This window comes from Dipteris shenzhenensis, chromosome 16 (assembly GCF_047967505.1).
Source record: "Dipteris shenzhenensis isolate YYH24624 ecotype China chromosome 16, Dip_SZ_1.0, whole genome shotgun sequence".
Lineage (NCBI taxonomy): Eukaryota > Viridiplantae > Streptophyta > Polypodiopsida > Gleicheniales > Dipteridaceae > Dipteris > Dipteris shenzhenensis.
The window spans coordinates 13,239,907-13,384,085 of NC_141611.1; the positions used below are offsets into that span (position 1 = coordinate 13,239,907).

At 43.4% G+C, this 144,179-nt stretch overlaps 2 protein-coding genes across 2 annotated transcripts; one reads left to right on the plus strand and one right to left on the minus strand.

Annotated features, from left to right (window-relative positions):
• Positions 1 to 23,189: 23,189 nt before the first annotated feature.
• On the minus strand, positions 23,190 to 65,322 carry LOC147892579 (c-Myc-binding protein). Its single transcript, XM_087387599.1, has 5 exons — positions 65,197 to 65,322; positions 51,065 to 51,137; positions 49,172 to 49,220; positions 23,693 to 23,816; positions 23,190 to 23,438 (listed from the first exon to the last, which is right to left on the minus strand). Exons 1-5 carry the CDS (start codon positions 65,197 to 65,199, stop codon positions 23,382 to 23,384), a joined length of 306 nt encoding a protein of 101 aa, XP_087243725.1. The 5' UTR covers positions 65,200 to 65,322; the 3' UTR covers positions 23,190 to 23,381.
• Positions 65,323 to 103,771: 38,449 nt separating this feature from the next.
• On the plus strand, positions 103,772 to 117,776 carry LOC147892580 (actin-interacting protein 1-2-like). The gene is made up of 6 exons (XM_087387617.1): positions 103,772 to 104,328; positions 104,615 to 104,776; positions 106,740 to 106,926; positions 108,039 to 108,464; positions 116,837 to 117,244; positions 117,354 to 117,776. The coding sequence occupies exons 1-6, from the start codon at positions 103,934 to 103,936 to the stop codon at positions 117,603 to 117,605; spliced, it is 1,830 nt and encodes a 609-aa protein (XP_087243743.1). The 5' UTR covers positions 103,772 to 103,933; the 3' UTR covers positions 117,606 to 117,776.
• Positions 117,777 to 144,179: the final 26,403 nt, after the last annotated feature.

Genomic DNA, 144,179 nt, shown 5'->3' on the forward strand with positions numbered 1-144,179 from the left:
CACTAGGTGCTAGTGTGTGAGTGAGTAGCCTATATAAGGCTTGTACTACACTTATCTTGATACACTTAATGAATGAATGAAAGCCTTCTTCATGTCTTCATTTGAGCATTATTTCCCCACACCCTAACTCCCTCCCTCTCTCTCTCTCCCTTCACCATGTTTCTAACATGGTATCAAAGCCAATTGCCACATCACCGTTGCTCTAACCCTAATTTGTCACTCTTGCCCAAACCCTAGCTCTCAAGCTCTTTTCTCTCTTCCAGCCGCCTCAGTTCAGCCTCCTTCCCTTGCAGCCCTTTGCACTCCTACCTGCCCACCTAGAATCTCCATAGCGTGCCTCCATAGCTGCCTCTTCTTGCAACCCTTCTCACATCCATTTCTGCCCATCTAACCTCTCCATAGCCTTGCTGGTCGGCAGCTCCTGCAAGTTGCGCCTACACGTGGGGAGGTTTAGGCAGCTTTGGCGCCCTGTAAGCTAGCTGGTCGGCACAATCTTCAAGGCTCGCATGCATCTGTGGAGCACTCCATCGTCGAACTCAAGGTCTCTGTGTTGCTGCTGCATCTTTACCTTCAATAGAGCCATTTTTTAGCTATTTTGAGGCTTCTAGCACTTCTATATTAGCCGTTCTTTACTGTGGTGACCTGTTGGAGCATTTCGGTGTGCTTTGGATAGCCGCCTTATACAATTCGAGGTGGCTTTGGATTTGGAATACCTCCACACTTGCTAGAGCACGTCAAACAGTGCTATCATCATTTCGGAGTGCCTTGTTGAGCCGACTTCCACTTAAGAGATCTATTGTTGTGTTTTGGTACAACCGCACATCTGTGAAACACTTCAGTGTACTTTGGAGCTATTTTGTTGAGCTGCTTTACAAATTTTGAGGCATATCTTTGCTGCTCTCAGATTCGGGTTCATATTTAGAGCATCTCTAGGCATTTATATCTGTTCTTTTGCACACAAGGACATTGTTGGTCCTTCATCTTAGCTTGCTGCCCGCCTTTAGAAAGTCCTCTTCAATCATGACTTCTTTGTCTTCAAGTTCTATCCTCGTGGAGAAGTTTAAGGGGGAAGGTTTTTCCACATGGCAAAGCAAAATGCAGCTTCTCCTTATGCGTGAAGGAGTTTGGGATGTTGTTGAGGATGACTAGGTTGAGTTACTTGATCAACAACACCAAAAGATTTGGAAGTAGCAGAATGCTAAGGCCATTTCCCTCATTGGTCTTTGCTTAGCTGATTCTCTCATCCATCATGTGGATTTCAAGTCAACAGCTAGGTAGATTTGGAGTCACTCGAGACCTTCTTTGGTAATAAAATCACCAACTCTAAAGTCTTTTTAAAGCTCAAAATTTATGATCTGAAAATGGAAGAGAGTGATGAGTTGAGTGATCATCTAGCTCGGTTTCAATCTCATGTTCAACAACTCTCAAGTTTGAAGAGTATCCCTGATGATGAAGATAAGATGGCTATCCTTATGAACTGTATGCATGGTATTTCTCACTTTGAGCACACTCTTGAGATCCTTCGTCTTGATACTACCATGTTTGATGATATGGTCGCCCTCCTTATTGATAAGGATCATCGTAATAAGAAAGCTGCTCTTGCCTCTCCTATTGATCATGCATTTGCTTCGGTCCTAGTGATTGTGGAGATTCGTTGATGTTGTCGATGCAACTATCGATACCTTTCTTTAAGGAGGTTCTATGGCTATGGACATAGAATATCATCGATCCATGTTACTGGGAGAGTAGCAAATCTCCGGCCTATTGTGCTTTTTGATATCTACGACTCGTATATCAGATGCCATGATCAAGTAGAGTGTCACATACTAGAGCGTGAAGGATTGAAGAAAGGTCACATAGGCAATTCTGCTCACGGGGTGTGGAAAGCTCTTTTACGAGATTGCTTGGGTCATAGACACCTAATGAGCTCGTGCAAATTAAAGAATTTGGGTCATGAGGAATGCCTTGGTTGGCTACATATAACTGGTTTGAAGGCATTACTTGCTGACTGGAGGGACATAAGATCCAAGGGCAGCTCCTTCAGAAGAAGTTATCCATTGTCCTCATAAGATTTATGAGTTTTGGTTGTCGTTAGAGGCAAAGAGAGGGTTATGGTTTCTCATGCATATATAACATTGGGCTGAGCACACATTATTTGAGTCTTCTAGAGTAATTGTGAGAAGATTTGACTACGAGATAAGTCTTCTTGATCTACTCGAGTGCTCCTAAGTTGTGGGAAAGGTTTCAAGCTAGGAGTGGAGCATTCAACACAAGGTCCAAGGTTCCCTTCTAGGCTTCTTGGCATTCAATCTGTCTTTGGCAATAGAGGTCCTTCTGATCTTGCAAAGGTTTCTTTACAAGTTCATGAGTTTCAAGAGATTGTGTTTGACATATGCCTCGATGCTCTTATATAGCTATTTGTAGCTATTGGTGCATGATGTTCTCTCAATGTTTTCTAGTTTTGGATGATTTGATGTTATGATGGGATTGTGTTTCTTCTCAATCTAGTTGTGAACGTGACTGTTGTCCCATCTATAAAGGCATTTCAGTGTAACTCTACTAGTCTCATCATCGGTCCCCCTCACCACTCACTAACACTCCAATCTGATATAATTATGCACGTACACTTTATGACATCCCAAATCAGTCAGTCTCTAACCTCACATATGCCACGCCCCACATCTTGCACCCTCTTCACTAGGGGGGGGGGGAGGGGGGAGGGGGGTAAAGGATGCCGCAATGGAACTTCATAATGGTCGAGCAAAGGATCATGCATTGAGTTCATTGCATATGGGATTAACCTCCTAGCCTGGATCTTAGCAAAGCTCTTTAATGAAGTTGTTTGTTTGGGGTTTCCATGCACCTGGACCATTAACACTATGCCACCCATCCACAAGGCTAGAGATCCCATGAGCCCGAAGAATTATAGGACCATTATGATTGGACATGTCATGTCTAAGATTTATGCATCAGTGCTTGATTCTGAGGTCAGCCATTGGGAAAAAAGGGAGCTCATTTTGGGGCCTTTTAGAAGAGAGAGAAAATAGGCTCTCAACCAATTAGCAGTGGGCAAACGTAACGTTGAAAATTCAACAAAAGAAGATGAAAATAAGAAAAGGAAATAGTACTATATGTTCGTAGAAGCATGTCACATTAATGAGGTGATCTGATTTGAATCTTTAAAAAATTTATTTTCTGTGCAGAATTTGATGATTCTGACACCGCAGACGCGTCCGGAACGGCCCAAAACCCCAAGAACGGCACTGGAAACGCTGGAATCGGACATCCGAAGGCCCGGAAACGGCCAAAAAAGGCCGAAAAGTGGGATTTGCAGCAAAATGCGATCTGGCACCTTTTGAAATTGTGTTCCTAGGCAAGCAAATATACGCAAGTGCTTTAACTCTCTCAAAAGTATTCTACTATATTTTCTATAGCTCTAAAATTGTCCATAATTTCAATCATGGTCATTGATTTACTTTTGTCCATTGAAGTTGCGACAATCATGCATCCTATTTTCAAAAGGTGCCAGATCGCATTTTGCTGCAAATCCCACTTTTCGGTCTTTTTTGGCCGTTTCCGGGCCTCCAGATGTCCGATTCCAGAATTTCCAGTGCCGTTCTTGGGGTTTTGGGCCGTTCCGGACACGTCTGTGGTGTCAAAATCACCAAATTCTGCACAAAAAAGTATTGCTCTTATATGAACATTGAATGTAAAGCATGTGAAAGAATATATTTATTCCTTTTCACACTGACATTTCTCACGCAAGTATCCATATTTTCTTGCTTTTGTAGAGAGAGAAAAGAGAAAATAGTGAATTTTTTACAGGGCCCCAAAATGAGCTCCCTTTTTTCCTAACGAGAGAGATGTGACATGTCGAGATTGGACATGTCATGTCCAGGATTTATGCATCAGTGCTTGATTCGGAGTTCAGCAGATTTGCGGAGTGTCGAGGACTTAGTGCAGTGGGACAGGCTAGATTTTGATGTGATCATGGAATCATGGACCACATTCTCACGCTCAGGTGCATCATCGAGGAGGCGAGGGTACGGAAGCAGAGGGTTTACTGTTGCTTTGTGGATTTTTGCAAGGCATGTGACACAATTTCTAGAGCCCGCCTCATATGGCACCTACAAGATTTGGGTTATGACCAAGAGATCATTTGGGATGTCATGGCACTTTACGAGAGAGTTTCAAGAAGAGTCTTGTAGGATCTAGGTAGACAGATGAGATCATGAGCACTATTGGGATCAAACAAGGGTATCCATTATCATCTACCATGTTTGGTCTCTACATTGACGAGCTTGAGACAGTGATGTAGATTCAGGGGGGATTGGTTGCTCTCTTGCGGGCACGCTAATCCGGATATTGCTTTATGGACATGACGTGGCTCTTTTGTCTTCCTTACCAGAGGGGGTCCAGAGACACCTAGGCGCACTATAATCCTTTTGTGAGTCTCATGATTTGAAGGTCCACCTGGGTAAATCCAAGGTTATAATCTTCAATATATCTCGAGCCGTCATGCGCCAGGAGCACTTCACATTTGATGGGTCACATGTTGAGATAGTTTCATCATACACGTATCTTGGGGTTGTCTTCTCCAAACCCATCTTCACTATGGGACCCGCGATGCAGGCATGCTTGAGCAGAGGATATGATTTATTGGCAAGACTAGAGAGGCAGTGCTTCCGCTCGCACTTTTAGGATTCATGGACCAAGGGGTTGCTTTTTGACTCCTTGGTCCACCCAACAAGGATGTATGGCAGCCCCTCTTAGGGGCCAGACTTGTCGGATACAGAGTGGGCTCATGTGGAGTGGCTACAAGTCCTCATGTTATCACGGATGATTCATGGTAAGCCATCCGTTCCTCACTAGATCATTCAGGTTAAGTTTGGGTCATCCCCATTACAACAAAATGCTGCATTTCAGGTCATCACGTATCTGTACCGAGCCAGGGGGTATGGGGATTACACTTCTGGGCGCAGTAGGCTACCATGGCTAGCATTGTCCTCTTCTATAGCACTTTCAGCAGGAGGGGACCAGAGATGTTGGTATGTATGCAGAAAGAGATGGTTCGAGTGACTAGGGCTCCACATGGATAGAATCCATCCCTTCCAGTATAGCATGGACGCACCATTTTCTCCCCTCCTATCACATGAGCTCAATCAAGTTATCCGTGAGGATCTCTTACAGCTAGACACATTCCAAACCTCGTTGGGACCGAGTGAACTCCCAGTGAAGCTTAGCTTCTGTAGAGATCACTGGTTACATATCACAGAGGAGGGCTTCATTGACCCACCAGGAAACATACAGATCCACTTAACCCACTCACTGAGGATCTCTATTGGGTAGTTCTACGTCTCTTGACATAGACTTTGTATCGAGAGTCTCCACCCCCCCAAGCTCTTGAATGCATCCCCAAACCTCCCTATGCCTACCACATGGCTAGTATGGTATTAGTCCGTATAGAATAGAATAGATGGGCTATAGTATAGTTAGGACAAGCTTTAAATTATTTGCAATTCGGCTCAAATATGGGAAAGTAGTTAGAATTACAATTTTTAGAGCACGATAGAAGTACAATTAGCATGTCCAACATTGGATGAGTTGGAAAAATTGCCCAAAGTTGCTTTCTCTTGAGAAGCTGGTTGATTTAGCTTTTGCAACTATTTCAAGGGATGATGTTTAGTCCAAAACTTATAGGTGCTTTTAGGACCCTTTATTTCCTAATCTTTTATTTTAGCCATGTTGCCACACCCCTTTTAGGACCCTCTATTTTCCTAATTGTTATTTTTGCCATGTTTCCACAACCTTTCACTTGCCATTGCCTCATCTTGCACAACTTCTTTCTCTTCCCTACATCCTTACTCATAATGGCCTTGTAGAAGGTGATACGTCTTTGCTTAGAAACTAGTAAAATAGCGATTTGCATATGGAACACAATAATATATGATATTTATGTGCAATAATTATTTTTAGGCAATAAATGATATGCAGGTTTTAGTGGTTTCCTACCATAGATATTTCAACTTCAATAGCAACATAGTATTCTTTTAATACATGTTTCTTTTCTTCAAGATCCTTTCATTGGATGTGAAGAATTGCTTGGTGGATGGCTAGTTAATTAAGTCAATGTGAAGACTTGCTTGGATGGCTAGTTGATTAAGTCAATGTAGGTGTTCTTTTGGGTTGTGCAAGTTCTTATGTGACTATCAGGTTAAACTTTATGAACAATATCACACACACACACACGCGCGCGTGCACGCACCCACACGAAAGTCAATATTAAAAATTTAAATATATACTTATATGTACATATGTATATATTTGAATTTTTAATATTTGCTTTCATGTGTGTGTGGGTCTCTCTCTCTCTCTCTCTCTCTCTCTCTCTCTCTCTCTCTCTCTATCTATATATATATATATATATATATATAACTTTCTAGAATTAGTTAACCAAGTTTATTTCCATTTATTTGGACAATTTTTGCATTTATTCAATAGTCTATGTGCATCTTTCTTGTCTTGAAAAAGTTTTTTCTTGGTGCAAATAGGTAGGATCTCCTTAATTCCATCCAAGTGTATCTTTTGCTAAGGCTTGGTATCTTGCTCGGTCATGTCATTTCCAAGGAACGTATTTCGACCGAGCCAAGCAAGGTTAAGCTATGGGGTTCATTACCTTCTATAGAAAATTTGTGAAGGCCTAAGCAAACTAAGTTGCAAGTGTAATTCAAGAGATATAAAGAGGTAGCTTGAACTGAAAATCAGGTGAAGATACATCCACAAAGCACACATAGGCAGGGTAGGGTGTGACTGGTGTATTGTGAAATACTACACGGGAAGAATCTTCAGCATAGAATAGCTCATAGACAATCTTAAAAGGACCAACCCTCATGATATTGCATCCATCTTTACAAGCGAGGGTTAGAGGCACGGCGCTGCATGAGGTTGTTCATCAGGGCAAACAAGAATGCCATGACAAATGTCAACAGTTGGAGAGCTTGCACATCACCTTCAGCTTCTTCCAGTTCTTGTAATCGCCATGCTATTTCTTCAAGGGGTGTACGGTCTGGCATCTTTCTTTTGAGCAATTTCCTTGAGGACCTTTCTGATGATCTTCCGAAGTCGGTAAACTCGTATCAAATATGCCCAACACTTAGTTTCATGATGACCACAACCTTTGCATTCCTTACAAATGATCACCCTCATTCGTGGCTTGCGGTTTGTTGGGGCAGTGCTTCTGCTCATTTCATGCGTGATTGAAGTACAAGCTTCACGTGCCAAGAAATCAACAACTAGATTTTGAGCTCAAGGGATATGCTGAATTTTTACTTCTTCAAATTGTTGGCAAAGTTCGAATGCTTGTTGATGTCATGGAACCAAGCCTTCGCTCCGCACCTTCCACTAACTTGTTCACACACGAGTTGAGAATCTCCTTGCACTTCAAGTTGCTTGATGCGATGTTCTTGCACCTTTTGTAGCCCAAAAATGAGTGCCAAGTACTCAGCTTGGTTGCAAGTTCTTGCTGGTGCAGATTTGCTATAGCAATACACCTCACCCCCTGGTGAAGTGAGCTTCACACCCACACCAGCAGCCTTGGTCGAAGCTTTGTATGCGCCATCAAATTGGAGGATCCAAGATGTCCTCACACCAAGACTAAAATCCAAACATCCCAAGATTCTCAGTAGTCCAAGATAGGTAGAAGGAGAGGGTGGCAAGAATTCAATACTTGAGCAAGACGTTCAGCACCAAATAAACTTGCAATCCTTTGTTGATAGTTTATCTTTAGACCAAAAAGAATTACAACTTAAAGCTCAAAATGAGGCACAAAAGGTTGATTAGGTACAAAGGGATTCCTTGGACGAAACATTACCGACCATAGCTGAGCCCTAGAAACCTTTGTAGTGAGATCGAGAAGAAATCATTCAAGACGAGCTTATCCACAGGAATTAATAAGCAGATGCGCCAAATCTCCCCCCAAGCTTGGGGAGCATCCCACCCTTCAAAGAATGTCACCCTTTTAATTACCTCCGATGTAGCAAGTAGCTCGATCACCGCACAATGAGTAAACTGAAATCAAAGTCCTCCCAGTATATCACTAGTTCTTCACCTTGAATCATCCACGGTGTATCATCCCACCCATCGTCTCCTTGAACAATTCATTGTACAATCAGTTGTTAAGATCGACATGAAGATCAAGGAAGAGATCTCGCCAGTTGGTAGCTGTAATGAACGGAGGACCAAGCACCAAATCCTTGAACTCATTGAGAAGTGACATAAATATCCACCCTTCTCGTGTGGCGTGCATCCAAGGAGTGAACTTGAAAAAGTTCAGAATCTATGATCTAGTATCATATATGGATAGAGCACATGAAATGAAGTACTTTTGCTTTTTACAACAAGAGGGAACTCCCTACGGTTAGAGAGTTACAATTCATGATATTTCACCATATAAGCAATATCATTACACTTTTATCACTTCCTATTTGCTAGCCCATTGGTAAGTCTTCCTTTTGTGAATGGAGAGGTCTTGGGTTCAATTCCCACTCCTTAAGAGGAGAGGAGAAGAGAAAGAGAAAGAGAAGGAGAAGAAGAAGAAGGTAGAGGGGGGGCGTGAGGTCTATTGCAGATGCGCAGGAGCAGTTTTGCGTGGCGCCGCACAGAAGATGCGCAGAAGCGATTTTGCAGACGCGGTCGACACAGAAGACGTGCAAGAACCCAGAAGATGCGCAGGAACCACAGGCTGAAGGCGCAGGAACCGTAGGCTAAAGGCACAAAAACTGAGAAGTTCTGTAGCCACAGAGATGGAGAACTACGAGTAGAAGATACGCAGATTGGAGGTGCAAAAGCAAAGAACCGCACATGGAAGGTGTTGCAGAACTACACCCAGCCGTAGGAGTAACAAATTTTACATCACTAGCCGTGGAGATTTCAATCCCAGCAGCCACACCAATTCTATTAACTAGAAAAGAATTTGAGGCATGATGCTAGACACAAGGCATGGCGACACTTGAGGGCCATAGAGGAAAAGGGAACATGAGGGAAGAAGCATTAACATAGGTGGGGAAAAAGGATTAAGAGGGATGGGAATGAAGAGAGGGACTATGCCACAAGGGGGAAGGGAGAGGGGAAGAGGAGCATGTACATGATGGGACGAGGAATGTAGAGATGGAGACATCAAGGAAGGAGGGTCATGCTTTATTTGAAAGGAAAGATGGGGGGGAGAAATCAAAGTACTAGCTAGGTGGCTTGACAAGAATGAGCGTGTTCCATCAAGGAATAGCCCCCTCCTTTTATAGCCAAGAGAGGGGGTCTCTCCCAATAAATGCATCCTCCCACATGCATGGTGTGTGTGGAAAAGTCTTCCATGTGGGCTAGGCAGTTATGCACTCTCAATTGTGTGCGACAACCCTTGGCCTCATTTTTCCACATATATCAACACCCATATCCCAAGTCTAAGATACTCCCTTGGTCTCTTCCCAATTTTATAATACGTTCAAACATCTAGGAGGACAAGTGGAGGGTTGGCACAAGGAATCTTGCCACCTCATCCTACTTTCCCATTATTTAACTTGCATTCTTGGACTCCCCCACATGGGCCTATCCTACATGGAGGGAATAATCCAATATAATATCCATCTCCACCTATTTTATATTACTTCTCCCATGGTCCTTGGGCCATATCTCACTAAATGCAGGCATGGGACTACCTAGGTGGAGGGGTGGTACATGGAGGACCCATGCCACCTTATCATTTTATATTATTACTACCATGGATTATGTACAACACACCTTATGGATGCTCTTACGTGAAAGGGTGGCACATGGTCATGCCCTGCCACCTCAAACCTGGGCCTTATGCACACCATATTTTATTATACTATTGCCACACATACAAGCACACACACATATTTATGCATTTTACTTTGGTCAAATTTATCCATAACATTACACCTGTATGAATCCCCAAATCTCCCACTAGCCAATCAAGCCATATAGCCTCCTTGCAACCCTCCATGGCTGCAACATACTCGGCCTTTGTTGTAGACAAAGCAATGCACTTTTGTGGGCAAGACATCCACGACATTGCACCACCTGAAAAGGTGAAATTATAACCAGAAGTGGAGCTCCTACTATCCACATGCCCTGCATAATCTAAATCTGTGTACCCAAGTACACGCTTCTCTCCTCTACGAAAGCAAATGCACATCTCCTTGGTACCCTTCATGTACTTCACGATGGACTTTACTGCCTCCCAATGCCTCTTTCCTAGATTAGCCATATATCAGCTAATAACTCCCACTGCAAATGCAATGTCCAGTTAAGTAGCTATCATAGCATACATAAGACTCCCAACCCGCTAATGCTCCTCATATGATTTGGGAGTATTTGCCTTACTCATTTTCACATATGGAGGTAATGGAGTACTTACAGCCTTCCCCCCATCCATATTGAGACGACGCAACACTTTTCTAACATACTCCTTCTATGAAAGTCAAAGGATATGACCTACATGTCCTCAATCCTTCATGTCAAAGGCCTCATTCAAGTTGGCCTTCAATGAATCCAACTCATAAGTGTTCTTACTAGCCAATAGCATATCATTCACGTAAAGTTCCAGGAGTATCAGGCTATTATCCTTAGCATTTTTATTGTAGAGGCAGTGATCAATCTCACTTCTTCTAAATCTTTGGGACCGAATGAAAGCATCAAACTTCTTATACCATTCTCTAGGCACATGCTGAAGGCCATAGAGACTCTTTTTTAGCTTTCAAACCAAACTTTTCTTCAAAGCCTTCTGGCTATACCATGTAAATTTCCTCATGTAGATCCCCATGCAATAAAGTTGTCTTAACATCCATCTGCATAAGCTCCATATCCTTTGTTGTGCCACAAGTCCAAATACACATCTAAGTGCGGTCATCTTCACAACCATAGAGAAGATCTCATCAAAGTCCACCCTTCTCTTGCTTGAACCCTTTAGCAATCAAACAGGCCTTATACTTAGGCACATCATCACCTGTGACCTTCATCTTGTAGACCCATTTACATGGCAATGCTTTCTTTCCATGTGGCAAAGAAACCAAGTCCCAACTTTTGTTCTTCATGAGTAAACTCATCTTTGATTGCATAGCATACTCTCACTTGTGCTGATCCTTGCGCATCATAGCCTCCCTATAGTAAGAAGGCTCTCCGCAATTAGTAAGCATCACATAGTCTACTCCCCTTGGAACAAATCTATCAGGCAATCTAGACACTCTAGCTGATCTTCTCAAGGGCATTTCAGCTTGTTGTCCCACCCACATATTAGCCTCATTGGGCTCATTATTTCCATCAATAGATGATCCATCATCTACCCTTGATTGTGTATCTATGGGAGTGCCCGGGGGCACCATTTCCTACACATTTGGTACATGGACAGCTTGCTATTGCATATGCCTCACACCCAAATATATGCAAATGAGAGTAAGAGGGCTTCTCGCCACTCCATGCCTCTTCAAAAATACCACCATCCAAACTCTTACTATGTGATCTATTGATTACATGCATTGCAGTCTTCATTGCCTCAATCCAAAAACCATAAGAAAGACTTGCATTGGAAAGCATACATTGCAACATATTCTGAAGGGTGTGGTTCATCTATTCTCTGCAAATAGATTTTGCTCTAGATTACGAGGGGTCGTGAGCTCCCTCTTGATCCCACGTGTACCATAGAAAAATTATGAGAGAGATACTCTCCACCATTGTCAGTTCGTAGGCATTTAAGCATTCTAGCTCATTGATTTCAACCAAAGCTAGCCATTTCTAAAATACCTAAAAGACATTGCTCTTTCGAGCTATAGCATAAACCCATACTTTCCTAGTTGCATCATCAATGAATGTCACATAGTATTCAGCCCCGCCTAATGATTCTGTAGGCATGGGACCACATACATCTGAATGCACCAAATCAAGCTTTTCAAGCTCTTTCTTTTCCCTTCTTTTATGGGCTGATTTAGTCTGCTTCCCATAGAGACAATGCTCACAATATTCAAAGTCAAAAAAACTCAAATACGGTACATAACCCAAATGGCATAAGAGTTTTATTCCATTCAAGCTCATGTGCTCCAATCGGCAATGCCACAAAGAAGTACTTAGCTACTCGGTTATTGCAGCAGCATGATCAAACACCCCTGAAACATTAAGGGATACAATGTCCAACACTTGGCACCTCTTGCCAAAACCATAGAGCCCTTCTGAATTTTCCAACTCTGAAAGCCAAAGGTCGTCTGAAAACCAATATTTTCTAGCTGACCCGTTGAAATGAGTCTCTTGGCCAGCTTAGACATATGTCTCACATTTTTCAAAACAAATGCAGACCCATTTACAAAAGAAAACTTTATGTCACCTGCTGCCACTATGTCACATGCATAGTTATTTCCAACATGCACACAACCTGTCTTTCCACTATCATAAGTAAAGAGCCATTCCCTATGAGGAGAAAGATGGAATGAAGCACCAAAATCCAAAATCAAATCCTGAGAATATGCAACTAAGCAACTCTACAGGTAGACTAAACATGAAGAGAATGTCATTGTCACTATTATCTATGACTGCATTGATCTCCTTGATCTTCACTTTTCCTTTGTCCTCCACTCTCTTCCTTGTTATTTGGACCCAATTTGCATTCTTTTTCTTATCTTTTTGCTGTCTTTTAACTTCTAGCAATCCTTTTTCATGTGGCCCTTCTTGGCACAATGGTAACACTAATGTTCCATGCCTTGGATTTGATACAAGACTTCCCTCTTTCTTGGGACTTTCCCTTGAACTGTGATCTATCCCTTTGCACATTTAAGGCTACATCCTGCTTGTTGCCATCCATAGACTTCCATCTAATATCCTCGGCCACAAGCTACCCCACAACACCATGAAAATTTAGTACTCCACCAAGTGCAGAGCTACTAACAGCTGTAAGGAAGGTGTCCCATGAGGATGCAATGAATACAAGAGAAATATTGCCTTGGTCTCCACATCAAAATTCAGCTTTTGATCTTGAAGCTGGCTAAAAATAATATTGAACTCATTCAAGTGAGAAGGCTTCATCTATAGCTCAAACAACCTCTTCATAAGGTAAACTTTATTAGAGGCAGTTTCCTTCTCATAAGTGGCACATAATTTCTTCCACAAATCTTTCGTAGTCTGCTGATTTACTATTGTGAACTAAACTAACCCTACCAGATGAATTCTAACAGTAGACTTTGCTAATGCATCCAACTCATTCCAATCATCCTCAACCATATCTACAGTCTTAGCTACAATCCCTGCCAAGGGTTTAATCTGCTTCTTTTGAATAAGCTCATCCCTTATCTGTTCTTTCCACAAAGAAAAGTTTGTCCCATCAAACTTTTTAATGCTGAAAAACTCCTTTTCAAACATGGAAGAGGATGCCATAATGCAAATAAAGCAAAATCCCAAATGCTAGTTCCTACAAGAAAGAATCACACCAAATACAAGGTGCACCCAAATGTGTATGCCAAAATAGAATGTAATATCACCAAACCTCAAAGGCTCAAAGCATCAAAATGCATCTGACTCATGTGCATATACTATGCATCCATATGAGCAAATCTGACCCAAAAGAAAATGCTAATCTATAATGACAAAACAATGGCAAACCCAATGCCAATAAGAGCAAAATGCCTCAAGCATAAACATCATCCATGGGTGTAAGCATCAATAATGTCTCATCCAAGAGAGCATAGCACTATTAGTGCATCAATTACATTGTGTCAAAGTTGTCCCTCAGAGTAAAATAGCATATGTGTGCTAAACGTCCATCAATAAAGCATCCCACAACTAATCCGAGCCTATCAACACAATGCAGATTACTCTTGTTGCAGTTTGAGCCATGTGCGCTCAGTCATGGTTTGCATTGAATTACGACCTTAAGGCAATAGCTGATATTGCAAAGCAAATCTGAGATGCCTTTAAAAACATGAATGTTACTGCATATCCGGACTCAATGATGCAATCTACACATTTCTCCTTTCTGCCACAACTCCAAAATCTTATCCGATGAGAGAGAGTAAAAGCCAGTCAACCCTTGCAATTGACTTGAAATTGAACCTTTGAATGATTTTCTAACTCAGAAAAAAGAGACAATTTGACGTCTCAAAGAGACATATCTTCTCTAAATCTCCATGAAATCGTGAAAGAGTTGATAGGTAGGGATTTGCAGGCCTCCAAAACACAATGGAACATACAGTTTTGAAAATCGTGGTCCCAATGACCGGGTCCAACACACGGACCAAAAAACTTTTTTGCAAACAGATCTGTTTGTAAACACCATCGGAGCACAAATGATGAGCAACACAAAAGTTTTAGGACCTCCTGAGTCCATCAAAACTGACAGATCTGTGAAAGGTCACTTCAAACTTGAGTTCCAACACACTCGCAGAAAAACGTTGAAGCAGAGATAGTGAGTCAGAAATCCAACAAAATGATCCCAAATTCAAGAATGAAGGGGTTTTCAAACTCCCAAAGTGAAATGGACACCAAAAGCAAGCAATGGTTGCCTTTGCATGTCATTCCGGACTCTCAGTCATCGTTGTCGAAAGAAACAAGGCAATCATCAAAAAATGTCTTTTTGCTCCAAAACCATTCAGAGAACTTTCCAAAGGTCTCTGCAAGGTCTTTGCACACCAGGATGCAGGTAAAGTCACCCAATGGAGCTTCTCCTTCCTCTCACAGAGCTGTAGCACAGCAAACTTCGGGCTCCAGGCACACACCTAGGCTCAACTAGACCACCCACGAGCGTCAGATAGACCACCCAGGCTTTGATACCAGTTGAGAGTGCTCTCAACGGATGCAGAATGGAAGAGCATGAGAGAGAGGGAGAGCCACACAAGCTTTTGGTAGGTGCAGAACACCCTAATCTTTTATGTCATCCATATATATATGTGTTTGAGTATTGTACATAATCGGGGTTAAGGTACAGTGGCCTTTAACCCCCATAGCACTTGCCTTCAATTGAAGGTGTCAACCAATGTGAGTTGAGTACTAGAAAAAGGCCACATCCTCTACCTTGTCTGAGTGTCCTACTCAAGCATGCTAGAACCACTCCCCTGGGTCCATTGAATATGACGGAGAGGTCGGCCCTCCCAAATCCACGTGCCAAACTACTCCCCTGGGTCCCATTGAATATGATGGAGAGGTCGCGGCTCCTGCCACTATCCACTGTGTGAGGAGTTTTCCCAAGGAGTCCCCGATGGAGGAGGAGTTTCCAAGGCTCCGCACCTTGGGTGTGACCACGTACCACTAGCTTTCCCAAGAGGGCTCTGCTCTGCATCTCTGGATCAATGACTCACAAAACTCCTCATGCCATAGCAGCATGATCATTGTTTGCTATGCCTCTTGGGCTCTGGTATTCTGTATGCCATCCAATCCTGCCCAAAGGAAGTTGTGCACCAAGCATCTTAGCTGCACCATGCACCCCCAATGGACGTACCAATAGGAGGCTATGTACCAAGACATGGCTAGAAGAGCCTGGTTGACTACCAATGATCTACTTGCTAGGGAGAGGCCAAGCTCCAATACAGAAGCTTGCATCGAAAGCTCTCTAGAACCGGGGCAATCTACCACTATATTGAGTTATCAATGCCCACTTGCTAGCAAAGGTATCTCATTTTCTACCCTTGTGGAGTCCAACGAAAGAAAAAAGAAGCCCCCTACTCTCTGACCTCCTGAACCTTCTTTGTGCCTATGAAGAAGCCAATAGATTTGTTCAAGTTGATCCAGGCCACAGAGGCCTCATAATACATACCTAAGGACCCCTTGACTGTTGTCGTTGATCCCTCCACATACAAAGTTGTATCATCTGCAAACTCTAAGTCCAACAGCTACTCTTGCTATCAAATCAATAGCCTCATCCTTGTGAGATGGATCGCTTGATAATGCAAAAAAATTGCCATCTTACTTAGAAGTCTCACTGAAGAATATGGCACTATTGTAACCACACTCACCAATATTCTAGAGATAAGTCTCGTAGAAATTGAAGCATCACTCTTGGAAGAGGAGAGAAAGATCAAACAAAGAAGTGATTACAAAGAAGGGGCATATTACAAAGAAGGGTCATATTTGGCCAAAAGCAGCTTCAAGGGAAAGAGCAAAATGAAATGTAACTTTTGTGGCAACCTTGGACACTAGACCTCTACCTTTGAAGGAGATCATCTGGGATGCAAATGCCTTTCTAGCGTAGTGCGAGGAGGCAAGGCTGCTCTAGATGAAGTACAATCGGGGAGAGTGATTTGACATTGTGGTGCTTGGTAAAATAGCCGTCAAACCTCCCCTGTGTAGTGCCTACTCCCCAACGTAAATTCTGTCAAGGCTCTTCAGCAAGCCATCATGCCTCCTTTGTCCAAAATAAAAATGAAGGCTATGAGGGAGCGTGTTGAACTCTGACTCCCTCGAGGGATCTCGACCAATGAATGCAAAGATGAATTGTTCTTCATTTCTAGCATCTCAACAAAGAAGGCTCCTCCCTGCTTGTCCTCCATGAACTCTAGAATGTTGAAGTCACCAACAACATCCACATCTACGAGGCACTATGTCAACCACCTCCAAAAAGCACGGCAGTGCTAGCCTGCATACACATTCAAGATCCCAATCCTCGATGGTGTTATCTACAACAAGAAGGTGCATACACATTCAAGCTCCTAATCCTGGACGCACCAGCAGGAAGACCCATCCAAACTATGCAACATTGTGATCAGCTCACCCAGATCAAAAACCTCTGGGGCCACTGTTTGGGAAATTGAAATGCGAACCCCACCATTATGCTGGGAAATCAAAATGTAGACCCAATCCTTGATGGTGGCATTTGCAAGTGCGTGCGTACACATTTAGGATCTTAATCTTGGACGCACTAGCATGAAGGCCCATCCAAACCATGCAATAGTGTGATGAGCTCACCCTGATAAAAAACCTCTGAGGCCACTGTCTAGGAAATTGAAATGTGCACCCTCCTCTCCATTGCCAACATCTCAACAAAGAAGGCTCCTCCTTGCGTGTCCTCCACGAACTCTAGAATGTTGAAGTCACCACCAACATCAACATTTGGGGGACACTACGTTAGAGAGCACCCCCTGCTTTTTGGAGGCGGTTGAAAGTGGGTGCATACACATTCAAGATCCCAATCCTCGATGGTGCTATCTGCAAGTGTGTGCATCCACATTCAAGTTCCTAATCTTGGACACACTAGCACGAAGACCCATCCAAACTATGCAACATTGTGATGAGCTCATCTTGATTAAAAACCTCAAGGGCTACTGTCTGGGAAATCAAAATGCAGACCCCTCCACTCCTACCAACTGCTGGAGACCAAACCTTAAGGCCCCTCCCAGGGAGGAGATGGTAAGGACGCGCAATGTCCGCTCTACTGAGAACATGTGCTCCTGAATTAAAGGAAAGTTGGCTACCCATCCTACCATTGCACACTATAACTATTGTTGAAGTATTAGATACTGCGGTTGACTACATGCAAGATCATGGAGCCATGCATGTTCTAACTCACCATGGTCCAGCTCATGAGGATGAGGTGTAGAAAACAAGGCTTACCTATGCGCAGGAGCTTGTTCCAAAAAACCAGACTTATATGACTTTGAAGAGGGTTTGGAGGAAGAGTATTTTGTATCTATCTATTGGCATACCAGGGTCGCAAAACAGGCACAATCCCTAACTTCTGTGCCCAATATGTCATAAAAGAAACATCTACCCCAAACATCTTGGTGCATTGCTGAAGCATCTAGTAATGTGGTTGATTGATCAATATCTCGGGTGGCAGGTGAGTCACTCCTACTACCAGGCCTAAACCCAAACCTAAGCCTCAACTGAAAATGAGCTAAAGTACCATGGACAAGCCACAAATCTATCCCCTGCGGGCCCATCCACTTGTCCATCATCTAATAGACCTAATGCTCCATCATGGTATCAAATAGAGACAGAGTCCACTTCTCCACACCTATGGAGGCAAACCAAAGAACCCTAAGAGGATGAGTGCAGGAGTCAACCACACAAATACTCCCTTTTCGAGATTGCAAGATCAATATTGTCAACTCTAGATGAGTCTAGGATCTCCACGTAGTTTCACAATCCTAGGCTCCAAAAATCTCTTGATAGAGGGAGCCCAGCATGGTCACAAAGCTAGAAGCTGAGAAGTCAATCCTCCTCCCCTAGTACTTGCAAAGAGGAAGTGTCCTACAAATGAGAGGAACTAGGCTCCTGAAGCAAAGAGGAGGATGGTGGACAGGGCTCGACCTTCCCCTTGCATGAGGGCAAGGGGTCAGGGGTTGAGCCTAAAGAAGCCCCTAAGGAGGATGAGGCATTTGAGCATGTTGCTACAGGAGGGGAATGGGCGGGGGGAGGAGGAGGCGGGTTACAAGGGTGATAACAACCTATAGGGGATGGATGCAAGAAGGGGGGGAGGAGGAGACAGAGGAGGGGGGAAGGGCCTGATTAGGGCGAGGGGTGAGGGAAGGGATGTTAACCGATGCTGAAGAGGAGGATTAACACTGCTTTGGTGTAGGAGAATCGTATTTGGTAGGGACTCTAGGACTAGCAAAGCCATGGGACTCCATCATCTGCCACCATTGAAGCTACTGACTTTGCTTCTGCTTTAATGTTTTTTTCATTAGCCACCAAGTCTGCTAGAAACAACCAAGTATTCGGGGCGAATGGTGCCAGCAAGTTCATGTCATGCATTTCCCAAGTTTTGTTGTCATATGCTATCAGTTCTTCCTCTAACACCTGGGGTGGAAAGAAGGGGTCATCGGGAAGTAGGGGATGTGGTGAGTCATATCCATGTCCTCAATTGTGAACCCGTGCTACCAAGGAAAGAGGTACACCAAGTGAGGGCTTAGAAGAATGGGGATCCACTCCATGAGTACCAAGGGGGTGGTGATAGGGGAGCATAGCTAGAGGAGGAAGACGCCTCTTCCAAATGTGGTGACCTCTTGGATGTGATACCCTTCTAGTGCCAAGCCTAACTTGGATCCTATCTCTCGCACTGCCTCCTCATGGGTGTGAGGTCGACTACTCTACCCACTGCCACCTTATCCTAAAGTGACTGCTTCCAAAGAATAAACGGGCTGCAAAAGAGCCATGAGACACTATATGTCTCAATAACTTCACTCTGGAGCATCCCCAATGACATTTCCGTGGATTGAATTATCCTCTTGCTTCATCCATTCTGTGGAACACTTGATCCAACATCCATGCATGCTCTCTCTTGGAACTGTACACACATATATCATTCAGAAATGCTCTCACAAATTTATCAATGAAAGGGGCTAACACTTCATTAGTATTCTTCAATCTAAATGGCACTACTCTGTAACAAAACAACCCCAGGTTGTGATAAATATAGTTTTGATTTGATATTCCTCTGCAATTGAGATCTGAAAGTATTCAAAATATCCATCACACACACTGTACTTTTCATACCCTGCCACTCTATCCAATATATCATCAATAAAAGGAAGAGGATAATGACGACCCCTCCAATAGCAGTGCCCAAAAAATACTAGGCACCCGCGACCTTGGGAAACAACCCACAAACAAGCTGACCAATCCTCAAATCTAAGCGAACAACTACCAGCAGCATAGGACTCCCGTGGGCTAAGTTAAAGTCCTAGGCAAAACGGCCAAGAGAACGAGATGCCAAAGGAGGCTTTTGCGACCCACTAACTAGGCCCAAGAAACTAGCACCACCAAGAGCATCCCCTGATGGGCTTCTCCTAGCTGCTCAACCAAATGATGAACTAAGGCAAGCAATGGCGCTAGATGACAAAGGAAAAGAAGGGGATCAATAGGTGATAGAAGAGCGGAAGGCCAGAAGTAGAAGAGGCGATGTGAGGAGAGGAGACAGCGAGGGAAGAAGAAGCTATGGCGGGTTGGAATGCAGCGACGAGCAGGTGAGCAAAGCATCTCAACCATGTCTTATTCCTATTAATTTAGTCATTTTGCACTTCCTCTCCACATCATTCAGTTGCAAAACACATCGGAGCCTCTACTAGTTTTTTGTTGACCTTTTGAATTGACTCATCAGAGTCCTCAATCCACACAAATTCAATTAGAAGTTTGTAGAAGGGCCTGCAACATTGACAAAGTATAGAATGAACCTGGGCTACAAAATTTTCTATAATTTGACCTTATACTCATTTGTGGAGATCCCATAGAGAGACTTTAAGACCTAAGACCACTCCATGAGTGACCATCAATTAACACTAGAGATGGTTTGAGGAAACTCTATAGAGTCTCTCAAATACCTCTCTTAAATGCTCAATATGCTTGTCCCATTTGAATTGCATACACAAATCATCCATGAACACCTCAAGGTGTCTTCTTAGGAGTGATTTGAAGTAGTGTAGATGAGTGATTGGAAGGTAGGTGGGCATTTGTCAACCCAAAATCACAACTTAATGACACATACTTCCCACTCTATGGTAAACCTAGATCTATTTGGATCTGGGGGAAAAAAACGAAACTATACACTTCCAATCCAATGACCCTCCCTTATACATGATCTGTGAAAGTGATCTCTCTGAGTAGTTGCATTCACTTTTTTGAGATTGAGACACAATGTGATCTTACCATTCTTCTTGACTACCACAACTATAGGTGATAGGTGATACCCAATCTGCGTGCTCAATCTCATACATGAAGTCAGCCTCTATAAGTTTTTGTTGTTCTCCCTTAACTAGATTAGCATACTTGGGTAGGTTTTTTGTTGATAAGAAGCTCCATTGAATCAAGATAGCCAATCAAAGAGTCAAAAACCATATCATGCTCCAATCTACATAATCACCTTCTACATAACCATCAAAAATATTATGCTAGTGTTGTCAAATGTGCTTTAAAATTTAGTAGTTGTTTGATAACACCACTGAAACGAAAATGCTCTTGCATAAGTTAGAGAAAAGTGTTCTCCATCATTCATTAGAAAGATGCAAGCAGCCTTATCATCATCAAATGTGCTTCATAACTCAACACTAGTTTATTGACACTACAAGTATAATTTCATAAGTTAAGGAAAAAGCAAACTTTACTTGATAATTTCCTTATCCATGCTCAATATATATTATCCTAACATTATGGGAAAATTAGTTACATGAAGAACCACCATACAACTCAGTTACTCCATGATGAAATAGAATCTGGTATGTCATGGAATGAAATATTTAGAAACAATTCATCGTCTTTTTAAAAAAGCCATTTGATTATTTTATTGACCATGGCCAATCTACATAAGGAAGATGCCACGGGAAAATCGTTTAATGCATGTTTGGCACTTGCTTGCAAGCTTGCAAGATCAAATTTAGTTTTAACTTTTAGCAATGCATTGGGCATCACCATTGTGCTTGGAAAAAATCTAGAAATTTCTTGAAGATGTAAAGATCATGAGCCAAACGAGATAGATGAAAGTCATATTTGATGTGTTTCATAAAATACTATAAGTTCCTCACTTAAAAGGACATGACACTTTTGTCTCTTTACCACTAGGATCAGAAAGATCAGAAACCACTAGCATGTAGGATGAGTCTTGGGCAACCACGCGTCATCTGCAAAGAAGCTAATCTAAAGATAAGCATACACATCAAAGAGAAAGGATATGTTTGCAACCCTCATGTGAGTGTCCACAAGGGGCTTGCTCTCAAAAGAATGTAGAGCTACTATCAAACTAGTGCTAAGCCTCTTTGGATTGATATATTTTATAGCATTGTTTGCCACATTTCTTTTTTGTTCTACAAAAAATCTCACTCATTCCAAGAGAATCCTCACCTTATTAATATTCTTCCAACGTTTATGTTGACCATGATAGACACTTTATTATTGAATTCAATTTATGAACCAAGAACCTGATAGATCTCCCTTCCAAATGCCCTTCAAACTTCCCAACTAAGATAAAAGAAACACTCTAGAAATCCTTCCTCATAGTGTATCTTTGTTTTGGGGATAGGATAAAAGGAATCATAGAAAAAACTTGCTAAGGATATGGACTTTAGCTAGGGAACTTTAACTTTTCTATTTGTGCTTAGACACCTTGGAAGGTTATTGTGAGAGTTCTCTATAATGGTCTTTATATTACTCAAGATGATATGCTTGCAAGAGATTTAAAAATGTGACAAAGCCCTAAGAACCAAGCAATGAAATCAAAATGATCAAAATAAACTTGTCAGAACCTTTACGCCTATAGCTTGAAGGTAAGCTTACGTTTGAAAGGGAGTTGGAGCCTGCAAACCTAACGTGAATCGACTACCAAAGGGGGCCAATTTTTTTACAAAATGTGAAATCTCCAAGGGAGTCCAAATAGTGTGTTCATACATTTTGTGGAATTAGTTGATAATCCCAAGGTGGGGCAATATGGTAAACCTGACCTCTAAGTGAGAAAATTGTTGGACTAAGGAGAGAGTGTAAGCACTAGGAGGCAAACTAGTCACTATGATAGTATTAGTGGGTTCATAGCCTAAATATATAATGCCCACATCTATAAGAAAGCCTCTAGTGCTTTCCTGATTGATATAATGAAGGCAAATTAAAGAGAAAAGGGCCATACAGTAAGCAAGGGAGACTTTCCACACATGAAAGAAATCATATGGTAAATATTGTATCATTTATCAATGCACAAAGCTAGAAGCCAGACACAACATGCCACCCTTGGTCCTCTAGAAGATGGCCGAGAAAAGGCCCTAGCTACCCTTATGCCCCCTCATTTAGCCGTGCCTAGTCGTTTTCCTTGGCAAACATACGAACTTGTCTTGGCTGAAGCTTTGGCAAGCATACAAAAGCATATTAAGTGCATAGAGTTTGTAATTGAGTGAGGGCGGGCTTGTATAGACATATCCTAGTTCAAGGACGTAGTGGCAAAAATAAAAAAGCAGTGTTGCCTAGACAAAGGCAGTGATCAAAACCATCTCTTATCTCTAGATGAAATACATTTGAAAATCCTTGCAAATTTTAATCTCTAGATTCCCGAGAATTAGAGACCAATCGTCATGAATAAGAACTTTTGCTTTCATTTGGGTATTCATGCACACTATTAATTGCTCGCCTAAAGCTGTGTTTTCCTTGGCAAACATACGAAAGTAGGCTCATATAGACTTAATCAAGGGCAAGCTTGTATAGACGTAATCAAGGACATAGTGGTATTTTTAAAAAAAAGCAGTGTTGCCTGGACACATGTAGTAATTAAAAGCATCTCTTATCAATTACATATGAAAATCTTTGCAATTTTTTCTATAGATTCCTGAGAATTAGAGGCCAATCTTCATGAATAAGCACTTCAGCTATTCATTCGAGCTTAACTGCTCCATAGAAAGGCCTTCAACCAAGACATGAGATCTTTCTACTCAAGGGAGTTCTGATGGTGGGTCCTTGTGTACAGAAAGACCTTGAAGCTCTTCTACCTGAACATCAGCAATAAGATTAAGCACAAGGACAAAACCTTTAAAAGGTTGCATATTCGTGCCATTTTTTACTCTTAAAAATTTCAAACTTTTTCTTCATAAAAGGAACTCTCAAAATCCTCAAACAATTGCTTTTGAAAAGAACCCAAGCCTTGCATGAATAGCCAAAAAGATGTTGACAATCAGCAAAGCAGAGCAACGATTGATGTTTATGTATTCTTTTTAGTGTTACATCTTTTTTTTTAAAGCATTACCTTCTTGCATGCTTCTTCATGTTGCATGAAAAGCGCGTTATATTTTGCCTCCAAATCTTCTCTCTCTTTCTTTAAAACATCAAACTCTGATGCTGTGGGACCCCCCAAATTATGCTGTATAAATCTACAAAGCACCAAATAGCATTACAAGCTATCCACAACTGAAACCACATATGAAATATCACACTGGCATATTTCAAGCTTAGTACTTAAAAAGCTTCCAAATCAATGTAAAACATGTGACACTTTTGCTTCCAATAGTCAGGGCTGACACTCGAAGAAAGATCTAGGCTTTGAAAATTTTCCACCCACCACAGCAGTCAGGTATCAGAATCATAATCTACCTAGAACTGGTGAGCATTGACCAACACATGCATTGTAAACCGTTCAGAGACTCAAGGAGATGAATCTTATCAGTCGTTCTTCTTTTAAAAAATGGTGATCATCAAGTAAATAATGCATTAAGGACCATTCACAAACTGCTAAGGCAATGCATCATATCAGCCACTTCGCTAGACAATACCTCATGGTTGTTGAACTCACTAGATAACAGACCTGCAGAAATACCATAAACACCTTCAAAATTTTGGCAATGGAACAATTCGTAATTTGTTTCCATGCAAGATCCAGGGCACTACTAACTTCAGCTCAGAAGCAGTTAGTCACCAAAAGTTCCCGTGGGTTCCTTGAAAATGCAAAATAGGCAGCCAATTTACGTCAATTACTATTATAATTTGTTACACTCCAAAATTTGGATAAATAAATCCCTGGAACTAAACAAATTTAGTCCACACGTTGTGGCTTTCTGGAGCTCAAGTACAGAGAAGAGCTAGTCCAAATCTTTCCCAGCACTAGGTGGTCATCAGAATCTGTCTGCTTAGCCCATCCCTACATGGGATTTATATATGGATTTCTTAGACTGCATCGGCTCAGTGCCTGCAGGACCACGAGCAGCCACAACGGAGCCAGTTCAGAGGACTATGTAACCACCGGATACCTTTATCCGTGTTACTGTAAAAGAAGCCAGGAGGCCAGAGGTCTTGCCAGAGCGTTCAAGGCACTCGAATGCCTTGCAAAAACCCTGCTGGGTGCGGTCTAGATAATGTCAAACCCAAATACCCACCATGGCAGCAGCAGGTCAAGTCTGTCAAGGCTGCAGTGGGCAACCCAGATATACCAGGCAGTAGCATTGTCTATTGTTTCCCAAATTCATCCGCAATGGGAAGGAAAGATCTCCAACAGGGAGTTGAGATTATGCAAGTGATCTCTGATAACGGTATCCTCCATCAAAGGAACCTTGACCTAAAAACTTGTTCAATCTCAGGGGCAAACTACTGTCTCCCAAGTCACCACACTACAACTGGATAGCCATGCAAGAATCATATGGACATGTCTCCACATCCTTTGAGCTGCCTATCAAATCCAAAGGCAATTTTGGATGGTCTCCTGAAAAACCGGCAAGTGTGATCTCCTCTCATCTGTTCAAGCTACGGCCTATAGGTAGACTTCCCTGGGCAACAGGCCACAAAAGTATAAGACGTCCCACGGCAGGCCTAAAAAACGGAGAGAATCCAGAAAGGACTGTCTCCTGTAGCTCAATAGCTACAAGATGACCTCGAGATGACTGCATGCCTCAAGAGTATTCCAGAGAAGGCCGTGCTATAGCAGCTGCTTCTAGGAATTTGTGTGAGATTCAAACAATAAACAATCATCAATGAGGTTGCATATAAGGTCCTGCCCCACATCTCTCGTCGATGATTCCCAATATCCCCCCTCCACCCCCACAGTGGGGAGACTCATTGCTTGCCAAGCCACCCTAGCTCAGCCAAGCTCCATCCGATCTGTCACATGCACCAGGGACAAGCCCAGATTGCAGTGACAACTGGCTGCCTTGTCAGCCAATTACAGCTCCCTACACGGCATATTTGCACGATTTGGAGCCTCAAAAGGGCAGCAAAATGCACAGTAAGTGGGCGGGGGAGGCGCCTTTTATAGGTAGGCTCAACCCCCCAAATCGGCCCCTAGGGCTGAGCAAACAGGCCAACCAGCCAACTGGCTGGTCGGCCGGTTAGGGCTGGTTGGGTCAGCCAAAACAGGCCCTTCAAGCACCTATATAAGGGGGGCTTTGCCCTTCATTTCAGCACTCAGCACTCAGCTCCCAGCCTCCAGCAGCACCTTTCAACCATCATATGGTCGAGGTTTTGGTGTCTGGATCAGCCATAGCTCTATCTCCCTCATGTCACAGTTAGGGGAGTGGTTCAGCTCAGTTTTGTATGCCGATTTGGCACCCATGTACCACAGTAGTTAGGGCATTTATGCCATCAGTATAAATAAAGCAGTGTATTATCGTTAGGAAGATATCTGGTGTATTTCATGCTTGAGTTCTTCCTTGTATGTTCATCTATTTTCCGCACAGCTAGTCCCCGCATGTTACATTGGTATCAGAGCAGTATGGCTCCTTCTGATCTGAAATAGGCTGGAGGAAGTCCGGTTAGCAGGCTCAGTAATGGGGACTTAAGTCTTAGTTAGCAAAGGAGGGAGCATACTTCGGATATTTTGTCCCTACGTCGGACTAGTGGTAGTACCATACTCCATTAGCCTCCCTCCCTTCATTGCGCATTGGGCCATTTCCCATCTTCACTCATATAGTGGGGATATTTTTTTCCTGCTCAAGGAGATGATCCTACTTCCTGAATGCTTGCCTAAGAGCTGCTATACTGGATGGGCACATGATGGAAGACTGGTAGACCCATCAACAGCTGCAACAATGGCTTTTTTTCTGAGCAGCCCCAACTCTTGTGCGAGCAGAAAAGAAGACAAAGTAGGATGCAATGACATTGGACTGTTTCCGGCTTTTGTTAGAATAGGAACGTCTTGAGGCAGCTGTGCATCCATCCAGACGCCGTGCCGACTTGGCAGCATACGAGGTCTAGCGCCGGCGAGACCAAGAGCAGATGCTTTTACAGCATCAACAGTTTCTCACGCCCTGCTCAAAGTTCCTCTGCTCATCAGCAGGTACCAGTGTGAGTCCATCATCCGCTCAGGGGTCTTCCACCCTAGAGCACAATATGGTGGACTTTTCTTCTGCAGTACCCACAGAAAGGTCTTCATCAAAGGTAGTCCTTTCTCTGCTCAGGAGTCTTCCATCTGCGAGCATAGTTTAGTGGACTATTCTACAGCAACTCAGACAATGGCGTCCGTTGGAGTCTAGCAGTCCAAGGGACCATTCAGTTTCCCTTGGGCAAAACGACTAATTAATAAGTACCACAGTAGCTACATGCAATTCCTCAAGGTCTTCCACCCATGGCATTATTGTGGCCATTTTCAAGACAGCTCTCACGGGTCTTCCATCCCTAGGGCAAGCTCAGGTCAGTCAGCAGGCCTAGATGATGAGCCTCTTGGGTGTACCAACCATCGGGATTGTCACAGGGGCATGAAATTCTAAGTACTTTAATGTACTACAAGACCGTGACAACTTGGTTTTAAAAGTCCAAGCGTGGGCTTAATAATGTGTAATTAATGTGTAATTAAACGCGGCATGGTGCCTAGCACATAAGCGTAATTAATCCCTAGGCCCAAAGGCATTCCAAGGAATTAAAAGAGTGGTTGTTGGGAAATGATGATGTGGCATTTTTAATGGGCCCCCTAGAGGGCCATGTACCTTCAGTGGCCCCCCTAGAGTTCCAGGTGGCTCTAGTGCCTTCTACATGCTCCTTTGCCATTCCTGGACCTTCCTGGGCCTTCTAAACTTCACATGTGTGGTTTTCTCTCTCATCTTCTCCCTTTGTTGAGATTTTGGACTGGTTTTTCAGCCTCCTTCAGCTGAATTCCGTTTTTCTTCATAACTCCTCACCCGTTTGGATTCCTCGACTTCTGTTTGGCCCGATGGCTTCCCCTCTACCTCCTCTTCGTAGTGATATGCTTTTCCCTCCGTGCGTTTGGTAGAACGGGCACGGCTGAGCACTTCTTTTGCTGGTCGAATTTGCAAAAGTGGCTTTTTCTGGACCTTTTTGCTTCTACCGCCTCTTGAGCCTCTCCTCTTGCAAAGCTACAGCTTTCTGTTGAATTTCGAGTGGTCCCACGCGCTGGTTGACTGGTTTTTCTCAGTTTTGGAGGACTTTCCGGCGATGAGACTTCTCCAAAACCTTCTCAATGCATTCCTCTCTGAAGCACGCTTCTTTTGAGCCCAAGAACTCCCACTTCTTCGCGACAGAAGTGCTTCTTTTCGCATTTTTCAGTGGAATTCTTGCTGGTCGGCTCTTGTAAATGCTCTTTCTTCATGCCTTTGCACTCCTCTTTGGCTGAGAATGCAATTAGGCATTGGCTTGGTTCGAGTTTTCAGGGCTTGGTGAGTTGTGATTTTGCTACTGCAATTTCTTTTTGCCATAAGCTATTGGTTGGCCTCATGTGCCGCCTCTTTCTTGGCTCACAGGTGCCCAGGCAGTGCTACATGAGTCATTCTTTGGTTGGGTACTTTGCTGATTTTATTTTGGAGCTTTGAAAAGCTTTGTGAATGCCATCTGGAAACCACTCAAAGAGAGTGCAGCTGGGGTGCAGTGTGATTGCATCTCGACAGCCAATGGAATTGCAGTCGGAAAAGAGAATGCCTTTGGGTTGAGCCTATGGGTTAAGTGCACCTATGTGATGGTGTTCTATGCTTGAAAGCCTTGCGAAGGCTTAGTGAATTGGGGCTGCGTGCTCAGTTGCAGGGAAGGTCTCCCAGATGGTAATCATTTCACTGTGAAATATAAAGAAATACCGAAAGGGGCGCCACGGTGTTTGGGGCCAATCAGGTGCACTTGTCTATGTCTGTTGGGCAGGGGCATTCTAGCCTCCATCCCTTTTTCAATGGTTTTGTTTGTGAACAAATGGGTAAATGCCAAATGGTGATCATGCAATGGTTAGTGGTTGTGATATATGCTTTGTGAGCTGTAAATAAGTGCTGAAGTGATTAAAGGTTTAGTTCCACTGCCCTCTGAGTGATTAGAGGACGGGTTCATTGGTTCCTTTTGAGCAGGCCACACATGAAGCTACAACTGAGCTCAACAGTGATACTAGTTCTAGCAGTGAGTCAGATGATGCTACTATGTTGAATGCACAGCTTGCAAGTGCAGTGACTGCTTTGATTCAGCTGGCTCAAAATTTGGCTCAGATTGTGCAAACAAATGCCAAGAAGAAGAAGAAATCAAGAAAGCACAAGCATGGAAAGAGTGAGTACACACATGCATCAGCTTCTCATGGCGGACCGCACACTCATGCATCAGTTTTCCATGAGGGACGGCCATCAAAAATGACTCAGAAAGTGACTTCCAAAAGAGAGGAATCACCCAAAAGAGCACTTGAGAAAGAGATACAAAAAGTACAGCCAGTGCAACAGTATGAGCAGCCAACACAAGGCCTTGGTTTGGGTACTTCTACTCCTCAAAATAATAATGTGCAGTCCATAAATGTGGCTCAACCACCGCAGCCATATTTGAGGCAGCAACCTGAATATTTTGGTACACATTCTATCTTTGATGCTATGTTGATTTCACCGCCAATTGGGCATAGAAAGCAAGCCATGTATGACAATGTGGGAATGCAGCCAGGCATGCAAGCCACAGCATATGCTCCCATGCCTAATGTTCAGCCAAGCATGGCTCTCCCTAGTGAAGGGAATGCTGCAAATATACAGCCATCTTTGGGACAGCCAATATCAAATGTATATAAAGAATTTAAGGATGGTGGTTCTCATGTCAACTTTGATACATATAATGGGTACAAAGCCCTCACATTCCTTCAACAGTTTGATGCTGCATTTCTTGGGGGTTTGTTTACAGAAGCATCCAAGATGAGGAAGGTTGCCACATTTTTGAAAGGCAATGCACTTAAGTGGTACACCAACCTTATGCTTCATGGAGATGCACCTGCTACTTGGCTGGAATTTAAGCAAGTGTTCTCTTCTACTTGGCTTACTCCAACTTTTGAAGTTGAAGTACTTTCACACTGGCATGACTTGTCATACAAACTTTGCAAGAATCTTGATGATTACACCCAGAGATTTTGGGATGTTTTGCTGCCATTGAGCTCTTACAGGCATGTTTCTTTGAAAGAGCAAATAGAGAGGTATTGTTGTGGATTGCCTAGTGAGCTACGTGATTATTGCATCAAAACCAAGGTGGGTTCTATGACTCAATTAATTGAGAATGCAAGGACAGCATATGCATGGATGCAGGAGAAGAATTTGGGCTTTATGGACAGCAAGAAAGAAGACAACAAACGGGCTGCCAAACACCAGGATAAGGACATCAAATCTGAAAATAAAAATTATGGCAAACGACCGTTTCAAAAGGGAGGAAAAGCCCAATTCAAAGCTGGTCAAAGGCATGGACAGCCTAATAAACAGCCCCGTACCAAGTTATCTGATGAAGAGAAAAAGTCACTCATGGAGCAAAACAAATGTTTTATATGCAAAGGAGAGGGACACCGCTCTTATGATTGCCTATTCAAGAAAAGAGACAGGCCAGCTGATGATAAGACTGGTGATAAACAGGCTGATCAGAAGGGCAAAAAGCCTAAACCTTCCGCAGGACTTCTTCCAGATGTGATTGGGAGTTTGCCACATGCACATGATGAAGAGGAAATGAAAAAGACTGAGATGTGCAGAGCATGGGGAAAAATCAGAAATCAGAATTGTTTGTTTTTCTTTGATTCTGGGGCAAAGGCAAATTTCATAACTCCTGATATGGCAGGAAGGCTTGGCATCAAGCCTGAGGAAATGGGGCCATCCGGCATGTGTGATATGGCCAACCCTAAACTCAACACACCTGTCACTCCTATCATTGGCAAGTTGAGGATGTATATCCAGGGATATCAGGATGCAAAGGACTTCTACATTATGCCTTTGCCAGAGTGTGATGCTTTGCTTGGGATGCCTTGGATGTACAGGGTGGGGGCTGATGTGCAGATGAGAAACAAGAAGATTTCTTTAACTCATAGAGGCAAAAATCATGTACTTGATGTAAAGTTGAAAGGGGAGTCCATCCCTGTAGTTTCAGCTTCTTGTATTTCCAATGTAGTAAAGCGTCATATTTCAGCGTACTTGATTTTTGTCAAAGAGGACAGCCAACCAGTTCAGGAAGGCTCTACTCTTTCTGCTTTAGATAGAGAAAGGGCTGCTTTTATTTCAGATTTTCAAGATTGTTTCTCAGATGCACTTCCTCAAGAATTACCTCCCAAGAGGCTCGAGGATCATCAAATTGATATAATTCCAGGAAGCTCACCGCCTAATATACCTCCCTATCGTGTCAGTAAGGCACAACAGGAAGAGAGAATGTCACAAGTGAAGGAACTCTTGGAAAAGGAATTAATACAGCCAAGTAATTCTCCTTACTGTTCCCCTGTGTTGCTTGTGCAAAAGAAGGATGGCAGTTGGAGAATGTGTATTGATTATAGGGCTTTGAATAGAGTCACAATTAAGAACCGTTTTCCAATTCCACGCATTGATGATATATTGGATCGGTTGGAAGGTTCCTCAATGTTCAGTCGTATTGACCTTAAAAGTGGATACCATCAGATAAGGATACGGCCTGAAGATGTCTACAAGACTGCCTTCCGCACTTCATTTGGCTTATATGAGTTCCTTGTGATGCCTTTTGGTTTGACTAATGCACCTACCACTTTCAATAGAATGATGGACAGAATTTTTAGAGCACACAGAAATTTTGTGGGCACTTTCTTCGATGACATCATTGTGTTCTCTAAAAATGAGCAGGAGCACAGGAAACACCTCACTATTGTGTTTCAAGAGTTGAAAAGACACAAGCTATTAATAAACACCGAGAAAAGTGAGTTCTTTATGCATAAGATTCATTTTCTCGGTCATATAGTGTCAAAGGATGGAGTCAAGATGGATCCTGCAAAAGTTGAGGCCATAAGGAGTTGGCCAATTTTGAAAAATCTGCATGAAGTCAGAAGCTTTCTTGGGTTGTGTTCATACTATCGGAGGTTTATAAAGTACTTTGCAGAAATTGCTTCTCCCTTGCATGCTTTACAAAAGAAAGCTGTACCGTTTCAGTGGGGACCAAAGGAAAATGCAGCTTTTGAAGAGCTGAAGCAAAAGTTGTGTTCTGAACCCGTTATTATCTTGCCAGATCTTGCAAAACCCTTTGCTGTAACTTGTGATGCATGTGGAAACAGCATAGGAGGCACTTTGATGCAGGATGGCAGAGTGGTTGCATATGAGAGTAGAGTTCTCAAAGATGCTGAATTGTACTTGCAGACATACGAGAAGGAAATGTTAGCAGTGATACATGCTTTGACCACATGGAAACATTACCTTCTTGGAGCTGATTTTTATGTGCAGACAGATCATCAGTCACTTAGATATTTTCTCACGCAGAGAAAATTATCTGAAAAGCACATGAGATGGGCTAACTTCCTCTCAATGTTTCATTTTCAAATTGTACATGTGCCGGGTAACAAAAATGTCGTGGCTGATGCACTCTCCAGGAAACCACAGCCTGAAGCAGTCTCCAAGAAACCCAGTGTTTCAGCAGTGAGCATTGCTTACAACAATGTGTTAGATGTGATGAAAGATCAGTCTATGTCCTCTTGGCGATTGAGGACTTGGTTCGAGTTTTCAGGGCTAGGTGAGTTGTGATTTTGCTACTGCAATTTCTTTTTGCCATAAGCTATTGGTTGGCCTCGTGTGCCGCCTCTTTCTTGGCTCACAGGTGCCCAGGCAGTGCTATATGAGTCATTCTTTGGTTGGGTACTTTGCTGATTTTATTTTGGAGCTTTGAAAAGCTTTGTGAATGCCATCTGGAAACCACTCAAAGAGAGTGCAACTGGGGTGCAGTGTGATTGCATCTGGACAGCCAATGGAATTGCACTCGGAAAAGAGAATGCCTTTGGGTTGAGCCTATGGGTTAAGTGCACCTATGTGATGGTGTTCTATGCTTGAAAGCCTTGCGAAGGCTTAGTGAATTGGGGCTGCATGCTCAGTTGCAGGGAAGGTCTCCCAGATGCAACTTGTAATCATTTCACTGTGAAATATAAAGAAATACCGAAAGGGGCGCCACGGTGTTTAGGGCCAATAGGGTGCACTTGTCTATGTCTGTTGAGCAGGGGCATTCTAGCATCCATCCCTTTTTCAGTGGTTTTGTTTGTGAACAAATGGGTAAATGCCAAATGGTGATCATGCAATGGTTAATGGTTGTGATATATGCTTTGTGAGCTGTAAATAAGTGCTGAAGTGATTAAAGGTTTAGTTCCACTGCCCTCTGAGTGATTAGAGGCCGGTTTCAGGGATCATCCAATTGCAGCAGCTTATTCTCTTGGGGCTCCCACCCGAGGTGATCATTCAGTCAGTATAGTTAAGTCAGATGGGCTTTTCACTCGACTATCAGCTTCTTCATATCCAGTTAGTTCCTATGGGTCTTCCACCCAGGGAGCTCAGTCAGTTGTATCAGGTTTATCAGGGAAGCAGATAAATTTCACAGTTATCAGTGATGGGTCTTCCACCCATCAGGCCTCTTCATTAGCTACAATCCGTTCCTATGGGGCTTCCACCCGTGGAGCTCCGTTGGCCACATCAGCTTTAGTTGGCATGACTCACATTTCACCTTCTCATCAAGACTAGTGGGCTCACTTTCCAGTCCTACTAGCCTTGATGCTCAATAGGAGAGGCCGTCTCAGGAGTTTGCCAGACCATTGACAAGCCTACCAGGAGGGAGTACCCTCATAGCTGGAGTAGCAAGTGTCGCTATCAGCAATACGGAGGTTGACGATTCCTCGACAGTCCATGAGGATAGTCATGCAGTTCCCTCCGCAATTCCCCTCCCTTAGTTCTTTAGGGAGGCAACAATTGCAGTAACAGTTAGCAGAGAGGTTGATAACGCCTTTCCATTATTGTTCCTTCACTCTGGCGGTTAGTCATACAATGTCCTCTCCATTAGATCGCGAGCGACTAGTGATAGCAGTGACCAATGTCAACACCGGCAGTTCCCTTGGTGATGACAACAATTCGGTCGATTCATCTGATGACAACAATTCGGTCGATTCATTAGAGGTGTGCTCATCATCCTTAGTACTTCCTCAATACCTTAGGGGGACAAGCTCAATCCCAATATCCCTTCAAGAAAAAGCTACTCCATCCATCTCTTAATCCTTTCGAAAGGCATACCATAGTTGAGGTGTTCTCTGCAGTTCCAGACATCTCACATTCCTTTCAGGTAGCATCCCAGTCTCGGTAGATTCATTAGAGGGGTGCCCAACAGCTCCTCGGTTTCTTCAAAGAGCATCTAGTATAGTCTACCCCTTGCAGGTGCCAGTCACCTCTCAGCTCCTTGGGGAGACATCTACAATTCCATCTCTCTTGGAGTTTCTCCGAGGGACACCTATAGTTTCAGCTCCCGTCATTGCTCAAGTTTTTTGGGAGACATTTACATACACAATTCCATATTCTAGGAGGGTGGTAAAGTTTTTACCCTCAGCAGTTATCACGCCAACGTATGAGACCGGTGTATACCAGCTTTCAGTCACCACAGTCATGCAGACACCAGTACCACAGTTTCCATGAGTGCATGTGACTATTGTGGAGTTTACAGATTTTGGGAATTGGTTGCCTAGCCTCAGTGGCTTTATCATCACCCCAACAGTTCATGGAGTAGCACCAACATTTCTATGTCGGTGGAGCCGGCAATGTCTCAAGCATTTTCTAAATTGCAAAAGGATGCATCACGTAGGGGTGATTATTGAAGGCACCTAAGCCCATACCTATGATCTAGCGGCCTCCATGTTCTAGAAATTAGATTTCTTGCATTACTTGCTTTGGATATTATCGTGAAGTACTAAATGAAACTGTCTACACAATAGAGGTTCTAGAGGATACTTTGCATCGTTTAGTTGGGGATACCTAACTGAGTCTACATTTTGCCATGCTAGATGGTCCGTATTGTGGGTGATTTTCATGTAAATACTAATGTTGCTATTAATGTATATTAGGATTGACTGATTTTGTCAATTGATTGTTACTAACATGATTACATCTTGAGTACAGGTGTTGGAACTTTATGTTGAGGATTGGAGATAGTGCTAGGATACTGACTAAGGTATTCCACGCTGCACATCATGTGGCCATCGGTCAATTTGTATGCCATGGGCAATGTTTTGTTATGAGAAGACATAAATCATTTTTTGTATTAAGCCCTATGGGGTTATGTGAAAGTATCCCTTGAATTTGTGGACAAAGGGATAATTTTGGACATGGTATTTTTTGCTCTATGTGCTTTCATAATACGCAATAATACTCTAGATGAGGAAGCGTAAGCCCCTCATTAGGGGGAAGGAGATTGTACCAATCCACTGCCGTTATCCTCTTACTGCACTTTGCTCTTTTTAGTTAATCAAGTGGTGCTCTGTATGTTTGAAGATTCTTGAATTCTAGTTTCACTCCACCTTAAAGAGATCACTATTATAATCATCACCGAGACCTCTTTGAGATCCAAGTGCATTAAGTTTGGTGGCGTCTCTCACGTGTTAGAACTACATCCCTAAGTCAAGATTTGTGAGTCTTTTCCTAGCCTTTACTTAAGAATGGTTCGATGGATGGACACTTGTAAAAGGTTGTGTCCATTTGACATGACACTTCTTACACAACTCTTCACAAGAGCTCCAATTCAATGGCAGAGACACACTCTTTCATGAATGACACTTCTGTTTATAAAGGGATACAACTCTAGAGTGTGTCTTCACGCTCTACGTAAGAGAGGCCATTGTAAGGAACATTCATCCTAACAATTCAACACTCAGTCCCTCCCGTCTTGTTGTGAATCTATCACGACCCCTCCCCATTGTTGCATTTTGCCTATGCATGACACACATTGCTTTCTTGGCTTGACAAACTTCATTTTCATCAATGCCCAATGCTTGAACTTCTGGCAAGAAAAACAACATTCCAATGACTGCTTGGTATTGAGTGAGTGTCCAGCAACTCAACCAAACTCTTTGTCATGTGCATGGATTGTATTTGACATGTGCTTGGGCGCACAAGACTAGCTTTGATAGCCTGGGGAGGCTAGGGGCTAGGCAGACGATTCTCAGGTTGGGTTGCAAGGGCAACAGACGAATTCGGGTTTCAGCTATTTTTAGCGCCTATTTAATGGGCCCAAGGGATTCAATTTTCATTCACGCAAGTCAGAGCAAGTCTAGCTCTTCCTTGCTGGTCTAGATCCTGGATCGTGTTGCGGATGCGCACGTGCTTTCTAGCATAGCCCGGATTCCCAGCGCAGTCCGAAGGCCCTATGGGCTCTTTCTGGTGGTATGGGACGCCAAGAGGTTGTGGGCTAGTTGGATGTAGATGTTGGTGCCAACAGCCCGACCTGTGGCTCGGAGGGATGCATCACGGTTGGGTGGTGAGCAGGCCTGTGCCTCTCTTTGTGGTTCTATGATCGGTGGTTTGTGCTTGTGTGCACGTCCAGATTTCCAGGAGCGATCATGGTCGCGTCAGTTGGTATCAAAGCCACTTCTGGATGGCGAATTTCTGGAGGTAATTGCGAATTCTGTTTGGATCTTGGGGTAAGTGCAGATTTCCTTTTTTGCACTGAGTGGCTAGAAACGCAATTGTTTCGTCATCAGCTGGTATGATTTCCATGTGAGGAAGGATGAGTCTAGTTGGATTAGTGCCTGATTGGGAGGTAGGATATGTCAAGAGTGGCAGCGGAAGATGTAAGCAAACTGAAGCTACAGAATCACACAAAGAATACTAGAGACAACAAGATGTGCCACAAACAGATCTGCTGTAACTTAGCCCATAAACCAGGGCAGCAACTGTAATACAAGGAGTCCTGAACAGGATGAGAAACAGGAGCTGCAGAAGGGGCTGAACTGGAGCAGAGGATCTGGACACAAGGAGGCTGGAGCCTGAGAGCACGGAGGCTGGAGGAGCCTGGAACGAGGAGCCTGGATGAGCCTGCAGCGAGGAGGCAGGAGGAGCCTAGAGCGAGAAGGCTGGAGGGGCCTGCAACGAGGAGGCAGGATGAGCCTGGAGCAAGAAGGCTGGAGGGGCCTACAACGAGGAGGCAGGAGGAGCCTGGAGCGAGGAGGCTGGAGGAGCTGCAGTGAGAAGTGCACAAATGAGGAAGGGGGAAGACCCTTTTATAGGGAAGGCTAGGGGGGGGAGTCGGCCAGATTGCCTAGACCGACCAGCCTGGTCGGTCAGCCAACTGGGCCGACCAGCTGGTCGGCCAAAGCCTGGCTGGTCGGCCAGCCTACCCCCTCTGGCCCCCCTTGCTGCGTGGGAGCTGGTCGGCCAGCCACCCCTGGAGATGCCAAATCTCAACACCCCCTCTCAGCTCCAGGGTGTGGCACAAGACCCAGAGAGCTGGTATGACGTTGGAGAAGGGGAGGAGAAACAGGTTTGGTAAATATGTCGGCGACGTTGTCGGAAGTGGTGCTGAATAGCAATGTGTTTTGTCCGAGCATGGAAAACCGGATTGCGAGCAAGGGCAATACAGCTTTGATTGTCACAAAAAAAAAAAAAAAAAAAAGTGGTAGGAGCGGGTTGTTGAAAACCATAATAGAGAAGAAGGCGCCGAAGCCACACAGCCTCACAAGTGGCACTACACATAGCCCGATACTCAGCCTCGGTGGAAGATAGGGCGACCGTGGGTTTGTGTTTACTGGACCAGGAGATAGCCGCAGAGCCAAAGAAGAAAACATAGCCCGTGGTAGAGCGGCGAGAATTGGGGTCGCCAGCCCAATCGGAGTCACTCCAACCTCGGAGAGTGAGCGGGGAAGGAGAGGAACCACCGGCAGTATATAAGAGCCCGAAAGTAGAGGTCCCCTGAAGATGGCAGAGGAGACGTCGAGATCTGAGACCAGGGGCCTAGTGCAAAGATTGTGCCTAGGGGCAAGGAATTAAATGCATCCCAAGAGAGGTGAAATGTTGCATTAGGAAGGCCCTATATGGATGACATGTGGCATCTAGATCTATCTAGGGATTTGGGGTCTGCTAAGGCTAGTGAGAGAAGGATGGATGGATTTTTTATTTTACGTGATTTCGATTACAGCTCTCTCTCTCGCTTTGAAGTCTTTGCAGAATTGGCTGGGAGGAAATGAAAGGTGCTACTCCCGTGATAAGAGAAGAGAGATAAGAAGAGATAGGTGACACCTGTGAGCCCCCGATTTGAGGGGACAAGGGGCAGTGAGAGGTAGGAGGGCTGGGGAAAGAGAGAGACCCAGGCCGGCATCATAGGCAACCAGCACACAGGCTGGTTGTTGCCTGCAATAGTAGGGAAACAACGGCCTTAGGCCTCACTTGGAGGCGCCTGCAACTGCGCAGACTGGCTGCACAGGGCACCCTTAAATAGGGGCCTGTGGCAGGCCAAGTCGGCCCAACCACGGCCACCGACTAGGGCCAACCCTGGTCGGTTTTCTAGGGCCCACCTGGTCGGCCACCAGACAGGGTACCGACCCTCTGGTCGGTCAACTCAAGGGCCTGGGCAGTGCCTATAACAGATGGAGCACCTCATCAAATGCATGGGGATTGGCCCACAGTTGTGACATTGAGGGGGGGTGTTAGAAACTCACTGTGCCCACCTGTGAGCCCCCGATTTGAGGGGACAAGGGGCAGTGAGAGGTAGGAGGGCTGGGGAAAGAGAGACTCAGGCCGGCATCATAGGCAACCAGCACACGGGCTGGTTGCTGCCTGCAACAGCAGGGAAACAGGGGCCTTAGGCCTCACTTGGAGGCGCTTGCAGCTGCGCAGACTGGCTGCACAGGGCACCCTTAAATAGGGGCCTGTGGCAGGCCAAGTCAGCCCAACTAGGGCCAACCTTGGTTAGTTTTCTAGGCCCACCTAGTTGGCCACCAGACAGGGTACTGACCCTGCTGGTCGACCAACTCAAGGGCCTGGGCAGTGCCTATAAAAGGCCCACTCCTTCAGTCATTCTAGCATCCAGTGCAAGACTGAAAGCCTCCTTCCAAGGCTGTGCTGTGCACTCAGTTCTGGAGCAGTTTGTGAGAGAGAGTCCTTCAGTATTCTCCAGCACTTTGCTGTATTTTGTATTGCTCCCTGTGAGCTGTTTTTTCTGCCCACCATCCGGTGGATGAATATACTCTCTCTCTCTCTCTCCGTCCAAGTTATTTCTGAGTGAGTGTTTATTGCATCTGTGATCATCTATCTGAGTTGAGTGTGTGTAAGAGTTGGAGAGATCTTGGGTGGAGGTTTGAGTGATTCATTCCCTCCTATTCTCTAACACTAAAGGCCTACAGTGGATCATCCATTAAAGTTAGACAACGTGAAGCCCTCCACTCGAGCCCAAGCTATCCTGATAGGTCTGGCCCCCAACAAGGATTGCCAAACATACTTGCTGGGTAGACCAAAGAGTGAAAGAGAAGAGTCTTGGTATGAGGATCTGGAAATGAGATTGAAAGCATTGCCACTTGAGTCTATACAGTGTGGCATATCCCTCGCTTAGTCGTGCCTATAATGCTAGTTGCATCATGAAGACCAAGTTAGGGAAAAGAACCCCTAAGTATGTGTAGGATGCAAACATGTCTACCCATCTAATGTGAAGTACTCTTTGTGCATGGCTCCTTGGGATGTAGTAAAGGTCATGACCTTGGCTTTACTAAGGTTGATCTTCAAGTCATGTATCTCGCAGAAAGTATGAAGGGCATCCAAGTGTCCGTAGAGCTTGTTTGCTAAGGAGGAGTGTAAGACGACATCATCAGCGTATAGGAGAATCTAGAGCAAGGATCTTGCAACAAAGAGAGTAGCCAGCACCCCCCCCTAGAGTCCTAGAGAATGTCCCAAGCTCATCTGCCAATGAGAAAGCGAAGGGGTTTGCATGAAGGTACTGAGGGTGCCGACAGAAAAGCCGAGATCCAGTCGGGTGTTAAGTAGCCAGAGAAGAGAACCCGGTAGATGGGAACCTGTACGAGAGAGTAAATGGAGAAGAGGATGTCTGTCCCCCTCTGAAACTGCAACGATGTTATCCGTCCAGGTGTCATAGTTAGTACCATCAAACTTCTGAGTTTCAGGAAGTGGGGAAGGATTGGGATCTGTATCTGGGTGTGGAGATCCGTACTTTTTAGACAGGACTGATGATTTCTTGAGTGGCTGAGGCCCCCCATGTGTTTCAATACCAAACAGAGAACAATCGAACCCAAAGATCAAGAGCCAATAAGTTCTCCCAGAAACCCCTGAATAAAGTCGTACGGGTGAAGATAGGAGCCAACCCGATGCGCGATGAAGGAAGGGGGGGAGAGGCTCTTGATGAAGCAGTAGGCTGCTATTGATAGTCCGGGGTTCTGGCTGCTATTGATAGTCCGGGGTTCTGGGACCAAAATTTCAAAATAAATTCACAAAAGATCCGACTGGTGCCTGGCTTCGGGACAGGATGGATGCCGACCAAAATTGGTGCACAAGAGGTATTGCCGACCAACAAGACATGTGCCTAGGAAGATGCCGACCAGCAGAAAATCACCCAGGTGTTGATGGAAGCTTCAGTAACCAAGAGGATGGGGAGCACCTAGTGCTCTGATACCAAGTCAAGAGTGGCAGCGAAAGATGTAAGCAAACTGAAGCTACAGAATCACACAGAGAATACTAGAGACAACAAGATGTGCCACAAACAGATCTGCTGTAACTTAGCCCATAAACCAGGGCAGCAACTGTAATACAAGGAGTCCTGAACAGGATGAGAAACAGGAGCTGCAGAAGGGGCTGAACTGGAGCAGAGGATCTGGACACAAGGAGGCTGGAGCCTGAGAGCACGGAGGCTGGAGGAGCCTGGAACGAGGAGCCTGGATGAGCCTGCAGCGAGGAGGCAGGAGGAGCCTGGAGCGAGAAGGCTGGAGGGGCCTGCAACGAGGAGGCAGGATGAGCCTGGAGCAAGAAGGCTGGAGGGGCCTACAACGAGGAGGCAGGAGGAGCCTGGAGCGAGGAGGCTGGAGGAGCTGCAGTGAGAAGTGCACAAATGAGGAAGGGGGAAGACCCTTTTATAGGGAAGGCTAGGGGGGGGAGTCGGCCAGATTGCCTAGACCGACCAGCCTGGTCGGTCAGCCAACTGGGCCGACCAGCTGGTCGGCCAAAGCCTGGCTGGTCGGCCAGCCTACCCCCTCTGGCCCCCCTTGCTGCGTGGGAGCTGGTCGGCCAGCCACCCCTGGAGATGCCAAATCTCAACAGGATAGTCATTCGTTGGAGAGCCAAATGCGAATCTGTAGAAGAAGGGCATGCGAATTTCTTTTGGGGCGTTTGGAAGCTGATTACTTCGGGTTGGAGATGTGTTTGATAGGGAGAAGAGCATCAGGGTGGAGGTTTCTTTTAGAAAATCCCAGAGGTGTGTGGTCATGCTTAAATCTACCCTGAGATATTAGGGAAATCTCCGTCAGTTTGAGGAGACGGCAAAAAAGCAACTTTGCTTTTCTGCCAAGAAAAACCCTAAAGGCAAGCCACTAGATTTGGCTGGCCTTGTTTTTCAAAAGCTAGGGCACCAATTGGGTTTAAAGCCCATGAGATTTGCGTGGAAATTTAGACACCCTGATTTCGTTGGTAGCAGCCCTTGATTTGCAAAAGTGCTCCAGCCGCTTCTAGCTTGGAGTCCCTACTTGCTTCGCTCTTCCCTGCCTCCTGCCATCCCATCACTCATATCTCACCCTCTTCCCTTGTTCATTTGCTATTGTTCATGCACGGATTGCTTGCTGGCCCCTGCTTTGGAGTCGGGACAGTTCAGCCCTGGTTCGTTAGCAAGGCAAGTGGATTCGTTGCTTGGCCGTACAATTTCCTGTTGTTGGCCATACGCTTCACTGCTTGGCTGGGGTCTTGGAGTGCGTTAGCTTATAAGCTAGATCGCTAGCAGAGCTTGGGACTTTGTGCACTCATTCCAACGCTATTATCAGAGACTACCAGCCTTGTGATTGCTCCACAGTTTGCCTTCGCTCCGTGCGCCAGAACAGCTCTCTCTATTCAAAAATTCTCCCAGGTCCTGCAGTTCACAGCTTTCTTTCCTTTGGGTATTCCTTTATTGGTTTCTCTCATGGCTGATGCAAGCAACCTCCCTAAGGTAGATCAGAACATAACTAATTCCAATCAACACTCCCCTATGTCTGAACGGGATATGGAAGGGGATAACTATGATGTTTATCAGGATCTGGTTACAAAGGGCGCTTTCAACCAATTCCTCACGGGAAAGTGATGGCTTCTATTCTTGGGCCCAATATTACCCCAACACAATTCCTAGGGGAACAGAAGGATCGGAAGAAAGAGGTTGTGGATACTTGGCTGCATAAATGGCAGGTCCACTTCAATTTTCACCCCTACCTGCAGGACAAGTGCATACAGTTAGCAGTTGGATATCTAGCCGGGAAGGCTCTACTCTGGTGGAAGGAATTGAGGCCTCAGCCATCCAACTCGACAAAGTTCGAGAAAGCCTTTAGAACTGCGTATCTAAAAAAAGAAAGATGATTATGACATCGTGGCCAAATTCAAGGCCTTGGATATGACCAAATAGAGCCTTACTTTTGAGACCTATCTCCAAAAATTCAGTGACCTTTAGACCCGTGCTACGAAGATGTATCTTGTGACCCTTTTGGGTTTCTCTATGGCCAGCTTGCCCGATTCCTACCGGTTGTAGGTTAAGAACAATACGAGCTTGACCCTAAAGGAGGCCATTTATGATGATAGAATGGCCTCGACCAAGGAGTTGACTACACCCGAGACCCAAGGCAAGAACAAGAGAACGTTCTTCCATGCAGGTACTAGCACGGGAGAAGTCCGATACTCCTTCCCAGAAGAAGCAAAAATCCGCTAAGGGCAGCAAGGAGCACTTCCTCCGTTCGCTTCAGCTTCAAAAGGAAGGGCGATGCTTCATTTGTGAGGAGTGGGGGCACATTGCCGAAAGAGGCCCGAAGCCTCACAAGGACCTACACCGAAGCTCAAAAAACCACCTACGAAGTCAAAGACAGCCGCTCATACTACTTTGACAGGTATTTGTCAATGCCCTCACACGCCCTCATTCTTGTGATTGTTCTTTTAATAATTCACAATTTGGCCCTCATGATCTCTACCGGGCTTATGGTGACATCCAAGGGACACGGATTCACATTCTTTTTGACCCAGGTAGTTTTCACAACTTTGTTAATCACAAACTTGTGCAAAAGCTACAATTGATTACAATGCCTAGTGATCACACTTATGAAGTGCATCTTCCAGCTGGGAAGCAACTTTGGGAATGCAAGGTGGATCGACTTCCCGTCCGGATTCAAGCCTACGAGTATATTTTGGAGTGCTATGTTATGCACTTGGATCATGTAGACTTGTTGTTGGGCATCGAATGGTTTAAAACCCATCATGTCCAATTTGATTGGGAAGCGCATACCCTTTCTCTTTTGTACGGGGACACTGGACTTTTGATACAATGTGATGATATACATCCCTCCGAGGGACCTCTTGTACATGCGATTGAAGTTCAAAATATATTACAAACAACTTCTTATGATGTGTTTCAATGTGTTTTGATTCCATTTTCTTCATTTGTTGTATCTGTGTCTAATGCAAATGATTTAAGTGTGGTTGAATAGTAGACCATTGCATAGATTTAGTCCCTGGTTCTCAGCCTATAAGTATACTACCTTATAGGGTGAGCCAGTTAGAGGAGGACAAGTTAGCACAGCAACTTCAAGAATACTTGAAGTTGTGGTATATAGGCCCGAGCAAATCACCCTGGGGTGCTCCCGTTCTTGTGAGAAAGAATAAGGATGGATCATGGAGAAAGTGTGTGGATTATTAAAGGTTGAATAAAATCACGGTTAAGAATAAGTATCCTCACCCTCGTGCTGATAACTTAATAGACAGATTGGATGGAGCGAAGTATTTCACTAAGATTTTGACTTATGGACTGGCTACCACCAGATTTGTAATGTAAAACATTTTGTAAGGACAACCTTTTGGACTAGGTATGGTCATTACGAGTTCCTCATATTACCTTCCGGATTGACCAATGCTCCCGCGTAAGAGATTATTTTTGCATCATATTAATTCACAAATGCTCTCTTGTATTATGATAATCACACTTCATATTTCTCTTGACAATGACACGTGACGAATTTTGTTAGTAGAGCATCCTGTCATCCCTTTATGGCACATCCATACATCAGCAAGACTTATAGATTGGTCAATGCAAGTTAATATTGGCCTCAAATGAGAAGTGATATTACTAAAAATTTCAACTCTCTCTCCTGCCAGCAAAGGAAACACTACCACCGGACCTCTACGTTCCAATAGTTGTTGCAGCGTGATTCTGGTCAAAGCTCTGCTCTCTTTGAAGAACAAGGCAAGGTTGTGATGAAATCTGTGGGAATGCTTTCCAAGGCTTTGTTTTGAATAAAAGTAGTTGGAGAAATCCTACTCTCCACCTGTGAACCCTCATACAAGGACAAGGAGGAGTCAGATCTATTTAGGGAGGGATTAAGAGAGGCTACCATAGGTTAGAGCATTATAGCCTCTAGAGAGATGCTGTACAAAACAGATTGAGTGTCCCAAAACACTTCTTCATCCTCAGCACAAGGCCTTGGCATCATCAGCCTTATAAATTTAGGATGTCCCATGGTACTACCTGAGAATAGAGGGGATTGACGAGGATACCACTGGTTTCTGGTACATGGGATTGCTAACCTTGCTTAGGGGCTTGTTGCCAAAATGCCCAATACCATTACCCTTTTCCTTGCAACTATCTTAGGCTCATAATGTTCACCAAGTTGCATAGCCTCCTTCAAAGAGGCAGAAACATTAGAGGCTAGGCTAGGGTGAAGACCATGAATTTGAGCATCTTGCCCCTTTCATCAATTCGATGAGTAAAAAGAGACAACTTCCAGAACTGCTTGATGTAAAACTTTGCTGGGACAGATCATACCATTGACGTACATATTGGTCTCTAGCAAGGGGTGAAACAAAAGTCCTGAACATCTTAGCTTTGAATTCATCTCATGTATCAATGATTGTGCCTTCCCTCTGAAGGTGCCTCCACTATGACCGGGCAAAATCCTCAAGCTGTGGAAGAGCAAACCTGATCTTGCCTTGATCCCCTTTTGGGTATAATAGGAAATAATCATCTATCTTGCTGAGCCACTTCTCCAATTCACTAGGGGCACATGATTCACCTTTGAACTTGGAGAGATTAATCTTATTCTTTACATCTTTATAGGATGCAGAGTACCTTTAGGTCCAGTTGACTTGACAGTTTGAATGTATTGTTGAAAAGTCAAAACTATCCTGGGATCTACTGGGAGTCCTTTATATTCAGCAAAATTCTGATATAGGCATCAACATTACCTCTAGGAACATCAGCATTTGAAGAATCCTTAGCCCTATGAGCTGCCAACCCATTGGAATGATAGGCTGCTTAGAAATAAACCTATACACAAGGTATCCTGCAACAGAAGACTGATAGAGCGTCCCAAGAATTACACGCGGAAGTGTTTAACTATGGAATCAAAACTTCTTTACTTGTGTGTACTTCACAACCATGTATGTGTGTGCAAGCCAATAAATAGGCAGTGCTCCATAAAAGAGATAGAATCCACAAGTATAATTCCGTCCAAAACCTGACACAATCCAAAAGAGAGACGTAGAGTCCAACCAAACAACGGTCCTCATGTATTTTGATACTGTTGACCTCACTGAAGGCAAAAAGATCGCCTTGGCAGCCTCCCTCCTCAAGGATACAGCTTTTCTATGGTGGCAAAGACGCTTAAAGGACGGCAAAAGTGTGTTAACATGGGAACGTTTTGAACACGTGCTCCGTAAGCAGTTCATACCTGCCAATGCGGACTTCCAAGCACGTTCAAAACTCCGACAGTTGGAGCAAACGGGTTCCCTGTCTTCCTACATCTCTCAATTCACCACATTGGTGCTGGAGATTGATGGTTTAACTGAGGATGATCGCCTTCATGCTTTCATCTCAAGCCTAAATCCCTCTATACGCATTGATGTCCTTAAAGCAAACATCACCACCACAGCTGGCGCTATTGCTTACGCAGAGCGCATTACAGATTTCCAAAACACAGGGAAGCAGAGTGCTAATCGCACACAGAACTCTCCTATGGCCAAAGGTGCTCGCCCTCAAGATAACACCAGGTTTCGAAAAAACTTTAGTAATCAAGGTCAGCAACAGTCTCAAGATCCCCAGAAGCCTCAGAAATCATTTGCTGGATTCCAACAAAAGCACTCCTCCAAGGATCGCGCCTCTTCTTCTTCACAAAGTCATTACCGACATCCCCAACATAAAGGTGCGGCCACTGACAAGAAGAACAGCTCCAGCACAAAAGGACTTTGTACCATCTGTACAGGCGACCATAGATGGTTCGATTGTCCCAAGCGACCAAAGCAAAATTCCAATATGGAACCTAGCACTTCCCAAACAGAAGATGCTACCCGAGCACAAGACAAGAAAGGCAAAGCTGTTCGAATGGCAAATACCATCCACCTGAGCCTTGCCAGCAACCCCGAACTTTCCCTGGCCACTCAAGTACTTTGTGTTCGAGGATCGATTCGTGGAACAACGGTCACTATCCTCATCGACAGTGGCTGCTCTCATAACTTCCTAGCCAGTTCTATGGTCGACAAACTTCGGTTGACCACCAGTCCTAGTCTCATGGACTATCAGATTGAACTCGTAAATGGAACTACTTTCTTGTGCAACACCAGAATCAAAAACTTGTCTTTTCGCATCCAACATTATACGGACAAGTTGAACTTCGACATCATGCCTCTTTCTCGGTACGATGTCATACTTGGACAACAGTGGCTCTACGACTATGATCCATCAATCAGTTTTCGCAACCATACTATCCAGTTTGTCCACCAGGGAAAACTTATTGAGTTAACTGGTTCTAGGGACTCTCCTTCAACCCCAATTGCCTCTGCCCTACAAGTAAGGAAGTGGGTTCGTAAACGCCAAGTAAAGACTTCACTTCTGTTGGTTACGGCAGTCGAGGAGACACCAACAAAGGATCCTCCTGAATACCTCAACCAACCTTTTTTCCAGCCTTACCTGGATATTTTTCCACAGGAATTGCTAAAGCAGTTACCACCTCGACGACCAGTGGATCACCCAATCGAACTTATTCCCGGCAGTAATCCACCGTCGAAACCTCCTTATCGGGTTTCTTACACTCAAAATGAAGAAATCCAAAGACAGGTCACCGAACTACTCGACAAAGGTCACATTCGGCCCAGTCACAGCCCTTTCGGATCTCCTGTACTACTTGTGGAAAAAAAGAATACGTCAATGCGCCTCTGCATCGACTACCGAGCCCTCAACAAGCTCACTATCAAAAACAAGTATCCATTGCCTCGCATCGATGACCTCTTCGATCAACTTCTACATGCAACACAATTCTCAAAGATTGATCTTCGTTCAGGTTATCATCAAATTCGCATACGAGAAGGCGATGAGTACAAGACAGCTTTTCGAACAAAGTATGGACACTATGAATGTTTGGTCATGCCTTTTGGGTTAAACAATGCCCCGGCCACATTCATGACATTAATGAACGACATCTTCAGGCCTTTCCTCGATAAGTTCGTCATCGTTTACCTCGATGACATCCTCGTTTTCAGCAGATCCCTACATGAGCACAAACAACATCTTCACCAAGTTTTTGAAGTTCTCCGCGCAAATTCTCTCTACATCAACATTGAGAAGAGTGAGTTCTTCAAGACCCAACTCGAATATTTGGGACATGTTATTTCCGCTCAAGGCATCTCTGTGGATCCCAAGAAGGTCGAGGGAATCCGAAACTGGCCTACTCCTAAGAATGTTCATGATGTCCGCTCTTTTCTCGGATTGGCAAACTTCTACCATACAAAGGTCTATCAGTTTTTCGAAATCGCAGCTCCTATGTCCGAATTATTGAAAAGCACAGCAGTTTTTCAGTGGCTTCCCAAAACAGAGTATAGTTTCCAACAACTCAAGCAAGCACTCACTACCACACCAGTTATGGCTATTGCTGACCCAAACCTTCCATTTGAGGTCATGACCGATGCTTCCGACATCGCTACAAGAGCAGTCTTGATGCAAGAAGGCAGAGTTATTGCTTTTGACAGCCATAAACATTTTGATATCCAAACCCGATATCAGGTTTATGATAAGGAGTTTCTTGCTGTTGTACATGCTTATCGCTCTTGGAAACATTATCTCATGGGAGCCAACTCTGTGGTCAAGACAGACCATCACTCTCTAAAGTATATCTTTACTCAGCCAGTCATGAACGCTCGAGATCTGGACGACTCCGACGCTACTTGGCAATCTGATGAAGACTTACAGCAGTACCCTGACATTTTACAGCAGTATTTTCAGAATTTACCGTGATATTTTCTACATCAGTTCATTATCTCCACCAGGGTCTTCTTTTGAGTGGGAGGCGATGTCACGATCTGTGACGTATTCCTTTCTCTATTTCTAGACTTATGGATGGTTTGATGAATGGACACTTGTGGAAGGGTATGCCCTTTCGACCGGACACTTCCTATGAGGCACAACCCTTGCCCTTTCGACGGGACACTTCCTAATGAGGCACAACCCTTCACAAGAGACATCCTATTGAAGAGACATTCCTATTGTAATGTACCCTCTCATCAAGGGTCACACCCTTCACAAGGGGTACACACCTCTTCATGCACATACCCTTTGGAGTACATACCTTTTCATGTGTGACTCTTCACTCTCTATATAAGAGAGGCCCAATTGTATGGATGACAACTACATCTACCCTACAGACATTCAAGCAATACAATTATTCCTTGTTCTCTGCTATCTCAGTCTCCTTTCTGTTCCTTAGCACATTTCTAAATATAATAAATCTAGGATTTCTTACAACCTCTATCTTCAAGATTCGTCACCAAATTCCCATTTAAAGTTCTTATAGTCCTATTGGGTTACATCCTTTCATTGGTTCAAGTTTTAGAGTTCATGAAGCATACGTGAGTAGGTCAACAATCGCTTCAGTTGATGATAAAATCTAAGTAGCAGTATGGATCAGGTTCCCACACTATGCACCTGATCGACCACACCAACAAAATTGATAACTAGAAAAATGGTAAAGGTTACCCTGACTAGAAAATGATAGAGGTTACCCTGCCCCGACCGCACGCTTCTGGGGCAGATCATACTTTGAAAACACTGTAACTTTGAGGTTCAAGAAGAGCTCCTGATTCCTAGGAGTCCTCTGTGTGCAAGGGAGCTTGATACATCCCATTTATTATCCCTAAAACTCAGCCATCCGGAAGCATCCAGGCAGAATGGGAGAGGCAATAGCACTGTATAACTGGCCTCCCCTTTCTAAATCCTGTGGTGCACTCTCCTCAACCATGCAAATGGATTTTCTTACAACTAAGGTAATGGCAATCACAAAAAAAACATTCAAATTGCAAATCTTGTATTGGGAAAACAAGGCGATATATTATATCACAACATAGATTCATTCGTAACTCACTCAATTGCCGATGAAGGTTTCTCATTTTCCTCGTACAGAGCCACCAGCACTGCCATCAGAAATAAAAGTTTAAGTCTGGATGCTTTACAAGTACACAATACTCACAAATTTCTCTCATTGGCTTCCCTTAGCATGCTTAATTTTGCTCACTGCTCATACCATTCAATTGCAGAACCTAAACTCTTTTACTTAAATTTAATTCTTATAAGTCGTGTGCCTAAATGAAAGCCCAGCTGTCTTATCCATTCATTTATACGAAGGAAAAATGCTTCTGCCAACCACTATCAATTAATGGTGAGATCAAATTCTGTATTTTGATAGTCCACCGAGATTACTATTTTGAAAGTTCTACGTAAAGCTCAATTATCTATAACGTCCAAGAAAGCACTGCTACAATATAGTAACTTTGGCATTCATAGTTACCATCTTACCTTCACTAAGTGAGCTATTTCAAAACTATATACCTGAATGAGTACAGGAACATGCCAAAACTCATCCTCTGATTCTCTTGATAGTCACTCATAAGGTTGAAAACCATAAACTCCATCACGCATAGCAGGGACTAGCTACTATGACATCCCCGCTGATGTCATCAGCGCCCAACAGTGGGTGTAGACTGACCAGGTCTGCATTGTGGGCTCTATCTGATTGAGATGTGACGACACAGAGAGACACTATTGCGACAGATCAAAGAGCAACAGGAGATGACAACACCACAAGTTATTGAGGGAGACCGAGCACAGAGGCGTGTCACGAATTTATATGCATTTGAGGCCGCTCCAGGACACAGTGGGGTGGAGGACGAGTTCGCTTATACTAGGGCAATATAAATCAGCGCAGAGAGCTGACAACGATATTGTCGAGCGAGGGATGTAGATGCCACATACGACACGGAGAGTAGCAAGATCACATACGATCAAGGTCAAGCCTATCTCAGCTCTCCTCAGAGGGGACCGCCAGAGACGATGCATCACTCTTGACATAGGTCATTGGATCCAAACATCGAGGAGACCATGTCCCCCACCACAGCGAGAGACAGCTCGACAAACGCAGATACGGGATATTCTCGCAGCCCGCTGGAGAGCCACTATGTGTCGGGTTTCGGCTTCTAAGTGTTAGCTTTCAGTTTGTATTTGAGTTCTTGTTTGAGCTCTTTAGCTTAGTATACACTCAGCAAGGGCCCTAGCGAGCCCTTTGCTTCAGCCCCTCGAGGCTTGTATGAGTTATTTTCGCTTGATGTACGTTGTCCCATAGGCCCGCGAGGCCTCCCGAGGATGTTAATATTTCTTTCTTTCTTTCTTTCTTTCTTTCTCTCTTTCTTTCATGCATTCCCCTACTCAGTTAATGCTTGCACTGAATAAGCAGGGTTCAGTTCAGTGGCAACAGTCTGCAAGTGTTCGATTGAGTCTATGCTTTGCTACACAATTCTGTTTAATCTACTAGTGTGCAACAGAGTGATTAAATGAACCACCAATTCACTCTCCAAAGCTTTGGTAAGCCAATATAGCACGTGTACTGCTTAAGTATACAGAAGGTCACTTATAGATTATCCCGAGGATGTTAATATTTCTTTCTTTCTTTCTTTCTTTCTCTCTTTCTTTCATGCATTCCCCTACTCAGTTAATGCTTGCACTGAATAAGCAGGGTTCAGTTCAGTGGCAACAGTGTGCAAGTGTGCGATTGAGTCTATGCTTTGCTACACAATTCTGTTTAATCTACTAGTGTGCAACAGAGTGATTAAATGAACCACCAATTCACTCTCCAAAGCTTTGGTAAGCCAATATAGCACGTGTACTGCTTAAGTATACAGAAGGTCGCTTATAGATTATCAAAGTCTCTTGACAGCAGACTGTTGGCTTCATATAGGAAGGGCAATGAATAGAGTTATCAAACCTTTGGTGAGAGCATCAAGCACTCCACTTGACTCCAAGTACTTTCGAAATGCTTCTTTCTTAGATTCACTTGCCTGCAGTATTCAATCAACATTGAGCCACTTGTCATATCTTAGATAAGGCAATGAGCCTCCAAAATATTTATACCTGTAATACAAGATTGCACCTTGCTGCTTCTTCAAGATGAAAATAGTTAGATCAACAACACACGTGAAAGGCTAGCAATGTTGTAAAAGTTTTTTATTACCATTGTAAATTTTCTTACCAATCTCCAAGGACATCTCTCTCTCTCTCTCTCTCTCTCTCTCTCATAACCAAACGTTTGAAGCTTCTAGGAGGCATATCTAGCACGACACCACCAACTAATTTGTGTCAACCTTATGTACAGCTGCTGGCTGATCCCTGACAACCTTGACCTTAATCAAATCCTCATTCACCACGTCTCTTTCCTCCACCTTCATTTTAACAACTGATCCTAGAGCATAAGAATCTGGCTAGTTTTGTTTGTCTCCTAGCAGTCTTTCGATATGGTCCAAGCCTCCTCTGAAGTATTCGTGAACTAAATGACCGGACTCACTCCATCTAAATCTTGATGTTGTGGTAATGATCAAAGAACACCTCTATATCCTTCTCCCATTCTGTTGAGAGTTCACGCTCAACATCATGTGATAATGTGTGCATAGCACCATCACGTGATCATATGTGCATAGCACTAACCTTATAGAGTGCTATAAAGGAAAGGGTTAGATCCCCTAACCCTAACCCTAAAAGGGTTTGTATATATTCTATTTTTTCAACTAATTCTAGTGTACAGTTAGTCATTTGTGGTGTGTTCTCTAGCTGTGCCCTCTCTCCTCATCTCCACTCTTCTCCTCTCCCCTCTTCATATTTTGTCATGGTATCAGAGCTTCCTTGTCTTCCGCTGAGACATTGAGATTCTTGAGAGTGTGAGAGAGATTGTGAGATTGAGAGTTCTCTTGAGTGATTGTGAGATTCTTCCCTTCACTTCCGTTGAGAGAAAATTCCGTCCATTTGGTGAGATATTTCCGTTCATCTCCTTCAAGAGTTTGTGAAAGATTTTCGTTCTTCTGCGAGAGAATTCTATTCTTGAGAGATTGAGAGATCTACGGTGAGAGAGAGTGTTCTGCTTCCTTTGTACTTGGAGTAAGAAAGGAAAGATAGGGAGTCTTATCTCTGCAAAGAACAAGTAAAGCTTTAGTGAGATCTCTCTTCGAAGAGAGAAGAGAAAGAGTTATGTTTGGAGCTCAAGTCCTGCGAGAATCCAAGTCTCTCATGTAACTGGAGAGCTCCAATTGCTTCGACTCCTCCAAGTCCACACAGCTTCATCCGCCAGAGCCTTCAACAAACAGCTCCAAGGCTCCAAACGAAGGCTCTTCAACGGACTGCAGCATGAGCTCATGAGCGAAGGCGGACCAGCGCAAAGCTCATGCACAACACTCATGTTGTAAGGTGACCTCCACTGCCATCGATGCCCACTGTGAATCCTCCTTCCTACCATGACTTTGGAGGAGCCCCTCATGGCGAAGGTAAGGAGAGGCCCTTCCTCCTTTCTCCAAGCTCCCTGACAGACTTTAGCCTTCGTGATCAGGCCATTGCTCCGCTTCTCATCTTCGCAGAGCAAGATAGAGCGCAGCAAGTCTGGCTACTAAAGTCATGTCCGGCTCCAACCCGAAGGTCTCCTTTAACAAAGCCAAGACTTGCTTGTCTTCTACGACAAGCAAGGCAACCGCTCCTACAACGACTACATAGCTCCAAAGCCCAGCGTCTTCAACGGCCGCTCCGCGCAACAACGGGTTCATCGCGGGCTCACGGGCCACCTCCATCGCCATCTAAGCTCCAAGAGCTCACGATCGGCCGAATGCGCGATTTCCAAGGCTCTCACAGCCATCACAGCCACCGACGGCTCCTTTCTGCGGGCTCCCTAGCGGACAGCGCCATCTCCGACGACCAACTGCACGCAAGCCTCTCCAACAGAGCCTCTACACCGGCCCTCCAAGCAACGAATCAACGGAGAAGATGACGGAATCTCCAAGATTCCGTCAGAATCTTGGATAGATTCCGGTGCACCATTGGTCGACACGTGGCAGATAGGATAGAACCACGGTCCAGTGAAGATCACCTTGGGTTAATTGGTTGACCCACAGTTGGACATGTGGCACCTTATCTCCAAGTGCCACGTAATCTTATCTGACACGTGGCAGCCGACTGCCACGTCAGCAGCCCACGTCAGCATTGACACATCAACATTGACACGTCAGCAATCCACGTCATCAGGCCACGTCATCACCGACTGCACGTCATCATCGATTGCCACGTCATCATTGACTGCCACATCATCACCGACTACCACGTCATCACCAACTGCCACGTCACCTGATACGTCATCAGTGACACGTCATCAGCCACGTCACTTACCACATCATCAGTGACACGTCATCAGCCACGTCACCTGTGCCACGTCAACATTGCCACGTCACCCTGCTGACATCATCTGTGCCACCTCAGCAGTCCAGTCAGCACTGACCCTCTGCAGGCACAGTCCCTTGCCAGGCACACTGTGCACACTCCTGCCACCTCAGCACAGAGCTTCACTGGCACACCTCTTGCTAAGCACAGTGCCACATCATCACTGCATGTGACTCACAGTGACACATCATCATTGAGCACCATTTGCACTCCTTTTGCCCCTCCACCTAGATCAAGTCATATCTCTTGATCCAGGAAGAATTTGAGGGTGCTCCAAAAAGGAAAGTCGCTCGGTTTTTCCTGCTCTACGCGCTCGTTACATCACGCGCATATTTCGGCGCAAGTTACACTCACATTTGAGCCTCGCCGACAAAACCACTTCCTTCACGCACATTTGCCTCTACATCGACGCATCTGACCCAGCACTTAAAAAGAACAAAAGAAAAGGAATTATTTGCTGTTCTTTCATCGATCGACGGTTGGTTTAGATCTAGATCAGAGTAGACTAGATCGCCATAGAGGGGACGCTTTGAATTTTCCCAAGTTGCCAATCTAAGCCATGCCCGAAATTCCCGACTAGTACCTACTCGGAGTCAGTCCATACGCTCACATCCGATTTCACATCATTACATTACCTGAAACCTTACGTTCATCAGTTCAGTGAGCAGACTTCAGAGTTCAGAGGCATTGCAGATTGATTCAGTGGGCAGATATCATTTGATTTCACACACACATGCCACCATTGTAAAGCCTATTCGGCTATCTCACGGCATCGTGCACATCATTTCAGCCTTGTAAAGCCTCTTGGCTATTCTCGGCATCATTGCCACAAGCCTTGTAACACAGATCAGATTTTATATACTGCAGTTCTATCTTCACCGACGGTACAGATATTTCACTTGGCATCTTCAGTGTATTTGCAGTTGATTCATACAGAGTTTTCCAGGACACTTTTTTGAGTACATTGTTTGCACCATGTCGACTAGCAACCTCAATCTGGAGGCATCTGCTAAGTTAGACAACTCCAATTACGGTACATGGAAATACCGAATGGAGACCATTCTTGTGCTTCAGGACAAATGGGAGTATGTCGATGGATCTATACCTAGACCATTGGCCGATCCAGCCACCAGTAGCTCTACTCCATCTGTTGTCACAGCACCAGCAATGGGATCTACATCTACACAAACAGTTTCCGCACCAGTAGCAGATCCTACCATTGCCCGAGCCCAAGCAGAATGGGATAAGAAAGACAAGTATGCCTATCACCTGATCAAGCAGAATGTGCAAGATGTCATGCTAGGACAGCTCAACACAGTCAAGACATCAAAAGAAGCATGGGATATGTTCGCAGCTCTCTACGAGTCCAAGAACACATCCAGGATTCTCACCCTGAGAAACCAGATCAACCAGAGTTTCCGCAACAGCAGTGAAACCGGTCATGCTTATGTACTCCGCATCAAAGACTACAACAATCAACTTGCAGCAGCAGGAGAGACTCTGAATCCCGCAGAAATGGTTCAAGTAATCCTAAATGGACTAGGAGAAGGATATGAGAATCTAGTCCAGAGTATTGCCATCCAACGGCAAATTCCAACACTGGAAGAACTTCAGTCAGTTCTACTTGGTAAAGGACTCAGGACTCAGGCCATTCAAGCACGTAAAGGTCATTCTAATGATCAGGCATTCACAGCTTCAGACAGAAGCAGAAGCAAAGGCAAAAACAGAGGTAGATCATATCAGAAAAGTGGTCATCATCAACAAAATCAAAGTCAGAATCAGCATCAGCATCAGCATCAGCATCAGCAACATCAAAATCAGCAAAGAGGAAATCATTCCAACCGAGGAAGATTCCAAGGACGAGGGAATGCATCCACCAATGTGTCAAACATCCAGTGCAACTACTGTCACAAGTTTGGACACTATGAAAGAGATTGCCGCAAGAAGCAGTATGACCAAGGCGGTCAATCCAGCAGTAATCGAGGGAATTCCCGAGGAAGAGGAAATCATCGTGGTGGACATTCTAGTCACAGTCATTTTGCAAATGAACATGGCAATATGTTTCTTGCAAGTGAGGAATTGCATCAGACTGATACAATGCACCTAGACACTAATTTCAATCCCAAAGAGGATTTCAGCTATCAAGTCGACCAAGTGGAACAGGATCCTTGATACATCAATAGCGGTGCATCATCTCATATGACAAATCATCAGGAATGGTTCACAGAAATGAAGCCATTAGAAGATCAAAAGAATGTCATCTACACAGCAGACAATACACCGAATCCGGTTCAAGGGACAGGTGGTACAAAAGGATTAGTCAAAGATGTGCTCTATGTTCCGAAGCTCAGCAAGAATCTTTTGTCAGTAGGTCAAATGACGGAACACAACTACAAAGTCATCTTCGACGGTGATGAATGCACTATCAGAGACAAATCCAAAAGAGGTCAGCTAGTAGCAAAAGGTGTCAAGAAAGGACACTTATACAGGATGCTAGCTACAGTACCAGACAAGCATGCCATGTCAGCTCAAATGCAACAAATGCCACTATCTGCAAAATGGCACAAGAGATATAGTCATGTCAACTTCAAGTACTTGTTAGATCTAAGGAATCAAAATATGGCAATTGGGATTCCGAAGCTACAGTTTCTTGGAAAAGTTTGTGAAGCATGCTGCTTCGGCAAACAAAAGCGAACCAACTTTGTCAGAAGTACCTCTCGTGCACGAGGTATTCTTGATTTGATTCATACAGATGTATGGGGTTATGCCCAGACCCGCAGCATCAATGGTTCACTTTATTACTTGACCTTCATCGATGATTACAGTAGATATTGTTGGGTCTACTCTCTGAAAGAGAAATCTGAAGTGTTTTCCAGATTTCAAGAATTCAAAGCCATGGTAGAAAACCAGACAGGCAGAAAGATCAAGGTCATGAGATCAGACAGAGGAGGTGAATACATGTCTTCAGCATTCATGAACTTTTGCAAAAATCACGGCATTCGAAGACAATTTACATGTGCAGATACTCCTCAGCAGAATGCAAGAGCTGAAAGGAAGAATGGGACTTTAGCAGACAGTGCTAGAGCAATGCTTAGTGAAAAGCATCTTCCGAATCAGTATTGGGCAGAAGCAATAGCTACAGCTAACTACTTGCTTAATCGGCTTCCTACCGAGCCGATACAAGGTATGACTCCTTATGAAGCATTCACTGGATACAAGCCACGCATTGGGCATCTCCGCATATTTGGTTGCATAGCATATGCCCACATACATGATGATCATCGCAGGAAATTGGATGCGAAGTCACGCAAATGCATCATGGTTGGCTACAGTGAAGAAAGCAAAGCATACAAATTGTATGATCCCATCAACCGCAAAGTCATTATCTCCAGAGATGTAATCTTTGATGAGGAATCAGAATGGAAAACCTCACCTACACAGGAGATAGAAGCATCGACTTCACAGTCATCTACAGAACAGGTTGATGAAGAAGAGCAAGAATTGCCAGCAACACCCCAAGCAGAGCCACAGCAGCTCAGACGGTCTACTAGGGAAAGCAGACCACCATCCAGATTGACATATGCTCAGAAAGGCAAAGCAATTCAGGTGGAAACCACCAACTATGCTCTTATGACTACCATCATGGCTACAGAAGAGCCAGTGTACTTCGAAGATGCAGTAGACAAGCCAGAATGGCAAACTGCTATGAATGAAGAAATGGATGCTTTGTATAAAAATAACACTTGGGAATTATGCGACCTTCCACCAGGAAACAACAAATGGGTATACAAAGTGAAATACAATCCAGATGGCAGTATTCAGAGATACAAAGCCAAATTAGTCGCAAAAGGATTTGCACAACAATATGGCCAAGATTATGATGAGACTTATGCTCCAGTAGCAAAGATGGATTCCAAATTAGTCGCAAAAGGATTTGCACAACAATATGGCCAAGATTATGATGAGACTTATGCTCCAGTAGCAAAGATGGATTCCATACGGTTCTTGATATCACTAGCGACACTCAACAAATGGAATGTGTATCAGCTCGATGTCAAGAATGCATTTCTCAATGGTTATTTAGACGAGGAAGTCTACATGCAACAACCAGCCGGTTATGTTGAACCAGCAAAGGAGAACAAGGTTTGCCATCTCAAGAAAAGTCTCTATGGCTTAAAACAAGCACCCAGAAGTTGGTACAGCAGAATTGACAAGTATTTTGCTGATCTGGGATACATGAAGTCCAATGCAGATCATACTCTCTACTATAAAGTTCAAGGGGAAGATATTACTATTGCACTTTTGTACGTAGATGATCTGATTGTGATAGGAAGCAAGGATAGCTTCATCAGAAAATTAAAACAAGACTTATCTGCAGAGTTCGACATGAAAGATCTTGGACTTATGCACTATTGTCTTGGAATTGAGTTCTGGAGAGATTCAGATAGCACATTCATGAGTCAGCTCAAGTATGTTGACAGTCTCCTGAAGAAGTTTCATATGGCAGATTGCAAGATTGCAGCCACTCCCATGGAACAGAGTTTGAAACTTACTAAAGATTCAGAAAAGCCTACAGTCAATGACAGATACTACATGCAACTCATTGGATCTCTTATATATCTGACAATCACACGGCCAGATATTTGTTATGCAGTAAGCTCACTAGCACAGTTTATGGCAAATCCAAAACAGTCTCACTGGAATGCAGCCAAAAGAGTCTTGAGATACATCAGAGGTACAACACAGTTTGGGATAGAATACAGAGGAAGTCATCCACGGTTGCATGGATACTGTGACAGTGACTATGCTGGAGATCATGAGACCAGAAGATCGACACAGGGATATGCATTTTTCCTTGGTCAAGGTGCTATATCATGGTTGTCAAACAAACAGCCAACTGTTTCTTTGTCTTCGACTGAAGCAGAATATAGGGCACTCACTACAGGTGCATGTGAGGCTATATGGCTCAGAAGACTATTGTCAGAAACAGATTACTTTGATGAGTCAAAGCCAACAACAATATACTGTGATAATCAATCGGCTCAAGCATTGGCCAAAAATCCAGTATATCACTCCAGGACAAAGCACATTGATGTCAGAGAGCATTGCATCAGAGAAAGAGTGTTACTTGGTGACATCACACTGCAGCATTGTGATAGCAAAGAGAATGTTGCAGACATCTTTACCAAACCACTCGGTAAATAGCTATTCGAGAAACACCGACTAGCTCTTGGTTTGATGCAGAGGAAGGACATTCCCATTAAAGGGGTGTGATGGAATGTAATGCTCAGTCCTTCTTCGATTCCCCAGAATCATCATCTTGAGGGAAGGCCTACTTCATGATGTTGATCTTGAGGGAAGGTGTTGAGAGTTCACGCTCAACATCATGTGATCATGTGTGCATAGCACCATCACGTGATCATATGTGCATAGCACTAACCTTATAGAGTGCTATAAAGGAAAGGGTTAGATCCCCTAACCCTAACCCTAAAAGGGTTTGTATATATTCTATTTTTTCAACTAATTCTAGTGTACAGTTAGTCATTTGTGGTGTGCTCTCTAGCTGTGCCCTCTCTCCTCATCTCCACTCTTCTCCTCTCCCCTCTTCATATTTTGTCACATTCTTCCACTATTCTGGATCAGCTGGTGTCACTGTGGTACCCATGGCATCCACTTGATCCTTTGGTTTCAATTCAACATTCCAAGCCCCCTTCCAATTCTTCGTAGCCATTGTGTGGCTCCTTATCTTCACCTTCCAAATCATTGAAGCCACCATGTGGCTCCTTATCTTCACCTTCCTCGTCAAATAGCTGCTCTTGTCCAGCTTGCCACTGTCCCCAAATTTGGGTAAAACTCTCTCTAATACCAAGTTGAAAAATCGAATCATGTAGGCTTCTAGCAACATGGAAGAACACTCAGCAGAAAATTAGTCATCCACAAGATCAAACCTAAGAACTCTATATCCTACTCGGAATATGCACACAACTACACAAATGAATACAACGCTCAGGTATATTAATATCTCCAATCCAGCCGTGAAAACCAACTCCAAAATCAACTAAAAATCACTCCAAGAGCAAGATCTATCCTCCACTGATGTTTGAGTGCAAGCTCTGGCCTAGAATAAGCAAGCTGAATCGTTAATTCTGTCCTTGAAAGATGGAAGTAAAGTAATGTGAGAGTCACACATTGGCTTAGACGGATCAAATGAAATATGCTTTAAAAAAAGAATCATGTCAAAATGCTCAGGACAGCAACCAAATGGCGTCTAATTTCATCATAGAAAATGAGAACCAACTTTTAAGTATAATAATTGTAGGTTTGAGGCAAACACATTGAAGCAAAAGAAATAACCTTTGGATGACCAAGCCCCCGTTCCCTTTTGGCAACCCAACGTCAGTGTTTGTTTTTCTAAAGAATTTTCCTTGCTGGTGACCCTTGGTCTGGCAAGAAGGGCTCACATGGCAACACCCTTGACTCCCCAAGCTGTTAAGGTTCTTCATTCTCCAGCAGACAAACAGCAGGGTAGGAACGCAGTCCAGTCAAAGAGCAATGGTGTGCAGGATTGTTGTTGGACTCGCTCCCACAAGGAGTCAATTGTCACATGCACTAGCTCTAGGCACAGATGTGGCAGTGACACTTGGCTGCACAAACATCATTTCCCAGCATCAATTAGCAGCAGATTCGCATGGTTTTGGGCAGCAGAAGACAACGCAAGCCAAAAAACCAGAGTGGAATTTGTGGTCCAAAAGTCAATGCATTGAATTTTTGTCAACATTGACTTTGACCGATCTAGCCAGACCAGAATCAATGGCGGGCATTGACCATACAACTAGGGTCGATGGCCGGCATTGACCATCCGACCAGGGTCGAACAGTCTGCCCTAAAAAGACTATAAAAGGAGATACCAGCCCGTTCATTTCAGCATTCAGCTCATGCAGTTCAGTCTTCAGCAGTCAGCCTCCATCCTCAGCATTCATCCCACACAGCAGTCAGCATACAGCAGCAAGTCCATAGTCTTCCACGCAGCTAGGAGCAGCATTGGGAAGGCTTCCCCTCAAATCCAGCAGGCCTCCCACAGCCCAGCTCTTCCTCAACAGCCACTACATCCTCTCCATCAGCATCTATTCGTCAACAGCAGCATACTGAATTAGTCATAGCCCAGACCTAAACTGGCTAATCATTGTAATCAGCTCATTGCATTCATCTAGTAATTGCACATTGCATTGCATGCCAATTTGTGTGTCTTGTGTTAGATTCGCATTCTCTTTATCTCTCTATCGCTCTCAGTGCTATTTAATTCTTAATTGCAGTTAGTTTAAGGTTGTTTTACTACATGTTACATTAGATATGTGATAGATACAGGCGATTCCAGTGCTAGAGTGTACGACCACATCCAAGAGGTTAACATCTACGGGAGAAGTCTTTTTCTTCTCCAATTCAGTTCCCCGGACACCACTCAGGCCCTTGTGGAGCAGATCCCATTCTCCTTGGCCATCTCCTTGTGTACTTCATCCCTTGGCATCATGGATTTACAGTCAAGGACATGGACTCGACACATCACATGCTTTGCTTCCCAGTGACGCTCCCAGGGTACACGAGAGAATAATGGCCCATCTTGGCACAATGTTGGAGTCCTCAGTGGTTTCAGCATTTCTTGGCTGTGGCAAATGACGGGGTGCCTCGACTCAAGATCATTGTAGAGAGCCCAGAGTCCCTTCCTTAGGAGATTTTCCTTGAGACCTTGGATGAGGGAGAGTTCTAATAGAGGATTGAGGTCTTTGGACTACTAGGTCAGTGTCTCCGCTACAAACAGATGGGTCATTTGGCGTGGGCTTGTATTAGGGGGCAGGAATGGGCTCCTCCCCCTGAGGCTTGACAGGAGCAGTGGAGAGAGGCTTAGGCAAACAAAGCTTAGCATCCTCACAGGCCGCAGAAAGAGTCCCAGGCCACCTGGTGGAGTGCTCCTAGGGGGCGTTGACTAAGGTGGAGTAGAAGAATCCTAGCAAGAAGGCCACGAAGAATAGTAGGCGGAGGGCTAGACTCAAACGGGCAGCAACAAAGGACTCAAACAGGCAGCAACAGAGCCGACCATAGCATCCCCTCTTCAGACGAACAGGCCAAATGGCTCCCACTCCGGACACCCTCAAGGTAAGGTATTCTTTGACCTCCCAATGGACCCACCGACAACAAAGGCCTACAATTCTCAAGCTTTTGCACCACATCAGGCCTTATGGGAGGCTGCAGCTCTGTCTCATCATGTTCCCCTAGTCCCTCCCGCCTCCACTAGATCCCTCTCCACCGCCCCCTCCCCCTCCACACTCCTCCGCACCCCGCCCCCTCTTGTCCCAATCAAATCATCACGATTTGCCCCCCGCCCACTTCGTCTCCAGCTCCCCATCCTCCCCCCCTCCCCCCACTGCAACGGTCCCCCCTTCATCCTCTTCTCCCCCGCCCCCCCCCCCCCCCCCCCCAGTCTCAACCTCCTATCACACTTTGGGAGTTTGAGGAGGACAATCAAGGAGGAGCTCTTTCTCAAAGATGCCAGCAACGGAGAGGAGCATGTGGGAGCAATTCATTTTCACAATCAGTGGTAATGATCCGTGGAGAGAGGCAGAGTTCACCACGCTCCTTGGCAACCTTCTCTTTTATCATGATTTGCAAGAGTGCCTCGACACATTTTACGTGGGGGATTGGGCATGCATAGAGGGGCTTCCATGGGAAGTTTGGTAGGCATGACAATGTCTGATTGTGCTTCACTTAGAGCAGCCCCTTCATGGATTCCCTCAGAAGAGGGTTTGGATTCCAGATGCTCTACTTTAGGAGGACAAAATGCAATAGACAATGTCTGAGATTTGGCAGTAGCCAGAGGGTGCTCCGAAGGGCAAGCTATAGAGGAGCTCCAATCTCAGGCTTTCAGTTAAAGGCACGCTCTATAGGAGCAAGAGAGAGCACTAAGACGGGGTTTAGCATCCCTAGAGCACCTCAAGGAGCATGATTCAGACCCACATTGGCTCAGAGAGCGGTACAAGAGTGCGAAGCTTGACCTTCAGGCCATGGAGATCCGACGAGCAAAGTTCTCTTATCACTCTTCCCAAGCAAGATGGGTATAGCAAGGAGATAGGATGACCAGACAATTTTGAGCCGCGATCAACTGGGACTCCACTTCGGTGGTTGAGGAATGTGAGTGGTCAAATGCATGTGAATCCACAAAAGATCCTTGAGATGACCATACACTTCTATCGACCGTTGTTGAGGAGTCTCCCCCAATTTTTACAGCCCAAGAGGCGATGTGAGATCAGATTCTAACAATGGTCCCTCCAAGCTTGAGTAGGCAGTCAGAGGCACCATTTACTGATGAGGAGCTCTAGGAGACCCTCACGGCCCTTCTGCCTCAAAAGTGCCTTGGAGAGGATGGCTTGACTCCGTCCTTCTTTCGGTGATTCTGGGAGCATATCCTCACCCCCCTTTGGCTGGCTTTTCAAGAGGGATCTTTGACTCAAACTCTCTTCCGCAATGCTTGATTCGAGGCTAGATTTGTTTGATCCCGAAAAGGCGGAACACGACTGACATTCATCAATGGAGACTGATCACCTTGCTAGACACTCCTTACAAGATCTTAGCCAAGTCCTCTAGTTTGTGGTTGAGGCGACTCACTAATATCATTCACCACACACAAATAGGTTTTGTTCAAGAACGCAGCATCCTAAATAATAGCTTCACTTTTGGGAGGCAGTGGATTGGGCACGGGAGGAGTCTCATCCTATCGCAATCCTTCTTCTGGATTTTGAGAAGGCCTATGACAGGTTGGAGCTAGAGGGGACTATACATAGGATGAGCTTCTAGAAGAGATGGATTCGAGGGGTCTTGGCTATGTATGCAGGGAGCACAGTCAAATGCTCATTGACAGCCACACAGGTGAGGCCTTCATTTTTTCACTCAGATCGGCAAGGCTGCCCCTTGGCCCCTGTTGGAAATAGGGGATAGAATCACTCACACCTCACTCCCAATCTAGCTCATACAACACTCGGAGAGACGTTGAAAGAGATAGCCAAAACTCAGATATATTCTTCCACAATCGTGGGCAGACAAAAGCTCAACGGGTGAGCATGTACAAACAGCCAAAGGATGCTGTCAAGTGCTGAGCCACTTCTCTCCCTCTGCGCGCTTGCCTGTGTGCAAGGCTGTAAGTGCAGGTGATGGGAAATGAGGGGGGGAGAGGGGACTTTATATAGGCCCTGCTTGGGGCTGTAAAAACCGACCAGCAGGGGGTCTGCCCCCTGCTTGCAACTCCGACCTGTAGGCTGGCCTCCACCGACCTGGTTGGTTGGCTTGGCCCAAACCTATAAAAGGGCCCATGTGCCCAGCACATGGGTTGCTGCTGCCACGCCGTTTTCTGCTCCATGAGCTGCGTAGAAGGGCCGCGCCCCTCTCCTTTGCTGTGCGTGTTTCCAGCCTGGTAGGTCTTCTGTCCCCTACCCCCCTACAGTCCCCTGCCCCCTTGTCCCCTCAAAACGGGGGCTCACAGGTGGGGCAGTGACTTTTCTAACAGCCCCTTCCTCTTCCTCTTTGTAGCAGAGGCTTTGGGTTACTTTCTCCATTCCACTACAGCAAAACTCACCGGGATGAGGCTTTCGATCCGACACAAGGAGGAGCTTTTGGATTTAGAGTTTGCAGACGACACAGGTGAGGCCTTCTCTCTTTCTTGCTCAGTTTACTAGGGCTATCCCCTTGCCTTCCTCTTCCTCTTTGTAGCAGAGGCTTTGGGCAATTTTTGCATTCCCAGGCAGCAGGACTCACCGGGATGAGGCTTCCAATCCGGCAAGGGGAGGAGCTTTTGGATTCAAAGTTTGCAGATGACACGGCACTCTCTGTAGAGGGCACCGAGGAGAGCTTAGAGGGGGTACAGGGAGCCCTAGCGATGTATGCTTGGCCTCAAGGGCCAGGACCAAATCAATTGGTTTCCACAGATCCAGAATTGAAAGGCGGCACTTGGCTTTCGTCAAATTCCGAGGGGAACATAGTCAGATATCTAGGCTGCCACGTTGGCATTGACATACCAGCAGAGCAGCAGATTGCTCCAATATTGGAGAGTGTGCAGCGCAAGCTTCTGTATTGGACCTCGGCCAAACTCTCCTAGCTGGTAGGGCCCTGGTGGTCAACTAGGTCCTCTTGGTAATGGGTGGTACATAGCATCATGCTCGTGCTTCCTCAGGGGGTGCATGGGACAGCTCAAGCGCCCCAAAGATGCAAGGCAACTCCAGCGACGGCTTCCAGGAACACCTTCCACACCGGTGGACAATGACTGCAGTCTTACTTCTCAGAGGGTCCCCTCACAGAAGGGCTCCCCCCTGCTGCAGAGACTTCACATGGTTTGATTTGAACGCTCAACACCGCCCGCGTGTGTTATACACGCTCTAAATTTCCATGAAATTTCAAATTCGACATGGAGGGTACTTTCCGAAATCAAGGTAGGGGAATAGGACGTGTAACAAACCAACAACGGGCATAACGAAAGGCACTTCGCAGTGGCCACAGAAACTGGTTAGAATTGTCGAGGATTCGCTTTGCTGCAGCAGAACGGGAAAGGAAAATATGCACATCGTTGATCGAGAAGGGGAGAGAGAGAGAGAGAGAGAGACGTACCATGAAGAAGAAAAAGAGGAGTAGGGAAGGCAATGCTGGTTGCGGCAAAATGTCGTCGATGAAGCGAGATCGATGAGCAGCTGAAAGTGGTGTGGGAGAAAGATGAAAGTGGTGTGGTACGGAACAGTGTCAGGGCACTTTGTAACGGCCAACAGGCAAGTATCCTGCCGTGGTAGGTCATAGTAACGAATTGGCCCCAAACAATTGAAATTCAAGCTTAGGATTATTTTAATTCGCTTTATTTCCGTGGCATCCCTGTATTGGCGTTCTTTGCAATATTGCTCCACGTGTGCGTGATAAGTGCTGGTTTGTTTTGGGAGCTCTTGAATCGATGGACACCGGAAGCCGCACGTTTGGACGAGGTTGAACCTCTTTCGCGTTGCTTCGTTCACTTCTTTCTGCGTGCACTTGCTGCATAGCGTGCATGCTCTTTGATCTACACCTAATTTACCTCCTGCATCCCTTGCATGCTTTTCGACTTGCACTTTACCTGCATTTCTTCCAATTTCAAATTCCGAATTCAACTTTATTTGATTGGCTTGTCTTTTATGTACGTGTGCGGAGTTGAAGAAATACGAAGCCAACGGAGGGCCCTACTGCGTCGATGACACTAACTCAACGGACGTTCAGAAGGGGATGGGTGGCACGGATGTAGATACAAGTTGCTTCTCATTTTTGGGCCATTGGAATAGTTGGAATAGTAGTGTTCTCTGTTCAATTCCATGTCGCTAAGGTAGGTAGGTCGTCTTTTAGCAGGGGTGCCAGTGAGCTGCTCTGCCACATGCATGATTCCGTCCTCTCTGCCACGCACCACAATAAACGTTCCAGTCGACTTGCTGGATGTGAAGCATGCTTCCGAGAAAGGTGGTTCCTTCACTAAGTTAGTTGGCATGAAGAAGAAGAAGAAGTCCTCCCTCAAGAGAGATTTTGAGGCTGTGGCAAATCAGGCATATACCAAGGGTAAGTTACCAATGTTATCATAATAGCAGATTCAACTTAAAATTGCAATCTTTTCCTTTGCAGTTCGCAAGCTCCTTAAGGGTGACCATGTTAAAGGTACCATGAAGTGCACGATGAACATTTACGTTAGGCGTTTGAGCAAGAAACCTCCCCCAATGATTTCGGGCTCCAGCATCATCCTTTAGAGAGTCAAACGGGGCTTCAACTATGGAGAGGCAAAGCTTCACATGTCCAAATTTAATACAACTATGTCGTTGCTACGATTTACAAAACACATGGTCCCTCCCTTCGTTGGATCAAGGAGACTATGCCTTGTATTGTCGTTGTCTATATTTTCAATCGTAAAATAACCGAGAGAGCTTCTTCGTCCCGTAAACTTTGTTGCAGTAAAATTAATTTTGAGACCACATATTGTCGAACTGCTTCCTTCGTCCCAAAGACCTTCTGGAATTCCGAAAGAAGTCTACATACTATTATTTCCACTGCCCATGTCATTTTTATGCCTCACGCTTCCGCTAATCCAAATTTTAGGAAGGCGAATCTGCTGCATTTACAATACTCTACGCAGTGCTATAGCCTATCGTTTGTCCGGACTCTAGAGTCAATCGGTAATGGTAGCAGATATGGTCCAGGACATTCTACTCTACATTTTCGTTCTACTTTGTCTAATGATAACGTAAAGTTGGGATTATGAAATAAGGTCGTTGTTGATATGTTTCACTAATGAAAGACACAGGAATCTAAATAAATGCTATTGCCAAAATATTTACCTTCCCAAGTATTATCTCGCGAATGGGGTCGATAGTGGCAGGTCAAGTGTAGAGAGCCAGCAGGCTCCTAGCTCAACAAAGGCATACCAATTTCCAGTCTCTAGTGCCCAGACTCCAAAGCCCAGATTGACGTCGACTCCAAATCCTAAAAATTTTAAAAGCTCAAACACCTCACGGGAGGGAAGCTTCTTAAATAGGCAACGAAATACCTCAGCAGTTATCTTTTCAGAGCTGCTACTTTTGGCCTTTGAACATCGCTTTGGATGTCTGCATGAAAAAGGACCGGTGATGTCCAGCGCCCAGTGACCACATACTTAATAGTAGCAGTGCCAAATATTATAGTACGTAAGTTCTGCAATCTAAAACAAATCAGAGTTTGTTGTCCTCCCCACTCCAAGAGAGAATAAAGGATGTCCGAGGCCTTGCATCACAAACGGCCAACCCTCCTCTACTCAATCCCATCAATACACAATGTGACCATTTGTAATTGCAAATAGAGCGAACAAACAGTCAATCGTAAACATTGCTCTTCTGCAGTTTCATTTTCCCACGAAATATGCGCCACTTTTTTGGTTAATACATACATTGGATAATAGTACACATAACTTCAACAACATATTGAATTCATTAAAGTAAATGACATCAGTAGCACATTTAACGCTCTATAGGTGCTCAAAGCATTTAAAATTTGCTTCATGACCACACGAACAAGATACGAACATAGCAACCCGCTAAATCCTTTTCCTCTTGTCCGTAGTTGCAAGCTCTGCAGTCACGAAGAAAGAGGAAATCTTCGAGCATGACAATATAGTTTTTGAACACGCACTTCCAAGTGCCCATACTCCATGCAAAGCCCTTGTTTCTAACTTCGTGAAGCCCTCTAACCCGAACTCATTGCCCATAGTCAAGGTCAGCACCCTTTCTGAGTACATTGACTGTCGATTCGCCTTTGAAGGAAAAGTGCTTTCAAAGTACAACACATTCAAGGCACGTGATGCCCTCTATGCGAAGTACATGTGAGTCGATTTGATCGACCGCGATTACTGGCAAACAGTCACTCTCCACATCCCATACATATATGTGTCCCACCTGAGGGATATTCTGGAGGTAGATGGGTTCTACAGAATAGAGGGGCCGGCTATTGCAGCAAGATCACCTGGCGAAGGTGGGACATGCTTGGTCTCGCTACATGTCAGCGTGACCACCACTGTCATCAAAGGGAAGCCGTTTGATCGGATTCCATCCTTTATTCCGAACACTACAATCAGCTCCTATGTCCCATGGGTATCTCAGCAAATGCAAATAGGGAAGGCTCCCTTCACATCTGTCATGAAGACGATTGCTTTCATAGTGGTGAAAGTTGAACTTGAGGGGCCTCAATCCGACCAGATCATCATTGCGGATGGGCCGAACGCAGAAGATCGTGCTACAGTAAGTATTAACCTATATGTAAATGCCACCCTAAGTTATGCCTGCTTACTAGCGCACGTTTCTCACAACCATATAGCTATCATTCGACAATGATCAGCAGAGACCAACTTTAATGCGTCTCATCCAAGAATTCAACGAGGAATCTATTGTTATGGACGTCGCGCAAAACGTTTCCTTCATGCACAGGCTTCATTCATTGGCCGTTTTTTACTTCACCATTCTTGCAGATGTACAAAAAGGAAGGCTACAGGCTACTCTACAAGACGCTTTCGCACATCAAGTATCTAATCTTGATTATGACCAGCAAGTAAAAGCGGCATACACTAGAATGCATGCAATAACTTCTATTTCTCTATATTCGTAGCTATGTTGTCTAACCGTCACCCATTTTTTGTGGACAAGTCAGTGGTGTTCTTCAATTCAGTGAGTTGAATGGACCCCTCGTTGAATTCCAGTGTGCCAAGTGCTCAGTTTCTCATGTTAGCCATAATCCCATAAAACCGTTTTGCTACTCCTGTGCGAGCACTCCAAGACATTTTCACCCTTACCTCGTTGAAAGGCCGGATCGTGATGTGCGACGGTTCTGAAGTTGACGTAAAACTTCATGGTTCCACTACCAAAGATGTTTCGAGCTTGCGGCGATCTTTCATGGAGTACCATAGTCATAGCATGGTCACGACACGGAATCTGCTAATGGATCATTGTCCCTCGAGACAATTCATTATCAATAGCTCCAGCTTTGTTACCGCATTTGTGTGGGACGCATAAGCGGTACTTGAAGTCACAAAATCCTTACTATACGTAACCCTGTGCTCAGCCTTAGTACATACTACTTGTTGAGCAGGTGCAAGCTTGTACATACATTGGGGAGGAAATAAAACATCTTGCATCGCATGGTTATGCCTTTAGTTTTTAAGCATTGTCACATTTTACAATCCTTTGTCCTTTACATATAATTCTACCTTGCTTCGGGTTGTTTCACCACATCATGCACGCACAACACTCCTATCTTTTTAGTTTGACCCATGGAGAATATCAACAAGGTATTAATACACAGGTGCATCGAGCCTGACTCTCACAACATTGATATCGAAGGAGCCCCCTTGATATGCAAATCAAAAACATCGAACATAGTAAGATGTGTTGTAGCCCTCAACGGGAGACATTCATACGAACATTTGCTAGGGATTTTGCAAACGCACATCTCCACAACACCTTGTGAAGTTACATCGCCTTGGTGCAAGCTTAGGGTAACACCTCAACATGATCAAGAAGACATACCAACGAGGGATGAAGCTATCTACTTACTAAAAGGCTCCTCCACATCAAGATGTCTTGTGCTTAATTGCTTGATACGCTTATCTAAAGCGCTTGGAATTGCCTTCACTCTAGTACTGCACAATGGCTGTTCAGTTGTACAATGGATTAGCATCAGCAATGGTGATTGTTTCATGCACCATTGAATACTAATGAATGATTGGGCGTGCCCCGTTGTACATGGCCCGGGGAAAAAGGACCTACACTCATGGGTCCAAAGAAGAGGAGCTACGTTTACAAACGCGCTTGTGTGCAGCCTGCCCGAAATGTCTGCAAGCAAGGTTGCTTTGGTGTTCAATAAGCAACAAATGAATTGCAAATACTCGATGTCCAGCATTTGCAACAAAATCTATAAGATAAAGTCTACATCAACCGACAATTCAATGCTCGGAATGCTTCCTACAATGTATGACCTCAACATAGGCTACCACCTACACTAAGAGTTACATGCAATTGACCAACACAGCGTGCATGTGGAGCCGCATCGCATGCCAAGGAACCGCAAAAGAGCTAGTAAGAGTCCCCAAGAAATGCAACATGATCATCGAAGACACACCCAGCTATCCTTGCATAATTTGCGAGAGCCTCAAGTTCGCTACAAATTTGAAGAAGGTCCCTATACAATATGCAAGGCCTTCACAATTTATGAACAATATACAAGGGCAACTGACGAGCACAGAACCATGCATTTGCGACCTTTGCCTGCATTATTTCTGAAAGAACAAGACACCTACTTTCTACTCGGGCAACATGGCACTCCAACCTCCAACACAACTTGTGTCATCTCTCAATAGGGTTGAGGAAAGACTCGTGGCTATAAGACTAGCCTTTGCACAAATTCGGGAACTATTCTACGAGGGCCAGTATGGGTTGCATGGAAGTATCGTAACGTGTTTACAGACACTGGCATGGCACAAAAAGTTCTGTCGAGGTTCCTAACAGACAACCAATTGTGCTAGTTGCAATTAAGTGGAGGTTGCAATACACGCACAACTACATGAGGGTGGTAGCAAGCTAAGGGTGTCCACTTTTTGACCACTCCAGGCAAAGTGTGACACCCCCAACTTGCAAATACAAAGGATTGCACTACCTCGATCGTGGTACTGCATGCAATCGAGCTTCAACACGTGGAGGTTCGGGAGTTGACGAGTGGAGGTTCAGGAGGATCAATAAGCTCGATCGTGGTATTGTGCAGAAATCACAGCTCAGCAAATAAACCTCGAACATGATTATGTGTCATCCAGCGTGCCTACCTTGTTCGAGTGTGTGGCAACCTACGTGCGCATCCGAAAACCTCGATCGTGGTATCTGGGCACGACACTCTAGGCACCCGTGGCAACACCAGTGGCAGTGAGGTGGCAAGTCAAATACCCGATCGAGGTATTTCATACCACGATCGTGGTATTTCCTACCTTGATCATGGTATTTAATACCTCGATCGTGGTATTTCATACCTCGATCATTGTATGCATGGATGACACATCTTGCACCCGTGGCAGTGAGTTGGCATTCCAATTACCTAGAACAAGGTATGTTGACGTGGCATATGTTCAGCACTTGGCAAGGCAAATCCTACATGGTATGCTTGTGTGATCGCAGAAGTACCTCGATCGAGGTAAGTTGGAATGCTGAGTTGGCGGAGAAAACCTCGATCGTGGTCATTTCATGGATCCTTCACATGCATAGGTGTTGCATGTAGACCTCGATCGAGGTATTGTTCTTCATGCCTCACATGCATACGTGTGTGAAGGAAACCTCAATCGTGGTATGTTCATACATCCCTCGCATGCATGGATGTCACATCAAATATGCTATCCAGGTATTGATTATATGATGGTATGCCCTGCCAATTACCATGATCGAGGTAATTGACTATGATAAGCCATTGTGATTACCACAGGGAGGCTGACATGTGTTCGGAGTTTAGTCCAAAACCAGGATCGAGGTGGTAATTGCAACTTTTCAACAGAAATCTCAGACGGACATCTCAAACGGACATGGCGAGCGGAGGCAATCTAGATGCAGGGCAGCACGACGAGGGGAGGAATAGTGCGACTATGCGAGGGGCGCCCAAAGATTCCAAGTTGGCCCTCATGCATAATGTGTTTCAATAGGGCGCTTCCTTCTGTGTTTTTCTACGATGAGACCTAGGGTGGCTGAGGGAAGGGGGAGGCAGAGGGAGTGGGGAGGGAGGTGGAGGCATGTGGAGGGAGATGGAGGTGTATGGAGGGAGGGATATGGAGTGGGGAGGGAGGTGGAGTCGTATGGAGGGTGGCTGAGGGAAGGGTGAGGCGGAGGGAGTATGGAGGGAGGTGGAGGGAGTATGGAGGCAGAGGGAGTATGGAGGGAGGTGGAGGCATAGGGAGGGTGGTTGTGGGAAGGGGGAGGCAGAGGGATTGGGGAGGGAGGTGGAGGCACAGGGAGGGTGGCTGAGGGAAGGGGGAGGCATAGGGAGTGGGGAGGGAGGGTGGTCGAGGGAGTGGGGAGGGAGGTGGAGGTGTAGGGGGGGGGGAGAGGTAGATGGAGGCAGGGATGTGGAGGTGGAGGCGGGGGGGGAGCGAGAGGCATGCATTGGGGTGAATTCTAGGTGGAAATCCCAATCATTGGGGGCGTCTACATGTCCACTTGTTAGGCTATGCTGTTACGATGCATGCACTCACCAAAATGCACGTTATCATATTGACTATTATCAATTGACTCACCAAAATGCTGTTAACAAATGCATGGGCAACCATATCAGTCAATGGATACCACTTGTCTCTAGGTTTAGGCATCAGTTTTATTTTCTACATGTTAATGTTGCATTTTTCGTGTCCTTGTTTGGGAATTGTAAGCTTAATCTTCGTGCTACGAATTCAAATCCCAATGGCAATCTATGCTCTTATTTCTAGTAAGCGAGATTTTCATTCTTGAAAGGGCGTAAAGACACTGAATAATATCCAAGTTTAGATAGTTTAATTTGGTTCTCTCATAATGTATGACTTGATAAGGTTTGTAAGTGTAGACTTCCACGGTATATGATAACAAATACATAGTCTTGTGAGAACTTTTCTTCATAGCTGGAAATTTTATAGAACCAAATCAAATATAGTGGTAACGAGAGTGGGTTGTGTCTTTTTAAAGCATCCTCGTGTACCCCAATGAAGTGACAACATCCTTGTGTACCCCAATGAAGTGACGTATACTAATAGTAATGGTGAGAAACATTATCCAAAAAGATCTAAAAATGTGTGCAAACGGTTTCTCTCATTTGCTCAAAAAGAAATGTAGAGGGTTGTTTTGCTGGATAGTTTATCTCTTCTCATGTCTGTCTATTATAAAATTTGGAACTAGTGAACATGATATTTTGAGATGTACATTAGTCATTGGAATTTGTTAAGCATAGAGCTTAAGTTATGATGTTTAACAAGTCAACGAGTCTGTTGGATGGTATAGAGATGGAATGAGCTTTTATAATGGATTGTACATGAGTCTATGGGTTTGGTTTAATGTTACAAGTATTTGTCTTAGAATGCTTAAGTCTTTTGTTGACTCACATCTTTATCGTCAATGCAATTATAGTCATGAGTAGAATGACTTATTGGTAGATAGGCTAAGCATCCACCTTTGTCCAATTTAAAAGGTTTGCATCCTAGGTTGCCTTAATTTCTACAAATGGATTACCTGATGATTGCAACATGTATCAAGAATAGGGGTCCTCCATGTAGTTTTGTTAGAATGTGCAAAACAAATAAAGAGGCAGAGATAGGACTTGTTCTCTCGGAGCATATACCTCTGGAGTCTTTGTGCGACTTTGCTTAGCTCAACACACACCACAACTTCTATATTGATTCCATTTTAGTATTATTAATTTAGGAGGTTAGCATAAGGGCCACAAGGTAGTACCATGTGGTAGCCCCTCCTCGTATTAAAAGGAGGTGCCTATATGTACATGTTAGTAAGTGGGAGTCTAGTCCCTCTTGCTTTCTCTCAAGAATTTCAATGCCATAGTTTATGCATCTCTAGCATAATGTAAGGAGTCAAGTGACACTTGACTACTCACATTGACAAATAGACTCACCTAATACAATGGTAGAACCCAATTTACCTCGTTGAATAGCGGCCAACACCTTTTAAATGTTTAATAGATAATTTTCATAGAGGCAATAGCTATTGGGCTATTCATCCAAGAGCAATAAACTTTCAAAGTCAAGAAAGAAATCATTATACCCTTCATCAGGATTTTGCTTTTTTTCACTTGTATTATCACTTTCATTTGAAGTAGAAAAATGTAAAAATGAAAGAATTGTCGGCAGACATTATGGAGAGATAGAAGAATAGTTACACTTGGTGATAGTCATGGATAGAAACATGTAGAATACCCCAAAACATGTAGCAAAGACTTGGTCCTCTAGGGACACCAATGTTGTTGTTATGTAGCACTACATGCAAATGTACATATGCAACTTGAATTAGTGACCTTAGACGTATGTGTTTATTTGTGCAGACTTGACGTAGCTCCCGCCATTGTACAGCAGTAGATTGAGATTTTGAGAGTCAAGATGAGGACTCTGCATGATGCTCGGCCCCCCCTCACTTGGTCGCGAGTGTGGATGCAGTCATTGATGGTCTACGTCGACTAGGTGGTTACAAGGACCTTCAGCAAACATTTCAGTCATAGGTAGAGGATGACGTAGGAGGTCACGGCATGGATTGGAGAGCCGTACATGCCCTATTTGAGCGTGATTCTCGTCATAGGGCAACTCTAGATCTACTTTTTTGGGATGGTCAAACAGCGTCCCAACGACCTCGTTCAAGATAGCCTTTTCACATATTGCGGTGTACGCACCCCATCATGGCAGCGCATATCTATCCGAGGTATATCGCTGCCAATGGTGGTCAGTTGCCTCACAACCGCCAAATCCCTCGCTCATTTGTGATGCAACTATATGCTGAGTTCATCCTCGAGCATAGGGTGGACTATCTCAGTGTGTGTCTTGGATCAGGAGCTGGACGTGGCAAGATGGGATGCCAGCAGCAGACAGCAGGTGTGCGACATCAGTGCGAGGCACCAAAGCTTCATATGGTCCCTGCACCAATATTACGATCTATCGGAGGACGACTACATTCGGACATTCTTTTTATAGCCACGTCCTTGCACGACATGGTCTCCACCTTGTCGAGATCTGTACAGGTAGAGATCATTGTTCTTGGTCTAGAAAATTTGCCATGTTTTTTTTCGTTGCAAAGTCATGTTAGAATGATTTTTTCATGTGCACACTACAGATTTCCACCTCCCACAGATGAGCATGATGCACGTATTGCTGATTTGGAGGTGCGGTTGGCGGAGTCTACCAGCTAGGTTAGTCATTCATCATCTTTACTATATTTTGGTGCCGCATGAGTTACTCATGTGCCATGCCCCTTTCTCACCTCATGATGTGTGTTTGTTTGGCAGATGGAGACTCGAGTATGACAGTTAGAGGTAGAGAGTCATGATTAAACTATAGGATAAAGGGAGAGGGGAGGAGTTTCAATTCAAGAATAATGGAGGGTATGGGGCATTAAAGAGGAAGCTATGCTAGATTGGGGAGGGGGACCACTTATGAAGGGGCCATTAAAGAGAAGGGACATGCAAAAGGGGGAGGGGGAGGAGGGACCATTTATGATATTATATTTATCTTTAGAGTAGCTATACTATTCTATAGCTTAGTGGTAGAGCTCGCATGTGTGAAACACAAGATTATGGGTTAAAATCCCTTAAGGGCGTAAATCCTTTACTGACCGTTAATGTGGTTTTATATGCCCATAAGGCTGCATTCATCTTTTCATCCCAGTCAGATCTCTTGGGCACCACTATTTTGGTGAGGACAATGCATCTTATCTTGTTTGTGGACTCTGCTTGTCCATTGCCTTGGGGATAGTAAGGTGTGCTTTTTCTGTGGATCACCATAAATCCAAAAAAAAGGTCTTGGATTACATCATTGACGAAATGTGTTCCTCTTCTGATACAATTTCAATGGGGCGTCCAAATCGTGTAATGACATTTTCTACAAGACAGCCATATTGACAAACCACATACAACCCATCCCACGTAAGCCACTATAGGAAACATCCACATGGCCTTGCAAAGAGAGCACCTTTATATCACATAAGCATTAAGGAACTATCCACCACCTCAAAAAATGATCACAACTTACAAATTGCATGTAGGTTACTATTCACAGACTATTGATATAGTGCACAACACAAGATAATGAGGCATGTTGTTATGGAATACACAAAACAAGCATGCACTACCCATCACCTGCAAAGTGCATGCAAAGTTCAAATATGTCCCTCCAAAAGAAAAAGGGTCTACATAAGCATTGCAATTTTGAGAATGTGCTAGGATCGAAAACACAAGACATGGAGGATCTTTCTGATGGATAATATGGTCAATATATACAAAAAATGTCATCATATGCCAAGTGGACAATGAAATTACCCATTGAAGGGATTATTCAAAATACATCAAGCTGGAAGGCTCAGCCCACCACTAAGTACTTTACTTACTTTTAGTCTAGGGCAACCACACTGTCTACTAACATGCCTGTTGTGAATATCAATTGGTGAATAAATATGTTCTCATTCTGGCTGACTCTGAGTACCCTCATGTAAAGAAAGTATAGGTTCTTGTATATGCAAGATATTGCTTCATGTTCTCAATCCTTCCCATGAAATCTAGACAAGTGCATGTTGGATGGCCCTTTTTACGTATATCATAAACATGTACTTTAGGGCATTTCCCAAAAGTTAAATAGTGAAAAGCTCATGATTTTTGGATTCAAGGACCATTTTGAGTTACCTACTTCAAGGCATTCCCCAAAATTTAAATAGTGAACACCTCATGATTTTTGGATTCAAGGACCATTTTGAGTTACCCTTGCTTTCATTTTGAGAGCTGATTTAATTCTTCTTATTGCTGCCTCAAAGATGTTAGGCTTGTATCTAATGCATCTCCCCTCTTTGATTTTAGGTTCACCATCTATTGTGTCCTCCTTGGCAATCCCTCCTACCATTGTATTGGAGCCTACTTCTTTCATCTGCAAACTGGCAATCTTGATTCTCTTTTCCTGGTTCAACATACCCTACTAGTTGTTGCATGTAGACTTCCTCATCTAGGTAACCCACAAATATTATGAAGACTTCCATTACGGTTGCTATATAACTGCATGCAAGAATTCCATGCCAACAAATTAACATGAAAACCCCACCTCATCAGCTGGAAATGTTACTTCTGAACTAGATGCAAATATTTCATCTTTTGTTCTTAGGATTGGTAAGAAATAACCTTTCCATAAATTATCTCAAATGGGGATTTTCTTGTGGAACTATGAACTGTATTATTATAGGCAAACTCCACTAATGGGAGATACTTTTCCCAGTTTAATTTTTGATCAGCCACATAGCATTTCAAAAGATCTAATACTTTGGAATTTGCTACCTCAATTTGACCATTTTTTTTGGGGGTGGAAGGAAGAAGAGAAATCCAACTTCGTCCCCAAAAATCTGAACACAAAGCTGCAGCCAAAAGGTGCATTACAAATTTTCTCATATGTGATTACAAGAGAGAGAGTGGATAGGCCCATCTTACTCAAAATCGATGCAGAGAGAGAAAGAGATCTGATTATTTTTTCTTAATCTTCTCAGAAAGCTTAAAGATACTATAACTCTATGTGCTAGTTTGTTATGTTTTCCACTATCCTAGTCAAAGCCTTGATGGGAATGTCCTTCCTCTATTTCAAACCAAGAGCTTGTTGGCATTTCTTGAAAATCTCTTTCCTAAGTGGTTTGGTAAATATATCTACAACATTCTCTTTGCTATCCCTTCCTCTTTTTAGGAGTCCTCCTAATTGCCTAGAATGTTTGGTATATTGGCACTTCATACTAGCATGTGTGCATTCTGTGCCCAAACACCCTGCTTCTCTTGGAAATGTGGCTTCATTTCCAATACATGGAATGAATCTTCTTGGGTGGAGGGTTGGGCCTATCTTGAATATGCATATTGAACTCTGCTCTATGGCTTACATCATCTTCCATGTCAATGACAATAGAAGGTTTCCTTGTATGCCTCACTGACTCTCGATCACCACTCAAAAGAGTTGGCACCTTGCACATGAGCATACATACGTTGCTGGTTTTCACAATTCGTATGACCCGTGCTAGAGTAGAAGTGCTAGATTTTCCTCTTTCAATAATCTTCTAAAGGCTAGGCCCTCCTCCAATGTGTTTGCCGAGGTTGTACTACAGAAGGGCATTGGCCATGTCTATAAGGCAAGCATCATAAAATGATTTCTTTTGCTCGAAACCCTCCCCATCTAGCCAACTTCCATGCTTTGATTTTGATAAGTTTGCCTATGGTGTGCATGGTTCATCATTACTCTTCAATACCTATAATAATTACTTGAGTAAGTGGTGCTCAAGGTTATGCTAGAGATAACAAAAGAGCAGTGCAAAACATAGGGCTAGTAGTCATATAGATGTCATTACATTGGCCCAAATGGGCAATACAAATTTCCCACCACATGAACATGCAGTTCTTCACTCAATCATATTTTGATCGACCAGTCTTTGATCCAAGCAGGCATCTTACTTTCTAAATTTCCCCAGTTGGCCATATCCCAAGTCTAAAAATGGAAGAAATGGTGGTGAATGTGATCTGCGGCAAAAGTGTTGAGGCCAACCAAGGATATCTTGTCAATAACCAGTAGTTGCACCTCCTTGAACATTTTGAAAGCTGCCATAGTTTTTCACCTAAAAGTGATGTGTAGCTCCAAGAGAGCAGTGGAAGGTGGAGCGCTCCATGTATAGTCATCCCACCAATTGCATGAGCGGCTCTTCTAGTGTAAGCGAGCAAGATTGCCCTCGACAAGCCAACATCCGATGTGTCTTTGTGCGAGTAGAAGTGGAGTAGTGCTTGAACTAGCATCATGAGCTTGAATGTTTTCCCAGTACCTGCCTCTCTAGAGAGTAGTATATGGAATTGTCATCCAGGATTGTTAACTTTCTTGTGATGTCATTGATGATTGCACGCTAGTCATTGTTAAGCCTTCTTAGAAGTGTGTAGTATTGTTTGTTCAGTTGTGTAGCCTGCGAGAGATGATGTTGGTCGCATCTCATTGCCTTTGTTTCATTCATCTATATTTCCAAACCTAGGACAAATTCTTATCTACCTGTGGAGCACTAGCTTGAAGTGATGTTGCTTGTTGTAGAAATTGATGGCTCTGGCCTATTGTGCAATGCTCCATACATTGAGTGTCATATTGAGAGTGGTTCTTGTCAATCACATTTGCATGTGAGTGGCACATGTCATGCCATGTAGGGAATTCATTTGATAACATGTGCTCATTGCAAAGGAACGGGAGGTATAGCAAGCATAGCTCTCTGTAGTGATTTTTAGGATCTTTGGTCTTGCTGTAATTGTTGAACCATATTATTTTGCCCCTTTTCCTTAGTTGATTCTGTGTTGCTGGTATTGTGTGCTTGCTCGCATAGGTAGTGAGGCAAATGTCTATGTACTTCAGGTCATGCTTCCTATACTTTTTTGTAACATAATCAAAGAAAATGTATGTGCTGGAAGGGTCGTTTGCTTGCAACTGGGCACGCCTCTTGAGAAGTAGTATTATCTCCTTGGGTGGGCTTGTGTTATGTAGTAGAACTCCCTACTATCACTTGTCAAAGGAAGTGACAAGCAAAGGTAAGCCACTTATTGTGAGCTTATGTGTTGTATATTCAATATTGCATTCCCCACATTTCTTATGTGCTCATTTGTGGGTGAGTCGGATGCCATGCTTGTAGCGATTGCGCTTTTCACTGCCTCTGTGGTCTTTGTCTATTTTTGTCATGTAAGATGTGCAATAAGATGCCACTGCATGGGGGTTTAGGATGAATTGTATATCAGTATTTGCACACCAGATCTTGGATGTCATTGGGTTGAAATTATTCATGTACAAATCCTTTGGTTGTCACTTGAGTAGTATTGTTGGCTGGTAGATTTTGCTCCTTAGCACTCTGATGTAGTCATCGTAAGAGAATGCAAGTTTTTACAGGAACATCTCAAAATTGAGTTGTAATGAGGCTTCTTCCATCATTAGGCTGTTGATCTTCTTCATGTTTGTTTTGGATGACTTAATTTCATTGTCATCTAGAAGAGGGCACAAAATCATAGTTTCAATCATTCGTGGCCTAGGGAAGCCAAACCTGCAAGCTTTACGTCGTCGTTTGCATGGCTTTTTATGCTTGTATATGTGGATTTTTTTCTCTAGGAGATTAAATAGTGAGAGATCTGTTGTGATGTATTCGTCAATGTATGCTATGACCTCCTCATTTGTTGCATAGCCATAAACCGGTGTGGTCTTGCACCATAAAAGTCCATGGTCATGTTGATTGCCTCTATTCTGAAACTCTGTTATGAAGAAGAAGTCAGTGACCGCACCCAAAATGGATGGGTTTTTCTTGAGCAAGTTCTTGAGGACCTTGAATTTGTGAACATCGTATCTAGTCGTAGTGATGGGGTCATTTCGTATCATGTTGTGCATGCTATTCTTGTCTAGTTCTCGAATGTCAAGCTCCTGCAATTTCACAAGGCATTGCAGGAGGGGGGTCCATAGTCTTTCGGCAGCCGATAAAGTCACGAAGAAGGTGGGGGGGCCAAGTTGCCACAACATCCCAAACAAATTTTTCTTCAAGCGGTGCTTGTAATTGACGGAGGTGCAAAGGCATGTGAAGTCACGGTATCCAATATTAGAATGGAGTAATTTTTCTATGTTTGTGTCAATGGGTGTGTCTTTCGCTTGTAAAGTTATGCCTCTTAGTTGTCCCTTACGCAATTGGGCCCATGTGGACGATAAAACTTGGCATACGAGAACTTTCATTGTCTTGAAAAAAAGATTGTCTATGTAGGTTGTGAAGCATCTGTCCTGGTTCATCAACTCCCACTTTACAATTCTTTGGTAGCTTGTATGCTCTGGGATGTTGTAAGAATGCCCATGGCCATAAAACAATCTAGGGAATGCCATTTCCTCGCAGTGTTTGTCTTTGAAAATGCCAAGTGGAGAGAACCCTTTTGATGGGGCGATGACCATTGGTTTGTCCTAGAAGTCAACTACTTGTTGTGCTGTATATATGCCATGGACGAGAGTGTATGTCTCAACGCCATTCTCTTCGTACGGTTCTTCTATTGTGGTTGGGGTGCTTTTAGAAACTTGTGCGTCATTTTGGATGCTCTTAATATGCTCTATCCAGACAAGGTTTATCTACACACCGCTTTCCCTATACAACGGCATCTATTTGAGTTTGTGCATTGCAAGCATAGTCTTCATTGGCCGCACGGCCACTCATAGGTGGTAGCAAGCTAAGGGTGTCCACTTTTTGACCACTTTCCATGGCTTGGGAGGGGGTAGAACATCCTTTTTGGCACACAAATTGGGAAATCTGATCTAGCTCCCTAAGTATTTAGTTCTTGAACTCTTAAGACAAAACACCACACATGCTTTTGTGCACATAATGGTGTGATCCGATCGAAAATTGGAGTTACTCATAAAAACTTTGTTTGCGGGCGACTAGCGCCTGTCACTTTTTCACAAATAGACACTACAACACTAAATTCACAATTTCTCCCTTGTTATACATCAAATGAAGGTGGAACTTGATAGGAAGTGTGTTCACATATGGTGGAACTTAACTTGATTTTTTGGAAGGGTTATATAAATAATATTAAATTTTGTAAATTTATGAAGGACAAAAAAAGGCACATTTTTTTGTACCACAACATTTTTTTAGTATTATGATTAATTGAACAAATCCAATTTGATAGAGGGTTAGTGGACACACAAGGTTATGTGTTGGAATTGAGAGATCACAGATTTAATGGTTGGATTTTGAGAGATCTGAGATTAATTTTTACTTTCACTTGTTAGAGTGGTAAAGGAAAAATGAAATAAATATAATAATTTGTGCACATAACCAATCACGTCAAAATTCACGTATGTTGACCTCCTCCATGTGATGAATCCAAGGAAAACATTTTGGTTAAAATTGACATAACAAAGGGTCAATTTAGGCCTCCCCATGTTAAAATCCCCCCTTTTAGGGAAAAGGGGCCAACCAAGCCAAATATCAAGCCTAATTAGGCTTGGAAAGGTAGGCTTGGTAGATCACCAATCCTAGTGGCCGCCATTTGGGGGGTGGCATGGTGCACATGTGGAAGGCTGACTCATTAGACAGCTCATCTAAATTGCGTCATCATCCCACCATGTAAGCAAGTTTGACTATGGTCACCCATGCCACCTCCCCACCTCTTGCCACCTCACACATCATCAATGTCCATGTCATCAGCTCACCCTCTTCCACATCATCACATGAGCTACCACATCACAACGATTTGGCACCTCACCATTCTACATTTTTGCCACCTCAGCCACCTGTGCCATGTGATCATAGGCGCACGTGCCACATCATTCTACAATTCTGCCACCTCAACCACGTGTGCCACATCATAGGCATGGTTGGAGCCTAGTCATTAGTCAACCCCGCCACCTCAGTCTTCCACCTCATCTTTGCCAACTCATCATTGCCACCTCGTGCGGCCATATCATAAAGCCATGTCACATGCTTGGCCACCTCAGCTTGCCACCTCATGCATGATGACCTTAGAGGCATGACACATGATGTGCCACCTCAGCAGTAAGCATGGAGCCACATCACCCATCAACCATGCTCATGCATGCCCACCCATGCCAATCTTCAAATCGCATGGTTATACCAATATTTGTGGAATTTCCCATGCCAAAAAATATGCATGGAATTTCCCCTGCCAAAAAATTATGTGTGGAATTTGATTCAATAATTAGCATAGGTGAATTGTATTGCTACATAACTATACCAATACACCATTTTTAAAGCATAGGTTAACGTATAATATTTGAAACATAATCAAGATGTTAGTACATAGCATTAGGTTAATAAAATTAAGCGAAAGCCATAATATTTGCATAACATAATCAAAATGTTAGGACATACCATTAGGTTAATTTGAAAATAAATTAAAATTAAAGATAATAATATAAATTATGTCAAATTAGAAGAGCCACTTTTTTTGGCAAATCACCACAACCACTAGATTTAGCCAAACTAAATCCAATCAAGATTCAAATTAGAAGAGCCACCAAATCACCACAACCACTAGATTTAGCCAAAGTACATTCAATGAAAGCCAATCAATTCCAATGAAGATCTAGGGGAGGATTGTCCAAAGAGACTACTTTTTAAGAACTCATTTCATGCATCCTTGTTTGGAGCCTCTCCATTCTTGCCTTCCCATCACTTGTAACTTTCTCCTACCTTCATTGAGATAGACGTGATAGAAGTAGGAAGCCCCCTACTCATACTCTCGTGGACGAGGAGAGGAAGAGGAAGGCGCGTGAGTGAAAGGAGCCTCGAGAGCGAGAGCGAGAGCTTGTGCTGCTGATGATGCACCCTTAACCCCCACCACCATCTCCCACTTGCACCTCCACCCCCAACTCCCTCCCTCCCTCCTCCCCCTCTAGCGCCCCCCCCCCCCCCCCCCCCCCCCCCCCCCACCTCCACCTCATCACCCCCTCCCCTCCCCCCCCTCCCATGCATACTCTCTCCCCTCCCCCTCCCCCCCATACCCTCTCCACCTCCTTACACCCCTTCACCTCTTCTCCCTCCACGCTTCCTCACCCCCCTCCCCCATCCACTTCTCTCCTTCACTCCACTGGGTCTCCATTTGCCTTACATCCCTCCCCCCCTTCTTGTTCCCCCCTCCATTATTCCCTCTAGCTCTTCCCCCTCCACTCTATCTCCCCCACCTCCCCCCTCTAGCTCTACTCCCTCCTCTGCCCCCTCCCCCTCTCCCCTCACCTCCCCCTTGTGATGGATCACGACGTGACTTGCCTAGGACTTGTTGAGATATCGAGCTCCACTTGTGATATGCCAGGGTGACCGTTGTGCATTTATGTCACCGACTTGTTAGCTGCAGATGCGGTTGGTACACCACCCATGAATAATAGCTAGATGATAGCTATCTTTATGTACTCTAGTTAGTGGCTCAGTTAGTATGCCACCTAGGTTAGCTGAGTTTGGTTTGAGACCCACATATAGGGTTCATCTATTCCTTTTGTACTTAGAGAGAGTTCTTTTGGCTTTCACAACTAAGAAGAGGAAAACTCTTTTCAGCCTCCACCTTTGTGTGTATTCCCCCATTGTGTATGTGAGAAAGCTGCAAGTGAGACTCCTTACTTCTCTCCCACTCTCTTCACATGGTATCAGAGCTTGGTTCGTGGTAAGTAGCTCAAGAAAGCAAACCAAGTTCGCAGTGTCTTGGTAAGAGGATCAGTGTTGCTTTCCTTTTTTGAGTTTGGGAGCAAATCTCTGCAGGTAGCACAACCGGAAAGTGCAAGAGTGTAATGTCTCAGATTGGGATGCCCTTCGCGGTGTGGCGAGAGGGTAGTATATGCTGCATTTTGGGGCCCGTTTTGGTGGTGGAAGTTTTCCGCAGGCACTCAAAAGGTGCCCTGTTTTTGTTGTGCAACCACTATTCTACAGGTCGGTGAAAAGTTGCCATAGAAATTGCATCGTATGCCTATGCACAGAGATATTGGGAGTGATAGAATCATTGTTATTGCCTGTTGATGCAAAATCGTCACTAGGAAATGACTGTGTGGTCAAATACCACTTTCGTCAGTTTTGCAGATTTGCCCTTGTGAGGCAGAAGTTGTGTTTTTTACAGTGAGAGAATATTTTTGCAGTGTTCTATAATGGCATCTGATGCTCTTTCACAGATAGTCACTGAAAATCTTGACAAGAACAACTTCCCAGCATGGAAATTTAGAATGACGAATTTCCTTAAGGGAAAAGGCTATTGGGAGTTCATTACTGGAGCTGAACAAGAACCAGTTATTCCTAATGTTCCCAATCAACAGGAGTTGCAGGCATTTAAAGGCTAGCATGAGAGAGCTAGGAAAGTTATGTATTAGCTATCTATCAGTATTTCAGATTCTATGATTGTGCATATTCAGGATGCAAGCACGTCGAAGGAGGCATGGGATACTTTGACAAAAATGTATAGCACAAATACGCAAGCCAAGAAAATGCAGCTCAAGCAGGAGTTGCATAATGTGCAGAGAGAAAATATGAGCATCAATGACTACCACATGAAGGTGAAGAAGATTGCAGATGCACTTGCTTCCATTGGGTCGCCAGTGGAAGATGATGATTTAGTTTCTGTGACCTTGAATGGGGAAAGGATTATGCACAGTTCTGGACATCCATTGCCGTCCGTGAGAATTTTCTTAATTTTGGGGAGTTGATTGCTTTTCCAATTTATGAAGAGCAGAGAAATGGTGGTGCATCTTCTTCAGCAGGAACTTCAAAAGAAGCTGTCTTCTACTCAAATGGTGGAAGAGGTAGAGGCAGAGGTAGAGCAGGCCAATCTAGAGGCCATGGCAGAAATCAAAATATGCATCAAATTCAAGAAAACCGGTCCTATGGAGGAGGACGTGGTAACCTTAGAGGCAGGGGGAGCCAAAGAGGTCATGGTGGATGGTAGAGAGGCCAAAATGCAAACAGCAATGTTGAATGCTACTACTATGGTAAAATGGGTCATATGGCTAAAGACTGCTACAAAAAGCAGAATGACATCATGAATGGAAAATTGTAGCAAGGCAATTATGCATCCTCTAGTAGACAGGGTGATGACAGAAATGAGCATTTGTTTATGGTGCAGCACATGACCAATTCTGTGGCAAGTGCAAAAGAAAGTAATGATGTGTGGTATGTTGACTCAAGTGCATCAAACCACATGACAGGTCATGCAGAATGGATGCAGGATGCAAGGAAAATGGAAAGACCAAGATTTGTGGAGATTGGTGATGATACTGCACATCCTATTGTGCAGATTGGTAAAATTCCTTTGTCTATGCAAGATGGGAAAAAGAAATACCTGTTTGATGTATTTCATGTACCAAATATCACCAAGAACCTGGTTTCTGTTGGTCAAATGGTTGAGTAGGGCTTGCAGGTCAGATTTAATCCTCATGGATGCTTTGTTGAGGATATGAAAAATAAAGGTCGCTTGATAGCAAAAGGGAAGAAGAAGGGCAGGATGTTTACGTTGGATGCAGACATGCCTGAATTGAGTGCAACAATGTTTGCACATGGGACCGGTGTAGTTGTTTGATATCTAGCATAAATGCATTGGTCATGTTAATGTACATCGACTTAAATTAATGCATGCCAAAATATTATTGCAGGATTGTCTAAGTTCAAGGTTGCAGAAATGCATAAGGTATGTGAAACCTGTCAATTTGGAAAACAGGCAAGGAAACCATTTCTTAGACATGTTCAAGAGAGTAAGAGGCCATTGGAATTAATCCACTCTGATGTGTGGACTACTAAAGCTGCATCTATTGGAGGCTGTCATTATTTTGTCACTTTTATTACTGACTACAGCAGAAAAGTTTGGGTGTATTTTATGAAAAAGAAAAGTGAAGTGTTTGGGCATTTCAAAGCTTTTAAAGCTATGGTTGAGAAAGAAACAAGCCTGCAAATAAAATGCCTAAGGTCAGATGGAGGGGAAGAGTACCTCTCAAATGAGTTTTCAAGGTTCCTGCGGGAGCATGGCATAAAGCAGCAATATTCATGCAGTCATACCCCACAGCAAAATGGACTTGCAGAAAGGAAAAATAGGCATATTGGAGAGGTATCTCGTGCCATGCTCAACGAAAAAGACTTGCCAGATTATTATTGGGCTGAAGCAGTTGCTACAATAGTCTACCTAATGAACAGGACTCCCACTGCAACAATATATGGCATGACGCTAGAGGAGAGGTATACTAGTAGGAAACCAGATATTTCTCATTTGAAAGTTTTTGGTTGCATTGCCTATGTTCATGTGCCAGATGAGTTGAGATCCAAGTTGGATCCAAAAGCTGAGAAGTGCATCTTTATTGGTTATTCTCTGCAGTAGAAAGGGTATAGATGCTATAACCCTTCTACTTGTAAGTCTACAGTGAGCAGAGATGTTGTTTTTAATGAGATGAGCAGTTGGTATAAACCAGTAAATGTGATTGATGATGTAGATGCACAAAATGGTAATGCTGCACAGAATTCACAGCAATAATCACAAAATATTAGTGGACCTATAGTGTCCTCTAGTAGTGGTTCATATACTTCGCCATGGATAGGCAGATTGAGATCAGGAGAATCTCCTTAAAGCAATGCAAATAGTGGTATGCAAGTATCACGAAAGGGAAAAGAGAGAGTAGATCAGCCCATTGTTGATATGAATGCAGGTCACTCTTATGTGGATGGTGAATCCAGTGGTTCAGAATAGAGCCTTAATGATGAGTTGGGTATTCCTTCTGTTGTTACGTCTGGAGTAAGGAAGACAAGGATGTTTTGAGAGCACCTGGTAGTGAGCCTATTTTGCACAGGTCTACCAGAGTTATCCTGTGGATAGGCTGAAATATGATGGATTTACAGCCATTCACTATGCCTATATGGTCAAAGTGATACATGAACCAGAACCCACTTCTTTTGAGCAAGCCATGGGAAAAGAAAAATGGAAGAAAGCCATGGATGAAGAAATGGATGCCTTGGAAGCAAATGGTACATGGGAATTGGTGCCTTTGCCTAAAGACAAGAATGCAATTGGCTGCAAGTGGGTCTATAAGGTGAAGCACAATGCAGATGGTTCTGTGAGCAGATACAAGGCAAGATTAGTTGTCAGGGGTTATGCACGGACATATGGTATTGATTATGAAGAAACATTCAATCTAGCTGCAAGGATGGCAACCGTAAGAGCAGTCATTGCTATGGCTGCATCAAAGGGATGGTCTTTACATCAGATGGATGTAAAAAATGCCTTCTTGCATGGTGATTTGCAAGAAGAGGTCTATATGGAGCAGCCACCAGGTTATGTGCATGCTGTTCGTTTGCAGGTTGAAGAAAGCCTTGTATGGCTTGAAGCAAGCACCCAGAGCATGGTCTGACAAGATGGGATAGTATCTTGTCACTATTGGCTTTCAGATTTCCACGGTAGATTTCTCACTTTATGTGAGAAAAATAGAGAAAGGTATTATGCTGCTTGTCATTTATGTTGATGATTTGATCATCACAGGTGATAGTGATGAAGATATCCTTCATGTGAAAATGCTATTGAAGCAAAAGTTTGAGATGAAGGATTTGGGAGAGCTACATTACTTCTTGGGCATTGAGGTGATTAGATCCACAAGTGGGATATGGCTCTTACAGAGGCAATATGGATTGGACATGCTGTCCAAATATGGGATGACAGGTTGTAAGCCTATTTCAGTTCCTTTGGAGCAGAATGTGAAGCTGAGCGCAGATGCAAGTGAGCTTTTCGAAGACCCTCCTATGTATAGATGCATAGTAGGAAGTTTGATTTATATGACTATTACCAGGCCAGATTTGAGCTATGCTATTGGGTTGGTAAGTCAGTTTATGCAGGCTCCGAGGAAATCGCATTTGGATGCGGCTAGACGCATACTGAGGTATGTGAAGTCCACAATGCAGTATGGACTATTTTATGAGATTGGGGTTTAAATACAGTTGCATGGATACACTGATGCTGATTGGGCTGGTAGTATTTCTGATAGACGATCTACCAGTGGATATGTGTTCTCTTTTGGGAGTGATGTAGTCACTTGGAGCAGCAAGAAACAACCTACAGTTGCCTTGTCGAGCACAGAGGTTGAGTACATCGGTGCAGCAATGGCTGCATGTGAGGTAGCTTGGTTGTGTAAGCTACTTTATGATATGCATCAGTCTACAGATGGGCCAGCTGTCATTTATTGTGACAACATGAGCAGTATACACTTAGCAAATAACCCAGTCTATCATGCTAGAACAAAGCACATTGAGGTGCATTATCACTATGTATGGGAGAAGGTTCTAGTAGGTTTTATTGATTTGGTTTATGTCAGCACAGAGGATCAAGTAGCTGACATATTCATGAAGGCATTGGGTGCAGAGAAGTTGCGCAACTTCAGAGACCTGCTTGGTGTGCAGGAATTGGGATTGAGCTCAAGGGGGAGTGTTGAGATATCGAGCTCCACTCGTGATATGCCAGGGTGACCGTTGTGCATTTATGTCACCGACTTGTTAGCTGCAGATGTGGTTGGTACACCGCCCATGAATAATAGCTGGATGACAGCTATCTTTATGTACTCTACTTAGTGGCTCAGTTAGTATGCCACCTAGGTTAGCTGAGTTTGGTTTGAGACCCACATATAGGGTTCATCTATTCCTTTTGTACTTAGAGAGAGTTCTTTTGGCTTTCACAACTAAGAAGAGGAAAACTATTTTTAGCCTCCACCTTTGTGTGTATTCCCCCATTGTGTATGTGAGAAAGCTACAAGTGAGACTCCTTTCTTCTCTCCCACTCTCTTCACAAGACTACCATTCGTCGTCGTGTTAGTAGGATAGTGGAGTCATTCTTTAGTGACATTACACCAGCTTCACAGTCAGCTCTACTATCTTGCTTTATAGATCACCCTGCCTTGGTGGAGTGTAGGGGGCTTGCAGGTCTTGTTGCATCTAGAGATAGGGCAGTATGTAGCAGTGTTCGTCGGTCCTATGCATCCATCAAGTGTAGGAACACTGCAGATGCCTTGGTAGCACGTCGTGCCATTGTGGCTACCATTAGTAGACCATAGATGGTTGGCCATGTATGTAGCACATCGCATCTCCTTGACATTACATCGTGCACATTGCGAGCAGGTATGATTAGGAGGTAGAGTCTAAAGGACCATGGTGTTGATGCTCTTTGGGCTTCGAGTGGCTGTGCACCCCGTAGCAATCGACTATTGGATGATCGCACTAGGTCCATCATACAATAATTTTGGGAGGAGCATTGTAGGGCATCTCTAGTGTTCAAGAAGGCAGTGCAAAAGAGGGTGTCATGTGGTGTGTACATTGAGCATGGTGCATGTTTTTTGGAGTGTACCCAGACTGAGTTGTACACTCAGTTTGTAGAGGCGCACATGGAGGTCAGGATTGGGTAGAGGTCATTTGAACGGTGCAGGCCATGGTTTGCGCGGTGCTCTAGAGAGCGTGACACGTGTTGTTGTCGCTATCATGTTGATTTTGGATTGATGTACAATGTATTTTGTTCCCTTGATGGTCACAGGGGAGTGGTTCCTACTAGCCCTCATGACTTCATTCACTCCATATTGTGTGCACAAGATGGCAATACTTTGTATCGCTCCCTTAATTGTGTAGAGGGGAGGTGTACAGCATGTGGTCACTTTGTTACCCTCGACGTGGCCAGGCTATTGACCCCATTGCCCACACGATCTTGACAGAGCATTATAGGGCAGAGGCACTGAGTCCTAGAAGTGTACACCTTTCCAAACATCCCCAAGATGTGCCAAATATGTAGGGGTGCATTCGAAAAACTTTTTGAGGGAAAAAATAAGCCCAAGTTGGCCAACATTAGTCCTATCCACCATTGCATGGCCATGGGGGTTTGATCGAGTTAGACAACTTGTGGTCATGTTTGGTTAAACAACCTGTGGTCATGTTTGGTTAAACAACCTGTGGTCATGTTTGGGTGGCTAAGGCCCTTTTTGAGGTCAATAGAGCCATATTTTCTTGTGGGGTGGCCTTGAACATGGGAAACCTTATTGGTTGTACTTTTGAAATAAAAGTTTGACAAACTAGGGTGGGTAGGAACACTCTTATCTTCATTGCATATCTTGATGGAGTGTCTACATAGATTAGGTGCATCTACCTCTATCACAATTATTCATAGTAAAATTACTTACATCTAGTTGTAGTAACATTTCATGAAATCAACTTGAATCCTACCATTTAATCAAATTTTAAAGGAGAAAAAGGAGTACGACATGACACCTGGTCCCCTTGGGACTTGATTTCCCCTACAAATGTCAGGAGTAGTATCTTTATCATTGAGTTAGTGATGTTTAGAGACTAAGAACTAAAGCCTCACTAAGGCATTCTTTTGCATGAGCTCATAAGTATCTCTTTACAACATGAAAGTCACTGCCATTGGTTCAACCAATTAGATATGGTGACCGACTACAACCGTATGAAAATTGGTGTTATTATCTTCTGATCTCAGATCCACCATGGTACCATTCAAAGCACAATGTACCAACCTTTCACCCTTGATTTCTTGGCTAAGTTGATTTGATTACTCAACAATATTATTTAATCTAATATAAATATCTTGCCTTGTTTTTGTTGGAACTTTATTTGCAACATTTAGGTGATTCTCGAATATGATCACCCCATGTTCTTTCCAAAAAATTATTTATAGTGCTTTCAATGCACTTATGCTAATATTTAATGGTGCTAGTATGGCACTTACGATAATATTTCCTAGCATTGCCTCAATTTTGACTCGAATGACTAAAATCATAACATCTTTGACAGTGACCAATAAGATTCAAGGGAACTTTGGCTCTTTCATCCAATCCATCTCACTTTTCTTTGACTGTGACCTACTTTGTATAGGGATGAATGTTCTACTTTTTTCTCATGTGTAGTTACAGACACCATATCTTCTTCAATCCAAGTACTAATTATCAATTGCCAGCATTGTTGTCATCTAGCTTGCTAATATGATCTAAAAGGATTCTATCATCCTGCCTGGTCATTATTGTCTCAACCATAAAGTGTGGTAGGATCTTGGTAATAAAAAAGGTACGCTTACATTGTTGAAAGACTACTAACACAATCTCAAAAATACTAGCCTAAAATGTGGATGGAAATGGACCATGTTGTGTCTCCCGTGTCTTTATCAATGGCACCATCCGACTCAAAAACCTTGAAGAAATTTTGTTACCTTGCACAGTCTCATGACTATGAGGATGAAATGTACTATTGAGTTGACGTGTGAATAAGAGCCTTTTCATGCAAGCAACATTGTGCAAATGTAAGTTGGCCATCACAACAAGACCAATTCAAGTTTTAGATGTGTTGTCATGGATTTGCGACTTGACTAATGAGTTAGGGTGGACTTATGTCACCATACACAAAACATGTAGTTTTTTCATTTTGCCTTCATCATCTATGTAAATAATGCCATGTACCATCACTTAATAAACTATACCTCTTACAAATGTGGCATTGAGCAACACTTTGAAAGGTTTCCTTCAACTCCATAGCTACCTCGATCATTTACATTTCTTTACCCCTCCTTCTATGAGTATTCGCTTTGAAAGAAGAGGTAATTACTCCCAAATGTGGCATTGAGCAACACTTTGAAAGGTTTTCTTCAACTCCATATCTACTTCCATCCTTTACATGTCTTTACCCATCCTTCTATGAGTATTCACTTTTAAAGAAGAGGTGATGGCTCCTAAATGTCCTACAAAGAAGGGGATCGCAATGATTCCAAGCTGGCATGCAATTACATGGGCTATGAAAATCCACACACCAGTCCAAATGACACATTGGGAAAGATAAGTTTTTGCAAACAACAAATCAACTCATTCAGCCCTACAGTGCCCACACTAAGGCTCTAAAGGCATGGAGCCAAGTGAATACTAGTGATGCCAAAAGTGATTAGGGTACAAATTAAATCACTTCCTTTGTCTCACCACCTTCAATTTCTTGGATTAGGGAATGAGATGCCCTTGGATTACATCTTATAAATCAAGTCTTTGATTCAATTCCATCCAACTTGTAGTTTTGTAGCTCAAATTCATATGCTTCAACTCTTATACTGTGTCTTTTTGTGCAAATGAAAGAGAGAGAGAGAGAGAGAGAGAGAGAGAGAGAGAGAGAGAGAGAGAGAGAGTTGTCAAAGAATAAGCATGGGGTGGAGGAGAAAGGCCATGGGTCCAATGACATCTATAACGCTACTTGAAGGGGGGCATATCAAAGCCCAATGTTTTGCACACCGTTATGGCACCTTCCCAATGCTTCTCCCACACGAGTCATCCCTTATTTTATTTGCAATTATCCCTTTTGCTTTCTTCTTTGTTCAAACCTACCTTCCCTTTGACACAATCACCATCTGTGACGTTAGTTGTCTACCTCTAAGGCAAGATGGTCTTGGCTTACTTGACCTAGGCTCAATAGGGACTGTGTGGGTTTAGAAAGAAGTTGAATGATTTGGGAAATTGCACTTTGTGGATGATTATGGCAAGCCCTCTCCATCTCCCCCTTGCTTCTTTTAGCTTTGACTACAAAGCACACCCATTTTCTCAATTCTATGCCTGTGACTAGCCTCACTTAGCCCTAATAAAGTCTTCATCTCTAATTGTAGGTACACCATGATTCATACATCTTGCATAACCAAATGCTCATATTGCATTAACACACATATTCATCACTACCTCTACCTTGAGTGTGGTCTAAGCAACTCTTGATGAACATGGGGTAATTATGAAGGGTGTGAGGGTCAAGAATATGCTCTCTCTCTCTCTCTCTCTCTCTCTCTCTCTCATACACACATGCACACACACACACACTCTTCCTGTCCCCTTGCACTCCATTGAAAAGAGGAAGAGGAAAGAGGGAGAGGTACTAGGTGACTAGACCTAGGAGTTATACACACGTTCAAATACTAATGGGAGTTATACAATACATTTTACAATAGTTGTAGTCTCTTATAGAATCATAACAGTTTAGATTCACTCCCAAACTTTGGACTTAACGTGGGTGTCATGAGGCTCAATGGAACATTTTAATTGGGAGAGAAATACACATCGACATGATGTGGGGGTTAAAGGTCACTGTGCCTTTACCCCGGTTATGTACAATACTCAAACACATATATAAATGAATCTGCACCCACCAAAACTTGTGGCTCTCTATCTCTCTCTCTCTCTCTCTCTCTCTCTCTCTCCTTCTTCCGTTCTTGCTTCCGTTGAGAGCACTCTCAACTGGTATCAGAGCTCGGGTGATTTAGCTGAGCGTGCATGAATACCTGGAAGCTCAGCAGCTCTGTGGGAGGAAGGAGAAGCTCTGTGGGAAGCTTTGTGGACGACTTTACTTACATTTGAGTGTGCAAAGACCTTGGAGGAACCTTTGGAAAAGTCACTTTGGTTTTGCGAAGTGGTTTTGAGAGCCTATTAAGTGTTTTCAAAGAAAAAGTCGTTTTTTGAGCTTTTCCCTGTTCTGTTCGATGACAGAGACTCCGTATTGACTTGTAGAGGCAACTATTGCTTGCTTTTGGTGTCCACTTCACTTTAGGAGCTTGGAAACACCTTCATTCTTGAATTTGGGATCATTTCATTGGATTTCTAACTCACTGTGTCAGTTTCTGCGTTTTTCTGCCCGGGTGTTGGAACTCAAGTTTGGAGCAACCATTTACAAATCTGTCAGTTCTGATGGACTCAGGAGGTCCTAAAACTTCTATGTTGCTCATCATTCGCACTCCAGTGGAGTTTACAAACAGCTATGTTTCCAAAAACGTTTTTCAGTCCGTGTGTTGGACCCAGTGATTGAGACCACGGTTTCCAAAACCGTCTATCCCATTGCGTTCCAGACGCCCAAAAACCCCTACCTGTCAGTTCTTGCATGATTCGATGGAGGATTTTTAGAGTTATAGATCTCTGTGTATTCGATTTCGTCTCTCTGTTATACATTTTTCATTCTAAGGTTTTGAAACCTTAGATTTATGCCCCATGGCAGTGGATAAGTGTTGACTCCCATTTCTCACTCATCAGTTGGGATTTTGGAGTTCTGGCAGAAGAGAGATATTTGCAGATTTTCTTGCTAAGTCCGATTATGCAATGGCGCCCATGTTTTGAGGCATCTCAGGTTCTATTTTCAGTAGCGGTCATTACCGTGAGACTATGATTTCTTGAGCATACCTTATGCAGATCACTCTGGTTGTAGTTTGAGCAGTGTGCACTCATTCGTGGTATGCATTGGGTTGCAGTGGATGATTTATAGGCCATTTGGATGCATTGCGGTCCTTATTGGATGTGCTGATAGTTCAAATTACCTTGTGGGATGCTATTTTTATGGACGCTTTGCACATGGATGCTATTTTATGTTGAGGGATAGCTTCGACACATTGTAGGTGATGCACTGATAGTGCTATGCTCTCTTAGATGAGATATTATTAATGCATATGCCAGTGGACGGTGTTTATGCTTGAGTCATTTGGCACTTATTGGCATTTTGGATTGCCATTGCAGTTGGCATTTTCTTTTGGGCCAGATTTGCTCATATGGATGCATAGTATATGCACATGAGTCAGATGCATCTTTTGATGCTTTGAGCTTTGAGTTTTGGTGATATTTCACTCTATTGTGGCATAACATTTGGGTGCACCTGGTATTTGGTGTGATTCTCTCTTGCAGGCACTAGCATTTGGGATTTTGTTTCATTTGCATCATGGCATCCTCTTCCATGTCTGAAAATGAGTTTTTCAGCATTAAAAAGTTTGATGGGACAAACTTTTCTTTGTGGAAAGAACAAATAAGGGATGTGCTTATTCAAAAGAAGCAAATTAAACCCTTGGCAGGGATTGAAGCTAAGCCTGCAAATATGTCTGAGGATGATTGGAATGAGTTGGATGCATTAGCAAAATCTACTATTAGACTTCATCTTGCAGAGTCAGTTTATTTCACAGTAGTAAATGAGCAGACTACGGAAGATTTGTGGAAGAAATTGTGTGCCACTTACGAAAAGGAAATTGCCTCTAATAAAGTTTACCTCATGAAGCGGTCGTTTGAGCTGCAGATGAAGGAAGGGGTCTCCATTGCTTCTCACTTGAATGAATTCAATATTATTTTCAGCCAGCTTCAGGCTCAGAAGATGAATTTTGATGTGGAGACTAAGGCAATATTTCTCTTATGTTCATTGCCATCCTCATGGGATACCTTCCGTACAGCTGTCAGTAACTCTGCACCTGGTGGTGTACTGAAATTTGATGATGTTGTGGGTAGCTTGTTGGCCGAGGAGATTAGATAGAAGTCTATGGATGGCAACAAGCAGGATGCAGCCTGAAATGTGCAAAGGGGTAGATCACAGTTCAGGGGGAAGTCCCAAGAAAGAGGGAAGTCTCGTAGCAAATCCAGGGCACGGAACATTGAGTGTTGCCATTGTGGCAAGAAGGGCCATATGAAAAAGGATTGCTACAAGCTGAAAAGAGAGCAAAAGGATAAGAAAAAGAATGCAAATTGGGGTCCAAATCAAAAGGAAGAGAGTCCAAGGGAGGACAAAGGAAAAGTGAAGATTGAGGAGATCCATGCAGTCACACATGATAGTGACAATGACGTTCTCTTCATGTCTAGTTTATTTGCAGAGTTGCATACCACTTCAGATGATGCATATTCCCATGATTGGATTTTGGATTCTCGTTCTTCATTCCATGTTACTCCCCATAGGGAATGGTTCTCCACTTATGACAGTGGAAAGACAGGTTGTGTGCATCTTGGAAATGACCATGCATGTGACATAGTGGGAGCAGGTGACATAAAGTTTTCTTTTGCAAATGGGTCTGCATTTGTTTTGAAACATGTGAGACATGTGCCTAAGCTGACCAAGAGTCTTATTTCAGTGGGTCAGCTAGATGATGCTGGTTTTCACACCACTTTTGGCTTTCAGAGTTGGGAAATTCAGAAGGGCTCTATGCTTTTGGCCAGGGGTGCCAAGTGTGGGACTTTGTATCCCTTACATGTATCAGGGGTATTTGATCATGTTGTTGCAATAACCAAGCAGCCAAGCACTTCTTTGTGGCATTGCAGGTTCGGGCACATGAGCCAGAATGGAATGAAACTCTTATGCCGTTTGGGTTATGTACCGCATTTGAGTTTCTCTGATTTTGAATTTTGTGAGCACTGTCTCTATGGGAAGCAGACTAAATCAGCCCATAAAAGAAGGGGAAAGAAAGAGTTTGAAAAGCTTGATTTGGTGCATTCAGACGTATGTGGTCCCATGCCTACACGGTCATTAGGCGGGGCTGAATACTATGTGACATTCATTGATGATGCAACTAGGAAAGTGTGGGCTTATGCTATGGCTCGGAAGAGTGATGTGTTCCAGGTATTTCAGAAATGGCTGGCCTTGGTTGAGAATCAGTCAGGTAGAACACTTAAATGCCTATGGACTGACAATGGTGGAGAGTATCTCTCTCATGACTTTCAGCATTTCTGTGATACACATGGGATTAAGAGGGAGCTCACATCCCCTCATACTCTAGAGAAAAATCCAGTTGCAAAAAAGATGAACCGTACCATTCAAGAAAGGTTGCAATGCATGCTTTCCAATGCAAGTCTTTCTGGTGGTTTTTGGGCTGAGGCAATGAAGACTGCAGTGCATGTGATCAATAGATCACCTAGTAAGAGTTTGGATGGTGGTATTCTTGAAGAGGCATGGAGTGGTAAGAAGCCCTCTTACTCTCATTTGCGTATATTTGGGTGTGAGGCATATGCACATGTGCCAAAAGAGCTTCGAAAGAAGCTAGATCCTAAGTCTAGGAAATGCATCTTTCTGGGTTATGGTGAAAGTGGAGAGATGGGCTATTGTCTCTAGGATCCAGAAGCAAAGAAGATCATACGCAGCCATGATGTAGTCTTCAATGAGAAGAAGATGCATAAGGCACCCATGAGGGATGTGGAAATGAGGAGAATCACTTTCCAAGATGTGAATCCACCTGCATATGTTGATAGACAGCAAGCTGTCCATGCACCAAATGTGCAAGAAATGGTACCACCAAGTACTCCCACAGGTATACAATCAAGGGTAAATGATGGATCATCTATTGGTGGAAATGATGAGCCAAATGTGGCTGATATGCAGGTGGGACAGCAAGCTGAAATGCCCTTGAGAAGATCATCTAGAGTGTCTAGACCGCCTGACAAGTTGGTTCTAAGGGTAGACTATGTGATGCTTATTGATTGCGGGGAGCCTTCTTGTTATAGAGAGGCTATGGTGCGCGAGGATCAACGTAAGTGGGAGTATGCTATGCAATCAGAGATGAGTTCACTTATGAAGAATAAGACTTGGGACTTGGTTTCTTTGCCACATGGAAAGAAAGCATTGCCATGTAAATGGGTCTACAAAATGAAGGTCACAGGTGATGATGTGCCTAGGTATAAGGCCCGTTTGGTTGCTAAAGGGTTCAAGCAAGAGAAGGGTGTGGACTTTGATGAGATATTCTCTCCAGTTGTGAAGATGACCACATTTAGATGCATGCTTGGACTAGTGGCAGTAGAGGATATGGAGCTTATGCAGATGGATGTCAAGACAGCTTTCTTGCATGGGGATTTGCATGAGGAAATTTACATGGTGCAGCCGGAAGGCTTTGAAGAAAAGGGCAAAGAGCATTTATTTTGCAAGCTGAAGAAGAGTCTCTATGGTCTTAAGCAAGCGCCTAGAGAATGGTATCAGAAGTTTGATGCTTTCATTCGGTCCCAGGGTTTTAGAAGGAGTGAAATTGATCACTGCCTCTACACTGAAAGGGCTAAGGATAGTAGCCTGATAATCTTGGCACTATATGTGGATGATATGCTATTGGCTAGCAAGAATACTTATGAGCTAGATGCATTAAAGGCCAAGTTGCATGAGGCCTTTGATATGAAGGATTTGGGACTTGCAGGTCATATTCTTGGTATGCGCATCACGCATGATCGGAGTAGGAAACTCCTTTGGCTTTCACAAAAAGAGTATGTTACAAAAGTATTGCAGCATTTCAATATGGAGGGGGGGAAGGGAGTTAGTACTCCATTGCCTCCATATGTGAAACTGAGTCGTACAGATAGTCCCAAATCAGATGAGGAAAGGGCCATGATGGCCAAGGTTCCTTATGCATCAGCAGTTGGGGGTCTTATGTATGCTATGGTAGCTACTAGCCTAGACATTGCATTTGCAGTGGGAGTTGTTAGCCGGTATATGGCTAATCCAGGAAAGAGGCATTGGGAGGCAGTTAAGTGCATCATGAGGTACATGAAGGGTACCAAGGAGATGTGCATCTACTTTGGTAGAGGAGACATGCATGTACTTGGCTACACAGATTCAGACTATGCAGGGCATGTGGATAGTAGGAGATCCACTTTTGGTTATGTGTTCACCTTTGCAGGTGGTGCAGTGTCATGGATGTCTCGTGCACAAAAGTGTGTTGCTTTGTCTACCACAGAGGCTGAGTATGTTGCAGCCACAGAGGGTTGCAAGGAGGCTATATGGGTTGATCGGCTAGTGGGAGATTTGGGGATTCATACAGGTGTATCGACATTGCATAGTGATTCCATGAGTGCTATTCAACTAGCATGGAATCTGGTCTTTCATGCAAAGACCAAACATATTGAGGTCAGGTACCATTTCATCAGGGAGGTACTTGAGGACAAGCACATGGAATTTTGTGTCTTTGTTATGGTTTTCTTTGGGATTTACATGTATTTTCTTTATTTACACGTTTGTCTTTATGTGTGTGTGTGTGTGTATATATATATATATAGAGAGAGAGAGAGAGAGAGAGAGTTGAGGAATATATATATATATATATCTTTCTGTATATTTATAGGTGTACATTTATATACATTATCGTATAAATTTAACAAAATAGAATTTATTTCGTTATTGTGGTGAAGGGGGAGAAAAACCCTTGCTTTCTTGCTTTCGGGGGGTAGCACAGATTAGGGGGCTCTAGTCCAAATGAAAAAGTTTGTTTCTCCAAATTTGTCATGTCAAATAATGATTAGGTAGAAATATTTTTCATTCATTTAGTTATAATAATAAATAAATACACACACATGTGGGTGTGTATTGTTTAAGTTCTTTCCTTATAGAGTCAGCCATCCTCCTTTTGATTGGTATAAGGTTTGCTCTAGATTTATATACATGGCTATATATTGATATATAAATATATAAATATTTTCTTTATATACAGATATATGTTTATGTATATATATAGTTTAGGAATATATATATATTTGTATATTTATAGGTGTACATTTAGATACATTATCGTATTTCATTATTTTGGTTTTTCAATGATTAGGTACAAATAATAATCATTGTTTAATATGACAATTTTGGAGAAACCAAAATAATGAAATAAATTTCTATTTTAATTTATACAATAATATTTATAAATGTACACTTATAAATATACAAAAAGACACACACACACACACATGTATGTATATACGTGTGGGTGTGTAGTATTTAAGTTATTTCCTGATAGAGTCGGCCGTCCTCGTCTTGATTGGTTATATAAGGTTTGCTCTAGACTTTTATATATATATATATATATATATGTATGTATGTATGTATGTATGTATGTATGTATGTATCTTGACAGTTGTAGCTTGAATGAAGAGATTTTGGACTACTATTTAATTAGGCTTCAAACACATACTAAACAAGAGATGTGTTGTCATATTTGAAAATACATTTTATCCATTGATGACATTACACTCATCAACAACTTCTACATCAAACTAAACAACAAAATGGCATTGGATAAGGTACACTTGATGACGCAAAGAATTGGGTTTACTTAGTAATATTTCATTGCAAAACTTGACAAGACAATAACCAAACAAACGTACACTAGACAAAACATCGTTAAGGATGAATATTATTATACTTAGTTATGACATAGACAACAATTGAGGAGATGCATTTTAAACCTTCTTTCCCAACGTAACATGTATTATATGTTGGATGGTGGCAAGCTAGTATCTCTCCTTCAATTAAATATATGACAAATTTCATAAAGGTCGATGATTATACTTGGGTATTTCTATTAGCACCATTATTTCGATTGATATTTAGATTTTGGGAAATTTCTGTAAAGACAGTAGTAGGAAAAGAAATCTACCATTCGATTGAAATACCGCATGACAATTTGAAGCATTTTATTAGTACACAAGGTAATGCTTAGAATTTGATTTGTATTGAATTAAAGTTCAACAGTGGAGAGAATTGGTTTGCACATGTCTTATAAACACACACACACACACATACACATGTTACGAGAGTGCCTCTTGTTGTTGGGTGTGCTGAGTTTGATCCCTAGAATTGATGTCTGATGACCCCGTGAGGGCCCTACCTTGTGGCCTAACATTAAAAAAATTATTCTCTTCAGTGACTTGTTGTTGGGGGTGTTGAGTTCCACTCGAGATTGGTGTCTGATAACCCCGTGGGACCTTGTGACTTGACATTAAAAAATCATTCTATTCTCTTCGTCTCTCTCTCTCTCTCTCTCCCCCCCCCCCCCCCTCAAACACCAATGACTAGTTGTGTAGGTAAGACAGGTTTTATGTAAAGAAGAGCGGAGGGAGGAAACAAAAGTTGACCAAAAGACGAACGATGAGATGGAAACAGAAGCAAGGAATGAGCCTAGTGGCAAAAGCTTCAAGAAAGATAGGAGTGCTATGATGGTGCACTCAATATACACTTTTTTTAGAGGGAGTGGCTCCCTTGAGCTTGTCACACCACCTGTCTTCCACTTGTCTTCCCCTTTCTAGAAAGTGTTCACCCCTTTAACTTGTCACACCGCTTGTCTCCCCCCCCTCCCCCTTCCCCTCCCCACCTCTCTCTCTCTCTCTCTCTCTCTCTCTCTCTCTTCTTCGTACATGATGTAGTAAAGGGTGAGCTACATGAATTTGATCTAGAAACCTATAAATGGAATGGATAAAAAGATAAGAGGATGATTTATAAGATGTACCATAGGAAAGATGATGGAAGTATGTCCCCCCTTTGATAAGTGCATGCAGGCCAAGTCTTGCATGCATGTCTACACTAAAAAATAATAATTACTTACAAAAAACATGCAATATTGATAATGACTTGATGTAAATATATTCACCTCTTCTTGGAGCAACTAGCCACAGAGATTGTTATGAAGATCTAATAAATGGATGAACCTAAAAAACCCTACCAAGTGGCATTTTGAATGCACGTTGTTTGTTAATAAGTGTTTAGTGTTATTGACATTGTGAGAAGTCTCTCGTGGATTTGCAATCTAGCAATTCAATCGAACTCATTTCTCTATTAGCATTCCCATGATAGTTCCATCCCTTTAGGGCACATCTCTTTACATAAAAAGCTTTTAAGGAGAGTGGTGGGAAAGATGATCACAACCTCTTTTAATATTTCGTCAATTGACCCCCTTGATACGTACATTGTTGCTTCCATACGTTACAAAATCTATGTTTAATATAGCAATCTTTTAATAGAGTTTGGTGAATTTAAGGCTAGATAGATTTCCCTTTTGAGAATGGTCTTAATTAGGTGGTTATTATTGCAACGTGATAGCTTTCGGATGTTCCCCAAAAAAAACTGCTCTCTCTCTCTCTCTCTCTTTCTCATGTATGCAACTCACATGCAAGCAAAACAAGTGAAGGGCAATGGCGAGGACCCTCTTGAGAAAGCTACAAAAGTAAGTTAGAGATGTCCCATCTTGCTGTTAAAAAAAAGTTGAAGCTTAAAAGCTTTGTTAACTTTTTAAGCGTACTTAGCACACATACACACGCGTATACATGCACACAAAAACACACACATGCATGTTCACTCACAGACACACACATAGAGTATGTTCCCCCATTGGCCATATGTGCGCATTCACTGACGCAGACACACTTTTCCTTTGTAAAAACACAAGCGCACGCGTGTGTGCACACACACACACATAGACACATACATAAGCACACACTGCACATATAGGTACACATATAACACATGTTAACAAGTGGGCACGAGGTGCCCAAACATACACATGCACATGCAAGCATACACGTACACACGCACATGCATACACAACACACACATAGGTAAGGGGTGTACACACATACATGCAAGCATGTGCGTAAACACACACAATCATGTATGCACATAGTGGCACACACACACACACACACATACGCACACACACATATACACACATCTAGGTGATAAGACAATCGTTCAATTGATATAATGCGGTAGTATCGTGCGGGTTTCCAACTAGTAGGTAGTAGGGAGTGCGGGTGAGGGGACTCTACGTAGTGGCTCCAAAAGTAAGTTAGGCTGTTTACAGACCGCATGATGCTCGTTGTTGTGCAGTCATTCTAACCAATGGGCGAGTGAAGTTTCCATTGTGGGCAACCAACCCATTACACCTGGTTGTAAATCGTCCTTCCTACATGGATGCCACTTCATGTGTAGGGAGAGCCCTTCCTTGGGCAGCCAAGCTTGGTTACCTAGCGATGAGCACAGGGTAAAACAACCAATCATAGGCTATTTCAGGGCACCTCTAGCAAAATCAAGATTCCTGAGCCTGGCACACATTAGACGCTTAATGGGCACTTCAAAATTTTTTATGCAAGTTCACGTAGGTGATGTGTGTGTAACTGCAAAGTCCCTTGCAGGCCAAGAGTCTCCATTAATGCTAGGTGTTGATTGGCTAGTCAATTTTCGACTTAGAGCATCCTGGGGGAGCACTGGAGACGAATCTACAAAGTCTCGAATCGAAACACTTGGTTCACACGATTTTATTTCACTCCATTTGAACGAATTGCAATGACTGGCAGCAATGTCAGCTCGCACACAAGGCCTAAAATGCACCACTGGTGGTGAGTTTTGAAGGCTGGCTCAAATTTCGAGGCAGAGTTGGAGTGCCATTCGTGCTCATTTTTGGCACCTCAAATTCCGAGGTTGTAATCTGAGCACCAAGGCTCAATTTCGCCTCCAACCAATAGGAAGCTTTGCATTTCTGGCTGTACACTGGGTTGAAGTTCTTTCAATGCTCTGTCCTAGCCAATGAAAACCTGCCAACTACAAGCTGTGTAGCTCTTTGCAGCTAGTCAGATGGCATTTTGCAGGGCTCCTTGCAGCTCCCAACAGCTCGTCAGATGCATTTAATGCTTAGAGCCAGTGGTTCACACGATTGAATTCCAGATGCAATGTGAGAGTTGCGCACCAGGTCTCCCGTGTGCACTAACTCGAAGTCACAAAGAACGGCGCATCGGTGTCATGGTTCGAACCCGAGAAATCTGGCGCACGGAGGCGTCCAGTGAAGCGTAGCGCCACGGCGTGGGCTTCAAACTGAGTAAGAGCTCAAGGGAGAGGCAAAATGCCCAGTGTGTGCCACAATGCCAATGTTGGCCAATGCTGGGCAAGTGTTTGGGCGGACGTTGTTTTTTGGTCAAAAGGTTGACTGTCTTCTCTGTCATCTCGTTATATATGCAGATCTAGCCATCGCTATAGCCACGAGTTCAAAGCTCTCATCGCCATAGCCACCACAGCTCAAAGCTCATCGCCATAGCCAACCAAGCTTCAGCTCCATGGCTCAGCTCGTCGAAACCCACCCCGCCATCCCCAGCACCGAGCGTGGCCGTGGTATCCTCGTCTCTGCTGACCCCAAATCCCCCTCCATCGTCTACTGCAACGGCCGCACCGTCTTCATCCGTCGCCTCGACACCCCCCTCCTCGTCGACGTCTACCGCGAGCATGCCTCCCCTGTCTCCGTGGCTCGCTTCTCCCCCAATGGGGAATGGGTCGCTTCCGGCGATGCCTCAGGGACTGTCCGAATTTGGGCCCGTGGAGGCCCGGATCACACATTGAAGTACGAATTCCGCGCACTTTCCGGCAGGATCGATGACCTTGATTGGTCCCCCGACGGCCAACGTATCGTGGTTTCTGGCGATGGGAAAGGCAAATCGATGGTCAGGGCGTTCATGTGAGGCTTTCGTTCGTACCTAGTAGTGCCTGGATTCCCGTCGTCTTTAAATCTGTCCCACCAGTAGGTTTAGGGGAACCTTGTGGCTTACGGATCACTCATTCTCATTTCCCTCTCTCGAGTTTTCATTTTGCAAAGCTAGCTATTCCGATGGGAGATTTTATTCCAGTGCTGAAACTTCATTTTGCATCGCCTGAAATCGCAGCGGAATACAGAAAGACATTTTCGGTTTGAGCATATTCACTGGATCCGTCTCTCTAAATCGTTATATTTTGGCATATTGCAGGTGGGATACAGGTACAAATGTAGGCGAGTTCGATGGGCATTCTAAGAGGGTGCTGAGCTGTACTTTTAGACCAGTAAGGCCTTTCCGTATTGCCACTTGCGGGGAGGATTTTTTGGTGAACTTTTATGAGGGGCCTCCTTTTCGGTTCAAGACATCTTACAGGCACGTTGCCTCTTGGGTATGGTGGGGCAAACTGTTGACCCGTCTTTCTGTAAATTTGTTACTTAAAAGTCTGTGGTTTTGTCGTGGAAATTTGTATTTGGGATAGGAAGATCGGAGTAGGTGTTTTAATTGGCTTGCCGATCGGCATGATCTATAACTCAAGATACACTTCCGCACGAATAGGACGCGTGGCTATGCTCTTGCAGTGTGTGTTAAACTCGTGCTTGCCCAGCAGTGATGACTGAGCTGTGAGTGAGAGAGAGAGAGAGAGAAGAGGGTGTACGAGTAGGAGGCAGGAGCAGAGAAAGTGCATTGCAGATATAATCAAGAAATGTTATGCAATGAAAGAGTTCTGCCATATGTAGCAGCAACGCACATTCCGCCTTGAATTTCAAATGTGCCACGTAAGACTTAAAACTTCTTCACTCCTAACTACACTGACCTTTAGGACCTCGATCTGGAATCTATGGGATGAGTGCATGGGAGAGATGGATTTGTAGGTACTCTAGAGCCTGAATGAAGCATCGCCACTGAGGTGGAGGAAGTGCTCTCTCTAGAGAGGCAGTTTGGTCACATGTGCACGCAAGGGTGCAAACCCAAGTCTTGTGAATGGGAGATTCGCCATAGGTCATCCTGGATGACTTGATACATCTCCTATTGTGTCAAATGCAAGAAGGGGGCATCTAGTGAGTAATGATGTGGAGGTAAATAATTGAGTGACATGCCCTGCATTTGAAATCATTTGGTGACCACTGGCTCAGGCTCCTTCTCTGTTTTGAATGTTTTACAAACCTGTTGCTGGCCATATCTGCAGTTGTCTGAGCTCCTTCTGATCCGCCCGTTTGCTGGCTCTGTTCGATCCCTCCAGCTCTGTACAGACTGCTGCAGCCCTCCATACTGGTCTGTACATAGGTGCCTGCAGGCCTGGTTTGCTTCTGGTCTTCCCCACACAGTTCCATCGGGCTCCACCTGCTCCAAAGCGCCATGCAGACTCCCAGATACATCCAGGCTGCCGTCGACTTGTTCCAGGCCACCTGACCTGCTCCAGACTGTGCCATACTGCTCCTGATTGCCACATGGCTGTTCCGTACAGGTTCTGTCCTCCAGGGAAGCTCCAACCTGCCAGGTACTTTACTGATACATGGCAGCCCATGTACTACCCATGTGGCAGCCTTGTTTCTTGTCTTTTGTTTGCATGGTTGCTGCCCATATGGCACCCCATGTGCTGTTCGTGTGGCAGCCTTGCTTCCACAGTTAGATCTGCCCATGTGGCAGGCTCACCTACTGCCCTCATGGCTCTTCAGCTACCCCGGTCCACCTCCACCATGTACTACCCATGTGGCAGCCTTGTTTCTTGTCTTTTGTTTGCATGGTTGCTGCCCATATGGCACCCCATGTGCTGTTCATGTGGCAGCCTTGCTTCCACAGTTAGATCTGCCCATGTGGCAGGCTCACCTACTGCCCACATGGCTCTTCAGCTACCCCGGTCCACCTCCACCATGCTCTCCTCATATGGGGGCTCACAGATGGAGAGGTGACCATCTAAACTCCAACAATGAGCTGATGCTCATGGGTGGCGAACAGAAGGGGCAGGAGGGTGAGCAGCAGAGGGGGGGAAGAAGGGAAGAGGGGGTGCCGACATTTCGAGCAGGGAATCTTATTCAGCAACACATTGCAAAGGGCATCACAATTGAATCTAGAAAGTGAAATCCAAACTTTTAGCTGAATGTAATACCTCTATGCTCTCCTGTACTTTCCCACATATGTTTGCACTGTGTCATTATTTGATGTTGCTGATGCTGACGGTTCCTGGATTCATCTAGGTATTTGCTGATGCGGACGGTTTCAAGTTTGATCAGATTTATGATTGCCTGAATTGTTTGAACACAAGGCTTAGGACCATACAACTGGAGTGCCAATTGCTGATGCTGTTCTTTACTGCAATTGTTCTTTTCTTTTGCAGAGATCATTCAAACTTTGTAAACTGTGTGCGCTTCTGTCCGGACGGTAGCAAGTTCATTTCGACAAGTTCAGACAAGAAGGCCATACTTTTTAATGGACAAACGGGTGAGAAAATTGGTGAACTGCTGGCAGAAAATGGTCATACTGGAAGCATTTATGCAGCTAGTTGGAGTCCAGATGGAAAGCAGGTTATATTTGTTTGTACTCATTTTCCTGCAAAATACATTTCTAGCTATCTGTGGCAAAGGTTTCACCAGAAGTTTCATTTGAATGCAATTTGAGTTGGTCCTTCAGGTCTTCACTTAAAATCTGAGTATGTGCTGTTGATAATACTTCAGTTGGTGCTCCTTCTGGCTGCAGGGTTACTACTTGCCTGTAGTATTGCTTTAGTAGGATCCTTTGAAAGTTTGTTCTACGTTTCCTTCAATACAATTAGGATCTCCTGTAGTCCTTATTTTGGATGTGGCACTTGAGTTCTTTGAATTCATTTTGCATGTCTTCGGTGTTGCCATCGATTATGTGGATATGATTACATCGATGTCCACGGAAGGTCGTGCAAATCCCATGCAGGACTTCAGGTTGAAGTCAACTGGAATTCATTGAAAAATATGTTTCGTTGCACCTTTTAGCATGCTTGTCATTCTTATAATCTTTCAAAGGACTATCTATCTATCTATCTATCTATATACATCTAAATAAATAAATAAGTAAAGAAAGAAAGAATTGTAATAAGTCTGTCTATCTATGTATATGTGCCCTGTCAGCTACGTTTTGTAAGAAAATATTGTATGGATCTTATTGTAAGAGCAATTAAATAGAAACAATCTTGACATGAGAAGAAATTGCTTGAATCATGACAACGTGGATGTTTGTTTAAGTTGCCTGCTCCTAGTCATCATTGTGATTGGGTCTACCCTGCATCTTGAGAGAATTTTGAGATGTGTGTTTTGAAGAGCTGCATGGACCATCCAGTTTGAAAAATTGTCTTCATTTTCTTCTGATTTTCTCTGCTCATACGTATGCTTTTGTGAAATTCTCTTGATCTACAACTGGCTCTTGGTGTTCATCTTCAGATAACTTTGGTTTTGAAGCAGTAGCCTTTATTTTACTTTCCTTTGGGTTTAAGTTGCATGCTATCATATAAATTTGGTAATGGGGAGCCTAGGATATAGGAATATTTACAAATAAGCTGGTACAAATGAGTGGATTTAATAGAGCTTTGGTATTGAATAGTCAGGGAAGCACTTCTTTTAAAGCCATTGTCGGGAGCCCATTCTTACTTCTAATGGGTGTCTTTCAGGTCCTTACTGTTTCAGCTGACAAAACTGCTAAGGTTTGGGATATACTGGAAAATGGCAGCGGAAAAGTAAACACCACATTTACCTTTGGTGAGAATGCTAGAGCAGAGGACATGCAAGTGGGTTGTTTATGGCTGAAGGAGTATCTCATCTCCATCTCTCTTGGTGGCATCATTAGCTTCTTATCCCGTTTGGATCCAGTCAGCCCACCAAGGATGCTGTCGGGACACATGAAAAATATCACAGCTGTTACTGTTTCAGTGAACGGGGAGGAGGCTGAAATCTTCTCAAGTAGTTATGATGGTGTGATTGTAAGATGGGTTTGTGGAGTTGGATACAGGAATCGATTGGAACGGAAGGATTCTGTTCATGTCAAGGCCCTTGTTGCTGCTGGTGGTGAACTTATTACTTGTGGACTGGACAACAAGGTATCGGCATGCTATTCAATGTCTATTAAAAACCTTTCTAGCTTCTGATAGTTTCCATAACCTTGGGTAGGTACAATATAACATTTCAGTATCAACACTTTCTAATGTTTGGATGTTCATTCATGGCCACTCTATTAATGATGCAATGCTTATGTGATAAGCTAACGAACGATATAACTTGCTTATACTTTGTATGTTGTTATATTCAGCTGAATGTGGCCTGACCTTGGACAGATCGGTTGACAGAAGTCCTTAAGAGAGATCCTTTAGTAGTTTGTTGTAATTGAATATGTAGAGTTTGTACTTAGCAGTTTGATTTTGTATGATGACTCTCACTCTCTCTTGCACCCTTCTCCAAGCTTACATAAGGCCCATTTCACAACCATCCAGGCAATAGCATTATAAAAGCACGTCCACTGGGCTACGTGTGGAGCAAAAAGCGTATTGGATGAACCATTGCAGGGACTATTGAAGTTAGGTGTTTGCGCATTTGGTGGCATGTTGAGGCCAGGCGAAATTCCTACTCCAAAGGGGGGACGGGTTGGGTGGGGGGACACTAACATGAACTTCTGGCAAGTTGCTAAGTCTGTTTGAGAGTCTCTAGGATCTAGGGGCTCTTGCTTTGATCGTGTGGATATAGAGATTATTCCTTCTGGGCTAGGGGTTTGGCTTGGTGGAGATGGCTCTTGCAGGCCCCATAATAGGTCATCGGTGTAGGTTTGTGTCAGTTTGGTATCAGAGTGCAGAGCGGGCTGGAGCAGGCTATGTTTGAGAGTCTCTAGGGTCTAGGGGCTCTTGCTTCGATTGTGTGGATATAGAGATTATTCCTTTCGGGCTAGGGGTTTGGCTTGGTGGAGATGGCTCTTGTAGGTCCCATAACAGGTCATCGGTGTAGGTTTGTGTTAGTTTGGTATCAGAGCGCAGAGCGGGCTGGAGCAGGCTAATGGTCAGAGCGCGCCTGGGTTTGTGTATGTGGGCGCACTTTGTTTGTGAGGATGTTTAGACATTGTTTGATTGCAAGTTGGCTAGGCTGGCGGCAAACATGTCGCACTCGAGAAGTTGGCTATAGTAATTTGCATTTGTTATTCAAAGTAGTCTCTGTGGGAACATCGATTTTCAGCTCAAGGTCTGCATAGGTCTCCTCCATCACACAACATCATTTATCTATAGTATCGATTCTAGTTGGCGTACCTTTCTCTACTTTCAGCTTTCAAATAGTGCTAATAGATTCAAGTAGTGCAGCTGAAGCTAATGGGAGGGTTGGATGATGGTCGATGAGATTATCTGGGCTGCAATTGGCTGGTTGACCTACTGCTAGTGATTGAGCGTGAGTAGACGTGTTGTGATAGAATGCGCTACAAATTGATACAAGGGGGGTTTGGTCATCCAATAAATTTTATAGTTGAAATGGCAATTTTAGTGATGTGTATCAATGAGAAACTAGTTGGAGCGGAGGTTGGGGGAAAAAGAAAAGGCACATTGGCTATTCGAAAACAACTAGCCTGTTTTTGGAGAACCCAACTCACTGTCTAGGGAATCTCTGGAGCAGGGTCTCACTGGGTTCAGGCTCCCAATCAGACAGGATGAGGAGCTACTAGACTCTTGAGTTCGCAGATGACACGGCCACAGCGAGTTGGAGAGTCAGGGGAGCCTTGGGTATCTATTGTAAGGCACCCGGTGCGCGGATCAATTGGACAAAATCCATAGGTTTCTTGACAGGCTCTAAGGAGACAGGAGATTCGAGAGTGGGGGCGCGACTTTGGCTTCCCTTGGATACCGCGGGGCTAGATAGTGAGATACCTCGGATGCCAGGTGGGTATTGATATTATAGTAGAGTAGCAGATTGCCCTGGTCCTCGAGAGTGTTTGGTGCAAGCTTATCTACTGGAGCTCGATCAAACTCTCCCTAGCGGGCCATGCCTTAGTGACAAACTAGGTCCTTCTTGCCACGGCCTGGTATATCGCCTCTTGCCGGTGTTTTCCAGAGGGTGCATTGGACAGCTCTGACGGTTGGTTCGGAACTTCCTTTGGGCAGGATCGGACGGCACAAGGAATGCTAGAGCTCGGGTCGCTTGGCAGATGGTGATCATGCAACAGGCATTGGGAGGCTTGGGTATCATTAATCCAGAGATGCAGAGCAAAGCCCTCTTGGGCAAGTTGGTTGTTTGCGGCCTCACCCGTGGCGCAGAGCCTTGGAAGCTTCTCTTACAGCGAGGGCTTCTCAGGAACACCCCACTAAGAGTAGCCCGATTTTTTTCGTGTAGGACCTGGAGGCCTACCCCAGGCACTCACTAAGAGTGACCTAGGGATGGATGGGAGTCCGGATGGGATTCATTGGCAGATGATCAGAGTGGTGGGAGGTTTGGGGAAGGAGTGGCACATTGATTCTTCCAGGATGTTAGTGTAGGATGCCCCCATATGGCGCCTTTGGCTTTGGGAGGTCAGGCCCTTGAGGGAGGTCCAGTGGGATCCGGAAGAGTGATTCTGGGCCTCCAAGAGCGGCCTTGCCGAGCAAGTGGACGAGGTGCACTTCTTCTTCTATCTTCTTCTATACCACACGAATTGGCAAGAGGCTTCAGATGGACTCTTTGATGTGGACCCCTTTGAGGGAGAGGCATTGGGTGGCCCAGAGAGTGCCCCAGGAGGTCCGTTCCAGGTTTTGGACGTGGTTATGGTCCAAGACGAGCTTCACTGGAAGCTCGCTTACACGAGCCCACTCTATATCTGATAGATCCGGCCCCCAACAAGGGCTGCCGTACATCCCTGCTGGACGGACCAAGGAGTCGAACGGCAATCCCTTGGTCCACAGATCCTGAAAGTGTGAGCGGAAGCACTGTCTCTCTAATCTAGCCAATGAAGCGTATCCCTTGCTTAGGCAGGCTTGCATCGCGGGTCTCATGGTAAACATAGGTCCAGAGAAGATAACCCCAAGGTATGTATAGGATGAAACAATCTCAACAGGTGACCTGTCAAACATGAACTGGTCCCGTCGCATAACGGCTTGAGATGTATTGAAGATCATGACCTTGGTTTTACCAAGGTTGACCTTCATCAACCTTCAAATCATGGGACTCAAAAGGACTGTAGTGCATCAAGGTGTCTTTGGAGGCCATCTGCTGATGAAGACAAAAGTGTTGAGAGAGAGGCACAAGAGAGCTGCAAGTGATCTCTGGAGAAAACTCTGCTACAACTGAGGAAAAACGTGGGAAACAACAGGCTGCTCGAGAGCTCGGAAGACACAGCTCAACAACCAGAAGAACGGGAGCACGAGGGAGTATATGAACTGCTCCATTACCCTGCTCCTCAAGTGATGCTGTGGGCTGGCTCTGCACCTTTGCCAGGCTCGACTCTCTGGTGGACTGAGCTGCTCCACAAGATGCACAACAGAACAGGGCTGGCTCTGCTCCTCTGCCAGGCCCTCCAGTGTGTGATGAATGAGGGCTGAGGGGGGCGCTATAAATAGCCCCCCACCCCTCCCTAGTCGGCTGCTAGAGGGCCGACCCCTGCTGGTAGGTGGGCCGACCACAGCACCTAGGGCTGGGCACACAGCCCTATATGAAGGGCACACCCCTCTATGACTAGGGGGGCCGACTCAGAAGGCCCTACAGGGGCCGACCAGGCTGCTACTCCCCTATATAAGGGCCTCGCCCCCTCCAGCATACAAAGGGGCTGCCTCTGGCCAACATGGCCTGGAGATAGGGCCGACCAAGCATCCTATAAGAGGGACTGCTGGGGCCTAGTCTCGTGCCCAAAACACCTGCCAGCCTTCTAGATCTATCCTCACGGGGGCAGGCACACCCACAACAAAAGCCCTCTACTCTGCCTATCCTAACCTCACACTGGGCGGGCACACCCACAAACACGGGCCCTCTCTCACTAAATGTGACATCAGGAGATGTTCACCTCCTACACTTTTTGGACAGCCATGCTGTGAAATTTTGAGGGCAAAATTCTATTGGAAGGGATGCCGGTGTTGAAGGGGCAATTTAGAGGACCTTTAGAGGCCTCTTAGGTGGGAAATGTGGAGGGACTATATAAGTCCCCATCCACCCCTATTTGTACACTTGATGTGACGTCTAATCCTATCTACTCCCACCTCCTTTCTCCTACGGGCTACCTACACTCTCTCTTCCAATCTCACTCTCTCTCTCTCTCCTCACCCCCTCTTCTCTCTCTTCCTCTCGCCCTACTCCCTTTCCCTCCTCTCTCTCTCTCTCTCTCTCTCTCTCTCTCTCTCTCTCCTCCTCCCTCTCCCCTATCCTCTTCCCCTTTTCTGCCATCTCTGGCTCTTCACCAAATCTGTCCCTGTCCGCTTCATTTGTAATGCTCAAAAACAGTGTTTCTAGGCACCCGAAATGGTTCGCCGTTTCTGTGCCGTTTTCGAAACCAAAAACAGCGTTTCGGACAGGCCTTTTTTGGGGGGGGGGGGGGGTTGTGCTTTTGCAGTGCCTCTGAAATTTATCCAAGGAAACGTATATATATAGAGCAGCAATGTAAGAGCTTGTAGACACCAATGCTCAGCTATAGAAGCAAAAATACCAGCACACACATACACCCGCCTCAACCACCGAGTTAGAAGTTAGAACCCCATCGGCGGGTAGGGCAGTTTTTGCTCTCCCTCTCCAGCCTCTCCTTTTGCTCTCCTCTCATCCTACAACCCCCCTCTCAGCCCCCTGAAGCTTTGTGAGGTAAGAATTCATGGAATCTCCCTCCTCCATATGTGTATGGGAAAGTTCTCGCTTCAGAAAGGATCTCCTTGCTCTCCTCTCTAGCATATCCTCCTTGCTCTCCTCAGCCGTGGCCCTCTCCTCTCCTCTCCTCCTTGCTCTCCTCTCCAACCTCTCCTTCTTGATCTCCTCTCCTCCTTGCTCTCCTCAGCTGTTGCCCTCTTCTCCTTGCTCTCCTCAGCCCTTGCCCTCTCCTCTCCTCCTTGTTGTCCTCTCAGGCCTTGTTGTATGATATATGTATTAATAATAATTACATATATAATATATATTTTGTTAACCTTAAAAATCGAAACTCCGTTTCCACCATTTCTTCTGGTGCCCGAAACTCCGAAACACCGTTTCTTGCTTGTTTCCATTTCTTTGTTTCCGAAACTCCTGGGAACTGTGCAGGCTTCATTGAACGTTGCATGGCTGAAATGGTAATTTCAGAATGCCATGTAGAAATGGAGGAGATTCCTAGGACTGAAGACCTTCAATTCCAGCTAGCAGGACCCTCTCATAGGTTAGAATCTGTTTTATTGTGTGTTTTTGTTTCTAAAAAGCTTAAGAATGCGCCTGATAATATCCTATCTAAAACCCCAACAACAGGGTATTGAGATTTTTCCAGAGTGGAATTAATAAAGATGAATAGCGGGTTGCTGAGCACAATGTTGTTGTTGTTTGACTAAGTGTCAATGCACAATGTTATGAGTTTCAAACCGGTGAAAAGACTCCACTTGAAAACTGGCCCACCTTGACTATGTCTATACATTTTGGATAGCGAATGGGAGTCCAACTGAGGTGTGGGACTTAAGGATCACACAGTTAGAGGTACACATTCAAGACTATGCGGAGAAGCTGGGTTTTGAAATGACAGACTTGTTTACGTAGATACAGCTCTCAGAATGGTGTGGCACTCGAAGAAAATCTTGTTGTTATTGGCAAAAGCACTGCTACAAAATTGAATTGGATGGTGTGTTGTATATTCTTTGAGTTGAGAAGGATCTTTCTCAATGTCCTTTGATGTCAACTATGGATGTTCGATCTAGGTGAGTTTTTTTTCCGTTGTTGTATATCTGTTGAAGCGTAAGTGGATGCACTAATAGTCTTTGGCTACCCTAGATGGGGAGATGGCCTCATTAGCCAATCGGATTCTCAGCGAGTTCTCTGATTGTTTTAAGATGAATTACCGTTCAAGTTACTTCTGCAAAGAAACGTTCAACTTATTCCTGGGGCATAAATTATCAATAGTCCCCTTTATATATTGAGTTTTATGGAAGAAGCTGAGGTGCACAGACAATTGGAAGAATACCTCAAGTTGCGCCATATGTAACCAAGTTTCTCACCTTTTGCTTCACCAGTGATGTTAAAGAAAAGGAAAGGCGATACTATTTGCTTGTATATTGACTATCGAGGATTGAACAACATTACTATGAAGCACCTGATATCCAATGGCAAGAATTGGTGGTCTATTGGATGCATTGCATGGTGTTGTGATCTTTAGTAAGATCGATCTTAAGTGCGATTATCTTGACATCAGAAATCGTGCTCAGGATGTGCACAAAAGTGCTGTTACAAGTAGATTTGGTTATTATGAGTTTTTGGTAATGCCTACCAATGCTCCACCTACATTCTTCATGTTGATGAATGATGTACTATACATGTATATCGGAAAAGTTTGTAGCACGTTTTATTGACAATATATTGGTTAACAACAAAATTATTATTGAGCATAGGGAACATCTAAGAAATATGTTCAATACCTTGAGACAAGCTAGTCTCTATGTGAATAAGAAGAAAGTTGTGCTATGCATGGTTAAGTTAGAATATTTGGGGTTCATTGTAACTTCTAATGGGGTTGAAATGGATCCGAAGAAGGTGGCTGCTATTCTAGTATAGCTAGTGCCTAAAATGTGACAGCTTTTCTTAGGAGTTGTTTACTTTTATACAAGACATACGAGAGCATATTTTGATATTGTCTCTTACCATTGAGGGAGTTGACCTCAGATAAAGTGTTGTATGTTTGGGGAAAGAATCAACAAGAAAGTTTTGATGTAGTAAAGAGAGCAATTGCTCAAGGACTTGTGTTAAGACTTAATACTTATTGATCCTTGGAAACTGTTTTTCCTAGAAATTGAAGCAATTGGTATTGTTACAAGAGAGGAGGCTCACCTTTGAAGGTAATAATTTTCTCCCTCTTAGAAGAATTTGCCAACTCATGAACAAGAGTTGTATGTTGTGATTCATGCTTTGAAAGGGTGGAGACATTATTTGTATGGTGCAGGATTTTATGTTGATGTCGATCATGGTACATGTGGTATTTTTGTAAACAAGGAATTGAAGTGTACTTGGAAATGGATAATGTGAGATTACAAGAGATGACCAATATAAGGACCAAAGTTAACCTAGGACTAAAATGTCCCAAGTGTACTAGGTGTCCCAATAGGACTAGTGTCCTAACTAGCCTACATGGTCATCTCAGGGCTAAGTGTCAATAATATATAGGTTAACTAGGAGTAAGCATGAAAGGAGGCTTGGAGTTTAAATCCCTGATGCATCATGATAAGTGAGATAGCAACTCTATACGTATTGCTAACCATATCTTTTAATCACAAAATACTCTACTGAGTGAGATATGACCTTGAAAGGTCATTAAGGCTCAATGTATAACATAATGATAAGGAAGTTATTGGCGTTGTCGTTCTTATCTTGTTAGTACTCTCTATATGGCCTTGGCTCCACGCATTGCTGATGCATCGTGATAAGTGAGATAGTAACTCTGTACGTATTGCTAACCCTATCTTGTAATCACAAAATACTCTACTGAGTGAGATATGACCTTGAAAGGTCATTAAGGCTCAATGTATAACATAACGATAAGGAAGTTATTGGCGTTGTCGTTCTTATCTTGTTGTACTCTCTATATGACCTTGGCTCGCGCATTATACGATTTTAGGGAATTATAGATTTGGCAATACTTAATCTTGTATTAGATTTCAGCTTCTAGAATCTTAAGTTGGGCTTATTATGCTTATTATCTGCCCCCCTCTAGGTATCTTTTGTGTGCAAGCATCTATTGAGTCCGTTTATTTGTATACCATTCTCTTGGCATTTGCTCATACTTGTGCTCACTATGTATTTCGAACTACACAAGGAGGGCTCTCAAAAAATGAATTGGTGCAATGCATAATGGGTTCATCTGAAGCTTTGCCAATGAAATTTTGTGAAGACGAGATGCATTTGCTGTTCCAACATGGATGAAGAAAGTTTGGCTTTCTATTTCAGGCAGCCAAATAGACCTAGATGTCAAAAGGCCTTTGTCTGCTGTTATTGATGACCTTAGAGCCTTGCTGGCATACATGGCAATATTTACTGGCTTTATTCTCATTGTCTATTCCCACGGTACTCATCTTTTCTTCCTGGAATTCTTGATTCTGACTGAATTCCTAGTTCTTCTCTTAGAAAGAATCTCCCTCCAAAAATGACTGTACATAGGCTGATTTATCATATGTGCACAGCCGCGTTTCGGTGCTTTAAGCAACGATTTTTATTGTTGTATAGTCCTCTCATCTTTGATTTTCTTGCTTATAATAATAAAGATTGAGTTTGATTCTGGCTTAATGACAAGCTCCATGGCTAATTCTATTTACATCCATGGCTTATGTAGGTGCGAAGAAGCCCTTTGCCAGGAGATCATTATGTAGATGCAGAGGTTATAGATTTGAAATCTCACCCAAAGGATTTCGATGTAGCTTTGGCTTCTCCAGAGCTTATTATTTTGACCACAGAAGCTGGAGTCGTTCTCCTTCGAGGGTCTGTTATTTTGTCGACAAATAATTTGGGGTTCACTGCAACAGCCTCTGCAGTTTCACCTGATGGAACAGAAGCTGTTGTAGGGAGCCAGGATGGAAAGCTGTACATTTTTTCAATAAAAGGTGATACTCTAGTGCAGCAGACAATCCTTGAGAAGCATCGTGGTGCTATCACAGCTATACGATTCTCTCCTGATGGAGCAATGTTTGCTTCGGGAGATGCAAATCGAGAGGCTGTGGTTTGGGATCGTATTTCGCATGAAGTAAGTCTTATGTTTCAGCTACTGTAGTTGCCAGCCTTATAAAAAGGATATGCTTCTGGAAGCTGAAGGTGTCCCCTGGTTTTCTTCTGTGTTTGCTGTGTTTGTACAGATAAAGCTGAAAAATATGCTGTATCACATGGCACGAATCACGTGTCTGTCTTGGTCATCAGACAATTTAAAGGTGGCAACAGGGTCAGTGGACACCAACATCATTGTATATGATATCAGGAAACCTGCTTCAGGTCGGATCACAATTAAAGGTGCTCATCTGGGTGGAATAAGTGGCTTGGCGTTCAAAGACTCGGTTACATTGGTGAGTGGAGGAGATGATGCTTGTGTACGAGTGTGGAGACTTCTATAATTTGTAAATTTGTGATCTGAAGGGTGCCATCGGTTTATATATGTACCTTGTGACTGGATCCAGAGTCTTCTCAGCAGTCTTGGTTGCGGTAACCTTATGGCCTATCATTTATTTTGAATTTGTCCATACCAGTTTTTTGTATATTACATATGTTTTTCTCTACAGCGAGGTGTGGAGTTCAACTTTAAAAAAAAAACTATTTTATGCATTATTTCACACTTCTCTACTAATTATGTATTATTTCACACTTTTCTTGTTTCCACAAGGGTGTTTTTTGTTTTTTGGGGGATTGGTTGGAGGGGGGGGGATTCTGAGTCTTAACCCACTGTTGTAGATGTCGAGGGGTAGAGGCCCTTGATCTTTCCTTCTAGCAGAGTGGAATCGACATTCACTTCACTGAGGAGCAGATAAGGGAAATTCAAGGAGTTGACATGCATAATCCAGCTCGCAAAAGATCAATCAAAAAGATAGGCCAAGATGCTTTTCCAACACACCATGCCTTGGACAAGGTGATAAACTCTATTGGGTACCCAACAATGTGGGCAAACGTACATGTAGGTGCAACAAGGGAGTTGGTCTCTCCCATCACCTTGAGGTGCTTATGCCAATCGGGCAATCATGGTGTAGAGAAATAAAGCACCTAATCGAAAAGGCAAAGCAAATCTAAGCTATTGTGATAGAGCATCAGACAATGCTCTTGAATACAATTGCAAAGATGGGGTTGCCAACCATAGACTGAGAGGGGATGGAGCACATGCTACAAAGTGGTAAATGAAGATGTATTGAGTCATGGAGGTAGAGGCAACCCAGGGAATGGACCTATTGTAACTAATGTGCAAGCGCACCAATGCTAAGGTGGAACAAAAGTACCAAGCAATGAATCATGTCCCAAACAAGGGAGAGAGAGTGGTATGGGTATAACATTACCAACACCGGGGGGTAATGTTGAGCAATGAATCATGTCCCAAACAAGGGAGATAGTAGTGGTATGGATATAACATTACCAACACTTGGGGGTAATGTTGAGCCCCCAAATGAGCTTAACTCAATGAAGGACTCAATGAAAGGGAAGGCCAAGGAGAAGCAACGAACTGAGCCATGGACAAAAGTTTGAGTCGAATAAACCGACCTATAGTAAGATAAGTGTTGGCAGTAGCAAAAGCAATTGTACATGTTTCATGGGCAAGTGTCCAGATAGGATGGATGGGTGGGTCGGACAAAGACAAAGGAATGGGTGGGTCGAGTGCGGCAACGCACTACATCTCATAGATGAATGAGCAATTAAGGCACATTTCTTCTCCAAATTCAATCTATTTCAAATGGTAATATGTATGTATTGTATGAACTCACATTTGTCATTGTACTCTTTACAAAAGATCAATTGTCATGGGGAATTATGGGCATGAAGAATCCATATAGGATGAGCAATCAATTCCTTTAGGCCATTTGGCAATAGGTATATCTTCGGAGCCTTGAGCGTGAGCAACTTGCATGCACGTCCTATTGAAATGAATCAAAGTGTTTGGCACAATTCATATCCACTAGAATTGGGCTCAAATTGAGAGTCATCTTAATGGTACTAGAGTAAATCTTCATCACCACAAGAATTGGAGTAAAATGGAAGGGCTTTTGTCATGAGGGGTATCTTCCTTTGCAATTCATGTTCTTCTTACTTCCTTTAAGAGAAGAAAGCTTTAAACTTTATAGTATTTTAAAAGGTTATGGTGGACCAATTGAGTAGTCCATATTCTTTGCATAGAAGAGATCTCATAGTAGAGAAAGAAGAAAGTAATTATGAAACATTCATGAATAAGGAGAAAGATAAGGAAACGTGAAGTGCTAAAGCTGGTGTTGAGGAACCATCTCAACGTCTGTGTGCAATATTGTTGAATATGCACTAACGCTAAAAGGATGGTTAAAAGGCAAATAGCGACCAATCCTATCTGTAAACCCAAACCTAAAGGTTAGGAAAAGGTATATATATTCAGGTTTTTAACTCATAGTGTATAACTAGTTAGTCACCTGTCCTAGATGTGCCCTCTCTCCTCCATTTGCACTCTCTCCTCTCCTCCCTCCTACCCAAATCATGGGATCTGTGGAGGCTCAAAGCAAATGAAGCTAAACAATTCCATAATCACAACTAAAGATGGATAACAAGAGAATGGCAAATTGAAGTAGTAGTGCTCAATGAACACAAAAGTTTTTCCCATACTCGACTCGGAGGTACCTTAGGGTCATCCTGGGTGGAAGCACGTTTGGAAGTAGAGGAGGTGGCGAGAGTGGCTGTCTCCTCATCGGAGCTGTCTTGGATAAGCACTTGGTCAAAGCCATCACCTAGCCTTATGGCCTTCTTGGACCGAGTTAGGGGATGTTGAGGGATCTCGGGGCCAAGTGATAGGGACCCTTTATCTATTCTTGCCAGTTTCCTCATTGCCTTGCCTAATGCCTTGGCTTGCATCCTTGTGATGACTTTTAGGGGCACTGCGGCCACCTGGCCTTGTTCGATGCTAAGCAGGTTAAGGTTGGTGCTCTTTGGCAAGATGATCGGGGTTGTCGGTCTTCTCACGAGACAGTCCTAGAATAGAGGCTCGGTCCCACACCTTGCACACAAGGATGTGGGGCTTGTCGTGGGTGGAGTGGCGGGGGTACGATTCCGCACCTGGTCATGTACCCACAAGAACCCATCATGCAAACCAGACTCCAAGGAGACCCGCTTGGAATGCAACCTATGGCTTGTGTAAATGTTGCGTGTGTGTGTGGCTGTGTGTGTGTGTGTGTGTGTGTGAGAGAGAGAGAGAGAGAGAGAGAGAACCCAACCCACACGTTGAAGGTTTCACATCCTAAGAAACTTGAATAGAACCCATGCACGTTAATTTCAATTAAAGACACAAATTCTTAGCTTCATTGAACTGTCCTCCCTCTCCTTTTTAACCCTCTCCTCCTCTTTGGAACTAATGTAAAAGGATTTTCCATACTGTATGATTTTATATATATTTGTCCTTATGATTTTCACAACTCCCACTAAAAAGGTACCCATGAAATTATGAATATTTGTAGCAGCATTGGAAGTTCTTGAGTAGGTCTTGTTGAAAAGGGAAGATAAAACTGTGATGTTAAAGCTTGAATGACGCATTGGGAGTACATCATGATATAGCTTCTCTTGGAAGCATCTTTTTCCACAATCAACTCCTTGATTCTAGATTTGGCATTCATTCATGGCAGTTAACCAACCAAAACCATAGATTGAATCGAGCTCTAGCTACCACTGGCCTCCCATTGGACCTTTTCTACCACATCAATCTTCTCGTTGCATGAAAAATCCATGCTCCATTGCTGCCAAGCTCATGCTTCCTAGAGCATATACCTCTAATAGCTCATTGTAGCACGTGCCATGTGCAAGCACATTTCTCGAGCAACCATCACCGGCTTACCCTCTATTGTGCCACTAAATCGTGCCGATAGCACCCACCCCATTGAATTTGGCATACTGTTGGCCTGTAGCTCCATCTAGCACATCGTCGACGATGCCTTTTGTGTTATGCCCACTGCACATGCCTGTTGCTTTGCTGCCGCATTTGTGGCCAATCGTCCAAGGCTATAGCTCCCTCCTAGTGTTCCCATAGCCTACAGCTTATGCACGGGTCCTTTGCAAAAATTTCCACGTTGGCATCTACTATAGCTTCTAGTAGGATTCAACGTACATGTGGAAAACCATATCACCATGCTTGCCATGTTCGACATAGGTGAGGGATTTCACTTATGCCTCAAGAATAAGAGATTTACCCTAGGTGTCCACATGCTAGCGTTGGAGTTTGACGAGATGGTGAGTGTATGCTACCCCAACTGCCTATTGAGACTCATGGAGATTGCTAACTTCTTGTTTCAGCTACTCGATCCTTTCTTTGAGCTTTGATGGCTTTCTAGGTGGCACTGGCTAATGTGCTACACAGATAAGCCATGGTCTGTCGAAGCCCTTCAATCTCGTCTGCCTACAAGAAGTTAGAGTGGTTTTGGGTGCATTGCCAAAGTTATCCGTAAATCAGGGGTGGTTGGGAGGTGAACCACAAGGCCTTCAAAAGGACAATGCATGGGCTGGTTTGGCTAGAAGGTGATGGCTAATGTGGATTGAACCTCTGTGTTAGAATTTTTCCACTTAGATGTGAAAGAGTTCATCAGACTTGTTAGTAGTGCCTTGCATTTGAAAACCATGGCAAGGTAGCTACTGAAATTCTGACATGCAAGTGGAGTGTCAAAATCAACACTCCAATATAAACTTTCTTGATGAAGAGAGTTGGCCCTTGGATTGGGGGGGGGGGCATTTAATGCGGGAAAGAACCTGCTTCCAATCAAGGATCAGAGCAGTAGCAAAAGGACACCCTGGAATCTTCCCCATAAACTTGCCAAGGAGTACGTCCCATATGTCCACATCCCATTTACCATAAGCAGGTGTCACCATAGTCCTAGACATGTAAGCAAGCATCTGGGTCCATGGCTGTTCCTGCTGTGAGAAGGCCAACAACAGTGACATTTTATGAGACAATGCATGTAGGTGCAAGTTGAGCACATTCAATCCACCACTCTTCCGAGGAGAACATACATATTTCATTTTTAGTAATCGGAGAGCCTTCCTGGAGGACTTGGTTTTCCAAAGCAACTCCATTGCTTGTGACATGTATGCTGATATCTCCTGAGAAGTCCAATGCAACGAAGGCAAAAAGAATTGAACATAGGCCATGACAATAGATTGCACTATTCTGAGACGAACATGAAGTGGCCAAGTGGCTATTTTCCAATAGTGCAACTTATCATAAAGTTTGTCAAACACCCATTGAAGTTGTTGCTTCCTGGTAACCATCCATCCGATAGGATATCCCAGATGTCTGACCACTGCATGAGAATCCAATATCTCACCTGGCCAAAGAATTGCATGCCAATCAGTTTTTTAAAGGGCTATCAATTTTGATTTCTCAAAATTGACATGTAGACCTGCTGCCATTCCATACAGAGATAAAGAATCCATGAGAAGTTGCAACTCTTGTTGAGTGTTGTGTAGCATGAAAAAAGAGTCATCTGCATATGCCTGTGCTGCAAAAGTTTTTTGTCATGGTATTTGCAGTCCTTGCAGTCTCCCCTGAGTAGTAAGATGATCCAAATAGAGGAGCAGAGGATGGGTGGCAATGGCATAAAGTAAAGCACTAAGGGGACATCCCTGTTTGACCAATTTGCCCAAATTCCATGGCTGAGATAAACGATTACCCAAAATGCATTGAGCAGACGAATCAATGTACAGCTAATAAATTGCATGTACTACCTTGGTCCCAAAACCCATCCGTGTCATTGTCTGTGCAATAAAATCCCATTGAACAGTATCAAAAGCTTTTGCTATATCCACCTATAGAATGAGGATATCTTGCTCTGTGTACTTGGTATACTTTATGGCTATCATAGCATTTGCAATGTTATCATAGATTTGCCTTCTGCACAAATCCATACTGATGTGGATGGACACCATCATGTAATATATTATGCTGTCTATGAACCAACATTTTGGAGATTAATTCATAAATGATAGGCATAAGAGTAATTGGCCTCCAATCTGTCAGATGTTCACACAAAAGCCTCTTAGGGATGAGCTTGACAATTCCATGCTTCCAAGAAGCAGGCATATGCCGGTTGTCCCAAGCTGCATTAATCATGGCAAGGAGCACATGTTTGAGATCATCTTAGAAAGCCAAAGAAAATTCTACTGTGAGCCCATCCCATCCAGGAGATTTCCCTTTGCCAAGATGAAGCAATGCATCATGAAGTTCTTGAGCAAAAAATTGCTGCTCCAGAGGAAGTGCATGGTCCATTGTCAGGATTGGCTGTACCTGATTCAGTAGGACTTCCCTGGCATCCATGATTGATTGAGTGGGGGTAGCAAGGGGAGCAAACATCCTTTGAAAATGGTCAAAGCACTCTTGATCAAGTTCAGAGAGAGATTGTGTTCAAGTTCCATCTAATCTTCTCACTCTGAGACAGGAACTCTTCGGCCTGTGTGCATGCAAACCTTGAAAAAAGGATTTAGAAGAACATCCTTTGTCTAACAAAGGCTTCATTCTTGCACGCACTTGCCACTTATTGAGATTTCTTTGATCATTCTCGCGGAGCAGGAACTGAAAATGTAGCATAGAATCTTTTTGGGTGTCAGTCAGAGGCTGAACATGAGAAAGCTCTGTAAGGCGTTGCAATTGTTGTTTGGCATAGTGCACCTGCCTTCTCCAATCAGCCATGAAATTTTTGCCATAATCGTGAATAACATGCTAAACATGGTACACAAAGCCTTCCCATGCATAAGACATATCATGAGAAGCATGCGCCTGGAGAGGAGCAATGGCATGGTGGATCATATTCTTAAATAGAGCATGCTGAAAATATGCTGCATTAATATGTTTGAGACGGATGGTCTGTGCAGGCAGATCATCTGTGGACAGACCAAAGCTTAGAGTCATCCACAACGGAGCATGATCTGAGAGTGACAATGAATGATCCAGAGTGAGTTTGAGAGTAAATTCGAAAAACTGTTGGGCATTGAATAAATACCATCTGTCCAACCTGGCCCAATAATTGTGCAAAGCATTGTGATGATAAGTGTAGCCAGGCATAGCATGCTCCAAAGTTAACCATAAATCCTCTGCTTTAGTCTCTGCCATAAGGTGAGCCCACTGCCTCTTTTCTATCTTGAGCATATGTGATTTGCCTATGGTATTATCCCTGGGCAAGGGGGCATTATTAAAATCTCCTCCAAGAAAGGCAACCGACCTCCATGGATAGGATGCAATAGATTCCCACATGGCAGCCCTTATTGTAGAAGACTGAGAGGCATATACACCTGCAAATTCATAGATTTCTCCTTGGATACATGTCTGTACAACCATCCATTGGCCAAGAGGATCATTGAAGGCAAGCATAGGCTGTAAATCATGGCAGATCAACATGCAAATGCCTGAGAAATCCTTAGTACCTGCATAAAAGATATCATAGCCCCCAAAAAAACTAGCGTGACCAGCCATGGAATGTTGATTATGCTCTTGCAAGCAGAGAACTTCTGGCTGCCTAGTCAATACATAATTCCAAAGCAGCCTCCACTTAGAAGGATTGCAGAGGCCTTGTACATTGAAAGTAACATAAGTAATAGTATGAAACATAGGAGTATATACAAGAATTAGAAACCTAGAATATACAGACATAAAAGTCTATGCATCTGCCATCATAGGCTGCAACCCTTCTTTTTCAATGTGAAAGGCCAATGCATCTTCTGACTCACAGAGTGGAATATTTTTTTAAAGGATTGCAGCCCAGTTTTGAAGTATTGGGGAGGGGGCTGAAGTGGAGGCTTGACCAGGGATAGGGGCTGCCGCATCCCAGTGTCGAGACTGAAGGGGCCTCTGCCTCAAAACTTTCTTGGGCTATTGGAAATTATCATTATCAATATCCTTGGCTTTCTCCTTGCCTTTATCTTTCCCTCTTGCTATTGCAGGCATCTATGCAACCAATTTACCATTCTTGGCAACATTCTTATCCATGTTCTTCAGTGGAGGATTATCTTGCTTTTGAGCGGGCTGATTCTGTGAAGGGGGAATGGCAGTAGGTGGGGGAGGATGCAATACAATAGGGCACTCAGAAGCCACATGGCCAAACTTGCGGCATGAAAAGCAAGCACCCGCAAAGATCCCCCATTTCAGTTCAAAATATTTCTGTCCCATTGGCAGTCCTTCAACCTCTATTGCAATGGAGGGAAGGGTGGGGATATCTGTGTCCCACAATACACAAAACCTGTTTCGATTTCGTGCAGGACGGGGTGGGGGCAAATCACTTGGCCCAAGGCTGCTGCCAGTGCAGGCAGTTCATGTCTCATGTAGTCTGGAAAATTGACCACCTCCACCTAGACTGGACAATGGTGTCGAACAAGGCTCTGATAATCTTTGTTTGGTGACCATGGCATGGCACGAACCATCTGTCTACCATAAAACAGAGGGGACAACTCAAGCAATCTCTGCTTTTGCACAACATCTGTCAGGTGTATCTCATAAAAGCTGCGGGAAGCAAAGTACACTCCCTCTACATAGCATCCGCCCAAAATGGATTGAATCCATTGTGCTACATCGTTTGCAGAGGGAATCTTTCCTGGAAAGAAAATGATTACTGCAGTTTGAGCCAATTTTTTGAGGGGTTCGACCAGAGCCGGAAGCCTCATCTTGTATGTCACCTATGGCACAGGCTTACCCCAATCTTGGCATGATTGGTGGAAGTCATCTTTCAAAGTGTCAAAGACATATTTTGCTTCAGCATCCATGTCGATTTCACCACAATCTGAATCTGTACATCTTCTTTTTGCCCCTAGATTGTGGTCCTTTCTAGCATGCGTTGTAAGAGTAGCATCGGTTTGTATGGAAGCCATTTGGGAAGGAGAAGTTTATGGACAAAAGGAGGGGTAGAAAAAGGCGAGGTATAAAACAGGAAGAGCTGGATAGGGAAAATGAAAGCTGAGAAGGAAGGGAAAGGGGGAGAGTGTTTGCAGGTAGAGCAAAGGTTGATTCGAAGAAGAACAAGGGGCAGGCAGCAAAAACAGAGAATCGCGAGAAAAAATTTAGCAGCAGCAAGTGAGGGAAATTTGATGAATCAAAGCCTGAGGAGGGAGGGGGCAGGTGCGACTGAATTACAATAGGTTTGAGGGCATGAAATCAAGCCGCACAGGTAGAGTTCTTCAGGGCGGGCTGCAGAAGCTCCTCACACACACACACACCACAGACGTAGACACAGACACAGACACAAACACACACACACACTTCGCCCCCCCCCCCCCCCCCCCCAACTCCCTACGTGGAAATAATGGTAGAACTAAGGGAAACACTTAGACTAGACCCCAGCATGCTGGGCTAGGGCTTGCAAGATTCCAAATGATAATGCATAATACTTGGAGAAGCTTAACCTAGATATATATACATAACTATATATGATAATTATATACACTTGTTTGAAAAGGGGAGACATAATTGGAGTGGTAATACTAGGCTCATAAGAAACCCCATAGGTTCCAAAGAAATTTTAAAAGGGGGTATGGTGATGGATAATTTGGGGGTGATTTTTGAACACCTATAGCCAAAACCCCCCCCGCCATGGATGGCCTTAAGTAATTGCAAGGAGGCACAGAAAGAACAGTATGGACTACACTATAAGACCTGTCAAAAAGACAAAGTACATAGGCCCCTTGCAACGTGTGGCAATTAAGAATGGCTTTTCCCGCCCTTGGAGGCCGCCCACAACAGCAAAAAATAGAGCATCCAAGGAACCTTGAGACTCACACCCAAGGCCTCCATCAATGCTTGGGACCCTTCTTGCAGAAACTTGCTGAGCACAAAACCCAAGTAGGATACTTGCTTCCAGCACACCGCACCCAAGGCAGCTGAGAAGGAATGGTGGAGACACAAGACACTTGACACCTCGATTGCAACGAGACGTGCCCATTACGAGGGGATGGACGACAAGCAGGTCCTTTAAGCTTTGCACATAGAGTGTTTTCTTTCCCGATTCACTTTCATTCTACGATTAGTTCACAACGTCCCTAAGGAGCCCCGAGTGCTTGAAAAATCACAATGAGGAGTCGCATCAACTCTTAGAGCTAGTTAGGACGTTGAAAATCGATGTTGGAGCATTATTACTTATGTATATATATATATATATATATATATATATATATATATATATTGAACGTCCTTAAACAATAGAGCCGACTTAATGTATATGTTGACCATAGATATAATGAGCACATTGTTCCAAAATAAAGGGACGACGGAATTGTTCAGTCTACAAAGTTTTTTATTGACGAAAAATTCATGGAAAAAGGTTGTAAGAGAATGGATAACCACTGGGCAAGGGTGTTGAAGCCTACCTTCCCAATTGAAAGCTAACTATAGTTGCTTGTTTTGGATGGTGGCAAGTGATTCCCCACACTTCTCTGCAAGATTCTATGAGGACAACTAGGAGGGCTCGGGAAATACCACAAAAACAACACTGGCATAGGCAGTCTTGCCAATGGGGCATGAGATGGAACTATAGCATTGCCTTTGTCTTGGTGATAAACATATAGAGGAACTTGCTATCTTTTTGATTATATAGATAAAGAACAATTTTACTACTAAAGAGGCCTATAAGTTTGGTTTGATTCCATGTAATTTGAATAATGACTAAAATACTTGAGGCATGGGACCCCTTCCTAATAGTTTGGATATTATTTTTGAGAGACAAGGAAAACTCTGCACTCAGTCATGTAATTACTCTGAAAAGAGACATGCTTTTTGAACAAAATAACAGTCTTGATATAAATGACAGTTTAAGAAACATATGTGGAATTCTACAAATGATAGAAAAATAAGTACTAGCCTTGAAAAGAGACATGCCTCATGAGCATGAATTGAGTTTGTTGACATAATAGATGTTGTGCCCCCCCTACTTGAAAACTAATATGGGAAACATTGTATAGTAAGGGTGGTTTAGACATTGAAGTGGAAGTCAATACATGTACCTACAACTTGGAAATCTTGTACACATAATGAGAAGTATATAGGAGACATAACTCTGATGTTGAAATGATATGAAATTTGTAGATTTAGTAGTCGTTAGGAAAAACACGCACAAGTCATACCATGTGGAGATGATGACAAAGATCTCTAGGCTAATGGTAAACTTGAACTTCTTTGGGTGCAACACCTTTCTTCATGGCATCAAGATTTAAGGGGTTTGGGCTATATGGAACCCCCTGCCCCCTCATTGGGTTGCCAAGCTATCTTATCTATGTTCAACAAGAAGATCCATGAAACCATTATTGCCTTGGACACAACAAGAGTTAAATGACCACCTAGAATCCATAAAACTGTTACTGATGCAGTTATCATTCATTAGGGGAGAATTGGGGTCTCAAAAGGGCCTCCAATTAGTGTTTCCTAATTTCAAGGGATTAGAGAGTGATTTGAGATGTACCAATGAGAGTGCTAGAAGGTGTGCGGCAATGGTATGTTGAGGTGGAGGGCAGGCAGGCCTGCAGAGAGCCCCTATTGGTTGCTCCCCTTACACTAGGGACCACCCAAACCATCCCCCCCCTCTTAACCCATGTTTGACCCTCCTATCAGGTGCACCTCCCCTACATGAGCCCAAAACTACCTTCAATGGGATGGTAGGGCCCTTGTGGCGATTTTTTCTTCTCCCCTCCCTCCTTCTAGGATCTCTGCCCCCCACTATTCTAGTCCAACCTGCCAAATCACTTAGATTTGAACCAAATCCCATGCATTTTCCCTCTCCCCCCTCTTTCTCTGCTTCCTCCTGCTCTAGCTTGCTTGCTGTAGCTCCTCTCTCTCTCTCTCTCTCTCTCTCTCTCTCTCTCTCTCTCTCTCTCTCTCTCCCCTCTCCCTCTCTTGTGCCTCTGTTGGAGCTGCTCTGTCCCTCTTCTTCTCCCTCTCCTGTGCCTCTGTTACTATTGCTCCGTCCCTTTCCTTCTCCCTCTCCTGTGCCTCTGTTGCTGCTGCTCGTCCCTCTCCTTCTCCCTCTCCTGTGCCTCTGTTGCTGCTGCTCTGTCCCTCTCCTTCTCCCTCTTCTGTGCCTCTGTTGGAGCTGCATTGCCTTGTGTAGGAGTCCCATTCTTGCTGTTGCAACCTCTGTAGTGGATCCCTTGCACCTACAGCTTTAATGACTGGATAGTGATGAAAGGAGTAGCCAAAGGTCCACACAAGCTTCCCAAGAGCAAGAGAGGTGACATCTTGCATGAGTGGAAGGGGCGCATCTTGAAGTTCAAGTTTGGGAAGAAAGGATGGCTTGCAAAAGTGCAACATGTTTACATGGGAAAAGATATGCAGCTTCCTCCATCATTCAATCAATCTAGGATACCATCACATTGTGAGCCTTTCTATCTATGTACCTTTTTCACCTGTAAGTGTAATGAGTCCATTTGGAAATTTTGTGTTTGGTTTCTAAGAGCTCTTATTCATGGTGGCAAATGTTTTCCCTTCGGACCTCGAGGAGTGGGAACCAGTTGAATCATTCATAGGCAAGTTCATTGCGATTCATGAGGATTTAGGTAAGCAAATGCATGTCCGGGAGAAGTTGGACTCCTTGCGAATGAAGAATGTGTATTGGCATAATGCAACATACATCACTCCAACGACATCATCAAGCTATGGCCGTCTGCAAACCATTTCACCACCACAACTTCAAGACATGGATTGCAGCAATGTGGACTCGAGGACATTGCAATCGTACAAGGACAAGATTTGAAAGAATGTGGGCATGTCCATGAAGTTTACATTTGGATCCAAATGGGCAAGGTTATCTTGGTTTATCCCTCTGCACATTTTTGCTTCTTTATTTCAGAATATACATATGCATAGAACAAAAACTATGTGGTCCTGCAAGCATGTCGATGAAAATGCTCTTGAAAATTTACTTGGGATGAATTGGGGAACCAGGTCAGGTGACCAAAAGGGTGATGTGTTTCAATATCATGCATGTAAAGACAATGTGGTTATTAGATACCATTTGTCACACCAAATGTTGTATTTAGCTTTTCAGTACAAGCGCTGGAAGAAAACAAATGGCCGGTGGCTTCCCCTAGACGCTAATGATGAAGATAATACGAGGGTAAGTTTGTCTATTGATGTTGAAGAGGGAGATGTCAAGAATGTGAATGTCACATTGCAATGGACTCTAAGGGATGTGCGAAAACACCTATTGGTCATGGAGGATGGCATGTCAGAGTTCTTCTACTTTACCTTAAATGGTGGTAAGATTTCATTCCATGTGGAGAAGTGCATGTAGAGTGCCAATTTCATTCCTCCTGCAACTTTTAAGATTGCTAACAATGTGTTTGACTAGTGCAGCATTTAATTTTTTGTCTGTCAAATCCTAGTTATTGCTTCAAAAGATGATGGACAATTAAATTAAAATGTTATTTCTTTTAATGTTTTCTCCTTTCAGTTCATGGTGGTAAATGTTTTTCAAAAAATTTGGGGATTTTATGATTAATTTTAATTTTTAGGGTTTTTATATATATTAAGGGGTAAGAGCCCTTCTTACATCGCATTCTCACTTTCACATTTAGAGAGCCATAGAAACTCCTGTCCTCAGAATTTACTCCCTGCATCAACTGCTATTTGCCATGGATTCAGCTAGAATTGTGTTCCATGACTTCATCTCATGAACTGCATTTGCAGATCGTGAGGAAGAGCTATTTTTAGTGTTTGATAGGACTTTAGATGTCCTAGGCACATATATGTGAGCCAAGGATGACTTCTCAGATCTCATCCTTTACATGCAAGATAATTTCTCAAATTTTGCCTATACACTTGACCACACTTCAAAGAGATGGGTTCCCATAGATTACATAAAGTATCTGTTCGTAGAGGAACCCAAGTTTGTAAAGCGCTTGGCCTGCCTTTGTGACAACCTTACAGATGAAGGGTTTAGGACAGTCGAAGTTCACGACATCCTAGATGCAGGGATCACAGGAAATACAGGCACCAAATTCCTTTCATGGGAGATGACATTCATCTTCCTTCTCCAAGAAGGAAATTTAGAGGAAGAAGCCTCATCCTCTAGCACCCCCTCTATCCAAACTGCTGATTTGGTCGTCCCTAGACTAGACTCAGACATCTACATGGAAGAGAGTCTTGATGATCCAACAAAGGAGATGGAAGCAGCTCAAGCATTGAGCCTACTTCAAGAGCCCCCAGTAGAGCAAGAATATGCATCGGAGACCATTGACCCAGACTCAGAATTATGGTCCTTGTCCCCCCTCATCATCGATGGAGAAGAGTACATATTCCTCTATGACATAGAGATTCTTTTTGGACTATGAGAGGATGAGGCACTCGGAGTCCTATCGGGGTTTGATGTTGACACAAGTGTCAAAGATCCCAGGGTTTTAGGTACTGAAGACTAGACAATGGAAGACTTTCTCTTGACGACGCTGGTTTTAATGAGGGATGCAGACATGTCCGTATACGATGCACAACCCTCTCATGCAGAAGCTTCCACCTCCAACACAGGTCAGGAGAAAGCGTCCACCTCCCAAATGGAACATCACACAGCACCTGGTTCTATCAACATTGCAAATGAGGAATGGATACAAGCCGACGATGCTGTAGTGGTAAGTTCGAACAATATTTTTTATTTTGATGTTCTTTCAGTATAGTTTGTTTTGTCGGTCTTCTAATTTTTGTTGAATTGTTGTAGGATGCATTTGAGCTTGATGAATTCTCATCTCGACGGGGTAATGTTCATAGCACATTTGGGCGAGATCACTCTTTGGCCCATTATCTTGGCAAAGTTGCAGAGCATATCGTGGTCTTTCATGATAAATTTTCTCCTCGAGGTCCTTCGGAGCTGCTGAAGTGCAAGGCATTGTCGCGCGCTATCGAATACTCCAACATTACTCGAAATGCCAACAAAGTCATTTTGGTACATCGCCTGGTTGCTATCAATGCCTTTGGATCGAACATTCATGGCAGGGCATTGACGGCCACGGCTATATCTTTGGCAATAGGAGAGGAGGATGTTAGTGCTGCTGTGGCTAGATTTATATCTAGGAATCCAATAGGGGATTCAATGACCCCTATTCTCGATGTACTCGAACTAGCCAAGAAGAAAGATAGCATGTGAGGCCTTTTGTATATATAAACATATATTTAAATGGATATTTCAATGGATACATGACTACATGTCTTTATTATTTGTTTTAAGTTATCATTGCTCATCATGAATTCCATTGTATTTTGTTTAAGTCGTCGATGATATATTTTCTCCATCATTTTAATTGTGTTAATTTAATAAATTTCTAGCAAATTTAGTATCATTTTCACCAATTCTGGGTATCAAGAGTTCATTTTTGTCAAATCCTGAAGGAATTTCACCGTCGCGCAAAAGGGAAAATGTCAAGCACGTCGCCAGGACCCCAAAAAGCCCAAAATCTGCCACGGTGCAAATTTGGGCATTCTGGACTTGCCAGAATGCCCAAATTCGCGCCAGGACCCCAGAAAGCCCAAAACCCACCACGGTGCGAATTTGGGCATTCTCACCAAATTCGCATTGTGGCGGGTTTTGGGCTTTTTGGGGTCCTTGCAACGTGCTAGACCAAGTCCAGAATGCCTAAATTCACGTCATGGCAGGTTTTGGGCTTTCTGGGGTCCTAGCGACGTGCCAGACACAAGCCCAGAATGCCCAAATTTGCACCATGATGGGTTTTGGGCTTTATGGGGTCCTGGTGACGTGCCGGACACTTTTCCCTTCTACGCGACGGTGAAATTCCTTCAGGATTTGACGGAATTCAAAACTTAACTTAAAATGATCATTTACTGCAAGCATTGAAATGGAAAATATACAACAATGCGAGAGTGTAGAGAATGTCGATATATTTTATTTTAAAGAATCGACCCTTGGGCCTTAGATACAAGATAGTGCCTTCAAGGGCAAGGGGTGGTCTAAGTCTTAAGAATGGGCTGCAAGAGAATCTAGGGCTTCAAACTTGGGTCACTCCGTAGCCGCTTCGCTAGAGCCATGTCTTTGTCCATGACCGTGACGCGCTTTGCATGGATGGCACACAAGTTGGAGTCCTCGAACAGAGCGGTGGTCACTTGCTCTACAGCCTCTTGGAGCGCCCCCATAGCTCCTGTGCTAAAGCGCACGTCACGCTTGTATCCCTGTGCGATCTCCCATACCACACATTGGAAGGGAGCACGCGGGATCAAGTTGTCTGTGGTCTTCTGCAGTTGCCTGATCTCCCTCAGGGCTCACACTCCTGGTTTTGCTCGGTACGGCTTCCTAACTCTTGGTGGGGGCCTTATAGGTACTTGAACACCTTCCCACGGCCACCTGTCTGCCTTGAACTTCTTTCGCTGCTCGCTGTCCTCCTCTGAGTCCTCCTCTCGCTGACGTATGGAGCTTAGGCCTTCTTTGGGATGGGGCTTCCTTTACCCTCCTCCTGGGCACAGGGGTCATCTCTGCCATGGGCTGTATCTCTGGGAGAGGGAAGATGGTGCTCTTCATGGCAGTCTGTTGACCCTCAGGAAGCCTCTCTATATCCGAGAGGTTATCGAACACATTTTGTTCGATCGGGAGAGGGATCTCATGGGGAGGGGAAGGCCGAGGGGAAGGCTGAGGGGAAGGTTGAGGGGAAGGCTGAGGGGAAGGCTGTGGCTGAGTTGGGAGAGGCACCACCGAACCTAGATAGGTTCGTGTGCATGGATGCCATGGAGGTGGTGGAGCTAGAGAGGAAGGGTGGAGGCGGTGTCCAGTGGGTCTAGCATTGTTCTTCACTTTGCCATTGAATAATGAGAGTTAGGGTTTTTTAAAACTTTTTATAAGGGCCCATCATGTTTTGACATCCCTTATAATTACATTTAGGGTTTCATCGTGCCCCCTGGCCCCGCCCTAACCCCTCCACTCCCCCCACCCTCGTTGCCCTCCCCCCCCTTGCCCTCCCCCTACTTGCCCCGCCCACACCCGTCGCCCTCCCCCATACCCCCATCCCCCCCTCCCCTCAACCTTGCTACGACTCCACCCCTCCCCTTGCCCCACCCCACCCCCCTCCCTTCTCTTCCCCCTCCTTCACCATGTCCCCACTTTCCCGTCGTATGAGTACAAAAATTGTGGTCAAAATAAGCAAGATATTAAAGAGTGAGTACACAAATTGTGGTCAAAATAAGCAATATATTTATTTCGTATTTGTATACAATTACACCATAGCTTCTGTTGGTGGTTGGACCCATCTGCTCCCTACTCTCACTCTAGCTTGCAACGAACGTGCGACTCCTTGACTCCCTATGGGTGCTTTCCAAGCACTATGCCTTCTATTCTTTGATATAATTTGAACTGCTTTTGCAAGTTCTGATGCCTTTGCCTTTTCAGACTTTAAAGTCCTTCCTAGTAAACATCTAAAAAACCAATTGAACATCTCATGCAATGCATTGCTATGAGTGACACCACCACCATGCCTTGAGTTCTGGAAGTAGGCTGCCTTGGCTCTATAGTGTGACTTCTCCATGCCTTGTGTATTCTAAATTGACAAAGGACCCTAATTTTGTACAAATCATGGTCCCTGTGCATAGAGAATATGCTGCAAACAGGATGAGAATCAAATCAGCAACAAAAACTGTTTATAAAGCAAGTGCTAGATATTACGATGGTGCCAAGATTACCATGTAATGTGTAATGTGCGACTCCCCCCATGCTTTCACCATTAATTGCATAAACTCTTTCACAGCCATCCTGAACCTTTCATAATACATCTCATCGATTTGAACCTGGCGAAGCAATTTTATCAATGCATCTACCTTTGTCCATACTTTAGCTCTCAAAGTTGCTACTTGAGGATGAGAAGCCTTATTGGTCGTGCATTCACACAATGCTTTCCAGTATTCCCAACCCAAACTACTTTGAGACAATGTATGTTTGTCTTTGTCGAGATTGTGGTTAGATAGGAATCTCCTTGCCTTCCCTCCACCCATGGACACTTTTGTAGGAAGATTTTGTGTTGCCCCATACATTTTCTTATCCTCCTTAAGTTTGACATGTCCTCAATGGAATCCCATCTCTGACAACAACTTCTCAGCTTCTGCAATGCACCGTGTAGATACTTCTTGCAGAATTAAATTCCAAGACTTACCATATATTTTTTTAGCGTGTATATGACGTTTTTTGTGGAAGCGCTCTAGCTGTGTGGTTTAGAGCGCTCTACCTAAGCTCCATGGCCTGAGATGGAACTACAGCATTGGCTTGGTCTTGGTGATAGACATATAGGGGGACTTGTCTTTTTGGTTATATAGATAAAGAACAGTTTCACTACTAAAGAGGCCTATAAGTCTCATCTGATTTCGTGTAATTTGAATGATGACTGAAATACTTGAGGCATGGGATCCCTCCCTGACAGTTTGGATATAATTTTTGAGAGACAAGGAAAACTTTGCAGTCAGTCATGTAATTACTCTGAAAAGAGACATGCGTTTTGAATAAAATAATAGTCTTGATATAAATGATAGTTCAAGAAAGATATGTGGAATCCTGCAAATGACAGAAAAATAAGTACTAGCCTGGAAAGAGACATGGCCCATGAGCATGAATTGAGTTTGTTGACATAATAGATGTTGTGCCCCCCCTACTTGAAAACTAATATGGGAAACATTGTAATAAGGGTGTTTTATACATTGAGAAGTAAATACATGTACCTACAACTAGGAAATCTTATACACATAATGAGAAGTATATAGGAGACAGAATCTAATGTTGAAATTTGTAGATTTAGCAGTAGTTAGGAAAAACACACAGTTAGGATGACGTTGTCATATGTCAAAATAATCCACATGATCTACAAGTAATATCAACATGGTTGGATGCTAAGAGTGGGTGAAATATGGATGCTTTCTTGTTTTTGAATGGGCATCGTAAGGCATATAAAATGCCTTGGTGAACCTTGTAGAGCATTGGATAAAGGGATAAGTATAGATGACTAGATGATTTTACAAAATCCTTTATATAGAGGGATTGACTCACACAAGGAATGAGGACAATTTCTCGTACTTTATATCATTAAGGGTGGATGAAACTATAGTTTTGAGGGCCATGGTTAACTTATTGTAAATAAAATGAAGAGTCGGGTGAAAAATAGATCGGTTATAGGTGGCCGTTATGGTGCTATACAAAACCTTCACACGAGATTGGTAGAAGCAATTTGCTCAATGTCTAGGTTGGCTCACACATCCCGTCTCGTTTCCACTCTCTTTGGCCTTTATATACTGCACTTTATGCACTTGATGAGTCGTTAAACATTGATCTGTATGAGGCCATCAGAGTTTTTGTTTGTATAGCCTTTTTTTACTTGACCATAGCAAAGAGTCTATATATATATATATTAAAGAGGCCCTTGCCTATTACTTTAATTTTATGGCTTTCTTGCCTACGCAATGTTGGCAATTTGACCAAGTTATAATTATAGCATGTATGAAAATTCGACTAAGTCGAAGCATTTTTTGTTCATACTAGACTCTGGGGCTCACTTCTTAGCTCAAGCTCAGCTCAAGCTCGCCCTCTTGACTTATGTTTATGTTAGTTACCTTGCGCTAGCTTACACTTGGCACATCCTTGCCTACATTGCCACTTGATCATGTGACCTTGCACCCTTGCCTGGGTTGCTCCTTTGTTCCCATGCTTGGCACGTCCCTGCCTAGATTGCCTTGTAGTTCCTCACACCTTATGCCTCTTCTTGGGCTACTCCTTAGCTCCCATAATTGGCATGTACCTGCTTAGACTACCTTTTGGTTCCTTTGAACTCCATCCTTGAGAACACATAGAGGAGCACAGATGGCTCCACATGGTTACCACTAATACACAAGCTCACCCCGATGCATGGCTCCTCAGATCCCTCTGCTCCTGGACTCATCCCTCTGGATTGCTCTCAACCTTTGGATCACTTGATCTACCCCTTCCTAGAGTTACCCTTATTGTTGCATGTTGCTATCGGTCACACTCATTGGGAGGACAAAGGACTCCTCTGCAAGTTGATGGCTTCGTCGACTAATTACTCTTGATGCCTCACATGCAATTCTTTGTAGATTAAGTGTCCCAAATGTTCATGTCGTGACCCCTTTGGGTTGTCCTTTGCAATGGCAACTCAACTTTCACAATTTGCTAGTTTGCATAGTATTATAGGCCAAGGGTCCTCCTCACCTTCCCAAATGTTCCTTTTGTACTCTCTAGGCCTTGTAGTGTTTGCTTTCTTGTACGTGCTTGTCTGCCAATATTGCAAGACAAGAGATAAGACAAGAGGCATGGAAAGAAACCAAGAATATAATTATAAATAAGGATTTCTAGAAGGGAGTATTGATTGCATGAACATAATTCTCTTCGACAGTCTCCGGTAGGAGATCTCATATCTCTATGTTGGGGAAGGAGTAACCCCCTTTTCCATGAACTCTAATAAACACACTCTAAGTCAACTCTAAGGTTGACTTGTGGTATATGTGATACTCCATCTCTCTTGTAGCTTGAATGCTTGTGGGCACTTCTCCTAATTGAGAGAGAGAGAGAGAGAGAAACCAAAAACATGTAGAACTCACACCCTCTGTTTTGAAGCCTTTACTAGGGTATTCCTTTACTAATGTACTTTAGTATTTTGGTGCCCCTATCCTATTTACAATGGACAAAGGGGAGTGATTATCGACCTTTTGGGCAATGAACCTGAAATTAAAAGTAATGTGAAGAGGTGACCATCTACTTGATCAAGCTAATGAACCAATATCGTATGTTCCCATGAGTTGGGATAGGTAACGTCCATAGGAGCAACAAGGCATTGAGGACAAGAAAGTGTGGGCAGTAAGCTGACCCTACTATCATATAAGCTACTATGTCATCATGTGAATATGTGAGCTACGATGTTGTAGTTACCTACATCACATCATTCCAACATGTCGTGCTATCATTGTTGACCCAAAGCATGTGAAGGTGGGGCGACCCTACCCCATGTAAGGTGAGCCATCAATGGGTACGATCATGGCCTATGATTATGGCATCTCTAAACTTGGGTTTAGTCTAAACCAGTGGAAAGTCTATGAACTATGATGTCACAAAGCCAACGTGTTGTTGTCGACCCAAGGCAATGCAGGCGACCTTGTCCCATGTGAGAAATGGGTATGATAATGGCCTCGCTAAACCATGATCATGTCCTCTTTTAGGTTGGACTAAGTGTAAAGGAGTGGAAAGTCAGTGAGCTATGACGTAGTCACCTACCCCATATTATGCCAACATATCATGCTATTATTAGTCGATCGAAGCATGTGAATATGGGTGAACCTACCCCAAGTGAGGTGAGCCATCGTTGTGTATGATCATGGCCTCTCTAAGCCCGAGTTAAGTGTAAAGCAGTGGAAAGTCTGTGAGCTACAATGTCATGGTCACCGACCCCATATCACGCCAACACATTGTGCTACCACTATGGAGGGGTCCCTCTGAGGTGGGAATGATCAACCATGTCATGGTCTCTCTAAACTATGGTTAAGTATAAATTAGTAGAAAGTCACTTTGATGATTTTGATACCAATCTTGTGAAGGGAAGAGCTATGATCATTGCTCAATTTCAAAATTGGCATAAAAAGCCATCAAACATTTGGGGGATCATAACTTTGTACTCGAGACTCCAAATTCAGAGCTTTCTGAACCAAATCGAAGAGTGCATCTCCCTCTTCATTCTGTATTGCTCAATTGATGTTTTTGGGCAACTTGGTGGGTAGAAGAAGAAGAAGAAGAAATTTTTTAACTTCAAGCCACAAGGTAGGGCCTTCACATAGGGTCCTCAGACGTCAAAGCAATGCTTCCTTAATGATGCCTATTTGATGCTTTTAGTCGTTTACCAAAAAATCTTCTCAGCTATTTCTATCAAAACAATCATCGGTAATGATGCAAATGGTTATAGTACTATTCGTAAGTTCTCTTTTTTTAATGTGAATCTAAAAGTAACTTTTTTCCCTAGTATGTTTTTTTCTTTCTACATGCTTAAAATAAAATTTCCCAATTTTGTTGTATGTAACAAGAACACTAATGTTAGTGAATGAATGGGCATGAGCTCACTTGCATAGTTGAGAATATGATTATAGGTTCTTGGGCTCATGATAGGAAGAAGACCATCATTCCTATCAATTTTGGTCAGAAGAGGTGCTTTCATCCCAACTTGCTAGTAGTTGCAGCACTACAGCCATAACCTCCAAAGCTTTTCATAGATGGAGGTCATTAGTCCTAGAGAGTTTTTTAGACAATTGAGGAAAGTTGTAATCAAGGATGTACTTTTGTAGTTAGTTACAAGCTGAGAATGCAACAAGGGATAACACAATGGTGGAGCCTAGTCCTAAGATTGATCCAATGTTTGGCCCTTTGGGTTAGGCAGTGCTTCGTGTGCAACCATTTTAATTTTATGCTTTTGGATACATTTTATTAAGTATAATTGCTACATCCTTTGAATGTTTGGCTTGTTGCTATCTTTTATTCAAAACAATAACTACATCATTTCAATTGTTTGGTTGTTGGTATTTTTAATTTAATACAACCACTTTAATTTATTTTATTCCTTATTGGTACATCATAATTTATTTGAAGACGCAAATGGTTTAATTGGCATGAACTAACAATCATGTCTTGAATCCAATGTCTTTTGCATATATTAGAGAATAAAATATTATGATAGTATTTAGAAACAAGTGGCATAAAGTACAAACATGTTTTGAAGGCAATGTCCTTTTTTTAATATAATAGAGAATGAAACATTATGATAATATCTAGACATATTGTTATGTTCTAGTACATGGGACCAGCATGTTTTGAAGGCAATGTCTTCTTTTATATAATAGAGAATGAAATATTATGATAACGAGTAAAAAGTACTAGAGATGTGTGAGCCTGAGCCCCCATCTGAGGAGGATAAAGAGGCAAGTGATGATTCATATTCGATTTTAAAAGTGAAATCCAAGTATGGAGGGATAATTTGGTCTTCAGCATGAAGGTGAATTTTGAAGCCCAAATAAGGTTCCAAAAGGTAGTAGTCTCGAATTGTAATTGGATGAAAAGTAAACCTGTAGACATCCTAGATTAGGATTCATAGGCAAGAGTCCTAGATGGAACTTGGAATACATGTAACATTGCAGACAACCTAGATGTTGAATCATAGTAATGATTTGAGGGTTGACTCCAATGATAGGAAATCAAGAGGAATCTTCATGATTGTTGTCTGAGATTTGAGGCAACATTCATAGACTAACACCAATACCATTTGCAGGATGGTGGTGATGAAGAGAGATTGACTCTATAGACCATCAAATGATACATGTCCAAAGTTCTACTATAGGTAGTACCAAATGCATACCGACGCATAACGTTCACCTAAAGAGAGGTTTACTCTATAGAAGACCATTGAATGATATGTGCCCAAAGTGCTACTATATATAGGTAGTACCAAATCTCTACCAAATGCATACCAACTTAGAATGTTCACCTAAAGATGGCTAGCCAACTATTGATCCCCAACTTGTGGGAGACCAGAAAGCTCAATGAGTCCAACTATGGTTGGTAGAGGAGTCTACCAAATCATCATCGAGATAGAGTTGTGTCCCAAGGTATCAAGAACACCGTTGGAGAAACGATAGTTGTAGTAAAATTTCAAAACAACTCATTTTTGTTGATTTTCATACAATCTAAGTTTTAATCAACTCAAAATGCCACTCCATTGATCAACACAAAAGGCAGTCAAAAATTGACAACACTTAGATAGTATGCAAAACCATTTCATAACAAATCATATTTCATCATTTACATACATTCTAAATTTCAATCAACTCAAAATGCTGGTTCATTAAATGTGAGGCATTCAAAAGTTTAAAAAGCTTAGAAACTATGCAAATCAAGATAGTTAGAATAAGTTTCCCTTTCATAAAATTTCCCTTGTATGTTGTTTGATAATTCATAATAAGAGAGGTTGAATTTATAGAAGACCATTGAATGATATGCGTCCAAAGTGCTACTATATATAGGTAGTACCAAATGCATACCAACTTAGAATGTTCACCTAAAGATGGCTAGCCAACTACTGATCCCCAGCTTTTGGGAGACCAGAAAGCTCAATGAGTCCAACTATTCTCTTTGGAAGATGAAAGTCCAAAGCTATATGGTTGGTAGAGGAGTCTACCAAATTATCATCGAGATAGAGTTGAGGCCCAAGACATCAAGAACGCCGTTGGAGAAATGATCGCTGTAGTAAAATTTCATAACAACTCATTTTTGTTGATTTTCATACAATCTAAGTTTTAATCAACTCAAAATGCCACTCCATTGATCAACACAAAAGGCATTCAAAAATTGACAACACTTAGGTAGTATGCAAAACCATTTCAAAACAAATCATATTTCGTCATTTACATGCATTCTAAATTTCAATCAACTCAAAATGTTGGTTCATTAAATGTGAGGCATTTAAAAGTTTGAAAAGCTTAGAAACTATGCTAGGACATCTTCAAATCAAGATAGTTAGAATCTTTTTTCCTTTCATAAAAATTTCAATTCTTTATAAAGAAGAATAAGATTAACAAAATCAAAGGTTTATTTCTTAACTCTAAATTAAAGTTATAGTTTTAGACTATTCCTACTTTTTGCCTTAATGAAATAAAGAACTAAATTGTTCAATTGTATTCTCTACCTACATTTTAACATATAATGTGTCATTGAAATGATAAGCTCTACCTCTTCACACAGTTTTTCTTGCAAACCTCAACAAGATTTTCCATTTTCTTTTTAGAACACGAGGTTGTCACTGCTAGCCCACAACAAGGATGCCGAAAAATGAAGCAAGGCACTGGCATATATAGGTCTTATCAAGGGCCCAAGTCTGAGCAAAAGATAATGCAAATGCATTCAAAAGGAAAAGATTACTCCATGCATAAGTTGATTAGGGACTTAAAAATCAAGATAAGTTGATTAGGGATTGAAAAATCTAGATTTGATTATTATAATTGTTCTTCAAGATGATGGAAGCATAAAGCATAGAAAATGAGGAGAATTTGCTTACTATAGTCCTTTCTCGACATTATGCATGCATGAAGAATTTACTTTAGGGCCACAACTTGAATACAACAATTAGAAAGCGGAGGAAATATTTAGAGTTTAAATAAATATTTTAATATAGGAGACATGATAGAATCTCCAAAAGAATACATGTATTAGGTGTGGAATATGAAGGTCTCTACATGTGTAAGGTTTATAGAAAAGTCAAAACTTGAGACTTGGATATAGACAAATGATTGATGAGGTTATTGAGAGATGTCAAGTTAGGTTTCAACACTAACGTTGTGAAGTCCTATATAATGTGAATTTGACAGTTTGGTATGATGCTAATATGTTACATGTAGCATATCATAAATTTACAGCTTTTTAGAATGTTTTTCAATTTACATGCTTATAAACTTAGACATTTTGTAGTGTGATTTCCTCTTCTGTAGGAGATATTGTGTAATCTTACATAATATCATTGCTTGTTAAACGTTTATGAAAAATGCTTCTAGTCAAGCGGTCAAAATTTGGAAAAACCATTTATTTCAAAAAAAAATTCATTGGAGTTGGCCTAACTTTTCAATACTCTAGTTTTGATGAAAATGTTATATACCCTTCCCCTATACTTATAAGGGCCGAGAAGATTGACAACTAATATCAAAGCTTGTGTGTCATGAATGATTAAGAGTCTTATGCTAGGTTGTTGATGCTACAAGGAAAATACATTGCGGAGTTCTACATATCATCTTCCTTTAAGACAAATAAAATTTTAACCTCAAACATTTATTACTTTCTTTGATTACATCTTTCTTTCTTTAATATCTACCTTGTATGCTGTTTGATAATTCATAATGAGCTGCCGACTTCTACATAGTTGTAATGTAACATGCTACTCAAAAATAGGCTTACACATAGCACTTTGCTTGCTTCAACCTTCCTTAATGATATGCCTTTTTAAATTGAGGATGAGTAGAAGAGTCTATTGACTCATCATACAAAGCTTGAATTGTTATTTTTTTAAATAATACAAGTGAAAATGTACATGTATTATAGATCTAATTTTTGACAAATTGATCACATAATTCATCTTATTTTTTGTGTGACGTTGTTGTAAGAAATGCCAATACGCATTGTAAAATCACGCGGTATGAATTTGTAATCCTAAGGATAGCTTGTGAAGGTTATACACTTAACATTTCTTGCAATGTAACTAGGATGCTTTAGCCCACACACTAATTGGGTTTAACAAAAGGAAAACAATGATAGTTGACGGGCACTAGAGGAAAATGTAATAGTATACTCATGGCATGGACCTTGAAAAGCCAATTGCACTCTTGCTTTGATGGAATTTCCATTGAAATGAAAACTTTTGTCAAATAACACTTTTCCTTAATGGCAACAAATCTCTTACTTTATAAGGTTCATGACAATGAGCGATGGGTGTTATTAAACATTTCCATAGATTGATAGGAGGGATGTAGCACAATGCAGATGTCCAAATCATCTATAGTTGATAAAACAACAACATGCACTCATTGAAAAAAACTCATAAAGACTCTATTCAATCAGAGTATGATTTTGTGCATTCTCCTACCATGATGCTAAACTTTGCATCATGATGCACTGATGATGGATGAGACTTATAGTAATAGACATCACATTTGAGTAAACTACTTGTTATTTTGATGCTAGTTTTTATCTTCATTACTAATCCCATATTGTGCTTGTCCAAATCATAATAAATAGGCCATAAGAGTTTTTTAAGTTCCCTTTTAAAATAGGTTTATAGAAAAGTCAAAACTTGAGACTTGGATATAGACACAAATGATTGATGAGGTTACTGAGAGATGTCAAGTTACGTTTCAACACTAACGTTGTGAAGTCCTATATAATGTGAATTTGACAGTTTGGTATGATGCTAATATGTTACATGTAGCATATCATAAATTTACAACTTTTTAGAATGTTTTT

What these genes read in the sequence shown, in the direction of transcription:
- LOC147892579 (XM_087387599.1), bottom strand. An exon ending in GCTTGATGCTCTCACCAAAG is followed by an intron (nt 49,221 to 51,064) that starts GTTTGATAACTC and finishes TTCTGATGGCAG; the next exon opens with TGCTGGTGGCTCTGTACGAG. An exon ending in ATGAAGAAGCATGCAAGAAG is followed by an intron (nt 23,439 to 23,692) that starts GTAATGCTTTAA and finishes GCTGATGTTCAG; the next exon opens with GTAGAAGAGCTTCAAGGTCT.
- LOC147892580 (XM_087387617.1), top strand. Translation starts at nt 103,934, where the DNA reads ATGGCTCAGCTCGTCGAAACCCACCCCGCCATCCCCAGCACCGAGCGT. An exon ending in CTTGTGGACTGGACAACAAG is followed by an intron (nt 108,465 to 116,836) that starts GTATCGGCATGC and finishes TGGCTTATGTAG; the next exon opens with GTGCGAAGAAGCCCTTTGCC. An exon ending in GGGATCGTATTTCGCATGAA is followed by an intron (nt 117,245 to 117,353) that starts GTAAGTCTTATG and finishes GTGTTTGTACAG; the next exon opens with ATAAAGCTGAAAAATATGCT.